We start from the raw sequence: 144,179 nt of genomic DNA, 5'->3' as shown, positions 1-144,179 counted from the left end.
CCACATGTAATAGAACAAAATAACTACTCTTGGCTTTGGAAGGGTCTGATCCCCAATCTTCAAAAGATAATACTTTCCTTATTTGTAATTTTGAATATGCTACTATTTTTTAATTCTTTTGATTATAATGTACCAAGGAAATAGACTCTGTTTCTAGCAGAATCATTTCGTACCATTCTCTTGTTTTTGTACCTATAGATGGACAAAGATTATTGCATAAGTAATACTTAACAACACTATTTGGGTTGTCATTCACATGTCTGGATTCTATGATTGCATCAGCAACAAAATAGGTTTCAAGATATGGAGTTTTGCTGGATAAAGTTGGTTTTTTGGTGTAGAGGTTTGGAAAACTGGAGTTGGAGGAGAAGCTGAAGGTTGGCTTGAATAAGTTGGATAATTGATATTTGGGGAATAGGAAATAGGATTATTATTGGGTGATAAAGCAGGTTCTATTCTTATTGGTGACTGGGTAATATTTACTGGAATGATATCCAGTGAGGTTTCCATAGGGGCTTTTCTCCTTTGCTCAGGAGTAGAAGTATTATTATTTTTATTCATATTTGTTCGAATATGAGTTCACCCCGCTTCTCCTTGCTTTGATTCTAATAATAATAATAATAATAATAATACGTAAAGTTCGAATATGAGTTCACCCCGCTTCTCCTTGCTTTGATTCCCACCGGTCATTTGGAAAAAGATAAAACAGCTAAACCATCTCGTAAAATAATCAAGGTGCTAATTTAATAATTTTCTTAAATTGAGGTTTGCATAAAGCCTAGGGTGTCAAAAATTAAAGAATAAAATTGAGACGCAGCACTAAATCTAATGGAAGATGTAACTTTGCAGAAAAGTCCATCAATAGATTAAAAATCTATTGTTATAAAAATTTAAAGCCATTGAAATCGAGCAAATCTATAAACATTTAAAAGTTTTTAGAAATAGACATTTTAGATAAAGAAAACATTTATATAAGATGCACCTAAAACATCCATCGCAAAAGGTTGTTTTAATATTAGAAAAACCTCTAATTGATCATCTCGACATCGGGACGTACTAATTTTTTAAAAAAAATATATTTTGAGTCCTTGAAATATTGTATCTTGTAAGATATGATCTAGACCGTCCATTTTCAAGATTTTCATTTGTTTATAGATCTACTTGATTTTAATCATTTTTTTAGTTTAAAATTTTATATTTAGATATGAAAATAGATTTTGGGATAATCCTAACAATGTTTTTCACCAAAATTATATTTTATGAGACAATTTGGAGGTGTGCCTTCAAGGGATTGTTTAGAATTGCAACTTTATAGAAACCGCAGATAAAGTGTTACAAGATGAACTGTTAGTAGAATTTTTGAAATTTTTACTTTTTGTTTTTTGTCTATCTATTTTGAGGTCAATATGTTCACTCAGGATCTTTCATTGTCGAAAAACCCTTTTTGAGTGAATTTTTGGGGTGCACTTCACGTCTTCTATAGTACAAAGTTGATGCCTTATATAAACATTTTTATTTTATTAATAGATAGTTCCGTGATAAGATTATTCAATTATTTTTCATCATTTTAGAAAATGTACCCAAACTGTTGTGTGTTCAAGCTCTTAAACAAGTAGAAGTATTTTAGTATTAGATCCATGACATGAGCAAGGCAAATTATTATAACGACTCGTGCGGAAAAAATTTATATAGAGCACACCTCAAAAATTTCACTAGAAGAGGTGTTTTTTATGCCCAAATATTTTCAAAGTAATCGGTTTGACATCAAGATGCTTGAACATGAGAAGAAAATGGATTTCATGTTTTCGAAATAGTGCATCTTGTAACGCATTTTTGGATCGTCAATTTTCAAGATTTTCATAGGTATGCTCGATTTACAATATTTTAAAATTTAAATTTACACTATTTGAAAGCGCGATTTACTTTGATTGTATACAAACCACACCTTGTTTTAAATTCTAAACTAGTGAGAGTCATTACCTAGTTTAGGATACATGTCGAGGCAAATGATGAAATTGTAAACAACGATGCTCATTCTAGGTTTCAAACATAAGATGATATTTTAAATAGAAATTATTATATTTTGAGTTTATAATACTGAACAAACATGGACATTTACATTATTTGGTCTAGTCTGGGACCAAACTACTAAACTTATATCCTAAACACAAGCATTCTAAACATTTAATAATAATTTTATCTTGGAGGCAACCTTTTAAAGTAGGAAAAATCTAATGTTTTTTCTTTCAAAATTCACCTTAAAGAAAAAGTTTGGAGCTAACATTTTCCAGTTAGTAATCTTTATCACTAATGGGTCTTAAAGAAAAAAAAATCAATAAATAAAACCAAAAAAATTAAATATAGATCATCTTCAAAGAACTAAAACAAGTCAAAATAATCCTATTAAAATCACCAATTTTTATTATTCAATATTTATTTGTTTATCAAATACATGATTGTGGTTGTCAAGATTCTAAACATATTGAATTTTAAATAAATACAAATCATTCTCTAAGATGGGTATTGCAAGGGAAGTAATGGATATTAAAAGGAGACGACACTGAATGTAGATCTACCAATACCATAAAATAATCATTTTAGTAACAAACTAATTGATTTGAACACCTCAATATTTTTTACGTGATATAATCAAATTAAGAATATCTTCCAAAATCTTTATAGAGCATAGTGTTTAGTCCATGGACAAAACTACAATGAGACCTATTTATCTTTGGTACAAGGTGATCACAATTAATCTTGACCATTGGATGTGACATTTGATGGTTACATTTATTCAAATGACCAAGCTCAAACTTCAAAATAATTTTTTTCAAACTTTGTGACACATCCAAGCCATTAGATTTACATTAGATGGTAACTGGTCTCATTTACCATTTACTTGTATCAAAGGTAAATGGTCTCATTATATACAATCCCAAAAGAAAAACGTCACAAAAACAAAGCATATTTGTTTTTATTATGTTTCAAATGCTTTTAAATAATATCTCAAGAACCCACAACAAAATCGAACCGAAACGGTTAACCGGACATGGGCTAACCGATAAACCGGCCGATTCAACCGCTCTAACCGGGCAATTCCCGGGTGGTAAAAAAAGTGTTAAAAAAATTTAAAAAAATACAATTTTTTTTTACTAAAATATGAAAAGCATATAAACAATGACTAAAACAAAACACATTCAAATGAAGTTCAAAATTAATGAAAAAAAATGGATTTTAACCGTTTTATATTTTTTAAAATCTATTTTTAAAATTTTCTAAAAAAGATGCGAAAATATAAAAGTGAGTATTAATGATCAAAATAAATTTTAATCTTTACCATAATGTAAAGAATATTTAAAAATGCATTACAAATCAAATTCCTTATTTTTTTAAGAATTATAGACATTTTTTGAAAATTTGCTTTAACATACCAGTTGATCACCCTAACCGCCCAAAACCAAAACTGGCCATTGCCCCGTGCCGATCCAACTAGGCGATTAACAGTTAGATCGAATGATTTTGCAAACAATGTCTACCGATCTAACCGAGCGATTAGCAGTTAGATCGAGTAATTTTGCAAACAATGTCCAAGATGAACCGGTATAGACAAGTTGGTTGCTCTTACAAAATTGGCTCACTACTTATGTGTCGTTATTGAACATTTTTCCCAGAACTTATGGTTACGCACCGATCTGTGCCAATCTCTAGGATGAGAATTTGGAAGGAGCTCAAACTTACATTCTCTCATAATACAATATTCGATGATACCTTTTGCCTTGCGCTCACAAATTACGAATACTAAAATCTTGTCCGTCTTAAGTGTTCATACGTAATTTGAACAAAATTTCTCCTCATTGTTATTCAGGGTTTATTCTCTTTCTTTTTTATCTTTCTTCCGTCTCTCTGTGTTTCTTTTTGCTCATGGGGTAGTCCTTCCCATGTGCTGAAATCTTTAGTGAGGCCCTACCGTATAAAACCGCATAGTACCCAAATAATATAGTTTATATACGGTTGACACCTTAAAATGAAGAAATAAAGTGCACCTCTAAAATTAATCGAACAAAATTGTTTTGACATTGGAAAAATATCTAATTGATCATAGAAATCGGGTTTGGATTGAGATGGTAGAACCTTTGTTTTCATAGCCCAACATCTCAAGTTCCATTCCTATATAACCTTGTCAACAAGAAAAAATAATAATCTAATTGATCATCTCCACATCAAGATGTATAAATGTGGAGAAAGAGAGATTTCGAATCCTAAAAATTGTACATCCTCTTTTTTTTTTTTTTTTTGGAGTACTTCAATAGGGATGACGAGCCCCTGCCTTTTTTTCGAATCGTTAGTGGTTTTTTAATGTATTAAGTGAGAATGGAAGCTTAAACTTTAACTGAAGCACTAATGGTGCTACCACCACGACCCCGACTCATTCTCAAAAAAATTAAAATAAAATAAAAATTGTACATCCTACAACACATATCTAGCCATCCATTTTCAAGATTTTCATGCATTTATAGATTTGCTCGATTTGAATCACTATTGAAATTTCAAATTTTAGAGATAACAATAGATTCTTACACAATCCTACGATTTTCAACACAAAAGTTCCATCTGAATAATAATACCAACAACAACAACAATAATAGTCAACAAGGAGCCCACCATTCATATCATTTATTCCCATTACTCTCTAAAAACTGCTCACTATGACTTACATGTATCACTTCCCAAGGAACACTTCTCGATTAAAGGAAAGGAAAAGAGCACAGCACGCCACAGTGGCAACTCTGTTTGCAAAAGAATACATTAAAGCACTCCACATTACATAGCAAAACAATTGCACTCGTACAAAGAGGCAAGGGCCATTATGCAATAAGGACTTTAGCGCCTATCCGATGCCACCGACTCGGCAGAGAACAAGTACCTCACTCTGGACAGAACCGAATCATGTGTTGGATCATATGGATGGTCCTTCGAGGGAATCTCCAAGATGGCTGGAATTGGCTTGTTGTAACTATCGACCAAGAACCTAATCATATTTGCCACCTGGACCCCAATTTTTCAAGAAAAAAAATGGCGACTGATTACAAACAAATCACATGTCGAAGTTTGAAGTACAGACTTACAATCTGTTTTAGCTAGCAAGGTCTTGCAACATTTGCAGGATTGTTTACATGATTAACTGATAGAAATGATATGGTAACCAGAAATGTCAAATATTAGAAACAGGTAACTCAAGATATTTGCGAGCACCAGGAGGGGGGAGGGAGCAGCCGAAATTATTACCGCCTCCTTGGTATCTCAGAGCAACAATATTTTGATATGTGCTCATACCCATGTGAAGCAAAGTACACAAAATGAATACCAAAAGAGCATGAATACATAGAGTTTCATGCATGCTCAAGTGATGGGAGCACATACTGATGTGAAGCAAAGTACACAAAATTTTATTTAGATCTAGATGTCAGTTTTCTCCCAATAAGCAGCATCTTTGTACTGCAGCTCAATTCAGAACAAATTTACTTTCAGAGTCTCAAAAAACAAGCAAATTCACCCAGCTTGTCTTTTTAGAGCCTTGCATACATGATGTAAATTCTTCAAATCCACTTATTGGAATGTGTATCTCAAACAGTGTGAACAAATTATTGCTCAAACGTTCCTCAATTTGTTGATCAGAACTTGATAATATAAACAAGCTTGACACTGTCTATGCAGGAAAAAAAGTTCTCTTGTTCAAAAAAAAAGGAATACTTGTATAGCAATGAAAAAACTGCTTAAGTTGAAAGCTCCACAATTACTCTAAGATAATATCAGTCACAAAATCTAGTCCTCTGGGATATTGTCATCTCACACAGTTTATCACCTTGGTTTCTGACTTTTTAACTTTAACATGATATGAAAACAGAGATTCTAAGCCATGATTCCATAATAAATCACCATCTGCAAATCGTGTAAGATGCACAAGGAAACACCTTAAGAAGAGAAATTTTGTTTAAGTTCTGCAATTGGCAATTGTAATTTGCTAAAAGATTGGCACAACATGTAATAGACTAAAGCAGTGTCAACAGATCTGTTTGCCTCAGCCAAAGATTGGCACAACATGTAATAGACTAAAGCAGTGTCAACAGATCTGTTTGGCTCAGCCAAACTCTTTGGCTTTGGCCCCAGGACCAAAGCATAGCGAATCCCTGAAATTTGAAAAATATCGGGAAAGATTTTGGAGATATGCCAAACATTTCAAAAAATATGGTAAATGCACAACAAACATTCAAAAATTTTAAAATATGCCTGATATATTCAAATTTTTGGATATATCAAGAATTCTCTTAGAAAGTGTCTACCTAATCAATATGTATTTCAGATTTTTTATTTTTTTTTGAAATACATCCGAAGACGTGTCCTGAATCAGCCAAAGAGCCAAAGTGCTTCCCTTTACCGGCCAAAATGAAGAGCTCTCTAAGTGAATCTGATAGCAGTGGTTTGAACTTTGCAGTACAATGACTCTCTCGCCAACTGGTTTTTCATGCTTGCATCAAGTACATTGAGATTGATTAACACTTTTCTAGAGACAATTTATGTTTGGGTTTTCACTCAGTAGGCTGATATATTTTGAGACGCACTTTGCAAGGATAGTTTTCAGTGGCCTAAAGCAAGCTGACAACGCAATGATCAGCGAACCACAATTTTGGAGATATATCTCACTCAGTATGCTAGGGGCCGTCACTTGGTATGACAGTAAAAGACTCGGTTTGCCAGCGCATGAGCGTGGGTTCAAGACCTGAGAGCGGGCACTTTGTATATAAAAAAGCCAAAGGTTAGGACCATTTCCAGCTTACCCCTCCCGGGACCCTGAGTAGGCGAGACCACCACCAGGTTACGGCCCTTATCTCAATCGACATGCTGATATATTTCGTTTTTGAATTTTTGCAGGGATGGAGAGAGACATGTCCAAGATCTCTGAGAGCAGCCATGTCCGTGCACCTGCATGACCCTCTCATGTAGCCAATGGTGGGGCAGCCATGGTGACAATCCGGAACCCTCATTTTCTTACCTTTTTTCAAGTTTTCTTCCACATGCGACGAAATCTAAGGATCCTTCTATGCATGAGAATGACACAGCATCCCAGGCTCCTGTTGACGAAGATGTGCAAGTTTTGGACTTTCTGCCATTACCTACAAAGCAGCCACATGGGTCGTTTTTCGTCCCTTCTATTCCTACTGTTTTGGATCTAGCAAACCAAGCATATGGTCCCACATCTTCTTCCAAGGCTGATGTTCTTAATGAAGTCCTTTCTTTTTTGAGGATGTTCACTATATATGTATCACTCGAATAAAATTGTACAAAAGTCAGGCACCCCACATTGGGTGCCCAACACAATACCCCGGAGGATTCAAAAAGACTTTACAGTTAGATAGAAGAGACAGAGAATGGATGAGAAAGAACAGAAAGAAGGGGCACCAAAGTTAAGACCCGATGTGGTATTTGATTAGGCCCACTCCTTAGCCAGTAAATCCGCCGCTGTACTGGCTTCTCTATAGATATGCATCCAGGATACCCTGATGCCACTTAAGAGGTGTAAACTAGAAAACGGTTGCGCGGTGCTAGCGGCACTAACGCGCCCTTGCTTCTTTCTACAAAAATGTGATCTAAACGCCATGGCCAGGGTGAGAGATTGAAGGCCAAGGTACTAATATTCTTGGAGTCTCCTTCCACCAGTAGCACGGTATTCCAGGAGTGATCAAACCTGCGAAGGCCCTCCAACAAGGCCAGAGCCTCAGCAAGAGTGGAATCAGTTGTCCCAATGGGTTCTGAAAAAGACAACAGGGTACTTCCATCACTCACCTGTAAAGGCCACCAATGCTTGAGGGACCTGGGTTGCCAAGGGAGCAACCGTCAAAGTTAAACTTAAGGGTGCCGTCTTTTGGTGGTCTCCATAAAGAAGCCCGGGGAGATCGAAGGTGTTGATACATGCAAGAGATTTTGCCAATTAAGTAGAAAATCTATGGCAGAGAAGCCCTTGAAAAGTTTATGATCTATGGCCCATAAGGCTACAAGATACCAAATTTTGTCGAGCAGAGATGCGACTGTGGATCTCTCTCCCCTGAAAATTCTCTCGTTTCTTTCGAGCCAAATGACCCATAAAGTGGCTGTGATTGAGGCTTTCCAAAGTACTCTCCCTGCCTTGGGCCAAAGGGTGAAGAGAAAGGCCTGAAAGAGTTGGGGAATGGATCTGGGGGTGACCCAAGTGCACTCAAAAAGTTGGAGTAGAGCAGTCCACAGGGCACTGGCAAACTCACAGTGTAAGAACAAGTGTGCGTTGGACTCTTTGGCCTCCATGCACATGACGCATCTGTTAGGGCAAGGAACACCTCTTCTCTAGATTTGATCAATGGTAAACACCCTTCTTGGATCGCATTCCAACAAAAGACCTGAATTCTCGGTGATAGGAGAGGGAGCCACATGCTTTGGATCCAAGGGTGAGGGTAGGAGAGGCGGGGTTAAGATTTGAGATGAGTATAAGAAAGAAAGAGGTCACCGAGAAGGTGCTCAAGGCAGCCGGTGCCCAGAAGATCGTATCTTCTCCACAAAGAGGGAGGAAGACAGAGTGAAGCAATCCGGTCAGCGCACTGAAGTCATCGAGCTCATGATCGGCAACAGGCCTTCTGAAGTTGGGCGATCAAGATCTTGTCGCCCCAGTGGTAGTGAAAATTTCTGCCACTGAGGAATGAGCATCACATGCCAGAAGATAGAGATTAGGAAACTATTCCCTGAGTGGGCGGTGGCCTATCCATTTGTCAAGTGAGAACCTCACCGTATTCCCCTCCCTCGGGCAAGAGCGAATGTGTTGCAGGAAGGAATCATGGCATCAAAGAACAGATCTCCAAAAGCCAGAGATAGGCCTAGTAGTTCTGTACTCAGGGATCCATTGGTCATTTCCGTGGTAATAATTAAATTTGATGACCTCCCTCAACAGGTGATTGGGTTGGGTCATGGGTGGCAAAACTCCATCACCACTTGCCCAAGAGGGCTGTCTTGTGAGATTATGAATCCGCACGCCCCCTTGAGGACTTGCCTGAGATTTGGAAAGGCATAATTTAGGCCATGACACCAGGTGATATTTGTGCCCGTGTTCCCCAGCCCAAAAGAATTCCCGCATCAATCGTTCCAACCTTGCAGCCACTGCAGCAGGGATGTGGAATAAGGATATCTGAAAAACTGAAGTATTGGCGAGGGTGGCCTTGATAAGCATGAGCCTATCCACCTTGGATAGAAATCTGCCCTTCCAACCACGAATCTCCAATCGAACTTGTCAATAATGTGACTCCATTGCGAGATTTGAGGCATACAGAAGCAAGGGGGGAGGCCCAGGTAATTCGAGGCCAATTCATTCACAGAACAGCCCATCTATTGCCTAGAGACTGCCTTCGTAGAGGGTCGGTGCAGACCCCCATCATCTTAGACTTGGCGAGATTCACCTTGAACCTGTTGCCATCTCAAAACATTTGAGAAAACACAAAAAGTTGTCAGACTTGGTATTCTGAGGGGTCAAAGAAGACAAAGGTGTCATCTGCATACTGGAGGTCGGAGATTGTTGGGCCATGATTGCTAGATTGGAATCCCCTCAAAAATCCCGCCTGGTAGAACCTTGATATGGACATGATGAAGAACTCAAGCCCATATGGCAAACAAAAAGGGCGCTAAAGGCTCACCCTGGCAAAGACCTCTAGTGGCTGGGAAGTAGCCTTTTGGGTCCCATTTAAAAGCATCAACAAAACAGGGCTAGAGATGCAACCCTTGATCCACCTTCTCTACTTTGGTCCAAACACCAACCAGTCAACATGGTCCTAGACTTTCTCCCAATCCAGTTTAATGATAAGTCCAGGGATCTTGGATATGGAGCTAGAGTGGATATACTCGTGGGATGTGAGAGCTCCATCTAGAATTTGGCGGCCCTTTATGAAGGTCCCCTAGGTGGGGGAAATGACCTAGTTGAGCAGAGTCCTGAGTCTATATGCAAGGACTTTGGAGAGCACTTTATAGGAGCCATTGACTAAGCTGATGGGCCTAAAGTCCTTGAGCTCCTCAGTCCCTTTGATTTTTGGGATAAGGACCAGGAAGGAAGCATTCATGGCTTCGTTAATTACATCTTTAGAGTGGAATTGAGAGTAGAATTCTAAGACAGCATTCCGAATAGTATTCCAAAATGTTTTGAAGAAGGCTATAGGATACCTATCAGGGCCTGGGGCTCGATCAAGGCTAAGATCATTCAAGAGAGTCAAGACCACAAGGATTTCGTCCTTTAAGAAAGCACGTTCCAGCCAAGAAGCTATCTCGGGAGGAAGAGAGCAAAAAGTAAGGTCATGCATGAAAGGTCCCAGCTAGTGAGTACAGTAAAGAGCTTGGAGAAGAAGGTGATAGAGGCCTGTTCTATAAGGTGGGGTTGATCAAGAGTGGAATTGTCAACTTTCATGTGAGAGATGGCATTTTCCTCCTTTTGCAGTTTGTTACCTTATGGAAGTAGCCAATGTTCAAGTCTCCCAACTTCAACCATTTAACTTTGGCTCTCTCGGACCCCAGACATGGCTTGGGTATCTAGGAGGATTTGGGCGGTGGTCCGAAGTGGTTTTAGACAAAACCGTGGAGTGAGAGCCCGAGAAATTTTCATCCCAGTCCAGGGAAATTAGAAAGTGATCAAGCTTGGATAAGGAGGGATTGAGGGAGTGATTTGACCAGGTAAATTGAGCACCTTCAAGAGGTATGTCGACCGGTTGGTTCTAGAAGACAAAGTCCGAGAAGTGGACCATTGCCGATGTGATTGAATGGCTGGAGTTACGGTCATGGGACCATCGGGTGAAACGAGTCTCTTAGCCATAGTTCACCTCTGGGACTGACGCACTCGACTATAAAAGCCGAGAGAGGGGGTTGGACAACTTTGCTCTTCCATCCCTCATGAACATAGTTGTTGGAAACGCCTGGGAATCCGAATTGCTTTAGGAACCAGAATCGTGGAATCGCGGCCGGCTAGACGATTCTTATCTTAGGAATCGTTGTCCGTACAATAGGGATCGCTAGGAACGAGATTCCTAGTTTTTGAGAATCGTGTTTCGACCGAAATAGATCCAAGTTTTATCCGAATATAGAATCAAGATTCCCACTCCCTTGGAATCAACACTCCATGAGTCAAGATTCATTAATATGCGGAATCGAGTTTTCGAAATCTATGGAATCGAGTTTCTGACATATGTGGAACAAAGATATGTTGTTGTTTCGAACCATGATTCTATCATATTTGGAATCAAGTTTTCGAAGTATATGGATGAGAGATCCATGCCAGTTTGAGATCGAGATTTACAATAATATGGACAATGGAATGCATTTGACGACCCCTACCAGGAATCAAGATTTCATTTTCATGAAGAAAAAAGCCACAAGCACATCTTGATCCTTATCAACTTTAGAACCTATATTGGATGTCTCTTATTAGAAGGTTTCCCAAATTTTAAAGTAATTGTGTTGACTATTGAATTTACGTTCATTATATTTGTCTTTGTAAATTGTAATTTTGATTTCATTATTATAAAGACAAAATAGGATTATGTCTATGCCATGGTTTTACTTTTAAATGTATGTGTCGTATTCAAGGTTTCAAAAAACGGTCCGCTCGACACCTAGGCGCGCCCGCCTTTGCGGCCTGAAAAAAAAAACCGCCCGCCTCAACTCAGGCGGCCCTACACGGGCGGTTGTACTTTGGTGGGCGCCTAGGCGGGCTAGGAGAGCACCCAGTGCCCAGTTCTGGGCGGGTGCTCAAGGCCGAAGGCGTTTTTCAATTTTTAAATTCCCCCAAAAGGGCAAAAGGGGTCATTTTGACCCCCAAGTTTGTATAAAAATGTTATGGGGTTTATTTTTGAACCCCCAAAGTGAAAAAAAAGAAAGAAACCCTCAATCTCTAAGCTTATTGCACCAAGGGCGCCCGCCTAGGCTTTGGGCGCCAGGCAGGCCGCCTAGGGGCCGCCCAACATTTTTTGAAACCTTGGTTGTATTTACGAGTTATATGTTAAATTTAAAGCAAAGGCTATCCAGGTTGGCACAAGTAAGAAGTGAGTTTCCTTGGTTATGAAAAACGGCTTCCATTGAGATTCCTTAACGGAAATGCGGAATCAGGTTTCAGAACCGGAAACGCAAGGTCTGTAGAGAGATTCCGGTAACTATTCTCATGAAATTGAAGTCCCCACCAACACACCAGATGGGAAGAATTGAGGAGGCTGCAGATTGTAGCTCTGCCTAGAAAGAAGGCCTAAGATTGTCGAGGTTGGGACCATAAATCGCCGTACATTTCCATTTTCTAAACCATCTGAAAGTTTAGAGAGAGCCATTGTGACAATGTGGGGTGAAGTGTGGGGTCCCAAAGGACCCATATGCTTCCCGATGCCCCTAAGTTTTCTTAAGTTTATGGCCATGTACACCGAAATAATTGACGTTGTTTATAGCTGAATTTTTCTCATTGTTTTGATCATCAAAAGTTTCTCTCATTTTAAAGTTAATCAAGTGATTTATAAATATGCAAAAGCTTCCTACGTCATAAGTAATATCAGCCCTTGCATTCTAGAGCCCCTCCGTACCTTCATCATAGGACAAAATTAAGTCCCTAAAAGGTCTGCTTGTGTGACCCGGGCACCAAGGGTCAACCACTGTCACTTTGCACTTATTTGTTGTAACTTTGAGTCTACTAATATTTCATGTCATCAACAGTTGATTATGTAAAGTTTAGAGTTGGCTTATGTTTATGACAATTGTATTTGCAATCCATATATAAGTGTACGTGCTAAGTGGTGTAGTTTGCTTCTATATGAGCAATGTGATTGTTTTTATGAATTGGGGACTCCATAGAGTTGTAATTCTTTCATTTTCAGTGATAATTGTGTCTTTATATGTTCAAAAAATTGTGGTTGTAACAGTACGAGTTGTTGAAACTTGCATGTGAAAGTATTTGTAAAACTTTTAAGTTAAGTAACAAGTACAAGTGTTGTATAAAGAGCATCCTAGACTCTATATCACCTTCAGTCCCCAAATATGGTTGAAGGTAAACATATTTGAGAGAATGGTTGAAGATAAACATTGTGCAATTATAGATGATCATCTTTATTAAACTTGTGCTGCAAGATGGAAGCATGTGTTATTGGGATATTTTCTTGAAGGGCGACTGAGGTTCATGTACATGAAAATGACGCTCATGAAAATCTGGCAAATTCAATCAGATCTAGAGATCATCTCTCTTAGCAATGGTTTTCGGATTTTTCGATTAAAAATGGAAAAGGAAAGTGGATATTGCAATGTCGGGAGGACCATGGTTTGTTAATAAGAAGTGTCTTGTCCTTCAAAAATGGATTCCAAACGAATTGCTGTCAAGAAAAGAGATTAACACGTTTCTGGTTTGGAATATGTTTCCTGATCTCAAGAAGTATCAGGAGGACCATGGTTTGTTAACAAGAAGTGTCTTGTCCTTCAGAAATGGATTCCAAACGAATTACAGTCAAGAAAAGAGATTAACGCATTTCTGGTTTGGAATATGTACATGTTGTAAGGCGAAATCATATAACCCCATTTTGTATACGGGTCACAAGATGTACGGGGAAAGTTTATAACCCCATTTTGTATACGCTCCCTTAAACCATTCTTTTTTACCAGGAGTCTCTCCTGGAATAACCTTGTACCCCCCTTCTTCACAGCAATACAAAGTTAACAGTTATCAAAAAAAAATTATGTTTCCTGATCTCCCACTTCTATGCTAGGAACCAGAAATTCTCTTTAAAATGGCCACATTGATTGGGTAGCCATTCTCTACGGACAAGCCAACCCCTTTGAAATCTAGACCTAAAGAAAGAGTTTGTGTTGCATTGGATGCCAATGTTGACTGCCCGGAAGAGATTTTGTTGAATTTGAACAAGAGATTTCTTGAGCAAGAATTATATGAGTTCATCCTGATCGTGTTCTACAAGTGCAGGCTATGGTGTCCTAAAGGCAAACTCTGCAGAAAGTCTACTTTTACTAACAGAGGTAATAAGCCATAGGTCAAGGTACAAGAGACGTTGCAGCCGAAGTCCTCAAACGACGAAGAAGTTTGGAGGGTGTGGAAGGGAGGACAAGACTCGTTCTTCAGAAAGAAAAATACTGATGTTAAAGGAGGGAGATTTGACGTCTTAGCTGACTTAGGTGATGGTGGTGAGGTGCAAGATGCTTCGAACAAGGAGGGCACGAATGATCGGGACAAACTCGAACCCCTTCACCAGGAATCTGACGTGGCAGGAGACTCTTTGTCTGAGCCACCAAATGCAATAGTGAACGTGGATCATGTTTCGAAACTTGACAATTCTGATGAGTATGGCATCTCATCTACAACTTTGATGGATTGCATGAAGGATGATAAGGCACCCTTATTCTCTCCGCTGGATGGTCGTGTGTACAATGATGGGCCTTGAATCCTATCTCACTGTTGAATGACGGAAAGGTTCTACAAACAGAAGCTGGATTGTCAACTTCCCAGTTGTGATGGATGATAGCACGTTGATTTCGTCAAGGTTCCATAATCTGATGGATTTTCATGACAAATTGACCGTGGTTTCTATTCAGGATGTTACAACTGTGCAAAAGCACTCAAATTTTTAATCTTCTCCTAATCGGCTGATCCTAAGCTTTCTATTGTCTCCTTGGATTGTATGGAAATAGCTGCTATTTCACGAAGCTGTGCTTCGAGTGGACTAGCAGATCCTGGGCAGGAAGGTAGGGAAGATCCTGGTGAAGAATCAGCAGATTATGGCAGTATTGGCTGTGATTATAAGCACTTTTGAGTAATGAATCAGCTAATATCTCAAGAGATAAAAGCAGAGAGTCTACGGCTGGAAAGGCTTTCGTGGAAATGAATATTTTGCATGGAACTGTGTCAGTTTTAGCAGCGAAAGAGAGAATGAAATTTTGTTGGTTTATGGAAGTGATCTTTTGCTAACTTTCGGCCAGCAAGAATACTGTGGAATGAAGGATAAAAATTCATTAGGGTGTAGCAGTGATATGGCGGACGAAACTTCATTGATTTCAGGTGCTCAAAACAAAATGGCAATGTTAACCGGGGTTCGAAATCCCCTGTGTACAAGAATGAGGGGAGTACAAAGCTCACATGTGCTGCTGCTAAGAATGCAGTGCATGGACCTGCTACTGACCAGGCTTGGTCCTCATCCATGGCGGTAGAAAATAAAATGCAGAAGAGGCAGCCGCATTTCTGTTGAAAGAACACTGCCTTCCAAAAAATATATCTCATGTTGTGCAACAGGCCGTTGAAGGTACAGTGCCTTCCAAAAATATATCTTATGCTGTGCAATAGGAGGGGTGCTCTTCACTCAGGTAAGTCTACTTTCTATTAATCCTTTTTCTGTCTATCACATCATGGATTACTAGAGGAATAAATACAGCTGGATAGTTATCAGATATAAAAAATCTTATCTTAGATCATGATGCTGGATTATGTTTTTTTTTTTGCGTGAAACAAATGAGGGTACAATCAGCAAGTAATTGGTCTCAAAAGATTGGATTCTATAATTCTTATGTGGTAAACGAAATGGATGGTAAAACTAGAATCATGCTGGCATGGAATCCAAATATTTATACTCTTAATATTATTAATGTTCAAGAACAAGTTATAACCACAGAGGTCCTTCGACCTAGTATTGGGGATTCTTTTATTATTATAGGTGTTTATGGTAAAAACTCCATATCAGAGAGGGAACTTTTATGGGACTAGGAGATGCATGGTTCTGAGAAGGTGGGCGGCAGAAGTGAGATCAGCACCGATGCAGAAAGTTTTGCAAAAATGCTAGTTAATTGTGCTCTGGTTGATATGGGCTCCTCTTCAGGGTAGTTTTCATGGTCTAATAGCAGTGTGGGGCCACGGTGTAGCCACGAGCGCCTTGACAGGGCATTGGCTAATGTTGAATAGCTAATGGCAATGCTGAAGATGAAAGTGGAACTCATGCCTAAAAGGGACTTCTGATCATTCTCCTATTCTGATATCTACTTCTTTTCTTCCTCCTTCAGGCCCTAAAGCCCTCAAGTATTTTGTCATGTGGCATGAGATCCCGGACTTCTTGGATCTTATCAAGCCATCTTGGAACGAGCGAGTTGGAGGTAAGTGAAGCAGTATAAAATTTACCGGCAAACAACACCATCAAAATTAACTGCGTTTAAGAGAGAGAAATAAAAATCGTGAAGGAAATCACAATAAGAAAGAACAAAACACACGGATACGAGAATTCCTACATGGGCTCATAAACACAAGAGAAAAACACCCACAAAGGGATCTCTCTCTCTCCGAAGAAAACTTTATTTCATAAAATTCAATCTCCCCATTACAATGTACGTGTAACACTTTTATAGAAGGGTTCTATTCCAAAAACCTTCTAAAAGATAAACTCTCTTCCTTATCTAAAACCACTCTAATAAAGCTAATTACTACCTCCTCTACAATGCACGCCCTCTTTTCATTTACTTCTAAAACAACTCACTTCTAAAATATCTCATTTCTTTTAATAGATGTACTATATCTTTGGTCTACGTTTTTCTCCCTTTACAATAAGATAACACCTTCTATGCAAGTTAATCCTAAACTTCTTTTCTTCTTCACCAAGAGATAATGACTTCCTTGGTAAACCATCAAGAGATATGGAAAATATATCAATCTGATACTTACTAAAAAAGGACAGACCTACTAAAAATATTACAGACCTATTAAAAATATGGTTTAACTTTCTTAAAGAAATTGGACCTTATTTTCTAAAAACCTTCTAAAAAAATGGATTTAATCAAACTAAACCTAAAGATTCTATTTCTAACAATTAACCTTAATAAATGATAAAAAAAACTACCCACATCTCCAAAAATAAAATTAATAAAAATAAAAATAAAATTTATAGCAACCAGATTTTGATCTGCATCAATATGCCTATGTAGTTTGCTTCAAAACTTAAAAGGCTTCGCGGGGACATCATCAAGTGGAATAAAAACTAAATCAGTCAATGCTGATGTTATGGTCAAACAAAATCAGGAAAGGCTATCAGTTTTGCGTGACTTGATTAGTAATAGCCCAAGTGCTTCACCAGAAGAAGCATAGCTTTCTACCAAATTACAATAGCTACTGGCCCAGGAGGCGAGTTTGTGGAGACAGAAATCAAGGGAAACTTGGCTAAAGGAGGGGGATATAAACACAAGATTCTTTCATGTGTCCACCATAATCAAGAGGAGGAGTGACAGGATTCTTAATCTAAGGGATTCAAATGGGAATCATATTTCTAAACCATTGAAACCCACATGAGTTCTTATTTTCAGCTCTGTCGGCCACTGATGCTCAAGATTGTACTTTATTGGGGTCATCAGCTGGTGATTTCTTTCTAGGGGTACGCGTTTCACAAGAACATTACATTGAACACAAGAAAATTTCTCTGGAAGAAATTAGTGAATGCATGCTGGACATGAAATGTGTATGTGTGCTGGGCCCTGATGAGCTTGGCGTAGAGCTTTATAAATATAGTTGGCATGTCATCAACTATGATCTTTTGAATTCTCTTAAGGGTTACTTTAGGAGAGGTAAGTTTCTGAAGGAGGTTATTCCACCTTTATCTGTCTGATCCCTAAAGTGACTTGCCCCACCACTGTGAAAGATTTCATACCTATTGGACTATGCAATTATTTTTATAAAATCATCAGTAAGATAGTTTGCCAACAGGTTGAGGAAGTTACTTGATGACCTCATTCATCCTTGGTCAAGCAACATTCATTAAAGGGAGATTGACCACTGATAACATTCACATGGACATAAAACATCAGTCAAACCAAAAATGCACCTACAATTGGACATCAGCAGTGCATATGATCAGTTTTCTTGAAGCTTTATATTGGACAAACTTCATGCACTGAGATTTTTGGCAATGTTTACAACTTGGGTTCAACACTGTATCTCCACCACATCCTTCTCCATTCTTCATAACGGCGTGCCTGTGGGATATTTCAAAGGGGATTACATCAGGGTGATTCACTATCCTCATATTTATTCATTTATTTATTGTAATGGATTATCTTAGCAAGAAGTTGAATGCAGCAATTGCAACAAACGCTCTTCCTACTGTCTTCCCATCTGAATGCAACTATGGGGTTTTTTTTTTTTTTGATAATGTTAACATGATGCAACTATGGGGTTAACCAACTTCTTTATGCAGATGATGCCTTTATTTTATGTGAGTCCTCAATACAAGCAATTTCATTTATCAGACATATTATTGAGGACTTTTGTACAGCAACTGGCCAGAAGCTTGACCATAGTAAAAGCAAGGCAATTTTCTTTGGGGTTAATGCAGGTATGAAAGCTAAGGTGCAGGATATTCTTCAGTTTGGGATTCGTGATCTTCTTGTCAAGATTCTGGATCTTCCTTTATTTCATGGACCTTTATCATTCACATTGTCATAGCCTAATAGGGAAAATAATGATTAATAGATTGCAAAACAATGTGATATGGTTAGTTGGTGATGGGAAATTAATAGATTATTGGGCCAACCTGTGGTTATCAGGGAGATCTTTATGGGAAAAATATGGTTCTGATATACATAAGGTGCTGGGCAATCTCGTTAAGTTTAAGGTGTTTGATTAACTGGAGAGCTCACCTCAAAGGTGGTCTCTCCCATCCCCAACTTCTGACCCACTTATTCGCACTTGAGAGAAGGTACACCCTCATGTGCTACCCATTCACCCGCTTAGGGATCAGTTGGTTTGGATCCACTCCTCTACTGGTTCCTTCTCTGTGACAGATGCCTAGGAATTAGGCAGTTTGCTCCAGTGCACCAGCTTTTAAGGCCCTTTGGTACACCTTCCCATCCAAGAGCTAAGTGGTTCACCTGGCTCGCTCTGTACTCCTGTCTGCCTACGACTACCCTGCTCCCATCAAGGGGTCTGCCTTTGGCCTTCACATGCCATTTGCCTCCAGGAGGAGGAGACTAATCACATCATTTATGCAGTTCTCTTTTTCGCAGGTACTTTGGAGGTCTATCCTTTGGAGATTCGGCAAAACCATACCTCTTGAGGAATCCACAACGGCGATGCCGGCCAAGTGGATTAAATTTCGATTTAAATCCACTGGTATGAATAATGTTTGGTTATCCTTTTCCTCTATTACTATCTGGTGTCTGTGGACAGAACGTAACTTATGTTGGCATGAGGGGAAAAGGACTTCCAGGCAGCAACTTCTGCAGCGGATTATTCACTTCATCAGCTCGCTAGCAAAAGCACAGGATTAGGCTCTCCATCACTAAGAGATTAGCATCACCATGAACGCTCCCCTACCTTAATCCAAGAGGTATGGTCACCTCCTTCTACAGGTCATTTCAAGCTCAACATAGACAGATCTTCCATCCAAAATCCTGGTGTGGGGGTATTATCAGAAACAACGTAGGAGGATTTATTGCAACTTCTGCAGCCCCCATAGGCTAGAGCTTGAATAATATTGCCAAATTCCATGCCCTGAGCCTAGGCATCTCTCTGGCGAAGGAGCTCAACTGTAGAACCCTTATCATTGAAAGTAACTCCCAACTACTTGTTGAGTCCTCAAGTCAGCGATGTAAGCTACCTTTGAAGATTTGCATAGTATCAGCTAACTGCAAGGCTAAACTTATCTCATTCGCAGATGACCAATGGCGGATTTCACACATTTTCAGAAGCCAACATGGTTGCTGACTGCCTGGGCGAAAACCATGGAAGAAGCAACGGTGTGGCGTGCTCAGACCCCAAATTGTTTAGCTACTTTACTCTTACACATTGTTGCTAATGTTCTCCTCGAAAGGGCCATAAATGATTATACTTGTAATAGCTTTCCCTTTATTAATAAAGCGGGTAGGGGCTCATCATCCCCACTGATTCACCCAAAAAAAGAAAAGCTATCTACTTTTCAGGGATGCTTAAGAGAAAATTTATTTGCTGTGTACTGATTTTGTAGTTGCAAAGGAATCAAAATGTACACATGCACTACAAGAATACACAAGTTGACGGGTCTGCTGCAACAGAGGATGTTGACAGTGCACCTACCTTTCCCTCGTGTGATAGCTATGGTATGTTCTATTCATTTATTTGTTTATAAATACCACAGTATAGTTTTCATAATGGAGACTTGAAGCAGGGATATTGAGACGATGCAAAACTTCTTGAAACTTTTTTGCCTTCTTGATATGACAGAGTTTAGAGAATGTAACCATCTGGAAATGGGAGGCTCAAGGCCCACTGTGGACTTGTGCACACACAAACAAAGAACAGACCAAAAAGCACCCTGAAGATTATACCACCACAAAAGAATGGAGCACAATCAGCATTATTCCCTGTGAACCAATTCACATTAAATTACCAAAGAAACTAATAACTCAGACTGAATGCATGTTATGCGAAAGATACTTACATATTGGCTTATCAATACAATAGCAATGTCTTCGCTTGTGGTGAACTCTTTAAATGCATCCTCAATTGCTTTCACGGTAGTTTCTGAAATACATGCAAAATTTTATAAGGGAAGCAATAACAAAAGGGGGAAAGATTCACTGCAAAGAATGATAACTAAAATCCAATCAGATCTAATCATGGGGCTGGCCAATTGAAATGAGTACAATTTTCCAAACACTCAATATTGTCGATCATAATCATTTTTGTGTTTGGCATTGAATTAAGCCAACTGTGATACCAGACACCACAAGGCTAAGTTACTTCTGCAACCATAAGGCTCCTTGCATAATCAAGGGAGTTCGCGAATTTTCGTAAGACTCATCAAGTTATGCAAGTTAAATTTACAGCTAGGGAATCCAAATTACTAGCCAGTTTCCAAGTGTTATAGGGGTACTTGGGTTTTTTAAATAAAAGAATGCAAGAAATGGTGACTATTCTTTTGGAGTCCAATGTTATTTTTTGTACCATCCTTTTTAAGGAATCCTCTTTATCTTGCCACTTTGTAGCTTATTTCTTTGGACCACTACCAGAAGAAAGATATTAAAATGGAAAAACATCCTTATCTGTTAAACAATGTTTCTTGAAAGTTGTTTGCAAAACTCCATAAAACAGGACCTAGGAATTCTTGATTGTTTCTTTTACAATTCTCTCCAGGTTTTTTACCAGATTAACAAACTCATGAGTTTTTAATCATCCAAGCAATTGCCAACAAAAACAATACGTGACTGTGGGGTCTTGTTTTATAGTTTTGCCTCTGTAATATCTTTGCTTCCTACAAATTATTACAGATAAAGGAAAGAGAAACTCAGCACTATGAATTTGAATGAAGCCTAACCGACAGAGCTAATAAGCAGTATAAATTCCAAGTAATAGTAGAATGATGCAACAGCACTCGGTAAAACTTCATGAACCATTTCTACAAGCTGGGAATACATATGGCTCTTAGAGTAGATGTTAGTAATCTTTGCTCATAATCTTCTTCCTTCATTGATCTACCCCCTTTTCCTAGTGTTACAAATTGTTACAAACTTTCACAGTGAGACAGCAATAAACCTTTCTTTAGTGAGAGGGCAACAAACCTGGATGCACTATGACTACAGCCTCTGCACATTGCACACATCAATGTGGACATGTGTCCTAGAGCTCTTAGAAGAGGTTACAAAAATGTGGACGTGCCCTAGAGCTCTTAGAAGAGGTTTACAAAAGCAAGAAATATCCTATGGGAGGAGAGAACAAGACACAAAGAGGACTTAGGGTGCTACTTACTGTTTGAGTGGGTTGTGAAACCTGCAATCCAGCTCATGTAGGTAAAGCAAGATAAGGTATCCAAACAGCACGGATTTATTTGGATAAAAAGGCATTGTGTTTTGAGTGAGCCAAGATACATTTACCATTCAATGATGTTTGACAACGGTTTGGTTCATAGGGCATGAGTTTTAATTGACATACGATCCTTGATAGCATGCAACCCTGACTTTTATTACTACGAGCTTCACCAGATCATGCCAGTCAGCAGCAAATCCCATATTGTTGGACAACAAATCAGCCATAATAAATCCATTGTGCCACTTTGACAACCTAATCAGATCTGTTACCAGCGAGAACACCTTTACAGCCACCAGCATGAAACTTCATGTATAAGATACCATATATATGAAGCCTCAAGTGCCTTGAAAATTTATTGGATATTGACAAATTGGAAATTATTAATGTATGAGATTTCCAATTATCATATGGTGTTCACTACAATATTTTAGCTGCCTCAAGAAACTTTGAAGCTTAAACAACATTAAGAGCAACTAATTCATGAAGATCATTTGGTTTAGGCAATAAAACTCTACCCCCCTCAAACCTCTTTTGGTAACTGACTAGTCAACTTGACTCAAGTAGTTTCCTCCTCAAACACTGGATTCTGAACTACGCATGTTTCCAATACTCAATCCATGTCTATATAAAGAAAAGAGAAATCAGAAAGTAAATACTTCAACCCGCTTTGAATTGGATGTTCAATCCAAATTTTCTTTCCTCACCTAAGTGGGGAAAATGACTAAATTGTCCATACCCAAGGTTAGTTTCTTGCATCATTACTAAAATGTGGATAGTTTCTCTCCTCAAACACTACAACTCAGGTGCTTGGGCCCTAAGCTGCCAAATGTTTGCCTACACTGTCAAGCTATGTAACTTGGACATGCGTCTCCAAGGTTCTGGGCATGCATCAAGACACAAAGTACACGTTACACTCTGACACTTTAGAAACTTTGAAACTTCTGTTTCAACTCTTTTGTTGAAATTTTACCGTGAATGCCTTAATGTCAATTAAAAGTCTCATTTTCAATCCCCTCTAAACGATGCATGGACTATAGATGCGTTATGCCTGAATGCTGAATTTTGGATTGATGTTTTTTACGCACGTATCTGTCGCAGATGCCGATACTCGCATTTGCATCGTTGTAAAATTGCCACCTAGAGAGGCACTTGGAGTTAGGTTGGCCAAGCAGTCCACCTGGGCATACATGGGGCATAATCTCACTACCCAGCCTCTTGGCGGCCCTACTAAATCGCATTACCTACACCCTACATTTAAGCCCACTGGGCTGGATCATTGTTCAAAAAAGTGAACTGCCCAGCGCCTAGGCAGTCCAAAAGGCCTGGGCGGATCGCCCAGGCCTAGGCAGCCAAACTGGGCGGTGGTCCCTGGGCGGCCACCTAGGCGGTACGGAATCCACCTAGGCGGCCGCCCAGAGGCGGAAATTTTGTTTTTTTTTTTTTTTGTTTCATTTTTTTCAAAGATATAAAAGTTAAGAATGATGGCTTTTAGGTTCATTTGAACCCTAAACCCACCAGAACCACTTTTAGAGTAACAGAAACCTCAAAAAAACTGCATTTCATTGGATTGAATCATCGAAGTGTTTCTCAAAGTTTGGAGTTCAAGCTACCAAAGTAAGTGCATTTTTTAGATTGCTTGTTTTATTTTGAGATGTCTTCTTCAAGAGTTAGTCGGAGTGGAGATCCGGGTTGGAAATACGGATACAATCCGAATCCAAATGACAAAAATTGCATTAGATGCAATTTTTGTGAAAAAGATACAAAAGGAGGCATAAACCGGTTTAAGAAACACCTTGCCGATATTAAGAGGGATGTTGCCCTTGTAAAAATATTCCTGAAGCTATCAAGGAGGAGATTAAGCAATTTTTAAGTTATGGAAAACAAAAACAAGAACAAAATCCTTGTCATAGATCTATTTTTGCTACTCCTAAAAAAGTGATCCGGGTTGGAAGTATGGGTACAACCCACAACCAAATGATAAAAATTGTATAAGGTGTAATTTTTGTGAAAAAGATACCAATGGGGGTATTAGCCGATTCAAAAAACACCTTGCTGGTGTTAGAGATAATGTTGCTTCTTGTACAAAGGTTCCTGAAGCAGTTCGAGATGAGATTAGACATCTTCTGAATTTTGAAGAATAAAAAAAGGATGAAAATAAGCCTTGTTCTATGGAAGTATCTTCTCCAGTTTCTAGTCGGAGTGGTGATCCGGGTTGGAAGTATGGTTATAACCCGAATCCAAGTGATAAAAATCAAATTAAATGTAATTAATGTGGAAATGATACTAATGAGGGCATTTACCGGTTTAAAAAACACCTTGTCGATATTACGGGGGATATTGCCCCGTGTAAAAATATTCCTGAGGCTACCAAAGAGGAAATTATATAATATTTGAGTTCCAAGAAGCACAAATAAAAGGGTAGAGCAGCCAAGACTCCTAGGGCCTCATCTGCACAGACTGCACATACTAGTAAGAGGAAGGTAGAAGAAGAGGAGTAGGAAGAGGAAGATTTAGAAGAAACAAAGGAGGACGAGCATTATATTGAAGAGGGAGATGACTCTGATGATGACAGTCTTGACTCTGATGCATATGATGAGGCTTATTGATATTCCTTCTGATGATGATGATGATGATGATGATGATGATGATGATGATGATGACGACGACTGAAGACTCTTGCATCTTGGTGCTGAGTGTTGAGTCATGAGCGTTGATTTATGTTAGACTGTATATTTTCTAAATTTCTGTTGCGTTGAGTGTTGACTTTATATCCTACACTTGTATGGTTTTACTGTTTACTGTTTTAACAATATGGATTATCAAAATTCTCTTCTCGACTTCTATCTTTTTGTTCTTGTATTTTTCAACTTGGAATATGGTATATTGGGATTTTTACTTTTTTTTCAACTGGGTAGCCGCCAGGTTTTGGGCAGCCTCCTAGGCACTAGGCGGCCTGGACCCCCCAGGCCACCTAGGAACCGCCTAGCGCTTTTTGATACACTCGGCTGGATATCCAGGCACCTAGCATTCCATCACATGGATTTGTATCTTCTGTAGACACTCAGAGAACAAGACATTTTATTAAAACCAGCACAAAGGTGAAATTAGCCATCTTTAAACAAACTGAAATCATATGGCTTCAAAGTATGCATTTTATTTCCCAAGAAGCATTAAAGCCATAAATAAGCCCCTATCCTCATGTAAAACCATAAAAGCCAAAAACGAATACCAAACAAACTGGAAATGCAGCAAATAAGATGAATAAGATTTCTAGAAAGATGTATTCTATGTTATAAACTTTCCAAGAGCGTTTAATTATACAAAGGAGCAAGGAAACTAAGACAAAGAAGTTATTGCAAATTGTAACATTCTAACAAGAGCATAAAAAAACTTATATCCCATAGGAGCACGGGCGTACTTGAGTCCACAATAAGGTAATTTGTCTTTCGACGTAGATCAACATTCCCCACTCCGGCCAGCAAAAAGCCAGTTATCGTATCCTACATTTCATACAACAGTAGTATTTAAAAGATAGGAACTTAACCATTAGGATCTTCACAAAAAACTAATTCCACTTACACAGTCAACCATGTTTCCAAATAAAATTCAGATAGTCCAACAACGATAACATGCATCAAGCATTAGGTTCATTAGATTCAAACTAAAACATAAATATCATGAAAAGAAAGGCTCCCCAACAACAATTATATAAGCCAGCATAGCTTCTAATGTGAGAAATCTGGACATACAGGAGGAACACTTTTACTACATGTAAAACATTGGTGGGCAGTTTTGCAGTCATATCAGATCCATGCTTTCATTCAAGACATAACTATTAACCAGAGATTTATAACCGTATTCGTAGTGGATTAGATAAGAAATGGACGTCAATAAAAGGGATTACAACAAAAATTTATTGTTACAGGAAATACAATGTTAATAATGCCTCAAAATCATGTTAAAGCAATTTAGTTTGGCTAGGAAGGAGAAATGCTTAGGGCTTCAACTACTTGGGGTAAAGACTTCATGTTGATTGATATAAAACAATGCAAAATATGGATAACACAAAGAAAGTTATGGAAAGATTACTAATAAATTTCCTAAAATAGAGACTATTAAAGGAACTGAACCCAACTCTACAATAAGGTATGTATAAGAACATCCTGCAAATAGATACCGATATAGAGACTAAAGGAAAATCTTACATTATTATGATACCGATAATCCTTATGTTCAGTATTGAGATCCTAGATACAGATCATGCCACATCACACTTATACACACACAAACAAATCATAATAGATTTTACTATAACATCAAGAAGTCGCAATTATCCTTTCCAAGGGCTGCGATAGCAGGAAAGTTTAACATCAACTCTAAGTTTTTATTATACGCTACCAGAGAGGTCTTGGACAGTAGTTCTGAAATATATAGCATGTCAATCTCAGATGCTTAGAATTGATGACAAGATAGTTTATCATGAAAACAAAAGCATATGAAGGACATTAAAATTACAACACTTAAATTAGAAAAGTGGTTGTTGGTCAGGACCAAAATGTGACTCTCGTGTCCTCCGACGTCTCATATCTTGTTTAGAAAACCCAGGTTCCAAGACGAGAGAGCCAATCTATTGGGAAGGTCACAACTACCAAGTATGTAAAGAATTCAAAAAGTTAAAAGGTTAAATGTTCCTTTGTTCAGGTGGAGAAGTCCAACTTGGAAACATTGAGCAAAATGATAATAAACAAGATGTGGCCGCCAAAACAACTCATTCCTTGTGAGTTTCTTTTCTTAACTATCTCGTTAAGTAATATATTGTCACCCGTTTTTTTCCCGGGAAGGAGGGGGGGGGAGGGGGGCGAAAAAAAAAAAAATCAAGAACCCTAATCGGCAAAGACATGGTGACTATAAAGAACCTAGGTCTAACAAAGAAAGGCCCAATCTTTGGTTACAAGAACATGTCAATTAAAAAATTTCATGCTACAAACCATTGACAGTCATGTAAATGCCATAACAACTCATTCCTTGTGAGTTTTTTTTCTTAACTATCTCGTTAAGTAATATAACCCTTTTTTTTCCAAGGGGGGGGGGGGGAGGGGGGGGGTGACGAACAAAAAAAAAAATCAAGAACCCTAATCGGCAAAGACATGGTGACAATGAAGAACCTAGGTCTAACAAAGAAAGGTCGAATCTTTGGTTACAAGAACATGTCAATTAAAATATTTCATGCTACAAACCACAGACAGTCATGTAAACAGCATACGTGTTCAAGGGATCAAGCAAGTCAGGAAACTAATAGTCACCAAAAGCAATAGAAGTTTCCATCCCAAGACAGAATTACATGATATGGCATGTCTAGATAACTATTGCCAAGTGGTCAAAATCCATTCACTATAAACATGAATTGAGACCTTGAAGTAGTCTTACCATGACATTGAGAGTAAAATGGGGACAATCTGTAGATGATTTCTTTATTGGACGGTTCACGTCTTCTATAATTCATTTGTCATGTTGAAAACGAATTTCATTACATGGATGTAGCACCTTAAAATAGGAATATGGACATGTATGAGTACTTCATTTTGATAGGGAAAGGGTAAAACAATGAACTCACAAAGTGGAGTGTCCAGAGAAAGAGTGCGGCTAAGACATGGAATGCATAGATGACATGAAATTCTCATTCCATTGCGTATCGAGTTTGGCAGAGTGAATGATACATAGGAACCCCAAAAAGAACAAAGGAGAACATGCTAGACAACAACACAGGCACGTAATATGCATATTGAACGTCTCAGTTAAAAGAGAAAAAAAAAGAAATGAAATTTGAATGGATAGAAGGTAAACTGATTGCTCGTTCAGATGATCACAACAACTATGTATTTTATATATAAAATTTGACCGGTATGTGAAGATCACTACAGATTAAGCAAATTGCCAAAACGACCAAAACTGTGTACCTCATCAGCAATCATGGCAATAAGTGCTGAGCTTTTAGTAGGAATCGGAATTTTGTTCGCCATTTTTTATGTCGTCTACTATTTGCCCAGGAAAATGCAGGATCAATCCCTAAGTAATAAGACATTTTCTGTTAAACATTTATAAAGAGTACTTAGACATGGTCATCAAAATTCAAAACAAATATAAAAGAATATCCAATGCAACTTCATAAGGACCAACATACAGTGTCTCACACTATATGCAAAAATACCTAGACTTTATAAGCCAAGAACATTCAACAAAACCCAGATTCTTTTTTTTTCCAGGAAAATATAGAAATTTCCATATTAGATCGAGTACAAAATACACCAATCATATCCTCATTAATGGGCAATGTCTTTAAACCCCATCCAGGAAGAATTATTCCAATTTTCAGATTTATGGAAAAATTTTACCTATCAAGCTTCAAAACCCATCTCAGAATGATAAGAGCAGAACCACAAAAGCCCAAATTTTGGAGAGAAAAAAAAAAGAAGTTACAATTTACAAATGTAATATTTAATGCAGAGTTGCGGACTATGCCAATTTGATTAGTATGATCAGTGAAAAATATGATCTAAATATGAGAGAGAAAAGCTATGAAGATGGCAAATAAGCGAACAATTCATAAAGGATAATTATTCTATAGAAAATATGATATACAAAATACACCAAATTTCAGTGAAAACACTTGCAAACACGATTTGAAATATGTGACTTCCAAAAGAACATAACAAAAATGATCTGTTTAAGAATAGACAATAAGGTGACCTAATAAAATTAAAAATAAGATATTGAAAGGCTATCAATGCCCTACCTAGATATTGCGCGATGATCAAATCAAAAAGTGATCTACCAGACTTTAAGAGGAAGAAAGGAAAAGGAAAAGAGGGATTTCAAACCAATTAGGTACTGAAGAGAACTCTAAGAATTCAATAAGGCAATAATAAATTTAGGAGAAGCACAAACAGGTGGGCAGAGAGAGAGAGAGAGTATTACCTCTTACAACCGTGGGAATCGTAGACGTAGACACTGAAACGCGACGAGAGAGAGACTTCCTATGAGACGGTTAAAAGAAGAACACATATAAAATGATCCCGCGGGAGCATGCGGTACTTGAGGCAAAAGTTAAAGGAAGAACGCGCATAAAATGATCTGCGAGAGCATGCGGTACTCGAGGCGAAAACATTCAAATCGAGCGTCTCCACCTTGCCTGTTATGGGTGCGAAAAAAACAAAAAAATTAAAGTCGTAGAAAGTGAATTTTGTATTACATGGGAAAAGTTTATATAGAGCCGAGGCTCTAAAAATTAAATTAGATCCTACTTCCAAACTTTCAATGGAAGAGGTTGTTTTGATGCCCAAATATCATCAAATTGATCATCTTGACATCAAGATGCTTGGAAATAAAGAAAAAGTGGATTTCAAATTTTAGAAATAGTGTATCTTGTAACATATTTTTGGACTATCAATTTTCAAGTTTTTCTAGATCAGCTCGATGTACATTTTTTTTAAAGCTTTAAATTTTATAACTAAGGGTGAAAATATAATTTAATGCTATTGCAAAATTTTCCTATACTAAAATCATATTTGTTGATACTATTTGAAGTTGGGCTCTAATTTGATTGTTTAGAGCCTCGGCTCTTTACAAACTGCTCCATCTATCTTATATTTATATTAAGTATTTACGTATCTATAAGAATTGTACTATTTGATAAGATTTACACTATTTTTTAAGTTTTAAAATTTATAGTTGGCTTTGGAAATTGATTTTAGAAGCCATTATAAAGATTTCCAATTCCCAATATGCTTTATTTTATGGGAGAGGATTTAAAGTGATGCTTTATTTTGTTTTCAAAAAGTATAGGCCTTTATAGGAATTTCATCGCTCTTTTTTTTTTATATTTCCCTACATTTTGATGTCATGATATCAATTAGAAGGTGTTTCTAACTTTGGAACATCTTTTCTATTTGATTTTATGGGGTGCTTTACTTGTAGTAGCGAGATGTACGTGCTCTGCATGTGTTTCATAGAAGCACAAGGCATATAAAAAAGTGTAATAAAAAAAAATCTGAAACCATCGAAAAAATCAAATATTATGCTTCCCAAAATGAGATGTTATGATGTTGATATTAAGAAATAAAGGGCAATTAGCATATAAAATTCAAATGTCATGCCCCTAAAATGAGATATCTAGATATTCCATAAACATTTATATTACTACAGGAAAATTACAAAAACCTCCCAAAAATACACTATTTACTCAACTTACCCCACCTAAATTTTTCTCACACTTTTTTCCCCTCAACAAGCTTTCCTCGCAAGAAACCCCCCCAAAGCAAAAAGTTGTAGTTCTTGGGACAGAAATGCCCTTACCGTACAATAAAAATTCAATTGGCGGTCCCAAGTTACCTATTGCTGGAGCGAAGAACAACAATGCCGGACCGCCTTGAAATGACTGTCGGATCGCAATAGCCACTGCCTGAGCAAGATCAAACAATGCCGGAGCATGCTGCCACACTGATGGAGCGATGTGTGAGCGACGTACTAAACCGCCTGATTGAAGTGGCTTACTGCCGGAGGGGCTGATCTAACTGCCGAAGCGCTCTAGCTCCAAAAGCTTGTGTGGCTGAGCGTGTTTCTATACTGCCGGAGTACGTGGGAAAAGCTTCAAGTGCGTAGAGAAGGGGTATGAAGACAAAAGGGGTATTTTGGATTTTTACTCTTTTTTTTGGGTTGGGGGGTTTTTGCGAAGATAATTTCTTGAAGAGAAAAAGATGAAAGAGAAAAATCAGAAGGGGGCAGATTGAGTGAATAGTATATTCTGGGACGGTTTTGTAATTTTCCCTAGTACTTATACCAAAATTTATCCACAACAATCTAGAAACTTAGACATTTAGATATAAACAGAGAGAGTTCAATATGACAAAAATAAATATTGATTAGTTCAATTGTAAGCCGCTCTGGTGTTGTTGTGTTTTGCTTGCTTTCTATGATGGCATGCAAATTTTGAGTTTCAATCTGTCAAGAAAGGTTTGATTGTATGATCTCTCTTTCCTATAGTATCATAAAAGGCACAAAAAACATTGTGATGACAATTATAGATTTTGAAAATCCTAAATTTGCTTGAAAATCATATTTTTGAATTTTAAAAATAAAAAATTGCAAAAAACAAGTGTGCCAACAATTATTTTTACCAAAAAAACAAATCTCCCAACAATTTCATATTTTGAAATGTAAAATTTATTTGAAAATTGATTTTTTGAATTTTTAAAATCCAAAAATTGCATTTAGCATCCTAACAATTTCATATTTTGAAAAAAAGTGTCCCAGCAATTTTTTATTTTGAAAAAAATACATTTATTTCAAAATTAAAATTTTGGATTTTAAAAATCCAAAAAAAAATTTAAAAAAATTAATGCCCTAACAACTATATTTACCCAAAGAAAGCATCCCATAACTTTTGGATTTTGAAAATCTAAAATTTATTTAAAATTTTTTTAAATGTTTAAATTCCAAAATTGCATTTTAGCATCCCAATAATTTTGGCATTTGAACATCTAAAATTTATTTTGGAAATTGAATTTTTGAATTTTCAAAATCAAAAATTGAATTTTAGCATCCTGATCATATTTTAAAATCCAAATTTTACTTTGCTATTAAAATTCGGATTTTTAGAATTTGAAAATTGCATTCTCCCACTGGATCATGTACTTCTTTTAAAAGGATTTTTTAGGAAAGAGGCTGAGTTTGTGGTGGTAACATCCCACACCCAGTTTACCACATCGTGGTATCCATTCCTGCTGCAGACACCCCCAATTAGCACATTCGAAATATAACTCCCTAATTAGTTTCAACCACCTTATTTATAAAAAGAGAATGACCTTGTGAGACCCCAATTAGCACATTCAAAATATAACTCCCTAATTAGTTTCAACCACCTTATTTATAAAAAGAGAAATGACATTGTGAGACCCTCTCACATCCATGTGTGTAGGATCCCAAAGGATCGCCATTAAATTTGGCACCGATCTCTAGAAAAGTCATATCTCACACCCATGTAATAACTTTTCTAGATGTCTATGTCAAATTTAATGGTGATCCTTTGGGGTCCTACACATAGGTGTGGGAGGGTCTCATAGCTTCATTACTCTTATAAATATTATTATCTATTTTAATTAGTTTGTTGGACTGTTTGGATGATGTGAACATATTAAATGAGTTTCGCGGCGGGACAGGGTGCTGAAGCAAGGGTGGGCGGGAGGCATATTTGCACTCCTCTCACAATAACATATGCTCTCTCCTCATACTCAAGGCTTGAGGTATATTAGTAGCTGGGTAATGAAAGCCAAGATAGGGCTCAAGATCAGACCGCCTGATCTCTGCAACAAACTCATCATGCTCATCCTCATGAAATTTATACACCATGACTCTATCATAACTAGTAAATTCTCTAACATGCTCAACCACCGTATCACACAATAAGTCAATATCATCAGCAGGAAGAGATTGGAGCCTCGAAATTGCCCTAATTGCTAGCTTCTGAGACTGAATAGGCCCTGCTATAGAGAGAGTAGGGTCCTCTGATCGAGCAGGCTCTAAGTCTATAACAATACCCACATCAATCCTATGGAGAATTGCATAACAGTGTTTTCCAAAATTCTTACAGAGAATCCAAACATGGTTCAGAAGAGTGATTTCTTGAGCCCTAGCTGCCTTTCCCAACGAAAAAGCACTCAAAGGGGTGAAAAGGGTTCTAACATCAGTGACCCCCTTGAGAATTTCAGTCTAGTCCATGCTTGGAACTCATTGAGGCATTAAATCAAGCATCTCAATGGCGTTTTCACTGTAGGCTATGACCCTGAAACTCAATTCTTCAATGGCAATCATGCACCGAAAAGGTTGGATATGACCACCTCTTTGAATTGGAGAGATAAGTAGTGATTTGTTTTTCAGGAACTGATTCAGTGGTGGACTTGATTGATTATTCTAATCGAAAGACTTACCTGATTGACCGGATTGCCCAAACACAACATGAAACCTCGCCGATGTGAGAGAGAAAGTTCTGGCGTTTAGAGAGATGGGGTTTGGGTTTTTGGGCATTTCTATTATTCATGAACGGGTGAGAGAAAGCTCATCAGAAAAAGTTCAAGTCGGACTTGAAATTTTTTTTATTGTAACTTTTGCCTTGAAACTGCAGGATTTTTTATTTCAATCTAAAAATATTGCAATTTTGGGTGGTTGTCCAAACGGGTCAAATGAATTTCACAAGATTTTTGGATTGCAATCCAAAAATATTACAATTTTAAGTACACCCAAACTGGCCCTAAACTATTGAAAAAAACGGGTGGTGGCCTGTCTTCCCCCGCCCCCCCCTCCCCCCGAATTACCCAAAAGAATGTGGAGGGAACAAATTATTACTATAATTTTCACTAAATTTAACAATTAATTTGGGCCATCTCACTCGGTTGAGAGAAACATCTTATATGTTAGTGATCTACCTAAACGGAAAGTGTGTAGAGAGAGATCTTACAGAGTAGTGTGCAATAGATGGTTGTGTGAAGAGAGATCCTACACATTAGTTTCCCTTTGCTTGAGGATTAGCTATGTACATGGACATGGCGATGACAGCCCCTTCTAAACGAATCACCCCCTCTTTTGATGGCGTTTCATGCGGGCTGGATTGCATTTCTACAATATGTTGTCTAGAGGTATAAAGCATTCATTTTAAAGATGAATGTAAATAGGTGGTCAATCTAAAAACAATTGTAATTAACAGTTCAAATGTTTTCTTAATATAACTATTATTTCTAGTTTTTCATTTAATTTTATTTTGTTATATCCATGATCTCCATGTTAAAGATTATATATTCGCTAAAAATTAGGATCAAATTATATTTAAAAAATATATTTATTGCCAAGCCCGCATTTTTACAATACGTGAGCTGGCCACATGGTAACCGCATCCACTCAAAAATTCATAAGAGAAAGGTGTTTTGATGCCGATAAACGATCAAACAAAGGCGCAACTCAAAAGTTCATAAAAAAAAAGTGTTTTGATGCCCAAAAACCCTCAAACTTTATCATCTCAACTCTAAGATACATGGACAAAAAAAAAAAAACTTCAACGTTTGAAAATAGTGCATCTTGTATTGTAGTACCTAGATCATTTTTCAAGTTTTTAATGTTTATAATTAGATATGGAAATAAATTATCAGGTCATCATAAAGATTTTCGGTACTGAAACAACATCTTTCGACACTATTTCATGGTGCGCTTTACTTATATTGTTTAGGGCCTCAGCCTTGTACAAACCACACCGATAATAAAAATAACCGGTATTCCATTATATCCAATGTGGACAATGTTATGAGATGCCACATATGCATAAAAAAAGTCACGTTTTATATAGTAAAGAAAGAATAAGTTGCAGTGTTATATGATTTTTTCTGGTTTCTCTGGGCCGATTTGGCAGTCATGACTTCATTTCGTGTTTGAATTTTAATATGTTTTCTACAAATCCAAATAACTTGAAATTTTAGGCGTACATTCTTCCCATCAAGGCGCAGCTCATAAAAATATTTAAAATATAATTCTAAAAAACTAAATTGACCAAAATACCCTCGAAACATTTAAGGAGCATTTTGATCAATTTATTTTTTGATATTTTTATTAGATTATCCTATTTTTGAAGAAGACACACCAAAAATTTCAAGTTATTTGGATTCATAGAAAAAAAAAATTAAAATTAAAATACGAAATGAGGTCGTGACCGTCAGATCAGCCCAAATTTAATCTGGACCGTTGGGCTTATAAGAGCTATTGGGCTAATCTCAGCATTTTCCATATATATATATATATATATATATATATATATATATATATATATCTACCCATACGCGAATGGCCCAGATTGAATCTAGGCCATTCTGTGGCTGATCGAACACTCATAGATGTCCGATAGTGTTTGAATTTTAATTTTTTTCTACAAATCTAAATCACTTGAAATTTTAGATGTGTGTTTTTCTCATCAAGGGGCACCTAATAAAAATATATAAAAGGATAATTCACAAAAATAAATTGATAAAAATACCCTCCGAAACATTTCAGGGGAATTTTGGTCAATTTATTTCATGTAAAATTGTTTTTTGATAGTTTTCGTAGATTCGCCTATTCTTGAAGAATACACGCCTAAAATTTCAAGTGATTTATATTTGTAGAAAAAAAATTAAAATTCAAACACTATTGAACATCCGTGATCGTCTGATCGGCCTAGATTCAATCTGGGCCGTGGGCGTTTACTGCAGTAGTACACACCTGGGTGCACACCATCTTTTCCCATCTATATATATATGAGTAATGATCCTATGAGACCCTCCCACACCTATGTGTGTAGGACCCCAAAGGATCAACATTAAATTTGATACAGATATCTAAAAACGTTATTACATGGGTGTGGGACTTGACTTTTTTTAGAGATCTGTGCCAAATTTAATGGTGATCCTTTGGGGTCCTACACATATGGGTGTGGGAGGGTCTCAGAGGATCATTACTATATATATATATATATATATATATATATATATGGAAAAAGCTTGCATGCGACCATTCACGTATAGGTTTGGGGTGCGACTAACTGCTGGCAAAAAAGCCATCTAAATCAACGGTGATCCCCTTATTTGAGTGTTGAAATGGGTTTTAGCTTCCAATGTTCGCAGAAGCCCTCTCTCTCATCTTTGTCAAGCTTGCCGAGGAAGCCGGAAGCCCTCTTTTCTGCTTGTTGCTCTCCATTTCAGCTTGTAGAGGAAGCCCTCTCTCCTGCTTCTTGCTCGCCATTTCAGCTCGCTAAGGAAGCCCTCTCTCCTGCTTCTTGCTCGTCATTTCAGTGTGCCACCAAAGCTCGCAGAAGCCCCAAAACTTGCAGAATAGATATCTTCTCTTACTCAAGCTCGAGCTCACTGAGAAAGATGCCATGAAACTCACGATTTCACCCTCTCTCTCTCTAGAAATCCCTACCCTCTCTATCTCTCTCCTTGAATTGAAATCCCTACCCTCTCTGTCTCTCTCCCTGAACGAAATCTGTACCCTTGATTAAACCCTCTCTCTCTCTAGCTCGCTGAAACTCTCTCTCAATCTGAAATTCATACCCTAATTGAGATTTCTCATTGACAGGTAAAGGAAACCATCTACAATTGAAGAAAAAGGTAATTTCTCTCTTCTCGAGCAAAATCCCCATTTACAAAGTTCGATTTTTTTTTTATGAGTTCTCTGTGTGCAGCGAATTTCGGCTTTATATTGTTCTCTATGAGCACTGCTCTCAAATGTAGTTTTGTTAAATTTGGTTGCACACTGTTTTAGCCCATTTAATCAATGTGGTTAAATATTATAACCATTTTCTTTATAAGTTCTCTTTGTGCAGTGAATTTCGGCTTCATATTGTTCTCTGTGTGCACATATTTTGTTAAATTTAGTGGCACACTGTTTTAGCTCATTTAATCAATGTGCTCAACTATTATAAACCACATAAATAGTGATAGATGTTCTCAAAATGGTTTAAAAATTAGCTGATAGGTGTTCTCAAAATGTATATCTAAATTACTCTACTATATGATGTGTGAGGCACATCCATTATACAGATAAATTTATTTTTGTTGTTTATGGGGCAAGTGTTGTTTTTAATGAATTCACTCGATTGAATTGTCTCATAATCATATCTCATAATATATTCTTAGCTATGTTCAAACTTTAGTTATCATTACAATGCTACCCACTCAAGTACCATTATGTATTAAATTGTCAAATTTATTTTTTTTCCACTAAGCATTTTGTATAAAACACAAGAATTCAACATGTTTCACAATGATAGTTATGCAGTCTTTCACACTGTGTTTATGATGCCATTATTGTAGGCCCCAACAATGTCATCTCATTCTACAAGTAATCAAGGATATACAACTCGACAATGCCCTAAGTGCATTATAGATTGTGCTACGAAACTATCGTCAAGTACAGACAACTCGAACAAGATGTACTACAAGTGCCAAATATGTGGGTTCTTCCAATAGTGTGATGAATATGTTTCCACCATGCAAAATGTCAATTTAAGGCATCACATTGCACAACAAAGGAATCCAATGAATGAATCTGAAGAAAGAAGTATTGACAATGACACGATACCCGGTGCCTTTGGGGGTTTACAACAATTGTTGTATTTTTTATGTATAATAAATGTGTGTATGTTTGTACTCATCTTTTTTGTTTTTGTAGTACTTATTCGAAACATGTGACAATATTTTGGGTTTCCTTTTTATTAATATAATTATTCCCGTTGTGGAATTGAACTCGGTTACATATTATAGTTCAACTTGTAGTTGTGGAATTCTACTATCTCCCTCTATATCTCTCTACTTTCTTTCATCTAAAATTTATATATTTTTTTGAGATTTTAAGCATAAGAAGCATTAAAGCACAATCGCTATTGTGCAATAGCATCTGTGATTCCGGCTAGTTATGCATTGAATAGCGCAATGGTTGTTGCTAATTTTTTTATCTTGGAAAGGCCAGAAGTTGAAGACATCCATCTATATGGATGGTGAACATGGTTCTGTACTTGAGCTTCTTATTCTCATCCTTCCATCTGAAACTGAAGGACCACAAGAGAATAGCGCAATGGTTGTTTCTATTATTTTCATTTTTAAGATTGCTATATATTTAATCTTACATAATTTCATTTCCTATCGTGCACTATTGATGTATATGTTCGGGTCTTGTTAGGAAGACTGAAACTTCAACCTTGTAGGACATCAGTGAATCTATCACTATCCAGAGAACCAGGCGTACAAATATGAGATGCTGTTGTGATAAATGCATCATTAGTAAATCATTACATCATCCTGCAATTTCACTCTCCAGAGAACCAGGCACACAATTTCACTTGCGAATATATAAAATTCTTTACAATTTTAAAAAACAACCATGCCAAATTTTCAAGAAATCAATTTTGGCAAAATTATACACCAAATTTTGGAGATCTTGGTGACCCATATTCTGAATATCGATTCTTTTTTTTCAATGGCTAACCATAACATAGTCCAATTTCCCAACAATTTAGGTTCTCCTATTTTCACAATATCAATGCCGAAGCCAAATTCTAATGCTTGATATTGAACTAAGGGGATGTTTACCTAAAAATCAAAAGAACCCTAAACAACAATAGCATTAAGATAACAAGAAGTGAACCTGTTACAAAAATAGCATTAAGATAAACATTAATAAGCTTTGTTATATCCAAAAATCTTAAAGTCCCGACCTATTTAAAGATACATATCATCTACTGAGCAATAATTATCAAACAAATACTAGTTAAAGGGTACAATTTTTCAGCACTCTGAAAACTACAATTACATTATGTTCACTGTTTATTCTTTTTCCTTTGACCTTGAACTAGCCCATGTACCCTTCAGTTCTGAAATGGCTTTTCATTCTTCACTTCTACTTGCACATGAGTGCACAACGCCATCCATTCTACAATGCTTATCACAATGCCGTCCATTCTACAATGCTTATCACATGGGGACATTGTCCAAACCAGTTAAAGGAGAATATAAGCATACCTCATTCACCAATCAAAGGAAACAACAAATTCTAAAAAAAACATCAATTAATCAAAGAATTGCATAAAATTGCATAAGAAGGATAGAACATAAGCAAAAGAATATAAAATTCAGATACAGGAAACTCTAATGTGTTGTAATAAAGGACCATACTAGTAAGCTCTAAGTAAAATAAAGAATTCAAGAGATGTTTGAAAGTGCTTATGCACAAGAGCATTTTAAGTTGCTATTCATTGTGCTATGAGATTTGAAACTAGAAGTAGATTAAGGCCTTTATTAACAATAACCTAATAGGTGGGATACAATTGACCTCAATTATGACTTGTTAGATACTGATACACATAAGCATGAAAATTTCAAACAATATCTCAAACACATAAAGCATGAGCATGAAAATTTGAATGAAATAAACACAATATAAAAAACACATAAACAATATGTAATTGCAACAATATCTCAAACACATAAGCATGAAAATTTGAATGCAATAAAATTTCGTACAATGCAAATTCAATGCAACAAATACTTGTTTACTAATTACAATGTAAAGGATTAAAATACCTTACCATTACTCATCATGTTCCACATTCTCACTTGACCCATCCGTGCATCTTATATTGATATTTAACCTACATGAAAAAAAACTCATTTCAAAAATGTAGAATTAATAAATTCATATTACCATCACAAAAAGTACGAAAGATAGAGCAATAGTTCATTCATACTTTAAATGTGCTACAGCTGGATAATTCCTTCTGTCATGTCCACTCCCTTTGCAAACTGCGTACTTTCGGGTAACTTCCTTCTCTTTAGCTTTTGCTTTCGCTTTCTCTGCCTCTCTCTCAGCCAGAGGTACATATATAACATTCATAGGTCTCCCCTTTATTCGTGCTCGAGGGGGCTCAAGGACGATATGGTCTGCATGTCCCTCAACCTCAGCGTGGTTGTTACTGCTGTCATTCATAATCTCAGGTGATATAGTCAAACCTCCAAACTTGGCCTCAACCTTTGTAACTGTACTTGCTCTCTCAAACATTATAAATGCATGAACCTCTGCACTTTCTAAAGCACGCTCTGCTAGTACTCTAGTGGCTTGACAAACCTTATTAAAATGAATGGAACGGGGTAGATCAAAAGTATATTGAATTTGTTTCCCATTCGCATCTAGTAGAACACCTTGCATCACATTTTTCGTCCACCTGTTCAATATGTAATGCAATGGGATTTCAAAAATATTTTTCACCATGAACACCCTAATCTCATGCCTACAAATAATGCCTAGTCAAGTACAAGAAAAAGTTTGGTCGTGATTATTAAACACAACAGTGCAAGACCTTATTTCAAATCTACGTTTTGATACCTTGAAGGTTGTAACTGTGCCTTTCTCTTCAATAATTTCACTCATGTAATTGACGTCTTCTGCAACTTCTTCCCCAAACAACTTCATAACTTTGTGGGTATATATCTTCGAACTGTGAGCCTCGATGTCACAAGTGGTCCTCAGAAAAGGCTTATATATGATGTTCTTCAAGTCATTTTCTCTCATCTTAAGAACATTTTTATCATGCACTTTTAGAGTAGTTTCCAACAATGTGCATAAGCTTGTATTGGAAGTCACATAATTTTTGAAGTGCTTATTCATTTATTCACTTCTTTGAGTCGATGACATACCAACTGTGAATGCATCTGCAACATATGTATCAATCCACTGCTCTCGACATTTGTACAATTTATTGAGCCATTCATTCTGTTGAATATCATATTTCTCAGTTAAAGATTTTCATTATGACTCAAATTCTTCCTTAGTTTCGCTAGTTATACAGTTCCTAAAGTGATCTGGAAAAGATGCACTCCTTTGCAAGACATGACACATTTTTTCTTTGATCTTTGAAAGTATGTACCACTTACAATAATGATGTCTGCTTTTATTCAAACCTTGTCTCACTACAGCGGTCATTGTAGGATCCTGATCGGTGATAATGACTCCCGGTTGACGTCCACCCATTGCCTCAAGCTATTTTTCAAATACCCTTACAAAGGCTTCCACATTCTCATCAAATACAAGGGCAAACCCAAAAAAAGTTGTGCTAAGGTGGTGATTCACTCCAAGCATGGGAGCAAAGGGCATACACCAAAAGCGTTTGTCTTATACGTGGTATCAAAAGTGACCACATCCGAGAAGTGGTTGTAGAACACCTTGACATGACATCTACTCATAATAGGCTGACAATATGACTTTCTTCATCTAATTACACCTTATAGTAAAAAGATGGATTCAATCTTTTCATATCGATTAACCATTCTATCGCACGGTTCCCATCTTTCCCTTTCAATTTTTGTCTCCTAATTGGTTTTCAATATCTTTTTGTGAACAAGGGATACTATCAATCCCTCCAGCCTGCTCTAAAGAGATATCGTAGATATTTCAAGACTTTACCAAAGCAGAGCTCATGGAGTCTATCATTGTCTTGTCGCATCAAATATTGTTCGGTGCGATTGGATGAATCGGGCTTTCCTTGGAGATACAAGGTCGTGATTGTGATCCTTAACAAACCTTGTGACAACCCACTCATTGTTGGAATTTATGCCTACACATATCTTCGGTGCACATCCACACCTTGAATGAGGGATGTTGTTTGTAGGTAACACTTCTTTCACCCTATAGAATCCTTCATTGGAACATATAAATTCTCTAGCAGTTCTCTTTCCATCATTATTATTGTGAGTAGTTCACTTTCTGACACCAAACCCATGTACCAGTGCATAGGCTTTGTAAAACTCAAATGCATCATTTTCATAATTGAATTTCATTCCTATGCAAGGTTCCTCTATTTCTGTCTCTTTGGATTATGACGTATGTTCCATGTTTTCGGGATTTGTGAACTTATTGGGGGGCGGGAACCAACGGATCTTGCTCCATGGGTTGTACAGTGTCCCCCATGTTGTCATCATTTAACCATGTGGGGGATGCCACACTTTCTGAAATGGTGAGGTCCATCTCATGTACTAGAATTGCCCTACAAAAAACACATTTCATTTGTCAATTAATGACTTCAACACTTCACATACTTTTTAATAAGTGACACCAATCACATTTCATTTCAGTTCTATTTTGAAGGGATTTTATCATAGTTTAGTCAATGTATATTATTTGTAGGGACATGTTTCATTCTATTAATATAACTCGGTTTTTGTTCAAAACATTATCAGAAATGGCAGAGGATTCTATCTACTATATGACTGAGAAGAATCTTCATTGTGATGTTCTTCTATGTGGCGTTTTAAATTGTTGAATATGTAATTACAGTCATCCACAGGACACTCCAACAATTTGGCTCCATCCTTAAGAAGATGCTGGGTCAAGTGATCTTTCCTCGTATAACTGCTATGGCTACCATCTACGGGCAAGTAACAGTCTCTACAAAAATTGAAGTTGGGAATATATTTGAACTACCATAAACGTAGAATAAGCCTATTATGAACATATTGGAAGCAACCAAGATGTAGTTAATTTAAAAGAAAATGACTCCTAAATTGCCATGGCGAAGGCAGCGAATTGCAATGCTATTTTTCATTAAAAACAACACTTGCCTCATATAGTAGAGTAATTAAGAAATACGTTTTGAGAACACTTATCAGTTCATTTTTTTAAACCATTCCATACAGGTCAACAACTAATCACCCATCTGAACGAGATAATCAACTCACATAGGATGAAGTTCAGATGAGTACAAGCATACACACATTTATTATACACAAAAAATACAACAATTGTTGTAAACACCCGAATGCACCAAGTTCGACATGTTGCAAACGCCCTATGGCACCGAGTATCGTGTCATTGCCAATACTTCTTTCTTCAAATTCATCCATTGGATTCCATTGTTGTGTAATGTGATCCTTAAATTGATATTTTGCATGGTGGAAACATATTCATCACACCATTGGAAGAACCCACATATTTGGCACTTGTAGTACATCATGTTCGGGTTGTTTACGCTTGACGATACTTTCGTAGCGCAATCTATAGTGCACTTAGGGCATTGTCGAGTTGTATATCCTCAATTACTTGTAGAATGACATGACAATGTTAGGGCCTATAATAATAGCATCATAAACACAGTGTAAAGGACTACATAACTATTATTGTGAAACATGTTGAATTCTTACGTTTTATACAAAATGCATATTGGAAAAAAATAAATTTGACAATTTTATACAAAATGGTACTTGAGTGGGTAGCATTGTAATGATAACTACAGTTTGAACATAGCTAATAATACATTATGATACATGATTATGAGACAATTCAATCGAGAAAATTCATGAAAAACAACACTTGCCTCATAAACAACAAAAATAAATTTGTCAGCATAATGGATGTGCCTCATACATCATATAGTAGAGTAATTTAGATATACATTTTGAGAACACCTATCAGCTCATTTTTTTAAACCATTTTGAAAACACCTATCACCATTTCTGTGGTTTATAATAGTTAACCACTTTGATTAAATGGGCTAAAACAATGTGCCACCAAATTTAACAAAATATGTGCACACAAAAAACAATATGAAGCCGAAATTTGCTACACATAGAGAACTCATAAAGAAAATGGTTTATAATATTTAACCACATTGATTAAATGGGTTAAAACAGTGTGCAACCAAATTTAACAAAACTACATTCGAGAGCAACATGTGCACACAGAGAACAATATGAAGCGGAAATTCGCTGCACACAGAGAACTCATAAAAAAAATTGAACTGTGCAAATAGGATTTTGCTCGAGAAGAGAGAAAATATCTTTTTTTTTTATTGTAAATGGCTTCTTTTACTCGTCAATGAGAAAGCCCTCTCAATTAGGGTATGAATTTAAGATAGAGAGAGAGAGGGTTTAATCGAGGGTACAAATTTCGATTCAAGGAGAGACAGAGAGGGTAGGGATTTCTAGAGAGAGAGGGTGAAATCGTGAGTTTCAGGGCATCTTCCTCAGCGAGCTCGAGCTTGAGTAAGAGGATAGATCCATTCTGCGAGTTTTAGGGCTTTCGCGAGCTTTGGTGGCACGTTGAAATGGCGAGTAAGAAGTAGGAGAGAGGGCTTCCTCAGCGAGCTAAAATGGCGAGCAAAAAGGAGAGAGGGCTTCCTCAGCGAGCTAAAATGGCGAGCAAAAAGGAGAGAGGGCTTCCTCAACGAGCTGAAATGGCGACCAAGAAGCAGAAGAGAGGGCTTCCTCAGCGAGCTTGAGAAAGAGGAGAGAGAAGGCTTCTGCGAACATTGGAAGCTAAAACCCATTTCAACGCTCACATTAGAGGATCACCATTGATTTAGATGGCTTTTTTGCCAGCTGTTGGTTGCACCCCAAACCTCTACACGAAGGGTTGCATGCAAGCTTTTTCCTATATATATATATGAAAAAACCTAAAAAATGCCTATAGGGGAGGTGCTACAGTGTTTTGCCACTGCCACAGACTTGTATATTCATGGTGGTTTATTAAACAGATCCGCAATAGACGTCGTTGTTCCGTGTGAGTTTTTGACCGCCACGGACATGCTAGGTCCGTGACAGTAAAAAAATGCACGCCGCACGATTTTCCGGACGGCGAAAGCACTTTTCATTTTCGTCTATTGGTGTTGCCTAGATGCTTCCATATATATATGAGCAATGATTTCATGCAACAGTTGTATGGTAATATGATGCAACAACCTTCAACCATGATGTGGCTACTTGTTTGATCCAAATTTTGAAATATACACTCTTGTCATTCTAATGAACAATCACAAAATAAAAGAAAATTTGAAAATACAACCTAAAAAGTATTTTTTTAACCCAATTAACATAGGCCGTTTATTTTGGTGAGATGCTTAAATCTAAGCTTTAGAAGGATTTTTTTCATTTCCAATTTTTATGGATGGCTTTATTATCATTAGATGAACAGTGTTTAAAAAGAAAAAATGATTTTTAGTTTGTAAAGGCTAAGATCTTGAAATTCACCAAATGAATGGTCTAGATTTGTTTTTGGAGGAAACGCATTTTGACCATATCTAAAGTTCAAATTAAACTTTTTTTTTTATTATTGATTATTGTGATGAAGAGAGTATATGTGCAAAATTTTGGATCATACAAATACCACAAACATGGTTTTGTAGAAGTGACGTTGCATTATACTATGATACAATTGTTGCATGAAATCACTGCCGTGTGTGTGTGCGTGTGTATATATATATATATATATATATATATATATATATATATATATATATATGACAGTGATTTCATGCAACGGTTGTATAGCAATATAATGCAACACTTTTCAAAACCATATTAGGGTCATTTGTTTGATCCAAATTTGAAAATATACACTCTTTTCATTCTAATGAACAATCACAAAACAAAAAAATGAAAACACAACGTTGAATGCATTTTTTTAACCTAATTAACATAGACCATCCATTTTGATAAGATGCTTAGATCTAAGCCTTAGAAGGATTTCTTTTTTTCCAATTTTTTTAGATGACTTTATTATCATTAGATGAATAATATTAAAAAGAAATAAATGATTTTAAGTTTGCAAAGGTTAAAATCTTGAAATTCACCGAATGAATGATCTAGATTCATTCTTTGAGGGACCTCATTTTGACCATATCTAGAGTTCAAATTAAACTTTTACTTTTTTTGGATTGATTATTGCAATGAAGAGAGCATGTACAAAATTTTAGGTCATACATATACCACAAACATGGTTTTCTAAAAATGTGATTGCATTATATTATGATACAACCATTGCATTAGATCATTTCCCTATATATAAATATGGTTTTGAAGGTCTTTTTACTTTAAAAGTACAATTTTAAGTGAGATTTAAGATGCAGCTTTACTTTTTTTCTGTAATGGCTAGGCCTTACGGAAAAAATACCACAAATACTACAAACATGGTTTTCTAGAAGTGCGATTGAGATACAACCATTGCATTAGATCATTTCTCTATATATAAATATGGTTTTGAAGGCTTTTTTAATCTAAAAGTACAATTGTAAGTGAGATTTAAGATGCGGCTTTACTTTTTTTCTATAAGGGCTAGGCCTTATTTTAACATTTTTCAAGTCAACAGCCTCTCATTACTTGAACTAAATGAACTCACCCATTTCATGCATGGAACCAACGAAACCACTAGCTAATGCCTAACAGTCAAAAAAACAAAGCTGCTAGGTAATGCCAAAATAGAGGTTCACACGTTACTTTCTGAAGAATACTGGAAAACCTAAGCCTGCACAAATACTCAAGGAATATGATGAAAAGGGAGTGATTTCTGATTAACCTATAGGAGAAATAATGATGAATTGAAAATTATACCCTACTCATACAAGAAAAAGGAGATGCATAACTAATAATAATGGTCACTGATATATAACAGACATGAAAAACTTCTTTTATATTTTCCATCATTTTGAGATACTTGGCATAACAGCGAAACACCTTTCACAAAAATTGTTATAATTTGATGGCAAAGTCATTCAAGTCCCAGGACGTTTCTCAACTGATACAAGGTTCGGATCTTTCTGAATGATACATTTAGGTTAAATGTCTAGCATATATGTTGCTATTTAGTCATTTACAAAGGTATAAGCTGCGTCCAAAATCAGTACCTCCCAAAAAAACATCTACCAATGGAAAGAAAAGAGTAGCTTTATAATCATAAAATTGCCTGATGAGTAGACTAGTTACCAACAGAATAATTTCTTGAGGAACCGTATTATAAATTTCATCTGAGAACTTGCATTGACAATTATTATACAAAATGGTTTGAGTGGTTCTGCGTTGAAGCAAAGGGAACACAAGAAATTACGTGCAGCACAGCTATGCCTACTAACCTAATTTGATCAACAATGTAATGAGCACAAGAACGGGTGGCATCATAACTGCATTATGCGTATGGTTTCGAGTATAAAAATATGCTCTATGTGGCCACCACTGGCAGGAAACAAATTGCTCGATGGATGTACCTCTAACCTGAAGGTCCTAAACTGTCAGACAGCATCTGATCAATTTCACCCTTCTCATTGTATTTGTTAACGATCTTCTTTGCATAAGAGGGTGTATGTCTGTTTGCTCTGGAACCACACAAAACTCGTATGTGAGAGAGAGAGAGAGAGAGAGAGAGAGAGAGAGAGAAGGCCTCTTTAATGGCGAGTTCATTAGGCACTGCACCTTTCCTTTCCCCATGTACGGTACACATGTAAATAGTTCCGAATAGTGTGGTAATCCAATGAGTAGCGTGCAAACTCTAAACCCTTAGGACCAATCTGAAATGACAAATTCCAAAAAATTAGCAAAGATTATTCACAAATAACATGACTGGTTGTGAGAAGCATTACTCACCATATTTAAAAAAAATGCTATCAGATTACCAATAAACTTTGGTGCGGGAGGAGAAGCATTCTTTCCTGAAAAGGTACAAATGCATTTCATGAGGAAGAAAGTAATAACTTTCTCACACAGATGGGCATATTTACAGCTAGTTTCACAGCACCACGAGTTTTAGTCAAATACATTCAGCTCCCAACAAGATGCGGAATTTTTGCAATTGGATGGAAATTGGCATTTTCAGTTTTCATTTCACATACCAAGGGGCTACATTTTTTTAGTACGCCCATACCTAAATGGGGTATAAAGTGTCATCCAAAGAAGCCACCGAACACAGTCTGGCCATCACCTAAAAGGTCATTCCAATAGCACCAAAACGTACTTTGGGGTGGCATGCAGCCAAGTCCTTAAATCAAGACCTGGATACTATATGATGCTCAAGTGGTCTATAATAATTAGATACTCCGAAAATCCAATCTAACAGACCCATGATTCTCTTTTGTATATGCAAGTATATGTTTAATACAACGAATTGTAAAAGCCTGCATTCCTTGTTTCATCATCAAGAAGTAATGCATCGACCAAAAAACAGCTGTCGTAGATTAATTGGGAACAACAGTGCAAAATAAACTGGTAAAAGTATCTTCCCTTAGTGGTAGAGGAGAAAAATAACTAGTCAAGAGGCCTCAGCATACCTATTTTTGCTCTGTCATCAGTTTTAACAGTCTCCATAACATAAGGATGACGATTACCCTGAAATGATCATGATAAATCAAAATCTCAAACAGCCATATAAGCCGTTCATTGATAAAATGCTGAGAAAATAAACACTCTTTCACTATCTGGCCCTCAAAAGGCAGAAAGAGAAAGGAAGACCTAAGATTTGACTACAAGGAATTAAGTCTGAGTAAGATGTAAACATACAGTACTAATTGTAGGAGAAACCTCCAAAAGATGCATTATCAAATTAAGCATTTCTCTTCCACGTTCATTTCTGCCAATTGGAAATTCAAATGACAATATGACCAAGTTTATTCAAACAAGCATATGATTGAGCAAAAAATAAAAAAAGAATGAACTCACCTCACTGTGATGTATTGCGGATGCTGTGTCATGGTTACTCCGGCGTACTTAGGCACCCCCATGTATCCTACGACCAAGTCCTGCAAGTTTTGGAACAAACCAATACCTCAGGCTTTAACAAATAATTTACACAAAAATCTAATCCAATGAGAATATAACACAGTGTGAAAATAATAAATCTTCAATCTTATGAAAATTTGTCATTTCAATACTCTGTATCTTGGATTTATTCACCTTTTGCATAAAAATGCATGATACTCTAATACCACATTGAGTAGTCAGTCAATTCCTTTAGCTTAAAACCCGAGTAAATGGTCAAACATACAAATCATTTTCGTTTAATGACCAAAACAGACATCTACTGGGATGTTTACACAGTCAAATAAATAACCATACTACAAAACAAGCATTACAAGGATGCCCTTAAAATATAAAAACAATATAGCACCCAGCCAACCTCACAGAACAATATACACAAAAGTACTGGAAACATGAAAAATAGCCCTAATAACATGCAAAATACCTTTTCTTCTCCCATCGCTAAGCAATGATCAAGTGAAGAAAAACTGATAAATTCTCTAAACATAATCTATTAAGATTTCACCAAAAATACAAACATTAATAAGGGATGGAACTCACTGCCAATGCGTTTGTGTAGTCGAAGCAGCTGCAAGTCACATTAACCACAACAATCATAGATTACTAAAGGTCTTAAGCATAGGAAAAATAATTATAAGATAAGCATCTAATATTGATAACTCGAGAAGATGAACTGCAAAAACCCGTAATGGCAAATATAGATCATAAGCAAACTAACTGGAGAACTACAAAGGACTATCTCTTTATGTAAATCACAAGAAACGAACCACAGCTTTGCAAAAACACTTTCCTTATTGATAAATACCTTTCGAAATATTTGGCCATACCAAACACATACATACATTTCCACGCAAATCAAATCTTTTATGCTAACTATTAAGCATTTCTTGCTCAAATTAACACAAGCATTGAATTAACCAATGAAAATAAATGCCTCAATTTACTTATTCCTGTTTTGCCAATAAGCTACATACAAATCAATTTTCTCATCACCAAAAGACATAGCATTGAAGAAAAATGGCAGCTCATAGCATAAAATTCCTACGACGATATGTATAATCTGTGGTGAGATAATGGTAGAACTTAAAAAACCTACACAAGCACCGTATGAAAGTGAAAGGAGCATTAATGATAATACAAAGTCAGGCCTTACCAACTCGAAACTCTAGCTGAATCGGTTTCTCAAAGAGGGAGAATGTTATGCATGATAGAGAAAACCAGTCAACATACAGTTTATTCCTGTGAAAGATTGAAAATATTTGAGAGAAAAGCACCCATTATGCGTATTTATTTCATTCATAGAACAGCAAATCAACATTAGGGCTTTAAATACAATGTTAGTGTTAGAGATGTCACCTAGCATTAAAGGCACGTTTCGATGGGCAAGAGAGCTCAGACAACTCCCAATTATCATCGTTGTAGCTATCTAAAACCTGTATATGTTGTTTGGCATTGGACACTATAAAGATCTTCAAGAGAGGTTTTTATGGGATTCCTAACATATGCTCAAATTTGCGGGATGTGTTCTATCTATAGTTGTTGGAAACTCCTGTGTTTCTAAATTGTTTCAGGAATCAGAATCATGGAATTGGGGGTGGCCAGATAATACCTATTGTTCGAGTCTCCATCCATACAATACATATCACATGAAATGGGATTCCCAGTCTCCATCCATACAACACTTATCACATGAAATGGGATTCCCTTGGGAATCACACTCCAATCCAATAGGAATCGAGATTCCTACATAGTTGGAATCACGGCCCAATCAACTTGGAATCAAGATTCCTAACTTATACGAATCGTGCACCAAACCCACTTGGAAATAGGCCATAAATAATCAAGGAATGAGTTCCAAAATGCAAAAGATTTAAGGTTTTACATTATCTATAAGCAAGAATTCTACAGTATTGGACTTATTTGATTGAGTATGCTTACCCAGGACTCCCTATTATTGGAATCGATACCTTTGACAACCCTCCCCTACCATTAGAGTCAATGCAGTGAATGCCCTTTATTATAATTCACAAGTATTGGAAACAAGGTAGTGTACCCCTAACTCAGTACTTTCCTAGAGTTTTTAGATTGAATAAAGAAAATACGTTAGTTATTAATAATGCATTCTTAAAAATAAGATATTTAGTACAATTTTTTAAATTTAGGAATAATGTAAACTAGAGTTAGTCGACACCCATAGAGCATTTAGATACCCATCATATATTAACCATTTTACAACTTTCTTTCTTGTAGGACAGTGTGCGGGAAAGGGATAGGTAACTCACATACTAACTAAAGAGAGAAGAGCTGGTTTGTTTGGTTAAGGCATGGATGAGGATATAAGTCTTACTAGTAATGAGAGTCACACCGGTTCTCCTAGTTTGAACATCCTTGGGGAGGTGGAGAACCATTGTCAAGTCAAGCTTTGCAGAACAAAGTGGAGCGCCGGTGATAAGAGAAGCTTATTACATTCGTAGGGGTGAAACGGGTTAACTTTTCTTACTTTTCTAGTTAGCTAGTTAATACGTAAGCAAGCCAGTCAGCAAGCAAAAGTAGTGAAGTTCAATCACTCAGGCTATTAGTATATCCTTCATTCCCTCACTCTATTCGTTAGATAGAACAATTAGAGTAGGCGAGGAGAACAGCTTCTGAATGTAGCCATTCGGTAGGGGCCTTCCTAGGGGACTTTAAAATAATAAAATTTTCAAATAATGTTTAAAAATTCCAAGCATGCCATAAAATTTTGGCAATCATTTTGATATAGTGCATCTAGACTTCAAATATCTTTGACTGCTACTCCAAAAAATAGGAAGCGAGGTCTCAATATTCATTGAATCACAATCTTGTGCACTTCATAATCATCATGATCATCCGAGCCTTAACCCAACTTTGGGGTCGGCCACACGAATCTTGTTTTGCCATTCCGCTCTATCAAGGGCTATACCTCAGTCAGACAACCTGTACAATGCGCTGCATACAGGGAACACCCTAGCATAAGCATATAATGTTGGATCAGGATTCATGACAGGGATGTTGAAAAAGTTTTCCACTGGCGGCCGACCTAATACAACCGTCCTCCTTTCCTTTCTTATCTAGGCTTGGGACAGGGAATGGCGGAGTTGCACACTTACAAATTGAAATTTGGTGAGGTGAAATCTAGATTCCAAAGATATCAAAATGAGATTCATAAAATGATGAACTGTGGTTGCTAACTTCCAGGAGATGGGATTTGTGGTAATTCTTTCACAAAAATGAGGAATCGCTAGCAGAACAGATGATTCTGGTAACTATAGTTCTATCTTTATAACACTAAAACAGGGTCTCTTGGGTGAAGACACCCTCTTACATCATCAAAATTGGGCTCCTCTTTGCAACTCCAAACCGACCCCCCCTCCCCCCTTCCAAAAAAAAAAAAGAAAAAAAAAAAAAGCAAAAAAATAAAAAAAGAAAAAGGAAAAGAAAAAAAGGCACCCTCCCTCTCTAATTGTCCCCATAAACGGCTCTGTTCTTGAAATCCACCATTCTCCACCATAAACACCTCTAATTCCTATTGCCCCTTTTTTGATCTCTCCTCTTAGCTGGCTCCCTTCCAACTTGGCCCCATATCACCTACAAGTTTTTCTCACTATCAGAACCTTAGACCTTTCTGCCCTGGTCACTTTACCATTTCCCCCTTCTTTCCACCCTATAAGCTAATCCGTAGCCACTTTCTTCATTTCTACGGGAAAATCATTATGGTGATTGGTAATTTAACAGAGCTTCACTGACTCTCTAAGGAGCTGCTAGTTTGTTGCAGAGATTCCACCATAATCCTGGCACTAATATCTTAAGATCTAAGCAATAACTCTGGTCCCAAAGTTTTGAACTGATATAAGCAGACTTGAGTAGTCCCTCCACTCTCTCTCTCTCTCTCTCTCTCTCTCTCTCTCTCTCTCTCTCACAGTAATAACCAACTTTACAAAGATATTTTGGGGATCATATGAGAACTTCAGCAACTAGAGACCCTTCAACTCAATGAAAATCCTAAATTCCCCACTCAAGCAATGAGGTCTAGGAATCTCTCATTTCTAGAGAGAGATCAAAGAAGGAAATGAGGTCTAGGTTTAAGGTTTGGAGAGATTTAAGGTGGTTAGGCATTTTTCCTCTTTCACAATGTCTAATTACCATCACTTGTGGGCAATGATGTAAACATGCCGAGGTCACTCAAGACTCACCTGAGTTGGTTCAGCTATGGGCCCTAGTGAGTATCAGGCCAAAAAATGGGAGATCGAGCAAGTCACACCTTATTTTGGTTTTCTTTGTTATTTTCTTTATAGACTCAACCTAGTCTTGATCAGAGTGAACCAAGTCGAACCCAATGACTCAGGCTTGGGACCCTAGCAACTCCCAAACAAAGTCTGGGTTTTAAAACACTACTTGTGGGATCCATCATAGAGGAAGAGATCCTTGTGGGTTAATGGCTTCAACAAACAAAAGAGGTCAATAATCTTATCTGTATAAATATTCCAGCCAAACATCTAACAAAGTTGTGCTATTGATGACATACTAATTAAGATAAGTAATAATCCTAACACATACTTTGTTTTCATTTCAAACAAGGTCTTAGTGTGTAGTGCAATTATTAAGTTACTTTGAGGCTAGTTTGGTGCCCATGTATTGTTAACCCTCATGTTATAACAAAACCTTTCGTCTCCAATCTGCTCTTGCTTTGGCTCAGGAGTGTCCTTATGCATGATTTTTAAATGGTAAGGCTTCCAACTCATCGCCAAAACCAAGGTATTTTATCTGATTTCGTTCCTCTCATGACAAGCATAGTATTATTAGCAGCAAGGGTTTGTACCCTAGTTCTAAACTAGGCACAAAACTGATCTCAACTAAACTAGGACTGCTTCGTGTTTCTAATTCTTTTCTCAATGCCTAATTTTACCAAAATTTTGTTATCCATTTCGTAGCTCACTCACTGTTTCTATATTCATGCTTGCTACTATTATTGTGAAGGATGCGAGGACAATCAAAGCGATAGAAAAAGGTAAAAAATTTCGGGGAATAAATGCACCGCAGTCTAGTCCGCAAACAGAATTGTTGCAAATGACACCTTTTGCTAATTAATAGTAAGATCTATGAGCTCTCACTTCTACATTTGGATAAAAACTGTCACAATGTTCACTAGTAAACTTCAATAAATTCAAACACCTAAACTGACTAGATCAATCAGATTATCGATGCATATTTTCAAAAGCCCCAAGGCATGTGAATAACCGGGAATGTCTTACAACCACCCCATTTTATACTGGTCCTTAAATTTTACAGCTTTCATAAATAAATCCCGAGTTCCACATTGCTATATTAAAAAGAAAGAAAGAACAACCATAATTTCTTTGAGAGACCCAGGGAATCTCTCAAATGCAAATTATTTTAATATCAGTGAAAAGAAAGGTCAATTATTTATAGTGGAGAGGCACGAAAGAGACCTGTAACAAGAGGGAGCAATAACATCAACTAGGTCATTTGCTGGCAGGCAGAAATAAGGAACCTGTTTCAAGAAAACTTTTAGAGTGAGAAAAAGGACTATTGGTAAGACATGCAAAAAAGGAAAAAGAAACAAAAGGAAATTGAAGCGATACAGTACCTCCTCAATATGTCCATCCAAATGCTTCAAATGGACCTATTCCAAGGCGCACTTTCTCAAAGAATATCCAAATAAAAGATTTCTTAGGAATAATCAGATCATTAAATCTCATTTTGAGCGAATCCTATATAAAGAGTATCAAAGTAACTTAAAAACAGGATAGAAACATAAAGGAGTTTGTACTGTTTGTGTGAAAATTATAAAGAAATTGTACAAGAAGTGTTTGATGTACATTGCTCTTTGCAAGTAATGAGAACGTATTTTGGATTGTAATTGTACAAGAAGTGTTTGATGTAAGCTGTATGATAATTGTATGTTGCCGACTTTTAAGCATGGATTGTGTTGTATGTAAGCAAATCTCATTTATGTCCAAATGAATAGAAATCATGTTGGGGATGTTTTGAGTTGTTTTTTATCCTCTTTTATTGCAGTAATTCAGTGAGAGGAGTGATTGTATCAGTGTGATATTATTGCAGTAATTCAGTGTGTACTTTTATGAGAAAGTGTACGCAATCAAGGTTTATATAAGTCTCTTGTAAATTTTTTAAAATGTTGTATCCTAAAAGATTGGTATCTACACCTAGCATTTGGGAGGTTATCTAGCCCGAAATGCGAGAGACCAAAACAGCCCTCGGCTATATCTCCAACCACAACGGGGGTAAAAAATTGTGACAGAATAAGTTTGCTCAATATAGCTGCCAATGAGGCAGGCCAAGCAATGAGGCCATGGGCTGCTCCACCTCAATATAGCCTCATAATGCGGTATATGGTCACCCTAGTTTGGACGGTTACAATGTCCATCCCCATGCTAAGGGTTCCTCTGGAACCCAAATTTTAGGGATGTTCCCTATGCACCCTAGCATCCAATCCAATGAAAAAACAGAACGAATTAGTACTCTAAAAGTGCCTAAAAAACCTCACCCATAGGGTGCCAATAAACCATCCATTTCTTTGAATGGTCAATCTAGATCATAAAGAACTCAACGTCAATTTTTCTTTTTCGCATTTCTCTTTTTTGTTTGTTTGGTGAAGGCAAGGCCATATACAAAATTTAAGTCAAAACAAATCTCCCTAAGGCCTATATTTAACCATCCTTAAAAATGGATGGATTGTATTAACTATAATTTCTGTCTCACCAAAACAAACATTTTGTTAGTTTTTTTTTTTTTCTTCCTTTTCATGAGCTTCTTCGCCAATTCAATAATGAGTGTACATTGGGGGCCAAACAAATACCACTATCACCCTAATAATGAGGAGGGTGAACACTATTGTTAGGGTATGCATCCTTCAAAGGAATTGAGAGCTTGTAAGAATTGATATTTTAGTGATATTATAATCCAATGAGAGTGAGTCATGATTCATAGTGCCCAAATGACTCATCTACATGCAGTTATAAAATCCTTCATCCTTGAGCATGAGAGGTATGTGGCCTAATATATTGAGAAGGATTTCAAGGTTAACCCTTGTTGAGGTCGGAGAGATGCACATTGGTGATCAGCCAAGAGAAGAAATACTCCTGTGTGTGGATTGGAGGCTTGTAAAGGCAAGGGCCAAATCCTCAACATAACCACCCCATGGCATCTCTACATGTGAAGCCACATATATATGGGAAGTGACACAACAAGGTCAATGTGTACATGTGTGAAAGAGAGGACCCCCGGCACCATAGTGGTATGTGTACAAGTCCATTGGGACATGACTTGTCTTTAAGGGGAAACCTCTAAACCACGGACTGGTTTGATAGTTTCTGTATTTATTGCTTGGCTTTGATAGACCAAGCATGAGTCATGGCTGAAAGAAGCAACTGTAGAATTTAAGGCAATAGAATAAAAAAAATCTCTTTTTTTTAAGCAATCAATTTGTTCCACTTACAAGTGCCACAATACACTGCAGTAAATAAGGAAACAAACCCTAAATACAACCTAAGACCTTTGCTTTTACTACTAATTAAATAGACACAATCCAGGAATGAAATACGAGCTTCCACTAACAATTTAAGTACAAATAATGTTCCTGAAAATTCAAAATAAATAAGAAAATATAACTGAAAAATAAAATAAACAGATGGGAAGACTTACACTAGAATGCCCCCCATAGGACTTAGCACACCCCACACTCGATTTCTGACCGATAGCGTACTCTAATCCTTTTGCCCTTGCTGAATTTTAAGAGCCGAGAAGCTTCCTTAGGAAATACCTTGCAAAACTAGGGTTTACATAGCTTAAACACAATTAGGGTTAATTAGAATTTGGAACAATTAGGGCATATGCCTTAGGACACCTCCTTTTTCTAGGGCTGGGTGTACTCTTAAATCCTAACTAGGGTTGGTGCAGGCCACCCATTGTAGCTTATGGGGTGGCATGCCACCTAAAAAGAGAAAACTAGAGTGAAGAGAGAAGAATGGGGCATGAAAGAGTGAGAAAGTAGAGAGAGAGAGAGGCTACAAAAAATTGTTGTAGAGAATGAGGGATCCCCTCCTCATATAGGCCTCAAGGGCCTTAAGTATACCTATTCAATTATGACTCATCATAACCAATAGGATTTTCGAAAACCTATGAGGTGAGAGAGAATTAAATCTCATACATCCCATGAATCAATCATCATGATTTAGGGAAGAATATTAAGAACCTTATCCCCTGAATCTTTGACACATATCCACTTCCAGTTAAACTAGGATAAGACTTACTTAAACCTAATCTTCTAGATTGTAGGAATTCAAAAAGATAAAAATATGGTCAAAGATATTATCAAAAACTCACTCCCATAAAAGTACAAAATATTTTTCAAAAGATTTCCTTAACTTAAAAGACATCTTTTAATTTTATTAAAACAAAACTAAAATAATAGAGTGAGATGTGCCACCTCCATGAGTTATAGGCTCCACGTCCCACCCATGTGGTGTGGCACACATGTGGGGCTGTATCCAAGGGCCCCACACGTACCCCCTCTATGCAACTATAATTTCGGATATACCCTTTTCAAGGAATTGAAAGTTGAAATTATTTTTTAAAACTTGAAAAAAAATTAAAATTCATAAAAACATTTCTTTCACTGAAAATAAAATATCTAGAAGTTGATTTGTACCAATGGGTCAAGATAAATACCTGTCAGGGCACCCTACCCGACCTAGTAACCGTATTATCTTCTCAAACCGACCCAACAAGACCTATAACCCACAGTCTCATGCAAGGGCTCATGATTGGAACGTCAAAGTTGGCTAATAAATAGTGCAACCAGAGTCCTATACTGTAGATTACATGTTCCCCATCCTTAATTGCAAGTCACATGCACATATCCCTAGAGTGCAAGGGGGGCTATGTCTATGCACATGTACAGTATCCCTATACAGGGTTGCTTCTCAGTAATGAAGCTTTCATGTATACATACCATGCGAAAGTTTGTTAAGGATTTAGCCTCGCTCTTATAGGCCTAAATCTACACACAGTTCTCATGGCCTACAAAACATCCCTGGGCATCTCTCCAACCTCAACATGGGGTGACCCTCAGTAAACCCTTTGGGGTAGTGCCATATGCCCAGGGGGTAATGGTTTGGGCCATATAACCAGGGCAGCTAGGTTAGTTAACCAACACATACACTCCCACCGAAGTGTATAAATAATATTTAAATGTTCTCACAATCTTTAAAGGCCACAAGCCCTAACACTTGCAAGACAAAGTCGTGGGTCATGGGTTCTATTGAGTTGTATGGAAGCTAGTAAATGGAGTGCCTAAGTAATTTTTATTCCAAATCCTATGGATCTAATTATCGTTTAATGATTTTTATTAAATAACTTGTTTTTAAATTATTGGAGAAGCATATGCAAGTGGTGTATGCACCCTACTTGGGCCCAATAGCCAAGGGCCCACATGTGGGAGGGCCCTCCTCCTTGGAGCATGGTGGGACCCAAAGGATCCACTCTTTTCTCCTTTTCTTTCCCACATGTGATTCTCTTCTCTCCTTCTAGATGGTCCTTTTGATAGGAACAAAATTTTAGTCAAAAGGAAGAGATGGTTTTCTAGATGATTGATAGGATGTTTAAGAGGTGAAAAGATTTTGGAAAGTTCAGAAAGCGAATATTTACTTTTCCATAAAATTTAGAAAGGCTTCTAAAAATTATTATCTGCTGCCTTTTCTCAAATTAAAAGAGAATGGGTTGTGGAAACTAAGAGATAAAGGTTACAAATCCTTACCTTCATCATTATGGCTGATTTAAGAAATGGAAGGCCCATATTAATAGCCTCTCTTCACACTCATGGATCACTGCAGATGGACAATCCACATGGCTCCTACGTAAAGATGGCAAAACAATAGCCCTGCAAACACCATAAATGGGGGTCTTCTATCCACCCTAAGCTGTGAGAAGTCTCTCTCTCTCTCTCTCTCTCTCTCTCTCTCTCTCTCTCTCTCTCTCTCTCTCTCTCTCTCTCTCTCCCATCCCCTTCTTTCTCCCCAAAGTCTGCACGCCATAGCCCCAGACATCTCCCTTGACGAATCATGTGGTCTACTAGTATGGTGCTCCACAATATATTGTTTTCTATGCTATATGCCACAGTAAAGATTTTTTTCCATCTTATGCTTTTTTTTTTTTTGGAGGAGGAAGATGTTAAAGCAAGGATTTAGATCAGTGCGCATTGATCCAAGTGATCCGGAGTGGGGTGCATCAACTCCTTTTGGAGGTGATCCAATGCACACTTTGCAGCAACAGCTTCCCATAGTTCTTGACATTGTTTATGCTTTATATTGTTGCTGTATTTTTTTTTCGAATAAAATAAAGGTGATTATATCCATGCAGCAAGTGTGAATCCTTGTTTTGGTTTTGTTTCGACTAGTTTTTCATTGAATATATTGTAAGTGGCCCATATACTAGACACCTTAGATATGCACTAGATATAAAACCTCTATCAGTTTCCATGTATACCAACTATAGAGCAGGAGCAACAACAACAGCAATGCATATCCTTCAAGATCTCACAGTTGTCAGTGACTCTGATTTCCAAAAACCAAAGAAGCCAAATCGCAGACTAGTAGTTTTTTAATGCAAACTGAATTGTATGTTTTTCAAAGAAAGAAATGGCAAACAGATCTAAGTGTATTCCAATGAAAGAAACTAAAAATATTGAAAATAATGGGAATTTTTTAAATAAGAGTGTTCTATAGTGAAAGTTTTACATAAAAGAACTCATCCAAATAAGAAATTAATCACAATCAAGATTTGAGTATGATATTGTTCTCAACCTTTATCCCATGTTATAGTGAATGAAGTCTAGTTATGAACATTGTAAGAGAAAGAAATTATTTTTCACTCTTTAGATTTTTAAGTAATATGTCAACAATCAAATATATCCCAGAACATCAAGCTTGAAGGATTATGTACCTTGTAATCCTGCATGAATTCATAATGCAAAACTGTCTCTGGCTCAGTGCTTGCAGCTCTTAGAAACTTCTCTAGCCCATCACGTGTCCCATTGTCCACTACAATCAGGAAATTCTTAACTGGTGTAACTTGTATGGCAGATTAATGGTTTGATCAGATACTACTTCCTTTGCATTTTAGAACATAAGAGGTTCAAAACTAATCGACACTATTAAAGCACAAAATGCACGATCCATAAATTACCACAGTTGGTCCCAAGCACATAAAGCTTTTCTAGATTCAAATGCTTCTCAACAGATCTTAATGCTGCAGTTCAATAAACCACTCTGCATTACAACAGGAGTCGTCATAACAATGCATGATTCATGCATTGAAGGGAAAAAGCAAATAACAGTACCTTGAACTTGGCAACCCACACCACAAAAAAGAAGTCGTTTGACCCTCGCTTCCTGGAAATTTGAGAAAGCAAACAAGAAATATCAACACATTTACATAATGACAGGAAAACAATCATGAAGAAGAACTAGCCTAGCCATAAGTAGTTTATTGGATGACTTACTCATCTCAAGCGTGAAAGCAATTATCTAGAAATATTTATATGAACACATTACACAGAGACAAAAAAGCAGATAGTAACAATCATGCACGTGAATCTAGTTGCTTCAAGCATATTTTACTTGAACAATGCAATCAATTAAGAGTCAATTACACAAGAGCTTAAGAGATTAGGTGGTCCACAAGTTGGCTAATTCTCTGTTAGAGTTACCTTCGAAGGCCTTGAATCTAGTATTTTATAGCTCTTGTTCTGAGTGGGAGTGAGTGAGAGCGATGTGATTCTAGGATCTTGACGAACTGAGACCAAAAGTCACAAACCTCATGTCATGAGGCTTGAGTATGAGAGGCACCGAGAGGGTTGAGGGTTAGTCAAGGTCATAACAGTGAGATGGCCAAGGCGGCTAGAACCATTATTATAAGAGCTAAATTAATTTCTGAATGATGGCCCCATATGAGAAGGTTAGGTTTTGAAAGTACATAAGCCCCAATTCCTGACCTCGAACCTTTCATGGCACGTGCATACACAATCGCAAATGGGAAGCCACTCTTTCATAGTAGATTCACTTGAAAGAGAAATGCACATGTGCCAAAAGATGACCCCCGCATCCACAAGAATGCATGTCCTCGGAGTTGCATTTGTAATCTACTATAACTTGAGAGCTTTTGAGCTACATATCGAATAGACTTTGATAAGCCAAGCATGACCCCTGCCACGGACTGTGAGTCATGGGTTTGTTGGGTCATTATGAGAAAGTGACTTTGTATTCGGGACCTAGCAAAGTTGAGTGCTCTGTTACCCAAGTCATCTCCATGGGATCCTAATTTCCCTTATTAATGTTTTTATATGGCGGCAAACTGAATAAAAATGACGGAGAATGCTTGGGAGAATTTTTTGGGGTACGTATTTTGAAATTGTTTTGGAAAATGATGAGAAAGGACAAACCCACTATAGCCCACACGTGGCATCCAAATAGCCAATGGGTACCACGTGGAGGTTGATGTGGGTCCACGCCATTGTCACATGGGGATGATGTGGGGGTGACATCAAAGCCCATGGGGACTGCTTTGTCATTTGACAATTTGTTGAAATGAGTATTTCATCGAGAATTTTGAGAAAGATTGAAATTGAATTAGAGCACATGTTTCTTATGCGCAATTGGTTGGTTGTATGCAGATGGCATGATCCTCTAGGAGTATAAGGTTTGATATTATTATTGAAACCTTAAGTCCTTCTGGAAATTGGCTCATAAACCCCAATCCCATACTGCATCATATGGTTGGTTGCACAAGCACACCTTGATAACATGAATTTGGAGGGATCTTGGAATTCATAATTCAATGAACGGGAAGCCCATACCTAGGCTTTCTCATTCTATTTAATCAAGCTAGCATGGGTAATTATGGAAGCAAATTGAATTTGATGAGATTTGGAGTTTAAGTTTAATAGTGGGAAATTTGGAGTCAATTTAGGATTTATTAGAAAGATAATGGTGTTAAATCTCATCCATTCATTAAGATGGTATGACGAGTGATGAGTGGCTAGGATCAAGCCCCCTCTCATGCCATGAATGACTTGTGTCAATAGCCAAGATTAGCTCATCTAGAAGCATCTACTACACAAGCTTATATATACCCCCTTGTCCACCCATTTGGCATCTTAGTTCTCTCATTTTGTGGCACACCCGCCTTAGACCTCTCTCTCTCTCTCTCTCTCTCTCTCTCTCTCTCTCTCTCTCTCTCTCTCTCTCAATTCATTCAAGTAAGATCTTAGAATGAGAAAGGAGTAAAGTGCAGAGTAAAAAGTGGGAATTAGGTAAGAGAAAGTGAGCTCGTAGCTCCATTAAAGCTTCATCTCAAGCTTAGAGGTGAAATCCTAGCTCCATGATGATTCAATTTCGGGCAGTTCATTATCAAGCCATGCATCTGTGGAGCTTTTGGTGACTGCAACATTTAATTTACAGCAAGGTATCATAGACTCTTAACTTCTTATTTCATGAGAATTTGAGTTCAAAATTGATCCTAGAGTATGAGCCCTTGCTTCCTAGTAATTTGATCACACTTTGGAGAGAATTTGATTGAGTATTCTTGAGAATTTATTGACTGATTGCTTTGCAATTTTTTGATGCAAATCAGTCAATTAATTCACCTCCTTAATGACTCAATTTGGTAAAATTTTAAGGGGAAACTATTGTTGGGCTTATGTGGCCATTTAAAGGCCTTATGAAAACTTGTAAAATTATGATTATAGTGATGTGATAGCTCCAGTGGAGTAGTCAGGATGGACTGTGTGGAATGGTCCAAGGTGGACTATAAGGAATCGCTGATGTTGTGACTCACTTGAGTTTTGACAGGTTATGGCTCATGTTGATATCTAAAAACCTGTATCCCTGGGCACTTATGCACAACCAATAAGAGTTTCGATGTGAGGACATCTTTTGATGAGGTCGGAGTTGTGCCCAGGGTGGTTGGCCTAAGGACTGGGTGTGACTCCTGTGTGAGGTGGTTGGTCGGAGAGAACAAAGGCCAAATCCTCATCGATACCATCGCACGACATGTGCACTAGATAGTCATCCTGGAAGCAGTCCTCTAGGTGAGGGTATGTTGTGTACATATGCCGAAGCAATGTCTCGCCACAACACTGGATTGCGTTGAAAGGACCCATGAGGTATTGTGCTAGAATGGGACCATGACTTGTCCTTAGGGAGGGATCTGTAATCCATGGACTAGGATCGTGTCTCATTCATTTATTGGTTGACTTTAACAGTCCAAGCATTAACCCCTGCGATGGGCTGTGGGTCATGAGAATTGTTGGGTCAATTTGAAAAGATGACAGTGAGATACCGTTTCTAGAAGGGATGGAGTCCTCAATATATTTATGATATTCCTAACTCTTTGGATCCAATTCTCATCAAAATTATTTTCAATAAATTATATTTTATATTATTAAAATTAATTTTTAGATCTCTCTGGATATTATATTTCAATGAAAAAGGATTCTTAAATAAGCTAAAATCATTGTTTTGGATTATTTATTTCAGAGAGAAAAAAATATTTATTGATTTCTAAAAATCAATTTTATTAATCTAAAATTTATTTGAGGGTGTGGGGGCCCATTAGAGCCTTGGGCCCACCACATAGGAGCCCACTTAGTAGGGGCGCAAGGCCCACATAGGACACACAAGGTGGGACGCCCCACCTATTCCTTTCCTTAATGAGTGGCTTGTGAAGCAAGCCTTCCAAATGGTTTTGAAATATTAGGAAAGTGTTTCAAATCAAGGATGATTGTTTTAAAAGTGGAAAGTGTAGAGATTGATGAAAATTAAATAAATGTTTAGTATTTTCCCTATCCAAATATTTGATGGGAATAAATTTTTGGAATCTGAGGGATAATGGTTCTAGCTCATTCCTTTAATCATGATGGTTGATCTAAGATATGAAGTGCTAAAATCTCTCCACCCCACAAGTTTCCAAGATCTACAGTCAAGCTTAAGTCTCATACTGATGAAAAAACCCTAAAGCCCAAAAACCCTAGCATCTACTCTATAAATACACTCTATGGGGTTCCATTTTCTACACATTTGAACAAAGGTTGGTCGCACTCTCTCTCTCTTCCCCTAGCAGGTATGCCTCACTCTCTCTCTTATTTCTCTCTTATCGTTAGGGTTTTGATTAGTATAGACTGTAAGAAACCCTAAAGGGCCGGCCCTAGCCACTAAGGGTGGCACGCCCTAGCCATTGAGGTGTTGTTTAAGCTTGTTCTTTGGGATTGTGTTTCTCCCATCCCATGTCATGTTCTAAAGAGGTTTTGCCTAGGCTTCCCGAATTATGAGACTGGTGTGGGATGTACGAAATCCTTGGGGGTAACCAGAGGCAAGGTATTCGGAGATTTCAATGGCTCCATTTTTCTTGATTCTTCATGCATTATAGTTTTGTTTGATTGTAAAGAATTACAATGGTATGCAAGAGAAGATCCTAGATTGTATTAAGATTTATTTTATGAATAAAGTTATAATTTTGTACACTTGTAAGTATTCTAGCTGGTATGAATAAAAGAAATAAAATTTTTAACTGCATATACTTGGCTAGATCACATGTCCTACTTTCAACAATGCCAAAAATTTCCCTACAGCTATTACATAATTCTTCACCAAATTGGGAGTAATTCCATGGTATGCAACTAAGTCCTTGGCCGTAAAAGTTTTTTAGCCTCTCTTATGTTGGGAAGTACCACAAAGTAGTTTATATAATGTTTCCCATGACTTTCATGAAAAGTTTTTGGGCCTCTCTTATGTTGAAAAGTGCCACAAGTGTAGTTTATATGATGCTTCATTGCTTCCCATAAGATGATGTGAAGTTGGCTGAGATCTTGGTGCCATCTAAGTAGTCATTCCATGGTATGCAACTAAGTCCTTGGCCGTAAACCGGGGGCACAAAGAGCTCTACCTTTGACTTCCCATGATCAAGATCATTTAAGACATTAGAGAATCATTGTGTTTGTATGTGAAGATTGGGTTTTGTGGAGTTCATGTAATTAGGAATTGATGTATAATATAATCCTGAATTTTATAGCACTTGAGTTTTAAGTATGCTCAATCTCCTTGCATAGTTTTGGTCGGACTTTGGTAAGCGACCTAAGTAGGAGTTGTAATCCTTGGATTTTAAAGTGTATGGATGTCCATAATGTGACTGTAACTGGAGGCCAATGTGGGTGTATGTCATGTGATTGAGTTGTATTTTGGTGATGTAGTCCATTGTAAGAGAATTTTTGAAGTTTTGTAACTTGGACTTGGTTTCATAGACTACGATTCTCATGATTATTGGCAGTTTTGTACCCTAGGAATACTTGTGAAAGGCAAAAACATAAGGATGCTTGGATAAATTATTAGCAAACCTCAAATTCCATTAAAAAACAAAACTTGAGGGTTAAATACTCAATTCCATTAACTAAAGAATGTGGTGAGTCACAATCTACAATGGATGAATGCCTGTCTATGTTATTATACTGTTGTCATATTGTGTCGAGACTGATACTGATACCAAATACTCTCAGGATACTTGGAATAACCAAAAACAAAATATGAAAAAAAAAAAATTTGTACAAGATGATATGGTATATATATGAATCAATATGTTGTAATAACCAAAAAACAAATATGAAAGAAAACTATTGTACAAGATGATATGGTATATATATGAATCAATATGCTGGAAGCATATGCCTTATACATGCTGTAACACAAATAATCGATGCGTCAGATGGAAAATTCATATCTATATCCACATCCTAGATTTGAAGAAATGCTGAGTCATCTGGTAGGTCCCAATGCAATAGTTTATCAGGAAATTAGTATCAAGTCATCGTGAAACCCTTAGTAACAGAAAATTTTGGGTTTGGCATGACCAAAAAAGGGGTGTTATTACTTCTAACAGCAAATAATGCCCTTCTCCATACTAATAATGACAGCTTTGTTGTTTTCTGATTTAAATTCTATAACAAAAGCTCATCAATTCCCAATTCTTTCTCATAATATGTGAAGCCATTGCAAAGAGCATTAGTTAGTTCCCCAGGGTCGATATTCCATCATGGAGCTGCCTGATGTTTCACTGTCAACCAAGATCCTGCATGCAAATAAGTAGAATTGCAAAGCAAGATATTGCGTGCACATTCATATGCTTAGCAAAAGACACAGTTTCCTTAGAACCCTAGTGTTCCTTTTGCAAAAACAAGATGTCCCTTTCCTTTTCCTGTGGAGAGGATGAACACATGAAAGATCATCATGTCAGATTTTGGGCATTGGCGGATTTCAATAGCACAACTTAAAGAACAACTCAAAGGCAGGAAACTACTGTAGTTACTTTTTGCAGCTTGCCTTACTACTTTTCATAGATAACTGTACCACACTTAATCTGCAGACTTGTCGTAGAAAAGGTCAGTGAGATATGCTAGGCTGCAGAAAAATAGCTCATGCAGTAGTCTGTTAGGTTTGAGAAGTTTTCAAATAGAATATTAAGGTCTCATACCAATCACAACTTTACTCAAGGATGTTTATTCGTTTTTAAATTTTATTTTAGGTTTCAAGATGTACAATTTTTAGTTCTATTTCTCTCAATGTTTGATAGCATGCAATGATGATCATGGCCACGTTAATGGGTGAAAACTGAGATTCCTTAAGAGTACCAATCAAAATCCTATTGCTTTCTACTACAAGATTCCGATCATCCTCAGGATATAGGAATAACCTGAGGCATCATGAATGAAGTCTTTGTTAATCATGTAATTGGGTGTTTCCTATGGTGAATGTAAAATAAAATTTCGGACTAAATTATATTCCTAGAAGTTCACTTATCAAAAAAACGAAGAAATAGAAAACATTAGGCAAACAACAAGAGTCAAGGAGAGGTCACAAGAATATCTCAGAGAATGGACTGCCCTAATTCTCTCTTTACTACAATCGCAATACCACATACAGTGATATCTTCATTAGCCAAAACATCAGCATCCTCATTCACTACCCTAAGGATCTGAGGTGAATGAAATGTCCATAAAGTTTCAAATTGCCAATCTCTAACATCTGTCCAAAAAATACAGCCAAGTGATACAGAATGGAGCTTCAAATTTCCAGAGTTCACTGCAGTCAGGAGGCAAGACATGGAAAACAAGAAATTTCTTCCCTAGATTGCTTCCAAACCACAAGATTTTGTGTCCTGAAGCTTTGCTATGATGATTCCCCGCCTTAAGAGTTTCAAATACTACCAAACCTCTGCTGAAAATTCAACAATCTAATTCCTTTACATCTTAGCCAAGGTCAGTTCCACACGCAGCAGAGACCCAAGGATTTCGATGAATAATCGTGTTTCTAGCTTATCCAACACTTGAGACACATAGGATTTCTCAGATAAATCCAGCAGTTCTGGGTCAAAAGGGATAAGCACTAACTCCCTTTGATTCTCACCAGGACCCAGTTGAATTCGTGGACATTGTCGTCTCAGACCTCATAAAAAATGTTTAATCAACCTTAAAAAAAATGCTTAATCATCATCGAAAAGTTCTTTCAATCCCGAAGTGATTTGGACCCAAAGTAGCCAGATTCAAATCTTAGCCACTGTCAAGCAGCTCATTCAACTATTGGTTGGAGCCAATCTTTGAAAATGACGCAAATCACGTCCAAATCATATGAACTTTGGAACGCAATCTCTCAAAGCTCTGCTGATCCAACCTAAAAATGTCTCGCGCGATTCTGAAGTCATCAGAACCACTTTTGGGAATTCGCTGCGGTCAGGCAGTTCTGCCCATTCTTGGCTGGTAGTGAGCTTTGCCTGACCAAGCTGTTGGTCACCAATCATCATGAAATTTCATCAGTGAGTTCCTAAGGCATATGCCAATCGACTCACCAAGTTTCTGCTCCAATGGATCGAAGAAAGTGCCCATTTGATTCTTCTCACGGTCAGGAGTACAGACCCAGAATTTGACCACGGCAAACCTTTATTTTCATTCACACGATGTCCAAATACCATAAAATTTGGACAGTGGTTTCTAAGGCCCAGATCAACCATACTACCAAGTTTTAACTCAATTGGACTTGGTTAAGTTTCCAGGGTTGGCTGTGGTTTGGACTTTTAAAGCCATATTGGACCACAGCAATAAGTTTTGAAATATAAGCATATATAGCTTTCCTTAGTCATCCTCCAAGTTTCAGATTGATCAGATGTAGGCAGCATCATTTTCTAAGTTGACCTCCAGTCAGGCATATATGTTTTGAACATGAAGTATTTTTCTAAGCACCTTATGAGGTGTCTCTTTTGAGTCAAACACATAAGTTATGCTCAAGAATGGTTATCAAACTGTTTTCTAGGCTTTGTGCTCCATAACCATTCAAATATTTATGGAACTCAATTCCCAAAATACCCATACATGCTCTAACTCCAGTTGGCTCCTGTTTAAGTTCTTGGATTATCTTTAAATAAGTTATACTTGGATTTTGTGCGATACCCAAAAAAAGGTCTTGTTCTTTTACTTTCAGAAAAACTGATCAGGTCAACTTGGTTAAACTCATATTAAGTATCAACTCTCAGGCTTGTCAATGATTGCTCCACACAGAGTCCGAAAACAGTAGCTGTAAGGTTGTACCAACCAGTGGTTTAAAAAACGGATCGGTGTCCCGGATCAGGCACCCCAAAAACCCATCCGGATCTGTGAATCGGCGTTTCGGATTTGGAATCGGCCGAATCGGTCGGATTCGACATTAAAAAAAAATAAAAAATAAAATAAAATAAAATAAAATAAAAAACTAAAATAACTAAATAAATAAAAAATATATATATATTAAAAATCATTATAAATGTTGTTTTTTAGGAATCCTATAAGAAATGAGGGTACTACATTAATAAATCTTATTTTTTTGCATCAATATGCAAATATTAAGATGCTCTTTCCCTGTACGAATATTCTCATCAAACATTTATTAAAATCTAACTAAATACAATATTATACAAGGAAATTATAATTATTGGTTTTTATTTTATTATTTTATCATCATTTTACTATACAAATAAGAATAAATTTGAAATTTTTCTTATAATATCATCTAATTTAAAAATCTAATTTACAACTATAACAAAAAGTAATACATTCCATAATTTATAATGTAAATAAATTAATAAATAAAATATAAGATTTGATTATCATTGTAATTAGTATAATTATTAATTACAATATTATAATAAGCGTAATTCAAAAAACAAGGGTATGACCCTCACAAATAAATAAATCTAAGGTATAATAATTAGTGCTGATAGAAATACAGAATTTAGTAACATAAATTTGCAATCATATTTTAATAAAATTAGGAAAATAAATAAAGAAATTCATATTTGCGATGTGGGATAATTGATAAAGCAACTTGAAATAAATTCTAAAGTGGTATCAGCTAGTGCTATTTTTCTCTCTTAAAATTTCCCATAAACTTTTTTTTTTTTTTAATGTTCAATAAACCAGTATCAATATTATTTTTTGCTTTTTTTAATATCCTATGAGCTAGTACAACAATTTCATATAACTATGTCAATTTTTGTAAATTATTATATGGAATTTTATTTTTGTAATTATATGTAATTAAAGATTAATTATATGGACTTTATGTTTGTATATTATAAAAATGAAATAAATATAATTAATCTTAAAATGATTAAATTTTTAAAATAAATAAATATAATTAATCTTAAAGAGAATTATAGACCATTTTATTTTATAGATGTCCTTGTATAAGAGATAAAGATCTATTTATAGAGCATTTAATTTATAATGTACTATTCACTATAGCAAATCGAACAGTTTACTGCAGCAAATCGGTAGCTCTGGAATTTCTTTTCAAAATTGAGGGCTCATGTTGCCCACATTTTGAAAAAATGTGGGCAACTAGTATTTTTTTTTTACTGTTCAATAAACTAGTATTAGTAATATTTTTTGCTTTTTTAATATCCTATGAGCTAGTACTATTTTTTTTTAATCCCTATTAACTAATATCCTAATATTAATCATAGAATGAAATAATGTCTAATATCCTAATAATATTAGTAAATGCAACCATTGTATTACAAGTTCTAAACACCAATATTTACAGCCCATTGTCTTCCCACATTTCTAAAATCTCTATTGTCTCGACATACAGCCCATTTATTAAAAGATTATCATCAAACATTTTTTTAATCATCCCTCTCTCTATAGTCTCATCAAACATTTAGTAACCACCAATAGAAAATGGTGTGGTAGATCATCCATAATAGTTGTCCCACATCGCAGAGATGTGGGAAGAAAACGGGCTATAATAGAAATGGCCTGGATGTCTACTCATGCCAAATAAAGGGGTGCAAGGCCTTCTGCATGCCTCATTTGTTATGCCATGCGCGTGCCTCATCTGTTGCCACTTGCGTGTGGATGACGTCAAGGTAAGGAGAATTGTGGGCCTCGTGCATGGCCTCATTTGTTACGCCATCCGTGTGCCTCATCTATTGCCACTTGCATATGGATGACGTCAAGGTAAGGAGAATTTTAAAAAATTCATACGGGCAAGTAGAGACCTGTCGATCCATGATGTCAGTGGCGAGAATCGGCCGGATCCCGTTTTCTATACAGAGACTCGGGCGGTTCACTGTAGAGAATCGCTGGTTCTTCTCTAAAACCGGGCGACTCAACGTGTTTCAGTGGAATCGACATAGGGTGACCGATTTCAGTGTCGACTCGGGCAAGTCTGTTGCGACTCGCCGATTTTTAAAATACTGGTACCAACATGAACTCTAGGTGAAATGGTATGGACAGCCAATTTGCCATAAAGAAACATCATACTTCCAATCTCTCCCTACACATAAATTGACAGGGTAATTCCATGACTAGAGACTGATGTATAAGGAATGTTCCCCAGTCCTTATTTGAGTATGAACAACTTTGGGATGCCACATGGGCTTCATATGTACCATGATACTTTCACCACTATTTTTCACATTTGTGTTTGAAATATTGAAGTAGGTAATCGATTTTCCCGCCTCACTGATCTAACCCCATTAGAGTTGGATTAGATTTTTAAGTTTCAGCTTAGGGGTATTTTGGTTTTTAGCTCTATAGGGATTTTAGGGGAAGTTAGGAAGTATTTAGTGCTTAACTAAAATAATCAATAAATAAGTTAGGGGCATATTCAGTAAAGGATAATAGCGTTTGTTATAAAGAAATATTTCTTGATGAGTCTCAATGTGATTTAAAGATAGGAATTTTACAATTAGTCAATGTTTTGAGGGTTTCTAGGTATCCTTCGGTCTTCCATTGTATAAGAGCTTGTGAGGGGTCTCTAGAAGCATCTAAGCTTAAGGGTGGAGTCTCTAAGAAGTCTTATATATTGGCTGAAAGTTTAGTGACTGTTTGTTAATCAAATTCACAAGATAGCCATTACATTATTGCTCTGTTTTCTTCTCTCTTCCTGGTTTACATCATCTAGTATCAGAACAGTTTCAATCATAAAGGGATTGCCGAGAAAACATGCTGGAAGGAAAGGAAGGTTGTGCTCGAGGGAGGGGCTCATGGAGGAATCCCGCAGACGAAGCAAGCGGTTAAACAAGTTTAAAGCCATTGACATTATACATAAAGTGCCAACTAGATTCCAATCATGAAGATGGATAAGCACCAGTGGATTACTGGGGAACCAATGAGATGCTCCACAAGCAGAGTCGGAGGTAAAGAGACTCAGAGATGGAATGATTTGAGTCCTAGAATGTGCCAGGACCAGTTTACTTATGCTCACAAGATCTTGCACCTGGAACACAAACAAGAAGAAGACGAGAGAGAAGACAAAGAGGCATGTTGGGCTTTGACGTGAACAAAACTTGGCTGTTGTGGCACACCAGGATAATGAATCCTTATATTACATGAGTGGTGTTACATATTTCCAAATACAAGCAAATTTAAAGAATATACATAAAACATAACTTCTAACACAACCCCTCAAGTTGTACATCTTGTTTGAATATGTACAACTTGCTCCTTAGGTAATCATGCCCAGCCCTTGATAAACCTTTTGTAAATACATCCACGATTCTTCACCAACGAATTTTGCTTCAACCTCTTCAGCCTCTATATTTTTTTGGATAAAATGATAATCAATCTCAATATTTTTTGTTCTATCAATAAATATTGGGTTTTCAGCAATTGCTAAAGCACTTCCATTTTTAGCACTTTTATTGTTGCAGCATTTGCTAAAGCACATTTATTTGGATTCCATAGAATTAAGTAATGCTGCAACTGTATTCTCAGTGTTTGCCAAGGCAGTAATTTGATTTCCTCCTTGCTTAATTTCGTTTTCATTCTTGTATCTGTCGAAATGGTTGTGGGCTAGAAGCCGCCCTCTTCCACATAATTCACAGATGACTCTATTTCCATTTCCATTAGGAGTAGGTAAGAGACCTCGACCAGCAACATAGAAGTTTCTGCCACAATGCCCATTTCTGCCACCTCGACCCCCACGACCTTTGTTATTTCCACAAAAATTATTGGAATTGTGTGCAGTATTCTTCATGTTAGTAACAAAGACATCGTGGGTCTCATTACTGGGAGACGAGTTTTGTGCCTCTTTCCGAAAGAACAATGACTCATGTTATAACAACATGGGTCGAAGGTTGGCAGTAGAAGGGAAATAGTCCCTTGACATCAAGGACGTGACAGAAGGTCTATAGTCTTCACCCAGTCGTTGTGCATGTTGCACCTTGTCTCTATCTTCAACTAGCTGCTAAATAATTGCGAGTTGATTGCATATTCCCTTTATCTTGTTATAAAATTCAGATACTAACATCTTCCCCGTCTTACAATCTTGAAGTTCAGATTTTAATTGCATAACACGATTCCTGAGAGTAGGATTCACTGACAGCCGTCTAGATTCACTACTTGAGCCAAAATTGCTTCAGACAAGGTTGAATTAATCTAGCCAATAAGATATTGATCTTTAATCTTCATAGGTTAGATTGACAACTGTATTGGTCTCCTTTCATCTGTGTGTTTTCTTGAACAATGTATTTTGGTGGTGGCCTAGTGGATCCATCCAAATGGCCATAGAGTCATTGACCTTTGATGAAGGGAACAACAGTTCCTCTCCAGACAATAAAATTATCAAATTTAAGTTTGACGGAGACATATTGAGGATTTGGGAATGAAGAGGAATTAGAACTCGATGATTGTGCCATCAAGAGGAAAATGGGCTCGAAGTATAATCGCACCAAATCTGGAAAGGGACAAAGAGGAGTTCTATAGAGAATAAGAGAATCTAGAGATAAAAGTATAGAAGGGGGTCAGCAGGAGAACAAGAAATAGAACAGGAGAGAGAAAAGCAGTTAGACTTTTGGACTAGATTTCAAGAACTGAAAAGGAGAATAGCAAGAGCAGTATTATAGATTTCAAGCAAGATATAGGGTTTTATATTGAATATAGGGAGAATCAAGAGTTTTGTGGGTGATATACGAGGCTTTGAAGGAAAGAACAACAGTGTGAACAGTAGCATGAAGAATGTCACGAATAGTAATGAATAGTGACATGAACAATAGCTTGATACAGTAGGTGACCCTAACATGGAGGAAATATGAGATAGAAAGATTAGGGTTTAGGAGGAAAGGATGAGAATGATGAAAGAGGGTAAAGATGAAGAAAGGGATTTCGGTTTAGAAGAGAAAGAGACAATGAATCTTCAAGAAGTAGGTTACCTCGATTAGAGTTGATCATGCTTAGAGTGTATTACTATATTCAAATATGGTCTGATACCATGTTAACTTTACTTATGCTGACAAGATCTTGCACCTGTAACACAAACAAGAGGAACACATGAGAAAGAAGACAGAGGCACATTGGGCTTTGGCATGAACAAAACTGGGCTGTTGTGGCACACCCAAGATAATGAATCCTTATATTAAATGAGTGATGTTATATTAGGGCTATCGCTTTACCTAAATGCCCTTTGACAAATACAAGCAAATTTAAAGAACTACATAAAAGACGACTTCTAACAGGACCGTGGCAATGAGGTTCCGTTACAGTTTTCATCCTAAATCCATGCCAAAAACTTTTCTCAAGAGATCAAACACCTGTCTTCAATGAGTAAGGCTGTAAGACAATCAAGGAAGCACTTGACGGAAACCTTTTTCCGATAAACAAATGAGTTTATGTTACGAAGAATTCAAACCTTAACGTGTTTGCAAATATACTTTACTAAAGGAAGAATATCCTTTTCCAAAAGGATTTTTCAATCAACTAAAACTCTTATTTTTGTGGGAGGCACTTCAATGATATAAGATAATGAACCGATTATTTAAGTTTCCAAATCTAATAGAAAGTCATGGTAAGCGGTGGTATTATGCTACCAACTACCAAAACTAAAGTCCAAAAGCTCAAATGAAGCAGAATGGAAGCATCATGAAGATATTTTTGGATTTAAGGACGAGTTATTTTCAACTAAGGGAGACTGATGTAGATCAGGTTAAGAGTAATTTGGTTTTTGGTTTCAAAGGGATTTTAAGGGTAGCACAGGGAATATTTAAAAATTAATAAAGAAACTAGGAAGAGGATAATAGTGTTTTTTATCAAGAATAAATATTTGATAAGTTCCAGTGAATTCTATAAACAAGTTAGTCAAGGTTTTGAGGGTTTTTAGGTGACTTTTGGTCTTCCAATGTATGAGGACCTAGTGAGGGGACTCTACATCCCATCTATTTAGGGTCAGCTACACGAACCTTATTATGTCGTTTTGTTCTATCAAAGTATACCCTCATTCAGACCATAAGTTACCATATATTTTCTCTCAACTTCCATCCATGTCCATTCAGGCCTTCCCCTTGCCCTATTAGAGCCTTCAACTTGCAACAAATCGTTCCTCCTAACTGGTGGTGTTCTAGGTCAACACGAAAACCACTTAAGTCTACTTTCCCCCATCTTATCGCTTATTGGAGCCATCTTAAGTTCCCTCGGATGCATTCATTCCAAATTCTATCTTTTCTTGTCTTGTCACTCATTCATCTCAACATCTACATCTCAGCTGCGCTTATTCTATGGATATGTTATTCTTGACCACACAACATTATGTCCTATAAAGTATGGGTGGTCTTCCAGTTGCCATATAGAATTCCCCTTCAGTTTCATTAGTAATGCGACGATCATATAATACTCCAGAAGCACATCTCAACTTCATCTACCCTGCCTAATTCCATGAGCGTCATCTTCTTCAATATCTCCATTCTCATGGATTATCAACCTAAGATATCGAAAATAATACCATTTAGATACTTTTTGGCCATAATCTTAACTAACTCCTCATTTCTACTCCTATTATTACTAAACTTGCATTCCATATATCTTGTCTTAGTCCGGGTAATTTTGAAACCTTTAAATTCTAGAGCATCCCTTCAAAGCTCTAACTTTGCGTTAACGTGGTTTCAAATTTTATCAATTAAAGTTATGTCATCTGCAAACAACACACACCACGCTAGCTCATCCTGTAGATGCCTAGCTAACTCCTCTATAACTAAAACAAAGAGATATGGGCTCAACGTTGACCCCTGATGCGGGCCTATTGTCATTGAAAACTCACTTGTCTCTCCACTAATTGTCCTCACACTAGTTAGCGCTCCCTCGTACATATCTCTCACCCATGGAATTATCCTTTATAAATTCTTTTTTTTTCCCCCAACACCCACCAAATTAGTTCTCTCTAAACTCAAAATTGGAGTTCATATGAGGTTTTCTATATTAGCTGAAAGTAAAACACCTAATTTTGAATCTAATTAACAAGATAGCCAATTAGGTTGGTTCTTATTGGTTGCCTTCTCTCTTACTGGTTTACATTAGGTTGGTTCTTATTGCTTGTCTTCTCTCTTATTGGTTTACATAAGTTATGTCGGTGAAAATTAGAGTTTCTCGAGAAACCCAAGGAGCCATTTCATTCTCATGATCATCAACATCAGAAGAGGTTTTCCCAACTATTTGGGGTTGGCTGCATGAATCCAGGTCTGTCATTCTGCCCTATCAAGGACCATATCCTAAGTGAGGCCATAAGTCCTCATATCTTTTCTCACTACTTCCAACCATGTCCTTTTGGGCCTATCCCTTGTCATTTTTTAGCCTTCTACTTGAACCAACTCGCACCTCCTAACAGGTGTTGTACTAGATCTGCGCTACACCTAGCCAACCCACCTAAGTCTACTTTCTCTCATCTTGTCACATATTGGTGCCTCATCTAAGTTCTCCCTAATGTACCTATCCCTTCTTGTCTTGCCACTCATCCATCTCAACATCATCATCCCAACTACACTCATCCTATGGGCATGTTGTTTCTTGACCGCCCAACATTCTGCCCCACAAAGGAGAGTCATTTCATTCTACTTCTTGTATAAAGGTGAGGTGTGCAAGATATCTAGTATTTGATGAGAGAAGTAAGTTGGAACTTCTATTTTCAGAAAAAGTCAATTGGAAGAACCGAAGCTCACTCTCATATCCTACCAAATATGCTCAAGGGATATACATAAAGCTACATAATCTCTCAATATCTTTGCCAATTGCATTTTGAATGCTCGAGGGGAATCCATTCCTCAATCATTGTTCAAGAAATGGTTTTGGATTTCAATATAAAGATCATTGGAGGGGAAGAAAAGTACCTCAACCAGTGCAAGGGTGTTTAAATTAGGAGATAATGTTGGTTTCACTCCTTTTGCAGCAAGAACCTCCTCAGGTGTCCTAAATAGGAAAGCATTTACTAATCATCAGTCTGTTCGCAGTTCATGTAATTATTTGAGAAAATTATATGTAAAGATGCAAGGCTCAACTATACTGTATTGGGTTGGTAAAAGTTCCACTATCGTTATGAGAGAACATATGCTAAAATTTTGTCTAAAATAAACAATAAATATATCAAAGAATGACGGATGCTTGACAGCAAGTATCTCCATTCAAACATTTACTGCCATTACCTTGCTAAAACTGGCCTCGGTGTAAATCTATCGCTTGGATCGCTACAAAAGATTCAAAGATATGGTATAGTCAAAAGTTCTTCAATCAGCGTGCAAAGCCAAACCAACTGGGAGAATAAGTTTCAAACCATCTAGTAACCATTTCTAATTTAGAACCGAAAAAACTCTTCAAAGCATCTAGTAACTATTTCTAATTTAGAACCAAAAAGTTTTTCCTGCTACCTCTGTACACATATGACAGCTTCCACCATGTTTGACTTAAGCATTTCAATTGCAATGGTTGTCACAATTCCTGTCCACTGAGCGCCTAATTTGATACACAGGAAGAAAACTTATATGCTGAACAGGAAAGTATTAATTACAAGTTAATGGAAATAGGAATATTTAAAAAGGAAAATTTTGGAAACAAAAGTTGCATATTGATCTCCCTGTTTAATCGATGCTTGAAGACTTGCCTGCATATTCAGAAGATGGAATGATTGATAATATATCAAGTTATAATAACTAACCAAGACTTTTTCTAAATCAAATAACATCTAGTATAATTACTTTTTCCTGACTACTTGAGTAAAATCAGATTGCTTGTTTTGAATAAACTAGGAATTAAAATACATGGATCTTCAGTTTTAAGTATTGTGTTTGCCTAGGGCAATAGTCAACTTTAGTACCAAGAGTACTGAGACATGCCTACACATGCACCAAAGCTATTCATGACATCATATAGGTCATTACCGGATACTACCTTGAGATCTTAGTTAACAGGTATACTCATAATAAGGACTTTAACCCTTGTTTTCAATAATGAGATTCTGCCACTCAAATTTAGCTTCTGCCTCATTTATAGGTTTCATTTGAACCACTTCCTGTCAATAAACTATCGAACATCAAAGTTGAAACCATCGGGTCTCCATGATGAATGAATAGCATTTCTCAAATTTAATAAGTACCAAGAGTTGAGGAAAAATAATGTCCAGCATGAAGAACAAAGCAAACTTTCATTCACAATTGCAACAAAATACTTGTAGGTGATTATTCCATAATCCATCTTAAAGGGAGTTATGTGCTATGCATTTAATTTCTGGACTACCAATGATATTTTGTACATGTCAAACTGTATCAGAGAGTCATAAATTGCAATGACATGTCAGATTGGAATTTAAGAGATTGTTACGAGCATTCAATAATCTTTTTCTACTATGGCCAGATATTTGTGCATGTGTCACAAAAATGAAAGATGTGTTTTAGAATTTATTTAATAATTTGTTGCAGCCTGTCTTATCCTGACACTCCACATGGGCCTTGGTATCACATGTCGAAATGGTTAGACATTGCTTGCATGTGTTGGCTGATCTCACTAATTTTGAGTACCGTATTGGCACTTGTTACGAAAGTGTCTTCCATTTTCTGGGTGTGGTTTCCATAAGGTTGCAACCTTAAACAATCCAACTAAAGTGCACCTTCAAATTTTATCATAATATATAATTTTTATGTAAAATGTTTTTAGGATTACCTCAAATCTATTTTTATATCTAATTATAACATTTTAAATTCCAAAAATGGTTAAAATCAAGTAGATCTATAAACATATGAAAATTTTGAAAATGGACGGTGTAGATAATATGTTGTAAGATGCACTATTTCTGAACTCAAAATCTTTTTATTTTTCATAGTCATACATCTCGATGTCGAGATGATCAATCATAGGGTTTTTCAACATTAAAACAACCTTTTTTGATGGATTTTTGAGGTGCATCCGTAGTTCTCCATTTTAAGGTTGCAACCTTATATAAACCTTTTCCTTTATCATCATCAACATCAAAGTGCCCAAGTGGTAGTGTGGAGTCACACAGTAGAGAGGTACTGAGTTTGAGCTACACCTAGTCCAAAACTTAGGTACACATTTAGCACCACAACCATTTTAAGGTTGAAGAGGGGTTCAATCCCATGACCTTTTGTTAAGGTAACGTTGCCACTACCATCAAGTATGCAAATATATTTTGTGTAAATGTTTGTGTAAATATACTTCTTTTACAAGGGAAGAAGTTAGACATAGAAATAATGCGCGACCATGGATTTGAATTCTGGATGTCTCTCTCTCTCCATCTACTAAAAAGACACGGGCTATTATCTATGTCACTTATGGCATTGTATTAATTTTTTGGAATTATTACATATAAAATACTTAAATTTTAATATAATGCATGAAAGTGTCAAGAAGTACTGACTTTTTTACGCTCATACTAGACAATCTAGACATGTACAGACACTGATATGCGTGTCAGTATCTATGTAACAGTAGCTGCAGATGATAGCACAGACAGGAAGCCATACAAAACTTACCACTGTCATTCTTAAGAAAAAAAGCATATAGCTTGAAACCAAAGCTACGTTGTCATGAAACTATAAAAGCTCTTAGCATGATCCTAGCAAATACCGATTCATATCCTGAGAGAGAAGCACTAAGTTAAAGCCATTATCAAATTTTCTTTCTAAGCTACAGAACTTAAGAAGGTTATATGTGCAAAAAAGCAAGAGATCCACTGTTCAAGTATAATATGACAGTGAAGAAAACATATGGGAAGAAGAGGAGAAAAATAATAATATAAAAATTTGAGAGACTGGAAAATTATGAACTTACGTATTGCCACTTCCAGAGCACGACCTAAGAAAGAAACACTACGTAATATTTTTTCTGATCAAGCAAAGCAACAATAATTAATAGATCTAACCACAGCGAAAGAAATTGGAAAGCAGAAGCTTACAAATCAACCATACACATTTTGCCTCTTTTCACCACAAAGATACTACTATTTTTCCCTTCTTCACATCAATGTAAAGAGCTTTAAAGAAAAATACTCCTCAGCAACATGGTTCACCACCAACAGTAGCCAATTCAAACAAATAACCAGTAGACTGGACAATTATATAACTCAAACATCTTAAACAAGGGGTACTCAGACAATAATACATATGATACTGTAATGAAATCATATGTCCTAGAAAGAATTTGGACATCATGCTAGTGAAGTAAGGAATACCTTCTATAGGCGTAGTCTTTCGTGCATACAAAAGCTCTTCATGAACTCCAAAATACATCTCCTCCGATGAACCCTCTTTTCTTCCCCTTCCATGGACATTAGGTTCCAATGCCTAAAAGAAGTAAGATAGGGAAAAAAGTAGAAAGAGCAAAGAAAGATACATGCTGTATCAAAAAGCGGTTTATAATGAAAGCAAACAATAGTCTACACCTAGTTCAACTGTGGTTTCATTCTACTTGAACTAGTTCCACTTCCATAAATAGTAACAAGTTGGGTCCCAAATTATACACCACAAACATATGGCTAGAATACCATGTACAAAGTAAACCAAGATTTTCAAACAATTCACATAGAAAGCCCCCAGAACTTCAACTATGTACATGCAGGATCCATTGGGAAAACAGTGTGCCAATTCAAACAAGATGCCACAATCAAATTGCCAATTGATTCATTTCCTCAAATGAAATATCCCAATCTTGATTTATTATCTATCTAACCTGCAAACCATCTGGAAATGACAATATGTATAATTTTGAGAATCCCTTTACAATTTAAATATGCTTTTATTAATGTTTGAAAGAAAGTATGCTTCAATCCTCATCATGAATGTGGATAGTTTTGCAGGGTTTCAGGACTCAGCCGAGTCAAAGTGGAATCAGCCGAGCAACCCGGTCCCAGCCTATGGCTAAGGCGAGCTCCAGGGGCCAACTCGGACCTTGTTTAAAATGGCCAAAAATATATTTTTTGTTAAAAAATATTAATTAAATGATTTAGGAAGACATTTTTAGATCATTTATTGGTTTTTATGATGATTTGGGAAGTTTTCTCTCAACACACTCCAATTTTTATTTTTCATTTTTACAATTTTTCTGAATATTTCAAGGTATAAAACAAAAATTTCAATAATCCACCTTTTATGCGTTTATTTTTACTTTTATGGACTTCCAATGAACTAAATTACTTATTCTATTTTTCCCTAATTTTTAATATTTTAACAGATTGTTACATTTTTTCACGTATTTTTTTGTTGTATACTACTCGGCAGAGTCCACTTGGACTCAGCCGAGTTACTTGGCTCCAGCAAGGGCCAAGTCCGTGGCCCAAGCCAAGTTTACATTGGTTTTGCAGAACAATGACCACACCATAAATTTGGAATTTGGATAAACCACGAAGGAGCGTAATTATGAAAAAAAGAAAAACATAACACAAGCATGAAGTAGACAGGGATACATGATTTTAACACAGACCTAATGCATTGAGACTCTGTCTACAAGAGATTTGGACCCAGCAAGGAATTTTCAGGAATAGGATAACAATGTAATTAATAGTTTATATATATATATGACAACAATGTAAGCAATAGTTTCAATTATAGAGAAAAGAAAAATATGTCTTCTAAAAGAGAAGAATTTTTTTAATCCATATTCATAAAGAGCAGGACAATGAAGAAAAAGGCTTACATAGATAAACCAATTTCCACAGAGAGAGAGAAAGAGAGAGAGAACCTCAATTCGTGACATGCCATCCCCCAGGAAGGCACACGCATCCTTCACATGAGCAATATAATACGTATCGCACAAGCCACAGCGACTGCAAAGGCATTCACAAAGTTTAACTACAGTAGAACTCCATTGAAGAACAGTCAAGACCAGAGGGACTCGGAAAACCTGCAGTGGTCTTTGGCTGGATAAACACCACCAGGAGGAATCGGCTTCGATCTTTCCCTCCAATCCTCCCTCATTTTCTTACCACTTTCTTTGCCTCCCTCTGTAAAAACAGAGCCACAAGCTTCAATCATCTCAGACATTCAAAAGATGGTGTAAGAAACGGAAGCGTCCATCAGAGTATAATTCAAATGATAGAGAGAGAGTAACAGCGAGTAAATACGTTGAGAAGATGCAGATATGGATGAGAGAGAAAGCCTGCTGGGTATTGTATGGAAGGCTGCCGCCAAAGCCATGCTGAGGAGAGAGAGAGAGGCCGCCACCACAAATGACAAATGCGAGAAGATCAGTTGGGAGTAACTTCGAACTTTAAAAGTTGGGAACTCCGATTTATTTATTTTTTTAGTTTATTTTATTTATTTATTTATTTTTATTTTATTTTTATTTTTATTTTTTTTAGGCCAAGTTTACCCGATTTTTTAATCCTCATACCGCTTGGTAATATAAGCGGATGTTACTCGGAAGGATGGGAAACCCTTCTTCTTCTTCTATTATGATTTTTATTTTTTATTTTTTTTTATTTTTTTGTTTTTATTTTTTTTTTGCCATGTTTGCTATTGGTCCAATTTTTGAATCCTCAGATCATTTGGTAAATATCATTACTTATTTCAAAGGGATCAGATGTTTGTAAAATTTTTGGACCGTTAGAATTTTTGTTTTTGCCATTTTTGAAGTGATAGGGCTTAAATAGCGCTTAGTCTGAAATTTTTAACCCCTCGGTCTCTCCTAGCTCTCTCTCTCTTTATATCTTTTTCTCTCTCTACTCTCACTCTAATATCTCTCTCGTTCTTTGGCATCTCCTCTCAGTTCACTCTCTCTTAGCCTGCTATCTATTTGAACCTTGATTTTTCATTTTGCCTAAATTTCTAGAGTTTTGTGCTAGATTTTGTATTTCGAAATAGCAAAAAGACGTTGAAGTTGGGCGGGCTAAACAGATTTTTTTTTGGTCCATAAAATGATTTTAAATTCCATGTGTCAATTTCTATAAATATTGGAAAACTAGAGCTCTAAGGTTTCTTATTTGTGTTTCCTTAATCTTTATATTGAATATGAGATTTGTATATTTATTACTAGTAGACTATATTAAGTATAAGTAACTACAATTTCATATCCTTCATGCTGATGCTAAAATTTACTGTACTTAATTTTGCTTATGATATTTGGATTATGTTTTATGAAGTAATTGAATCAATGTCATGTTTCTTCAGTTTATTGACATTGGGATGGTCTATGTATGGATTTGTGTGCAAATTGTAATAACAATAAATGGGAAAGGTTTCTATGCTTCCCCTGCAAAATAGAAGTTCTATCCTCACCCTACCATCCAGCCGTTCAATTTTGATTAAGAGAGCCGCTCATTGTTTGATCTTAGATTCGACGTCTCAAAGTATTTTATTTTTCGTTTGTTTTATACAAATTGTATGAATATGAAATTTGGTACGTGGCATCTTCTCATTGGGATACACTTATAAAAAATATTTAAAATAATTGTTCGATAAAATATAATGACCAAAATACCCCTTAAATCTTTTAGGGGTATTTTGGTCATTTTATTTATTGAAAATATTTTTTTAATATTTTTTGCTAGTGCAAGTCTAATAGAGGAATGGATGTCCAAAATTTGGTGTCAAAATAGTTTATTAAAAAAATTAAAAATAAAATAATATAGAGACGGGACACTGTGATTGGGACAATCTTAGCCCTCCATTCAGAATGGACGGTTGGATAAGGGGGAGGATAGAACTTCTATACAGTAGGAGAAGCATAAAAAGCTGGTCCATAATAAATGGCATATTGGATTTATCTATAATATCACTTTTACACCTTGTCATTTATTCGTATCTTGTGAAATAGTAAACATTCCTTTCAACAATTTATCTTAATGAATAATTGTAAATGTAGTTAATATAGGTTTATACTTAGAATTTTGGCTTTAGGGTGTCTTTTACTAGGGCTATCTTACAGTAACTCTAGAAAGCTGTCACTGGGATCATCACAATGGTTATAGGTAGAGTGAGCTTGTTATATCGTTATGGTGGTTCCTTTGAGAGAAGTTTAAATGATGGAGAAATATACTACAAGGGCGGGAATGTGAAAGCTACATTGTATAAGGGAAGTCACTTATTGGAGCAATTAAAGACACATATGTGGTCTATTGCACGTTGTGACCCTAACAATTTGACAATTATATATCTAGAAAATAATATTTTAATAGAACTAAACAAAGATGCAGATATGATATCCATGTTGTTTGTGGCTTCCAATATTTAGGTATGTGTTATGAACCAACAATCCGAAGCAACACATAGGGATCATCAACCAAATGTAGCAAACGTAGTTCCATTATGTGGTCTATCAACAAAGACCAGGTAATACTTATGACATGTATGTTCATCATATACTTATTATTTGTAGTTAATACTTATTGGATCTTTTGGACATCCCTTTTCAACCACCCCATTCAACCAGTGCCCGTCCCAATCGTTCAATGTAGTACATGCATGTGATGAGCACTCCAAGAGTGCGATAAACATCTGACCTGATTCCAGCATATGTTCTTGTGCTTTCATCCTTATCTCACATGAGATTCCAGCATATCTTCTTGTGTTTTCATGAGAATGAGGACAAAGATACTTGGGTATAGTTTCTTAATTGCTTGTAAGAATTGCTCAATACACGGCAAGACTGGTCTTGTTCAACGGTTATTTCAGATTGACAAAAAGGGCAATTACAAGCACTACAATACATCTTCCTAAATTGTTATCAATGGTTTTGCATGCATCATTTGATAAAAAAACTTGCAGAGGTGATTTACGAGCACTACTGATGATCTTATAGAAGGCAACTCGTGCACTAAGGGTAGAAGACCAAAGTTGAGTATAACCTCCTTGTAACAAAGATAAATGACCTTTGTATGATTTTCTTCTACTTTAAGTGACTTTAATCGTGCAACAGTACTAATTGTGTTCAAGTAACTTTAAGTGTACAATATTAGTGCATGTTTGTGTGATGATATTATTATTGCACTTCTTGCTTATGCTGTAGGGCAAGGTAATTATATCTTTATGGGTCCCTTGCAAACTTGGGAAATGTACTCAACTTTAACATCACAGAGGAATGGAATGAGAGAATAGAATCATTGCTGACACGTAAATGAACACAATTTATGAAGTTTTTCAAAGAAAGACCTATGTAACCTTATGCAGGGGAACTAAATTTTTTTTTTTTTTTTTTAAGAATAATCAGCCTTTATAATTTTGGCGACAAGATCACTCACATGTGGTCTTATTACAAACAATAGAAATTCCAAAAATAAATAACACATCAATAAAATAAATCTCAACTACTTGATGCCATTCATACAACCTAATACTGTGCTTGAGAATATAAAATAAAAGAACAAACAATTAAAAAAAAAAAGATGTCGGAGATTACCTCAACCGGGCTTTTTACACCCCACACCGAGTCACCATATCTAATGGCGCGAGATCAACGGTCTAGCTTCAATCTCGAACTAGGAAAGCTAATTTCGGCCAAACTAGGCACCCTTAAATATCTACAAAACCCTAACTCCAAAATAATTAGGCTCAAACCCTAATTTTATCAACCCTTAGATTAGATCATGAGAGAGAGAGAGAGTCTCTATGTTGAGCGTGCCCCCTAAGGTCCTTTTTAGGAGAGAGAGAGGAAACAAGAGAGTATGTAGAGAGCGGGGTGTGGCCCCTAGGGAAAATAGAGAGAGAGTTTGAGGAGAGAGAGGTGTATTGAGATGGGGGAGAGCACCCCTATGTATAGTGAAATTTAGGTCTAGGGTTTCTATAGTTTGCCTCTTTTTTGAAATTGAATATGGACCGTTGATCAAGGTAACTTGTGGGGTGAGAGATCTGAGTCATCCATTCTATAGATGGGTCATCAACATTATGGAGGTGCATGAACCATTATCCCCCTTTCTTTAAACTATTTTCCCATCAATATATTTAAATAAATTAAATTTATTAAAGATATAGTGCATATCATAAATTGCATATTCCATCTCATATTTTCCATAAGAATATTTCAATAATATCAAGTCAAGATATTCCTTCAATAATCAAGATAAGATATGGTCAATATTTCCTTATCAACATTTGACCGCATGCTACACGATGTAGTTACCATTTTTAACAAACTTGAAGACAAAACAAGATAAGGTATTCAAAGGTGGGGCGTGCCACCTATGTACGGTATGTGGGCCCCCATCTAATACCCACATGGTGAGCTCATGTGTACTATGTATTTTTTTTTAATAAATATTTTAAAAATAAATTTTAAAACATTATAACTTTGTAAATTAATAACTTCATTTTTATAAGTCCAAAAATAAGAAATAAAATATCAAATGACTTACAAAAATTCAAATAATAAATCTAAAATAATTTAATAATAAAATCAACACAATTAAATGAATATGATGGGAAGTGGATCCATATGGTTCAGGAATTCAATCAACAATCACGAGGTACTCCACCTTCAACTGTAGACTACTGACCATATTTGCTTTATCGAACCAACCCAATGTTTCCCATGATCCACAGTCCAAGCAGAGGCTCATTAGCTGGTCACCAAAGTCTGATCGATGAGCTAAGGAGTCGCAATCCAGTCTGTGGATTACTGGTCTTCTCCTAAAGACAAGTCAAGTTCACCACGACCTGATGTGACCACAGCTCTTAGGCGCATAGGGGTATCTCTCGCACATGTATGTGCTTCACCCAAAAGTGGATATCAAGATTTCCAGAACGATCTATCTATATGCATGCCATGTGATGGAACATGGATGAGGTTTTGGCCCCCATCTCTGTAGGCCTACCATCACACATCAGGGTCACACGGTCCCTCGGCTCACTCATCTAGGCATAAGCTCCGACCTCATCAAGGGCTAACCCAAAAACCCTTTTTGGTTTATTTTTTATGCCCAGGTACCTTGGGTTTTCCAACTGACTGGCCTAGATCGTCAAGCACAGTTCGTTATCCGCAAATATCATTTGCTTAGTATGGTCTTCGCGGGACTACACTCCCACTGATTTTATATTCCACTATAGTAAATATTTTTCATTATACACTCATAAGGCTTTTGAAGGCCACATAAACCCAACATCTCCCACTTGGCCTTTGAAGGCCTTACATTCTCTCTTCATCACTTTCTCTTATCCCGATCTCTCTCACCTGTCGTACAAAAACATTAGGGACAACTCCCCTTAGTTACAGGGTCTGCAATCATCAAATCTGTAGATATGTAGATATTATCGATCTCTTTCAATCTCATATCATTTCTCAGGTAATAGAAGTATGGCTTGATATGCTTGGAATTTTTGTGAAACCAAAGTTCTTTAGAGACACAAATAGCCGTCGTGTTGTTGCAGAAAATTCGCACTGCCTCACAACGTATAGGATGGAAATTAAGTTGATTAATAAACTTCTTAATCTACACAGCCTTCTTGACTGTTAGACAGCATGCCACATACTCGGATTCCATGGTGGATGAAGCCACAATATCTTGTTTCTTTGACTTCTAAGAAATCGCACCCCCTTCAAGCATAAACACATACCCAGATGTCGACTTCACATCATCTGGATCTGCGAGATAGCTTGCATCTGAATATCCCTCTATTGTTATTTCAGTTCCTCCCTTATATGTGAGCGCATAGTTCATGGTCCCCTTTAAATATATGAGAATTCTTTTACTGCTTTCTAATTCTCCTCTTTTAGGTTGTTTTGGAAACAGCTCACCAGACTTATGACGAATGACAAGTCAGGCCTTGTTCCCGTTATGGCATACATAAGGGACCCAACTGTGCTCTTGTATGACACTCTCTCCATGGCTCTTATATCCATGTCTTCGGTATGATACATTTTATTATTAAGCTTCGTCTTTTTGTCAATTGGGGTTGATATGAGTTTACACATACTCATATTAAACTTTTCCAATATTCTCTTACAGTAGGTTGCTTGGGAAAGTTGGATAGTCTTCTCTCTCATGTTTCTTATTATTTTGATGCTCAACACATATGAAGCTTCTCCAAGATCCTTTATATCGAAGTATTGTGCAAGGAAATTTTTCGACTCTGCTACTAGGGAAATTAAGCTACTAACAATTAGCATATCATCCACATATAACGATATAAATACCACATCACTCCCACTGACCTTTTGATATATGCAATAATCCTCATTATTTGTAGAGAATCCTGCAAGAGCAAGAGTCTCTTGAAATTTTATGTACCACTATCGCGATGCTCGTTTCAGGCCATAAAGGGATTTATTAAGTTTGCATACAAGGTTTTCTTTCTCTTTCTCCTCAAATCCCTCAGATTTGGTCATGTAAATTTTTTCTTCTAAATTCCCATTTAGAAAGGCTATTTTGACATCCATTTGATGAACCTCGAAGTCAAAATGGGCTGTTATAGCTACAAGGATTCGGATGGATGGAAATTTGGCAACAGGGGAAAAAGTTTTTCATAATCTATCCCTTCTTTCTAGGTGAAACCCTTTGCAACCAACCTAACTTTGTATTTTTCTATTTTCCCTTCAGAGTTTAACTTTTTCTTGAAAATCCACCTACAACCACTGACCTTACGTTTTTCAGGTAAAGGTACTAATTCCCATACATGGTTTTGGTTAATGAAAGCATATTCATCTTTTATGATTTCTACCCAGTATTCTCTTTTAGGATAGGTTAAGGCTTCACGGTGAGTTCTAGGTTCTGAACCTGGATCTTCCCCAACCTTATCAAAATGTTCTCCAAGGTAGACAAAATGTTCTAGGTAAAGAGGTGGTCTACTAACTCGGTTACTTCGTCTTGGTTCAGGTAAATGTTCACTTTCTTTAGGGAGTTCAGAAACAAGTTGGATTGGTTTAGAAGTTTCAGGTTCATGGTCTCGAACTACATCCTTGTTTTTGGCCTCCTCATAAAGTTGGCTTATTTTCTACTCGCCCTTGCTTCAAGGAACTCTTTCTAAAAGAAATGAGCATCGCGGCTTTCAATAACCGTACCCGTTTCAAAATTATAGAATCGATACCCCTTACCATGATCTGGGTAACCAATGAAAATGGATTTGACAGTTTTGGGTTGCAATTTGGTTCTAATTTGATGTGGGATACGGACATGGGCTGAGCAACCCCAAACTTTAAGGTATTCAAGGGAGGGAGTACGACTTGTGAAGAGTAAGTGGAGCAGCTTTTGTGGAAGTCCAATTAAGGATGTAACATGCCGTTAATACGGCTTCTCCCCAAAACTCCAATGAGAGATTTGCATGCCCCATCATACTCCTTATCATTTCCACTAATGTCATATTCATTCTCTCAGCTACACCATTTTGTTCAGGAGTATAAGGCATTGCGTACTGATGGATTATCTCATTTTCAATGCACAATTCTTTGAAAAGGTCAGATGAATATTCCCCCCTTTATCGGTTCTAAGGACTTTAATTTTCAGGTTGGTTTGATTCTCCACTTGGCTTTATATTCTTTGAATTTTTCTAGTGTTTTTGATTTGCATGAATAAGGTACACATGGCCATATCGCGAGTGATCATCTATAAAAGAGATAAATATCTTTTTTCGCTTTTGGTGGTCACATTCATAGATCCACATATGGCATTATGAATGATTTCCAATACGCTAGTAGCTCTTTTTGCCCTGGTGGTATTTTTCCTTATTAGTTTTTCTTACACACAAGACTCGCACACTTTCGATAAATCTCTCTTATAATTATGAAGAATCCCGTCCCTTTTTAATCTTTCCATTTGTTTGATATTAATGTGTCCTAACCTCATATGTCATAGGGTAGCATCTAATTCATAAGGGGACGAGACATAGGCAACGTTCTCTTTTATTTCAATGGTAAATAGCCCATCTACAAGTTGTCCAGTCATGATCACATCATTCCCCTCCTTGACCACCACTTTCTCCCCATTGAGAGTGGTTATGAATCCAGCCATAGACATTTTAGGAACCGAAACCAAACACTTCCTCATATCAGGAGCATAAAGTGCTTGTTTTAGGATCAAGGTGCTCCCATTCTTTAGTTTTAGCTCAAAATCTCCGACTCCAAGTACATCAGTCTTCTTATTTCCTCTAATATAAATATGATGTTGTTTTGGCCCCATGGGAATGAAAGAACGGTAACCTTCTTTGGTGTTTGTGACATGAGCCGTAGCCCCCGAGTCAAGACACCAAGAAGCTTCCTTGGGGTCAGCTAGCATGGTCTCGAAAACCACAAATGCCAATTCCTTGTTAGTTCCATCAGATTTGTTTGACTGACAATTATTGATTATGTGGGCCACCTTCTTGCAAATAAAACAAGTTCGAGTCTCTCTCTTTGCTCCCTTATTTCCAAAATCTCTTCTTTTGAAATAATTTTTCTTCTCAAAACTATTTCTTCCCTTTCCTTTCTTAAATTTAAAAGATGGTTGAGATTTTACCATATACAAAGCATCCCTTGGGGTTTGCCTTGAACTCTTCCTTTCTTCTTCAATTTGATGGTCGTGATGAGTTCCTTCAATTTTGGTGCCTTTCTTCTAGCAGAGATGGAAGATATGAAAGTCTCCCATAAATTAGGAAAATAATTCATTAAATGAGTCACTTGCATAGATTCATTGGGCTTCATGCCTGTATCTTCCAAATCTCTGACTAGCGCACGAAACACGTGCACATGATCTGTAAACTTGGTACCTTCTACTATTTTTAAATCATTGTACCTTCTCATAGCTATAGTTTGCTTCAGGAGAGAGGGTTCAATATACTATCTTTCAAGTTTATCAAAAATCTCACTTGCAGTATAGATTGACTCGTACTTAGAAGCATACGAGTCAGTCATGACACATAAAAGAATGTGCTTGCATCTCAAGCTCTTCCTCTTTCAGTTGGCGTACTCATCTTTGATTATTTGAGATGAGTCGTAAGTTGGACGATGAGGTCGGTCATTAAAGAGTACCTCATTCAAGTTTTCTTCATAGAGCACAAATTTTATTTTTCTTCTCCATGAAGCAAAATTGGTCCCATCAAACCTTTTCGTTTCTCAGGATTTCAGAGATGAAGGTACGAGCAGCCATTATTTTATATTCTCAAGCAAAAATAAGAAAATACTCCTAATGTCAATCAAGTAAAACTAGCTCTGATACCAATGAAAGAAATACCTATGTAATCTTTTGCCAGGGAAATACAATTTTTTTAAAAAAAATAATAATCACCCCTTATAATTTTGGCAACAAGATCACTCACAGATGGTCCTTTTACAAACAATGGAAATTCAAAATATTAAATAACACATCACTAAAATTAATCTCAACTAGTTGATGTCATTCATACAACCTAATACTGTGTTTGAGAATATAAAATAAAAGAACAAACAATTAAAAGAAAAGATGTCGGAGATTACCTCAACCGGGCTTTTTATACCCCACACGAAATCACCACATCCAATGGCTCGGAATCAACGATTTATGTTCAATCTCTACAAAGCTAATTTCGGCCAAACTAGGTAACCACCCTTAAATCTCTACAAAACCCTAACTCCAAAATAATTAGGCTCAAATCCTAATTTTTCCAACCCTTAGATTAGATCATGAGAGAGAGAAAAAATAAAAGAGTAGAGAGAGAGAGGCATGGCCCCTAGGGAAGAGAGAGAGGGGCGTGGCCCCAGGGATAAGAGAGAGAGAGAGGTGTGTAAAGATGGGAGGAGAGCACCCCTATTTATAATGAAATTTAGGTCTAGGGTTTCTTTAGGGTTTGCCTCTTTTTTGAGATTGAATATGGACCGTTGATCAAGGTGACTAGTAGGGTGAAAGATCTGAGTCATCCATTCCATAGATGGGCTATCAACGTTATGGAAAGTGCATGAACCATTATCCCCATTTCCTTAAACCATTTTCCCATCAATATATTTAAATAAATTAAATCCATTAAAGAAATAGTGCGTATCATAAATTGCATATTCCATCTCATATTTTCCATAAGAATATTTCAATAATATCAAGTCAAGATCTTCCTTCAATAATCAAGATAAGATGTGGTCAATATTTCCTTATCATCATTTGACCGTATGCTACAAGATGTAGTTACCATTTTTAAAAAACTTGAAGACAAAATAAGATAAGGTATCCAAGGGTAGAGCATGCCACCTATGTATGGTATGTGGGGCCCCATCTAATACCCACATGGTAGACCCATGTGTACTATGGGCCCCCACGTATTTTTCTTTTTAATAAATATTTTAAAAATAAATTTTAAAACATTATAACTTTGTAAATTAATAACTTCATTTTTATAAGTCCAAAAATAAGAAATATCAAATGACTTACAAAAATTCAAATAATAAATCTAAAATAATTTAATAATAAAATCAACACATTTAAATGAATATGATGGGAAGTGGATCCATATGGTTAAGGAATTCAATCAACGACTGCAGACTACAAACCACACTTGCTTTATCGAACCGACCCAGTGTTTCCCATAACCCACAGTCCAAGCAGGGGCTCATTAGCGGGTCACAAAAGTCTAGTTGATGAGCCAAGGAGTCGCAATCCCAGTCTGTGGATTAAATGTCCTCCCCTAAAGACAAGTCAAGGTCACCACGACCTGATGTGACTACAGCTCTATGGCGCATAGGGGTATCTCTCACACATGTATATACTTCATTACACGACATGCATATAAATAGATCGCTCGAGATTAGGGTGACCCTTAGTATGGTCTTCGAGGGACCACATTCCCACTGAGTTTATGTTCCACAATAGTAAATGTTTTTCATTACGCACTCATAAGGCCTTTAAAGGCCACATAACCCAACAGTTTTGATATTCATTTGATAATTTTGCTATTTTTGAGACCTAATTTGCCATTTTATAAGTTGCTCACTGAACAATACACCAATGATCTAAAATTTTTCCATTGTTTGTCATCTTTTTTTGTTTTTAAATATTGATTTTTTAAAATAATTTTTTATTGGTTTTCTAAGGTAGGGATCATTTTAAAAATAATTATATTTATTTTATTATTATTTTTTGTTAGGACTTGCGAAGAAAATTTTGAGAAAATTTGATTTTTCTTAAAAATATTATATCATTTTTTTTGGTTCTTGGTTGTCTTAGGTAGGATTTAGATTATTTTTAACTAATATTCATATTTATATTATTTTATTAAATTTCAATAAAATTATAAAAAAATTATAAAATTGCCAAATTAGAAAATTAGAATTTTTGTTTTTGTTCTAGGTTGTATCACTGGGTTTTCAATAGTTTTTGAAACAAATATTTCTATCAATTTAATTTATTTTTCTCTATTTTTGGTTTCCTGAAAACAATTGAGAATTTTTAATTATTATATTTATTATGTTAAATAGTTTTTATTTTTCTTTATTTTTTTGTGTTCTCTTATATGTAGGATTTAGTTAACTTTTGAATAGTATTTGTATTTAATTTATTAGTTTATTTGATTTGGTCTAAAAAATGATTTTAAGGAAATCCAATTTTTTTTGTAAATATCGTGTTAAATTTTTCTAATAGGCAGGGTTTAGATTTTATTATTTTTGTATTTTTGTTATGTAGGATTTAGATTTTATTGTTGCTTCTTTTTTTTAATTTTATGCGTTTTAGACTATGAAATAACTATGTGCCGTTCAGACCGGAACCGGAGTCTTGGTATTCGTACCTTCTTCCATTTTTTAATCAAAATATGTAACAAATTGATCAACTTTTTTTTCTAGAAACTAACTTTTAAGTTTTAGAATTTTCTAATTGTTTTATCAGATTATTTTCTAGCTCTTTAGAGCCAAACCAATCATCAGTCCGAGTTGCACTAGTTCAGCAACGCAATTTGATTTTCAAAACCTGGTTTTAAGAAACTATTTGAAAAATCTTTTATTTTAGAGAAATTATTGCTAATATACTTGAATTTTAATAAAATCATAAAAACCCCTAACTTCCCAAAACCTCGCCCACATTTTTTCCCCAATTTTCGGTTTTTTTTTTATGAAAATACCCTTTACGGCAGTCATTCTACCGTAATACATTTTAATCTTTACTGTAATTTAAATATTGTTACAAATTGAGATAGTATTACGTTATGTAAAATACTGTAATAGTATGAAGTTATATTACGGAACTTCGAGTACTGTAATAACTAATCTTCTTTTTACGGTATTCTTAAGACTGTAATGTTATATATGTTATATTTATATTGTTAAATATATAATATTTATATTAACACAAATTTTTTAGATAATATTCCTACCTTTGAGATAAAAATATAAATAGTATAATTACTAATAATATATATGATATATATTTATTATATTATATATCATATATACATATCTTATATTATATTATAATAAATATTATATTATATGTTATATATAATACAAATATTTGTTAATAAAATATATAAAATACGTTTTATTATATATTTTATAATGTTATATATATATATATATATATATATATTATATTTATATTTATATTGTTAATATCAATATATAATGTTTATTATATTATATATATTACATATAATAATATTATATTATTATATATGATTTATATTTATTATATTATGAGTAAATTACTAACACAATTTTTTTAGATAATATTCCTACTTTTGCAATAAATAAAAGAAATACTTTTACTTTACAAGTAGTCTTATTACAATAACTCTTGCTTCAAAGAAAATAAAACTGGCAAACCTAAGATCTTAAAAACCTTGATGCTACTAAACGAACTTTTTTCAATCAAAGAAAATAACCACAATTCTTATGCTTGAGAATATAAAGACTATGTAATTAAATATGGTAAGAAACAAAAAGATACTGTTGAAGATTACTTCAACCGGGTCTCTTATACCCCACACCAAGTCACCACCATCCAATAGCACAGGATCAATGATCAACATTCATTCTTAAATTGAGAAAGCAAGTTTAGGCCAAACCCTCTAATGGAACTATGAACTCCATTATCACAAACCTCAACCCCTTAGGTGAATCCCTTTAGTAACCTAGTTTGAAAAAGAGATATGTCTCTTTTCTTCCACAACCCCATAGTCTAAAACCCTAATGAGAGATGACAAATCATGACAGAGTTGAGAGAACCATCATTAGATAGATATCGAAGATGAGAGGGTGGGGTGTCCCTTTGGGTCTCTTGAGGGAGAGAGAGAGAGAGAAATTTTCTTAAGAGAGAGATATATTTTAAGTGGGGCGTGCCCCCTTTTTGGGAGGTGAGAGAGAGAGATAGAATTTAGGTGTAAGAGATATCATCAATTCCACTTTGATTTTTTTCATCATTGGTTCTCTATAATCTTTTTTGTTGATTCAAGAAAAAGTTGTGTATTGATCCTAGGGATGTTAATCATACATAGAAAGACATTTCTGTGTATTCTTTCAATGAAACATTTCATAAAATAGCGCCATTTACAGATTAATCGAATACTTCTTCTTTTGGATACTTGCCAAATAGGTTTATGTGATTCCAATCTTTTATCACTATATCTTTTCTCAATAGGACTGATATTCATATCTATAGTTAGGAAATTTGTTTTCTTGTCTCTTGTGATCCCGATCCTTTCTATTTGATTTCTTATTGTGGTTGTCTTATCGGACAAATCCTTCCTTTTTTTTTTGTCAGTATAGAGATTTGGGTAGGGATCAATCAATTTTTATAATTCTTGAACAAGATTAGAGTTTCTTAGGGTTTTCCTTGGATTGTCTCTTTTTGTGAGATTGAATATGAACCATTGATCTTAGGTGACTTGTAAGATGAGAGATTTGAGCCCTCCATTCCATAGATGGGACATCAAATATTATGAAAGGTGCTAGAACCTTTTATACCCCATTCCTAAACTATTTTCCCATCAATAGAAATTAAATAAAATAAGCCAATTTATAATATTGTGCTTACCAAAATTATGCACAAGCCTTCTCATGCTTTCTAAAAATTCATTCAAAGCTTCTTCAAGGCAAAGACTTTCCAAAACATGACAAACCCTTTTTTTCAAGTGAAATATTGATCTAACAAAATTGGAAAGCTCCTTAGAGTGGGGCGTGCCACCCTAGGTGGCACTCATGGGCCCCACCCACATTGCAATGGTGGGCCCATGTATATAAATTAATTAAAAATTATATGATTTTTATAAATTCATAAAATCCAACATGAATGATTAAATCAATTCAAAATCAATATTTTTGTTTTTATAAATCTAAATTTGATAAATAAAATATCCAGAGATTTAAAAAAATTCAATTAATAATTCTAAAAACTACATATCATTTTGCGTTTCATTTCGTGATAAACCCAATGTTTCAAAAGATATCTTTTAACCCCCTGGCCACTGTAAATCTATTTTTTGACCTAAAAAAATGTGAGAAAGACATGTTATTTCTAAACCCAATCATTTCTCTTTCTTCATTATATACTCCAAACTTCTCTCTCTCTCTCTTCATGTGTCTCCCACTCTCTCTTCCTGTGTCTCTCAGTCTCTCTCCCCTCCTTTGTTTCTCCAAACACCTCTCTCTCTTGATAACCTCTCAACTCCATGAAGCCCTTCTCTCTCCCTCTAAAAGTTTAGAGGATGGCTTTTAGGAAAGGCATGTCTTTTTAGATTTGTTTGACCTAAAAAAAAGGTTTAAATTAGCTCAAGGGGTTAGAAGAAATAAAATCTACAATTTTTATATCCCAAGATATCTTTTAAAACCCTTGGTCTATTGTGAAATAAAACTTACAAATATGGGGTATGGAGATATTTTCCCTTAAAAGAAAGATAATTATATTCATTAGATGGGAAAAGGATCCATATGGTATACGAATTAAATAAATAAACGCTGAGGTACTCCACCTTCAACTGTGAACTATAGTCCACGCTTGCCTTATCAAACCAACCAAGCATTTCCCATGACCCACAGTCCATGCAGGGGCTCATTAGTGGGTCACCAAAGTCTGACCGATGAACCAAGGGGTCGTAATCCCAGTTTGTATATTTCAGGTTTTCCCCTAGAGACGTACCAATGTCACCTAGACTTGAAGCAACCACAGCTCCTATGACATATAGGGGTTTTCGCACATGCATAAGCTTCACCCTGAAAGGTGGTTCACTTTCTTGAAACGACTATCATATATATATGTCGTGTGATGACTCACAGATCAGGCTTTGGCCCTTGTCTCAGAAGGCCACTATCACACACAGGGTCACACAGTCCCTCGGCTCACTCACCTAGGCATATTTCGGCATCATCAAAGAATGACATATTATAACCATTATCGGATAGTTTTTTGTACCCAGGTAACATAGTTTGTTTCCAACCGATTGACCTAGCGCATCAAATTCAATCCGATATCAGCAATCATCGTTTGCTTAGTATGATCCACACAGGACCACACTCTTAATGAGTTCATGTTCTATTATATCAAAATATTCATTACAAGCATTTATAAGGCTTTTAATGGTCAAACTCACCCAACATCTCTCACTTGGCCTTTGAAGGCCTTACATTCTTTCTTCTTCACTTTCTCTTATCCCCATCTCTCTTATATATCTTACAAAAATATTAGGGGCAACCCTCTTTGTCAGAAGATCTGCAATTATCATATTTATGGATATATATAGCTAATTTTATCTCTTTCAATCTCACCTCCTACATTAGGTGATAGAAACATGGTTTTATATACTTGGATTTCTTATGGAATCTTGGCACTTTCGACACACACATCTTTGCCATGTTGATGTAGAAAATCATTACTGTCTTACAACGCATGGGGTAAACGTCAAGTTGATTAATAAATTTTTTAATCCATACGGCCTCTTTGGCAGTCAAACAACATGCAACGTACTCTGCCTCTATGGTGGACAATGCCACCACATCTTGTTTTTTTTTGTTTTCAAGAAACTGTACCCCTCTAAGCATGAACACATATCTCGATATAGACTTTGCATCATCTGGATTCATGAGATAACTTGCATTTGTATATCTGAATATCCAAGCAGCTAAAAAAAGTGGGACTATAGCAGCTCCCATTCAATTATTACACATACAACATATACATTCTTAGCATTCTTATGCAATAAGTAAGTCAATGCCCGTTGGTTTCACAAAATGCAAAACTTTCCTGAACCGAAAAGGTTCAACTATACTAGTCATCTTGGTAGTAAATCTATAAAAATCAAGTTATCTAATTAACACAACATGTGTCAAAGAAGATGCCTACAATATTCCCTATGGTTCAAGGTCTTAGGTAATCAAGGATTCTAAATAACTAGAAACATGAGTCAAGGCATATGGGTATTTAAAAACCAGTGCATGAAAATTTTTCTCCCAATTTTATAAATAGCTTCAAGACACAATGTTTTTCTCTTTAATCAATAAGAGGTAGTTAGATAATCGTGTAGAGGTAAAAGACTTAGTGAACCTTGCAAAACTATGGGGTTTCTTAAAACCATATTCATAGACTTAGGTTTTTATCAAATAATCCAATTTAATTTTAAAATACATGCTTAGCCTTCATAAAACATTTTATTGTATTCACCTTTAATTTCCTACCAAGTCAAGTTCATGGCCACAAAAAACAAATCCTAAATACCATTTTATATTTTTATCTAAAATAAAACATGACTAAATAATGGTTATTATAATCTTGACAAAATACTTTAGTTTGGCAATATGGAGACTTTATCAAGAGATCATCATCACATGCAATACATCATATTATTGGACATTATTGGGAGGATGGTTACTAAAATCGAGTTCCATCAGAACACTACCTTCGTGCTTACATATTTGAATGAGCCACATACATCTTTCATGTTTCATACTTAGCGCTCAAAGCCCTTGATCAAATCACATCTATGTGTATCACTGCCTTAAGCAGTTTATACTCTAACACGATGAGGTACTAAAATACAGGGTATTCATAAACCAGCTCTTTCAAATTTGTTAGCATATATCACTTAGTGTCCATACACTTTATACATATTTATAAAACAATTAGCTAAAATATTAAATATAAAATACAAAGTTACTGAATCATCTTTCCCTATATGACGTTACCATATAATGTAGGATAGATTTCATACGACAAAACCATGTAGTGCGATACTTGAGCTTTCTTGATTCATTGCTTTTACTTGTTTTGACAAGCTTTTGTGATATTAAAAGAGCACACAATTGATGAATGATATATTGATCATCGATTTCACATGTCACAAAGTATCCATCTTTTCGACACTTGGATTCTCCTTTTCTCACACCGTGAAGAAATACTACTCTTCATCCCATCATTTCAAATATCACAAATTTGATTCTCCCACTGATCTTTAGCATTTTTTTTCTACCACCAAATCTCTCTATGTATCCATTCATTTCGAAGAAAACAATATGTTTCGATAGGTATTGTGTTTCTTCTTCTTTCTGCTATTCCCAAATCGAACACTCTTCATATAAACTGTCATATTGATCTCTATAAAGTTTTATTATAATAAACCATACTCATGGCACATTATAAAAACCTCTTAAATGAACCCTAAAAAGGTTTCTATAATTAGGAATCTAAATATGTGCCTTAACATGCAACATCTTTTAATTTATTGTAGAATAAAACATGGGCATCCCATGATAAAAATATGATATCTCTCAACTCATAAATAGTGTACATTCGAATCCTTTTAAGAATAGATTAAAAAATATAAAATAGTGCTCAGTTCCATCCCTAAATCACATCATTTAATGAGTCTACATTTTAGTGACATTTACACCACAATGCAATTTTCTCAGCAGAAAATCAAGTTAAACACCTCTTAATAAAAAAATTTGTTTATCTCAATCATCAAATAATTTCTTCATGTATTATATATATATATATATATATATATATATATATATATATATATATATATATATATATATATATATATATATGGGAAAAGATGAGATTAGCCTACTAGCTCATATGAACATATGAGCCCAACGGCTCAGATTCAATCTGGGCCGATCTGACGATCACAGATGTTTAGTAGTATTTGAATTTTTTTTTTTTCTACAGATCCAAATTACTTGAAACTTTAGGTGTGTATTCTTCTCATCAAGGTACACCTAATAAAAATATAAAAAAATTATTCGTGGAAATAAAATAATCAAAATACCCCCCGAAACTTTTTGGGGATATTTTGGTCAATTTATTTCATTGTAAATTTTTTTTATATATATTGTTCAAAGATTCACCTATTTTTGATAAGTATATGCTTAAAATTTCAAGTGATTTGGATTTGTAAAAAAAAAACTAAAATTCAAACACTATCGGACATCCGTGATCGTCAGATTGTCCCAGATTCAATCTGGGACGTTGGGCTCTTATGTTCATATGAGCTAGTGGGCTAATCCCATCTTTTCCCTATATATATATATATATATATATATATATAGGAAAATATCTCCATACCCCCTATTTTTAAGTTTCATATCTCACTAGACCTAAGAATTCAAAAGATATCTTGTAGCATAGAAATCTTAACTTTTATATATTCTAACCCCCTAGACTAATTTTGTCAACTTTATTCTTTTTCTTTTAACCAAAACAATTTGTTTAAAGACAACTCTTTGTAAACCACATCCTGTCTCTCTCGTCATATGATATTCTCTTAATTTCTCTCTCTTTCTCTTTCTACCGTGATTCTCCCCAACCCCTTCTCTCTCTCAAGTCCTAATCTCTCTCTTTCTCTCTCTCCAGAGTGATTCTCCCTAATTCCTCTCTCACATCCTAATCTTTCTCTCTATAGTGACGCTTCTTAATTCCTCTCTCTTTTTTTCTCTCACTCTTTCTAATTTTTCTCTCTCCATGAATATCCCCAATTCCACTCTTTCTCTCTCATCATGTTCCCCACTTTCTCTGTCCCCCTCCATATCCTACTTCTCTCATGTCTTAATTTCTCTCTCCCTAAACCCTTTCTCTCTCTCTCTCTGTATTATCCCAACTCTCTCTCTCTCTCTCTCTCCAAACCCCTATTTTGCAACTGTGAAGTAGTTATCCCAATACTCATATAAATCTTTCTTAACCATATGAAGGGCTTTACATCCATACTTACATGGCAGGCATGTAATATGGATGGAGTGAGAGAGACGGACGAAGAGAGAGAGAGTTGGGTAATACAGAGAGAGAGAGAGAAGGGGTTTGGGGAGAGTTACAATGGAGAAAAGGAAAGAGAAATTAAAATGTGAGAGATAATGACGACATGGAGGGGGACAGAGATAGTGGGGAACATGTGAGAGAGAAAGAGTGGAATTGGGGAGATTCATGGAGAGAGAGAAAGAGTGGAATTGGGGAGATTCATGGAGAGAGAGAAAAATTAGGGAGAGTCATGGTGGAGATGAATTATGGAGAGTCAATATAGAGAGAGTGATTAGGACGTGAGAAAGAAAGAGAGAGGAATTAATGTGGTTTACAAAGAGCTGTCTTTAAACAAATTGTTTGGGTTCAAAGAAAAAGAATAAAGTCAGTAAAATTAGTATAGGGGGTTAGAAGATATAAAAGTTAAGATTTCTATGCTACAAGATATCTTTTGAATTCATGAGTCTATTGAGATATGAAACTTAAAAATAGGGAGTATGAAGATATTTTTCATATATATATATATATATATATATATATATATATATATATATATATATATATATATATATATATATATATATATATATATATATATATATAATATTATTATATATGATTTATATTTATTACATTATGAGCAAATTATTAGCACAATCAAATTTTTGAGATAAAAATATAAATATCATATATACATATCTTATATTATATTATAGTAAATATTATATTATATGTTATATATAATACAAATATATGTTAGTAAAATATATCAAATATGTTTTATTATAAATTATATAATGTTTTATATATTATATATTTATATTTATATTGTTAATATATATATATATATATATAATATAATAAATATTATTTATTATATATAATAATGTTATATTATTATATATGATTTATATTTAATACAAATATATGTTAATAAAATATATATAATACATTTTATTATATATTATATAATTATATATATATATATAATATTCATATTTATATTGTTATTATATATAATAATATTTATTATATTATGAGCAAATTACTACCGCAATTTTTTTAGATAATATTCGTACCTTTGAGATAAATGAAAGAAATACTAATGTGATATTGCTGGGGGTATATATATATTCATTTATTTATTTATTCATTTATTTCTTTTCTTTTCTTTTTTTCACCATTTTTTCTTTTCTTTTAGCAAAGATCACTTAAAAGTAGTCTTATTACAATAACTCTTGCTTCAAAGAAAATAAAACTAGCAAACCTAAGATCTTAAAAACCATGATGTCACTAAACCAATTTCATTCAATCAAAGAAAATAACCACAATTCTTATGTTTGAGAATATGAAGGCTATATAATTAAATATGATAAGAAACAAAAAGATAATGCCGAAGATTAACTCAACCAGGTTTCTTACATCCCACACCGAGTTACAACCATCCAATGGCGTGGGATCAATGATCAACCTTCAATCTCAAATCGGGGAAAGCAAGTTTAGGCCAAACCCTATCTTTAGCAACCTAGTTTAAAATAGAGATGCTTCTCTTTTCTTCCACAACCCTATAGTCTAAAACCCCAATGAGAGATCATGAGAGAGTTGAGAGAACCACCATGAGAGAGATATCAAAGATGAGAGGGTGGGGTGTGCCCCTTTGGATCTCTTGAGGGAGAGAGAGAAACTTTCTTGAGAGAGATATATATATATTCTAAGTGGGGCGTGCCCCTTTTGTAGAATGTGAGAGAGAGAGATGAAAATTAGGTGTAAGAGATAAGGTGTAGAGATTTGAGTAGAGATCAGTCCATTTTTATAATGCTTGAACAAGATTAGGGTTTTCCTTGACTGCCTCTTTTTGTGAGATTGAATATGAACCATGGATATTGGGTGACTTGTGGGGTCAGAGATTTGAGCTCCCCATTTCATAAATGAGTCATCAACATTATGGAAGGTGCTAGAATATTTATCCCCTATTTTTAAACCATTTTCTCATCAATAGAAATTAAATAAAATAAGTCCATTCATAATATTCTGCTTACCAAAATTCAGCACAAGCCTTTTCATGCTTTTTAAAAATCCATTCAAAGTTTTATCAAGGCAAAAGCTTTCCAAAACATTGCAAACCTTTTTCTTCAAGCCAAAGCTTGATCTAAAAAAATTGGAAAGCTCCTTAGAGTGGGGCGCGCCACCCTAGGTGGCACTCATAGGCCCCACCCACATTGCAATCGTGGGCCCATATACTTATTGGGCCTCCCATGAAAGAATAAATTAATTACAAATTATATGATATTTAGAAATTCATAAAATCTAATTCGAATAATTAAATCAATCCAAAATCAATATCTCCGTTTTTATAAATCCAAATTTGATAAATCAAATATCTAGAGATTTAGAAAAATTCAAATAATAATTTTAAAATCATATATCATTAAAAAAAGAGAAAAGTTTATATAGAGCCAAAGCTTTAAACAATCAAATTTGAGCCTACCTCAAAAAATTTACTAGAAGAGGTTGTTTTGATGTCCAAATATCATCAAATTGATCCTCTCAACATTAAGATGCATGGTCATGAGAAAAAAATAGATTTCAAGTTTTGAAAATAGTGTATTTTATAATGCATTTTTTGACCGTTTATTTTCAAGATTTTCAAGTTTTCATAGATATGTCATTCTACACTATTTTTGAAGCTTTAAACTTTACAAATAAATATGAAAATGTATTTTAAAGCTATCACAAAGATTTCTAGTATTGAAACCACATTTCTCGATACTATTTGAAGGTAGGATCTAATTTGATTGTTTAGAGCCTAGGCACTATACAAACTGTACCCCTAAAAGAAATATAATTAAATTCATTAGATGGGAAAATAATCCATATGGTCTAGAAATTAAATAAATAAATGTTGGCACTTTACCGTCAACTGTAGACTACGGTCTACACTTGCTTTATCAAACCGACCCAATGTCTCTCATGACCCACAATGCATGCAGGGGCTCATTAGTGGGTCACCAAAGTCTGGCCGATGGGCCAAGGGGTCATAATCCTAATTTGTGGATTTTAGGTTCTCCCCTAAAGACGTACTAAGGTCACCTAGACTTGATGCAACTACAACTCTTATGATGTATAGGGGTATCTCTCGCACATGCATAAGCTTCACCCTGAAAGGTAGTTCGTTTTCCTGAAACTAATATCATATATGTATGGCATGTAATGGCTCGTGGATGAGGCTTTGGCCCCTGTCCCTGAAGGCCATCATCACATACAGGGTCACACAGTCCCTTGGCTCACTCATCCAGGCATACTCTGATATCATCAATAGATTATCTATTAGAACCCTTATCGAATGATTTTCTATGCCCAGGTAACATAGGTTTTTTTCAACTAACTGACCTAGCTCATCAAACTCAGTTCAGTATCAGCAAACATCGTTTGTTTATTACAGTCTACACATGACCACACTCCTACCGGGTTCATGTTCCATTATATCAAAATGTTTATTACAAGCACTTATAAGGGCTTTAATGGCCACACTCATCCAACAATAAAAAATATAAATATTATAATTACTAATATTTTTTTTTTACCAAACATAATTCATTACACAATGATTAGAATCTCTGGTTCCATTACTAACCAGAGGGAATAATGAACTAAAACTAATGCTTTAGAAGTAATGATAGGAAAAGAGGAGATATAGAATTCAAGATATTGAGAGAGATATGATAGAAGTAAGGGTGAGAGATTTAGGAAGATTTGTCTCCATCTCCTCACAATTATAGAGAGACGCAATATCTTTAGGCATGTGGAGAGAGAGAATTATTGAAGATAGAGAGACATGGAGAATTGAAGTACTTCAAATATTGAATCATTGAGGAAGAAAAAAAAAATAAAAATAAGAATGACATACCGATTAGTGTTTAGTAGCTGTGGATTGGGTATCTCTCAAGTTGCTTTTAACTGATTTAAGAGATGTAGACCAAGGCTTTGAATGTTTAACTCTTGGCCTTGCTTGCTTATGGAAATCTGTTGTTCATGAGCATAAAAAACATAAACAATAAGAAAATAAAATCACATAAAAATCTAAACATTACTATAGAGGCATGTTGATGCACCTACCTTTTTTGTGCACAAAAACCATAAATAACAAGAAAATAAAATCACTTACTATAGAAGCATGTTGATGCAACATTTCTATTTGTAATGATATAATTGATTTAAGAGATTTAGACCAAGGCTTTGGATGTCTAACTCATGGTCTTGCTTGCTTATGGGAATCTGTTGAGTGACTGTTAAACGTCATGCAGGAGGAAAGAAAAGTTAAATTGCGAGCAGTGAAAAAGAGTGGTGAGTTTTCAATGATATATCCAATCACCATAAGAAGTATGATGATGGATCAATTCACAGAGTTTATCCATCTGAGTTGCTTGATGTGCTGCATAATGGATCTTGTTTTGATGGATGGCAAACAATAAATGTTGTATCGAGTAGAACTTACTACTTTCATGTTTATCTAGAAAGTGAGGAGGAAACCCCACAATGATTCCACAAAGGATGAGACCTATCTTAGGGCTCCACAAAGTTACAAACCCATATAAACATGCACATCATTCAAAATAGTATCTACCTTAATTCTTGTCCAAATAAATCCTACCAAGCAACGTTAAAATTCTAGCACCTAGGCCCAAAACTAAACATATCTTCTTCTTTTTTAATGAAGATCTTACTTGAAATATTGGTGTACAGTCATGACTATTTCCATAAAAGCCAATTTAACCAAACTGAACAAGAAAGCGAGTATGAGAAAATAAAATCACATAAAAATCTAAGCGTTACTATAGAGGCATAATAATCACGTATAAACAGAGAGAGAGAAAGAGAGGGAGAGAGAGAGAGAGAAACGAAGCACACCTTATTGAGGTTGAGAGGGGCACAAAGATGGTGAGAGGGATATGTGAATGTAATAAAACATAGCTTGAGAGAACTATTTATAAGACTTTTAAACCTAATTAGGATAAAAGTCTTAGTATGAGAGAGATATTTTAGGTGAGGATATAATAAGTATATATTTTCCCTAAAATATGCATGCATTGAGAGAGGTTATCATGCTTGGATGAGGAGTCCTCTCTTGTGCACGTACTATCTTTCTCCTCAAAATCTCTCCTAAAATCCTCTCTCGCTTGTGTATATTCTCTCAAATAAGTCCTATTAAAATCTTAATTTCCTGAAATCTTATATTAGAATATTCTCACTTTCTCTAGTCTCATCTCTCCTATAATTTATGTGTACTTTCTCTTTCTCTTCCCTTTCTTCTTCTTCCTCTCTCCCTTACAGTATGGAAACAATATTCGATATGTATGTATATCTTTCTCTCTCATGAATTTGAGTTGGGGGTATCAATTTTAGGAAGTTTGAGCCCAAAAAATAGGACTCTCTCTTACACATACTCTCTCTCTCTATGAGATTCTCTCTTTCTCTACTCTCATCTCATAATTTATGTGTACTCTCTCTCTCTCTCTCTTCCCTTTCTTCCTCTTGCCCTCTCTCTACTCTCAGAGTATAGAAAGATTATTAGATATGTATGCATATCTTTCTTCTTCTTCTTTTTTGATGAAATTCAGAAAATTTTATTAAGAAGCTAAAAAGAAATTACATCGTCAGAAACTAAAATCTGTTAAAGAAAATTTTATTAAGAAGCTAAAAAGAAATTACATCGTCAGAAACTAAAATCTGTTAAAGAAAAGTACCGTTCTTAGCTAGACTATCAGCCAAATCATTAGCCTCCCGGAAAACATGGACAATTGAGAGAGAAAATGACCGGGACATATCCAAAATCTGAAGCAATATAGATCGCAATTCCCATGGCACTTTCTTCTCCCCCTTATACTAATTGATAACATTGAGGGAGTCACCTTCGATAATGCGAGTCGATCTTAAATACTTGGCACCAAGTAATTTCAGACCATAAAGAAGAGTAAAAAACTCGGCGTGGTTTGCAATTTCCCTCCCAAAAGACCTGCAAAAAAAAACAGAATATGTCCTTCCCAATCCCTCAGAACTCCTCCAAAACCCGTTGGACCTGGATTACCATGCGAGCTCCCATCAAAATTAAGTTTCAAACCACCTCTTGATGGAGCAGTCTATCTCCCTTTCGACTTACATTTCCTATAACCCAACTGGAAAAGATTTTATAAATTCCTCCTTGCATCAACTTCCATAATATCTCTCCCCACCTTTGTGATGTACAAAAACATCCAAATAGAATGGAGAATACTCTCCAAAGTTCTATCTATCAATAGGCTTTCCTTCAAAAACTCTTTTATTTCTCTTATTCCACACTTCCCATAAAATCACACCTCTTTCTATACCAGTTTGTGGTAAAGAAGAGATTGATAAGGACTCCAATAATTCCTATAACATTTGGAGGTAAAATCAACGTCTCTTTAACTTGAGCAAAAAACCACCGCCATATACTATTAATAAAGGCAATGGAGAAAAAGATCGGCACCTGATTCACCATCCTTTTTACATAATAAACATATATTAAGCAGAATTTTACCTCTTTTAATGAGATTATCTGTTGTTAATACCTTATTCTGCACCGCCAACCACAAAAACGCTAGGATCTTAAATGGAAGCATCCATTTCCAAATAATAGCAACTTCAGGCAACGACCATATCCACCGATCATGAAACAAAAGGTGATACATAGATTTGATCGAATAAATACCATCTTTGGCAATATCCTAAACCACCTTGTCTTCCGCATTAAGGGGAATAAACACATCATTTAGTGCTGCCAGCAAACTACTAAACTCCGAGAAAAGCTCATCGGGAATTCTATTATATAGTAAGATAATTTTCCACTCAATTTGTTCCCCCCTCCTCTAAAAAAGATCCGAAATCAACACATTGGGATTATCCACCCTATTAATATCATAGGGAACATATATTTTAAAGGGGAGTTATCTAACCAGTTATGGTGCCAAAAAGAGTTATTACTTCCATCACCAACAGTCCATCTGATATCTTTATGGATTAAAGCCTTACACGAATTGATAGATTTCCAACAAGATGACATCCTTCTACTATCAAGCCTACCTCCAACCCATATATTGAATCTATCCTCACCATACTTCAAGCTAATTACTTTGTACCAAAGCTAATCTTTGAAATTTAAACTTCTCTGCAATCATTTACAGAGTAAAGCTTGATTAACCAACTTGATTTTTCTAATTCCCAAACCACCTTCCTCTTTTGGTGTACACACACTATCCCATCTAAGAAGATGGAATTTTTTAGAGTCCCCCAAACAGCCTTAAAGGAAGTTCCTCATAAGCATTTCAATCTTCCTAGCCACCAAAGAGGGAATATGAAGAATAGACATTTGATAAATAGGGAGATTAGATAGACAAGCTTTAATCAAAGTGATCCTACCCCCTAAAGAGAGATATTGTATTTCCTTTATCAAGCTTAAGTTAAAACCGCTGAATCACTTTATCCCACATTGCCACAAGAAGGCGACCATTTGAAATAGGCATACCAAGATACATTATTGGAAAATGGTCCACTTTAGAACCCAAAGCCTCTACCAAAACAGTCACCACCGAATCATCACAATTGATACCCATCACATATGTTTTTCCAAAGTTCACCTTAAGACCTAAAGAAACTTCACAACATTTTAAAAAGGTTGCTATATTGGTGACCTGATCCACCTCAGCATCACAAAAGAACAACGTATCATCAACATATTGAAGGTGAGAGATACAAGGTCTCCCATTTGGCAATTGAAAGCCAGCAAAATGCCATTTAGACTCAATATTACGAACAAACAAATTAAAGCACTCTGCGTAAATTGTGAAAAAGAAAGGGAAGAGAGGATCACCTTGACGGAGACCCCTCGAAGCCCTAAAATAACCAATAGGGCTGCCTTTGAACAAAATGGAGAAATGAGCTTTAGAGAGGCACCCTAAAATCCATTTTCTCTATTTTTCTCCAAACCCCATATTCTTCATGATCTCTAAAAGGACATTCCATTCCACCATATCATAAGTTTTTCCATATCCAACTTGATCACAGTTCCAAGAGAACCATTGAGAACTCAAGAATGAATGCATTCCTGGGCAACCAAAACACTGTCTGTGATTAGCCTATCTTTAATGAATGTTGCCTAAGGACCCAAAATGATAGACGGTAGAACCACCTTAAGCCTTTCTGCAAGCACTTTGGCCACAATTTTATAGAGGCTAGTCAAGAGGCTAATAGGTATGATATCACCTAAGGAAGCGATGACATACTTTTTAGGAATAACGACAATAAGAGTAGAGTTGACACCATTGAAAAGTTCCCATCTTTTCAGAAACCCCCTAAACATCTCCAGAAGTTCATAGCCAACCAAAGTCCAAAAAGTATGGAAAAAGATGAGAAGGTATCCGTCCGGACCAGGAGCTTTATCACCTGGCAAGGAGAATACCGCTCGTTTTAATTCAACAAAAGAGACATCTTTTTCCAAAAAAGAAATCAAATCAGATGGAAGAGATCTAAAGCCCACGTTATGCAACCCAGGGGTAGCTAATCTCAGAGGAAAAAGCCTTTGGGAAATGTCTAATGGCAACATCAGACATACCAATATCGTCTTCTGGATCAATACCCTGAATCATAAGACCATACACATCATTCTGTTGAGTGCGAGCATTAGCAGTAGCATGGAAAACTTAGTATTCAAATCCCCTTCCTTTAACCATTTAGCACGAGATCTTTGCTTCCAATAAACCTCCTCAATCCTCCTAAGCTCTTGTAACTCCTGAGTATAAGAGCATCTTTCAGCAATTATCTCATCTGATAAAACAATATAACTTTGCACAACAGAATCCACCATCTCAATTTTACTCAAGACTTCTTCAATTTTTCTTATGATATTAGACACCTCTTTTTTCCAAGCAAGCAGCTCGTGTTTAATATTCAGAAGCTTCTTGTGAAGTTGAAAGTCCAGAGATCCAAAGGAGATAGTATTCTCCCAAGTAGTCTTGACAATATCAACCACGTCTGTCTCCTGAAGCCAACCTATTTCTAATCTAAAAGGTTTTGGACCCTTAGAGAGAACTTTTGAGCACAACAGAATAGGGGTATGATTGAAGGAAAGTTGAGGTAAGGCTTTAATCGAAGCCAAAGGGAAGCACTCAGACCAGTCACCAGAAACCAGGAATCTATCGAGATTAGACATTGATAGATTTACAGAACTTCCATTGGTTCAAGTATAGACAGTGCCCGAAATTGGCAGCTCAATCAAGGCAAAGGCCTCAATAAACCTATTAAATAAATTCATAGTAGCAGTAATCGACCCACCATGATTGCATTCATCCGGCCATCTAGTAAAATTAAAATCCCCTCCTAAACAAATCGGAAAATCAATCGAATTAAGAGCATCTGACATCTCATTGACAAAAACTTCTTTAAGAGCATGAGTTTGAGGACCATAAGCATTCATTAAGCCCTATTTAAAGTCAGGAAAATGACCCATAAAACCAACCAACAAAAAGTTTGTTTTTTCCAACACAGAAAAAGAATGAAGAACATAAGGATCCCAAATAATCCAAAGACCTCCAGAAGCTCCAACATAAGCCACCCCCACAAAATTCACAGAACCAAGACCCCAAACTTCCCTAACCCCAGACAAGGTGGGGCAGGGAAGTTTAGTTTTCTGTAATAACAGAACTGTTGGTCTAAATTTAGAAACAAAAAATTGTGTGTCCTTTTTACTTTTGAGGTCACCCAGACCTTTAACATTTCAAGAAATAACAATCATTTAAAAAGGATTAGCAGAGGAAAAACATGGGCCCTCCCGCTAGCATTGAAATAAACTTCTTCCAGAATCCTTGCTTCAACAAGACTATCTCCGAGCATCCCATCACCGGTCGATGAATCTAAGCTAACATCGATCACATGGTCATCCGAGATGACGACTCCACGCGCAGCAGCATTAGTGGCATTACACCTCGAGAATTCAGTCTTGCTGAGGACCTTGTACCTTTAATGAACACTTTAGCTATGTTCTTCATCTTGCCCTTTGAGGCCGATGGAGTTTACTCCAAAGCTCCACCTGGCCCCTTGCACTCAGCAGCCTTAGCTTTCTTCTCAGCCTTTTTCTTTGCAACGATATCTTGAAAAACAACTCCAATAGGCACATTGAAGTCCATACCGCAGTCAAAAGCAATAGCACTAACCTTATTCAATTCAGGGTCAACCATAGCCTCTTCCTTCGAGATATCCTTACCAGTGTTAACTGGGTTATCAGCCACAAAATGAAGCAACAAAGAACAAGACTTCTGAGGGATAACATTGAGGGGATGGCGATCATCCGCAGTCACCAAGACAAGATGAGCCAATATTAGGAACGAATTCACCTTCTTCCAGCAACTGGGGCTCTGAACTCTCCTCGACTAACACAATCGCTAATGGATCCACCGTCAAAGGATGAAACGAAGGTCTCAGTGTGGATCGAAGTCGCCTAGCCGCACTGCGATGGCTAAGAGGGAACATGCTTCCAAGCAAAGACAGAAGCACAAGGGAGCCAACGAAGAAAGGCGGCGTTGACCCACAACCATAAGCACCAAGAGGAGGAAAAAGTTGCTGGCCTTGCAAAACTTTGGAGCAAAAGCTGTCTTTGAACCAGCATCCAAGAAGAAAGAGGGGGCACCGCCTTTGCCTACAACTCGCTATCCATCGCCAGCAAAAAATTTGAAAAGACTCCATGCAGGGAGACGCTGCCCTCAATCTGATTTTTCCCCAAAATTTGTTCTTCTGAAACTGTTGAGCCCGCTTGACCATTTTGGTTGTTAACGCCCACTACACTGTTACCAACTTTTGATGGAATAGGTGTCGGGATTTCCTCAAAATGCCCCACCAAAATCCATTTTTTGCGAATTTTCAAATTTTGAAATTTCGTAACTCCTTTCCTGAAATTCCAATGGCCACACATCTGCTGAAAATTCTGCTGAGCTGCCGGAAAAGAATTTTTTGGAGCACTCCAATCAACCTTAACCCTAGCACGATGGTGATGAACCACCTTCCATCCATCCTCAGTCACAGGTTGAGGGGCAACCGCAAGCATAAATGGCTTTTTCTCACCACCGGAGTGACTCCAATGGCAAAAGAATCTTGACCCACAACTAGTCTAACAACTTTGAGGATGGACGCCCCTCTGAGTTTCCATATACGAACTCTGACAGCTCTAACGGCAATCCCCACAAAGGAGTCTCTCTGTCAACATCACAAAATTCCCTATAGCAATTGGTAATCTTACAGACTGTATCCAATGACCAAACATGGAAGGGAATACCAGAAAGACTAATCCAAAGACTTTCTTTTTGCAAATAGGACAAATGAGAAGAAGGTTTCCATAAGCCCAAAGATAGCCTCGAATCCTAACAAACCTATTGCCTAGAGCAACCATGGCATCCTCCTTGGATCGCAGCAATAAACCTATCTTATTGTCTCCCACCATATTAACTATAGGAGCATAAGATAACCCCATCCCCTCCTAGCTCAGTCGCTCAAACTAAAAATATCGTTAGAAGGTGGGGAGAAAGAACCCACAACAGGAAACCCAGCCCCTGCAAGTAGGCCGGATGATAGATCGTACCTCACGTGAACAACTGAAGCTCCCAAACAATCAACCTCACTATCTACCTCGTCATCTTCTCCCCCAAACTCCTTCTCTGAATTGTGGTAATAATTTCTAATACTAATAATAAGCATTTTAAGAAATTGGCCGGGACCATACCGTCGAGAATGATTTCCGACTGATTTTTATTTTGATCAGTGATTCAAATAGAACTTTGCCAAACAGTAATACAAACCAAGGCCTTTAACCTAAGGAGACATATTTCCAAGGCATGTGAAAGAGAATGGAGCATAGAGATGTATGCATATCTTTCTCTCTCTTGAATTTGAGCATAACTTATAATTTCTGCATACTCTCTGTTTCTCTTCCATTTCTTCCTCTGCCCCTCTTTCTACCTTTAGAGTTAGGAACGTGTCCTACAACCTCTTTACAATTAGGGACCCTTTTTATTTTCGCGACATGTGTCCACCCCTTAACTCTTGTTTAATAATGTGGTATACAACCTCTTTACAATTAGAGACCCTTTTTATTTCACGACACTTGTCCATCCCTTAACTTTTACTTAATAATGTGGTATAAATACCATGTCCATCCCTTAACTTTACTTAATAATGTCGTATAGATACCACCTTGCCTTACTGGAATACGTAATATTGACATATTTCAAATTTAAAAATCCAACCAACCGCCCTCTCTTAAAACTCCACTTCATTTTTTAAGAAAATGTATGTAAATATATTTTTTATTTTTTAAGATCTACATATATTTTAATATTTTATATTTTAGGTTCAAGTGTCATTTTTCAAAGCATAGCTAGTATTTATTTTTATGATTTTTTTTATATATCAGATTTAAGCAATCATCATTGAAATAACCAATTTGACCCAAAACCCATTGGGGTGCGATCTAGTTGTAGAGAAGTCCGAAATTGGTTGATACCAAAAAATATTCAAGTTGTTATTCCTGTTGTAATTATTTTTTATAACTGTACACCATTTATAATCGGAAATCACCCTCAACTCGGACCCCATAATCGCCGGAATCAATTCCATGTGAATCTATGCTTCCATTTTAGCTCTTTTAAGTTTAATCACTTCTTCGACCAATTGGTCAAAAATTCATGTTTAATCGTACGAAGTAATTCCTATGAGGGACGTATGACATATAACACTTTGACAAGGCACTTTCTCATATATGGAAAACCGGCCAAGTCGACCTGGACCTAGCTAGGTTACCCAGAACCGGCTACTAACCATGGCCGGGTAGGGTGGTTAATATATATATAGATATATCTAACCCAAAAAAATAAAAAATTTGTTTGTAATAGATTTTTTAATGTTTTATTGTTTTGAAAAAGATTGGTAAGTATTTTCACTACAAATACTTATTTTTATCTTTTTTCTACTTTTAAAAATTATTTTTAAAATACCTCTAAACACAAATTGATTTTTCAAAATTTATTTATTTTTACAACATTTTTTAATCTCGTTGGATGTATTTTATTTAGTTATGCTTTTAAATATAATTTTCATATGTTTTGGGTTTTCTATTTTATTTTTTTAACCTTTTTTGTGCCTGGCCAGGACCTTTTGGTTAGGCCAAGTCACCCAGACCGGTAATGGCCAATGGCCAGTTTCCGTTCCCAAGTCATGCATATCATATAAAAATCCAACTAAAAAATATTAAATTATCCCAGCAAAAAGAAAAGAGACAGCTTCCAAGTCATAGAGAACCAAATAAAAGATTCACATCTCTTTCCTTTTAAAATGCATGGTCAATATTCAAAATGGGTAGTTAAAGATTCACAATGGCGAATCAGATCCTCCATATACGTCAAAATAAAGATAATTATCCCCTACTCAACTGCCCAAGCAAATAACAATTATTAAAATTAGAGAGAAAAGAAAAAAAATTAACTTTCATGAATAATAACAATATTGTGAGATAATTAATTGATTTTCGCTGTGCTCATATCCCATGCACTAAGCTTCGAAATGGTGATGGGGGCAGGCGCGTAATTAAAGGCATAGAGATGGGCATTCTCTCCCAAGGCTTTCACTGGATAAATCCTAGAAGATATGCACGTCTTCCCGCCTTCTCCGAAGCTCTCTACCACCGAGTGATCGATCTGCCACCGTCAGATTAAAGATTATTTCAAAGCAATTATCAACATATCACTTTCACACATTATGGAAATGTAATGTAATACAATGAGACAGGAAGGGGATTGGGGTCGTGGTAACCTACTCTAATTAACACTTTCAAGATGTAAGCCCTTAATTTATTGAAAAAAAAAAAAACCGGTAGGAGTGAGAATTTTTCAGATTGAGTTTTGATCCGCCCAGACCTCAATCCGAATCCAAATAATATATATTAGATTCAGATCCGACCTGATCCTGAATATATAGATCCCGATCTGGTTCCAAATCAGGATCAAGATTTTCAAATGCCCCAAAACAAGCCCAAGGTCTAACTAGATAAATGAGATTAAAATGGAGCAAACATCAAAAAATCTACAGAGAGAATAATTGCGAAAAGTAAAGAGCTAGAGAGAATCGATCACATATTCAAAAAACCTGGTTTGCTTGGATTAGAACAATGGAGAAATCCCACGTGCATAGCGACCAATATCTCTAAACCAGAGAACGCCTTCTCTCCTTTCCTCTGCACCATTCCCACTATTGGGCCCCAAATCATTCAGAGAGAAACTTCGTCAAAGCACCAAACATCCATCGTCTCACCCCAAAAATCTCATGCCTGAACCAACCCATCGCTCTATTGGGCCTCACTCTTAAAGAGAGAAACTTCATAAAAACTCCAAAAAGGCCTCATTTAGTGCACATACCCTGAAAACCCACGAATCATTAACCCTTTCTTGCACTAAATCCAAGACCACCAGAGCTTTATTCCTTATTCCTTGGAGAATTAAAAAACCCACAAATTGGAACATGGAAACCTAGAATTTCACAGCACCCAAAAGCGACAGTTCAAAAATCGAAAGTTCAAGAGATAAAGGAAGAGAGATCCGACAGCTAGAACACCCCAAATGCTCAATTTCGAGGATCCATCAACAAAATGGGGTGTTAGAGGTAGAGAAAGAAAGACGAGCTATTCTCAGGCATGGATTTTACTGATAAATGGTGAATGGTAAATGCGGAAGATGGATAAATAGGAGGAGGGGCTCGAGCAGCTATGGCGTTTGAAGTGCAGCTATTGGGGCAGCAGCCAAGCAAGTATCGAGATAAGAGAAAGATGAGAGACAGATGGCTTTACAGTTGCACATTGAGAGTCACAGGGAGCTGAGAGAAACCGCAACTTTACATTTCAAAAGAGAGATAAAATCTAATCTCAACCATCCATCTTTCATAAACGGAGGAGATTCTAAACTTTAAAAATATTATCTGGATCGGACCCAGATAATTATTGGTATCTACATTTTGGATCCTGATCCAGGTATGGATCTAAAATATGGATCTGAAATTCGGATTTATATTTTGGATATTTGGATTTGAATAAAATCTAAATTTCGGGTTTTGGATTCGAATCGGGTAAATTCAACCCTAGATGGGACATATCTTCTCCACTGAAGTACCCAAAAAAAAAAAATACAAGAAGACTTTTTTTTGTGACAAAAAGAAGTCACAATCATTATTGAAAATCGGCAGTTGAAGATGCGCTATTGATTAAAACAATGGCCAAAATAAAATTTTCAAAATATTGTGATACTTCAATCTATTGGATTTCACATCTAATGGCTAAAAATAATTGTAACCTGCCTGTATCAAAAGTAAATAATCGTGTAATATGTAATCTATTACAAGATGAAAAAGTGTTTTGTGAGTCAGCGGACTCTCCAACACGCTGACTCACAAACATCCATCTCTAAGATGAATCTCCAACACTAAAGATTCCTATCCAATGGGTAGGAAATAATTTTCTAAAATTTTATTTTATTTTATTTTATAAAAGGAAGTATGGGTTACTTTCAAAGCAACACAACACTTTTAATACATTTTATTACCATGTTCTAGTTTGAATACATATTTTATTACCAAATCCTTCAAAATAGTAACAAATTTTGAAAAATCAAACTTCATATCATGATTTATTATCTTATTTCACTCTGAGATGCCCAAAATCCAACAATAAAGTATTATTTATTACCTTATTCCCCCAAATTGCCCAAAATAAAAAAATATTAGTAAGGAAAAGGACCGGATTTAGAAAAGAATCAAGCACAAGATCATTATTACCCTTGATCCAATCGAAGACATACACCATTAATAAAAAAAATTTCAGTTTAACATCGTTTTATTTTTATATCTTACTCCCCAAAGACTTATTAAAATCAAAGTAAAACCTCAAAAGATCATAGTAAAAATCAAAGAGGCAATTTACCAGTGTCCGGAGAGATAACGTGGGCTTGGGCCCATGGGCTAAGTCCACATCCACAAAGCCACCATATGCAGTCTTGTCCACATCCTCTTTCAAAGATGACCTGTATTTCTATTTTTCATTAGTTAATTATTGATAATAAAATTGAGGGAAAATATCTCTTTATCTTTTATTTTTAACTTCCATATCCCATGAGATTCAAGAATTGAAAATATTACTTGTAAGTAAAATGTCTCCATTGTTTATATCTTACAATCCCCAACAAAAGGTCTTCATTTTTTGTATCTTACAAACCCCTGAATATCTTTAATTATATATTTTTTACCCAAACAAACACTAAAATGATACCATATTCAAACTTCATCTCTCTCTAGAACTCCATCTCTCTCTCTTTGCTTCTCGGTGAGGTTACTAGCCAAGGGGTTTAACTTGAGCTCGAACACGAGCACACCTTTTTATGTGTGTGAGAGAGATGGTGTTTTAGAGAGAGAGATGGAGTTTTAGATAGAGATGGAGTTTGAGTTTTAGGAAGAGAGGTGGAGTTTTGAGAGAGAGAAACAATGATGCGAGAGAGAGATAGAGTTTTGAGAGATAGAGACGATGATGTGAGAGAGATGGATTTAGAGAGAGAGATAGAGTCATTCACATGTTGTTAAAATCCCTCTTGTTATAGTTTTTTGGGTCCTTGAAATAAACAAAAAAAAAAAGCATGACTCAAAGAAAGAAGATTTATAAATAAGAAACCATCATTCTTCCGATCAAATTTCAAATAATCCCTCAAATAACACATTAAAATGGGTCCTGAATTTTATCAAATTACTCCCAAAGCAGAAAGTTAAATTGTCCAATTTTCAGAAATGTTTTCATAAATTTCCCATTTTTATTTATCGGTGAATGCTTAGTAGGAAGTAAGTACAAATTACTATTTTATTTGGGTTGCGATGGGAAGTCATACATACCGGCTGTGATCGCTGCACATGAGCACCACATGTTGGTTTCCTGCCTTTTTAAAGATTCGGAAAAAAACCGCAGTTCGCTCTTCTTGATCTTTAGAGGCCAACACAAACAACCCAAAGGGTCCAAACCCACCCCCTTGCTTGGTGTTAGAGCAGCCCAGCTTGCTACAAACGAGCTGAGGCTGGGTCAAGCTCATTGAGTCAAGAATGTCGGCTTGGTCAAGGCTATGAAGCTCAAAGGTCACCTCTACATCAGCCTACAAGATATTGAAGCAATTATTGATTTTAAAAAAAAAAAAAGCACGTATACTATAATCCTGCGAGAGCATATGTTGCACATTTACTCCCACAATTAAAAGACCTACTTGGGATTTCAGTCTAAAATTTGGGAACCACCCAAGAATCATGATTATTTTCAACAGATAAATCATGAATTTTGGGTTTTTTAGGCACTTAGATTTTGCCATTTTGGAAATTGGATAGTATATGTTAAAATCTTGATACATTATTTCTCCCTAGTACATAGAGAGTTAAATTTGAATTTCCTTTTTTTTCTTATTTCTACTGAGGTAATTTTATGGGTTGAAGAGGTTATAAATCCCCCCAATTTGGGATCCTAAAACTACTCATATATTGGGTTTTACCCAATGGAGTAAATGGACAGTCGGGAGTATAAAATCTTTGGGCATTAAGAAAAAACCAATGGAAAACCAGCGTGCATCATTTTTTTTAATTGAAATAGCAAGAACTATTACCAACAAGAGGCAATAACAAAAGAGAAGAATTATCCATCACATGCATAACACAGTCTCCGATAAAATGGTGAAAATAAGGAGAAGACAAAAAAATCCTGTATAAAATGGTTGGAAAATTAGCAGCATAAAGGGCTTGTTTGTTTGCCAGAGGAATCTAACTAGACTACTATTTTTCTATATTGTTTATAAGAATGAAGCTCCCAGCCTTTCCTAATGCTTTGCTTTATATATTTTTGTGAGGAACCAGTTAGCTTTTCCCAGTGATCAATGTATGTCTATGAGAAAGCGGTACCTATTTAAGTGAAAAACACTTAACCATACATCTTAATATTAATACACAATATTATTTAACTAATCCAATATTATTTAACTAATCCAATATTAAATACTTAGTGAAAAGCAAAAGAAGCTACCCATAAAAAACAAACAAGAGAAGAAAAAATAACTAAAAAAGAACATGAAATGCTTTAAGAAACACAAGCAACCTGTGCAGTCGTGACACCAAGAACCTCCACCACTGAGCCACTGCCCAACACTTTGTCAATGATATCAACTTTCTTACCACGCAAGCTCTCAATCTCTACAATTGGCCATTGCACCAATTGCTTACCACTTTTATCTAGCCAAAGGGTCCTTGGAATTGCCTATTTCAAAAAAAAAAAAACATGAAAAAAGAAAGCAATATAAATGAAACAAGAAAAGAGCGAAAAAAACTACAAGAGTTAAATATGTTTATCAAAACTGTCATTAAATGTACCTGAACACCAGACCAGCCTTTGGCAACATCATTGTTGACACTATCAGATTCATTCATCCAACCCCATAAAATCCTCCTATGTTTTGCCCCATCAAAGAAGGTCTTTGATGCATAAAACTTTCCATAATCATAACGCAGACTGGTCCCATCATCAACTGATGAGTTATCTGGTACGTACCGGTCTTTATAAGGTAAATAGGTACCCACTGTATAATAGTCATGCTTCAGATCATCCAAGCTCACCTTTAAAAAGAGAATAAGTCATAAAAATGTATTTTTTCCGACGATAGCCCAACTTATTAAATAAACAATTGAAAACTAATAAGCTAAGATTTGTATCTTTGTTCTATTATACTATTTTGCGTTACTTAATGTAAGTGAAAGGGGAAAGTCTCAACTCATAACAATTATAACTGTTAATATGATGGATTCTTCTTTCCTATGAAGCCTGTTTTGACTTAATAAGAACCTTATTCACTCAAAAGGGAAAAAAAAAGGGGAAAATATCTTTAAAATTGTCAAATCACTTCAAAACCATCAATGAAGTAGTTAAATAAATTATTTTACTAAAAAAGTGGTTAATTTTAAATTTGTATTTTTCATTTAGATACCACTTCAAGAATTTTGTTAGAAAATACACAAATCTCCCTTATTACTCATATAAATGATAATATAATGATATCTGATATACTTAAGTCACTCAATCCTAATGGCTTAACTACTTAAATATCCTGAATGAATGTGCTTTTTCACTAAAAAAAAAACCATTTTCTAGGTTTAGAATTTTGGTAGTTTGACTCGCAAAAGTTGCTTACCAGCTCCATATTCCAAACTCAAAACATGTTTTCTGATTAAAAGGTCTTGTTTGCGATTTGGAACGGAGAACAAGCGGTTGCATTTTTGTTAAAATTAAATCAACTAAGCCAAAAAACATAAATGTCCTTGCTTATACCAAGATTCAAAAAAAAATGATAGTGAAATAAGGGTACTTAGGTAAACTTTAGTAACCACAACATCCAAATGCCCCCAAAAATATAATAAGAGCAAGTCGGGCACTTCCTAAGAGTATAATTGAAGACATACTTAAGTGTAATAAGTTTTCAAAAGTAATCATTACATTGGAAAATTAGCTAAATAGTCTATGTTATTGATTTTAAAGGTAGTTGATAATTTCATAATATTTTTCCTAAAGTTAAAATCAAGTTGATGCAACATGGAGAACTGGCATACATGTACAATACAATTCCTCACAATTCATCCCTTTAGATAAAGGGTAAATTGTACCAAACATGGCATTGATCGAAACTTGAGCGTGAAAGCTGTATGTTTTGTATCTTTCCATCTAGTGTTTTAAAAACCAAAATGTACAGAGCCATCAAGATCATAATTTAACATCAGGAGTTCTAATCTCATCAGATCCCTTTCATCTCTATCTATATCCAAGGAAAGAAAAAGAGAGCTCACCTTTAACACATGCTTGACGTGCAGGCCGTTAACTGAAGTATCAAGGCCCAATTGCCCTTTCTTTAAGACAGGGAAGAAATCGGGGCACTCCCACATGCCTGTGTCTTTTGAGGAGTGAAGAGGGTGCTTAGCCTTTACCCACCACACAAAGTCCCTGTTATTGTTTAGTAAATTATAATTCAAGATTAGTAATTTTTTATCTCTATCAATATGAAAGTATCCACCCTCCCTTGTATTGGTGGCTCTTGGGGAATTTATTTTTGCCCAAGTCAGGCAATACATTCTCTTAGCTTAGTGGAAAAGATTGTCAGACAATATTAAAAAGATTTTAGAACGCAACTTCTTTTTAGGACAAAGAAAAAGAAGAAAAAAGAAAAGTATTTAGCAGAGTCTTTTTTCCAGTGTACTTTTTCATGGCTTCTTCGCAAGGCCAAGAAGATGCATATGCTAGGTAATGCTCAATAGAATGAATCTAACATTCAAACTTCATGTTACATATAACTATTTTTATAAGACGAGTTATATGCCCTCATCGTACGTGTAACTACTTTTATAAGACGATAGTTACATGTTCAATCAGAGGGACTTTGCATGTGGACAATCATGTTTCTGGAAAACCTCCTATAAATTTAATATCCCACCGCCTTTTGGGTGCAATCACCAAAAAGAAGGGAGCAAACAGCAGTCCAAAATTAAAGATCTAAGAAACCATACCTGCTTCTGTACAGCAAGGCCATGCCCCTTTTACCCCTCTTGTTACCAACAAGCACCCTCCAATGCCCATCTTTTCCAAGCCAAGCCGAAGTTGGATCCCTAAAAGAGCTAGCATTGAGCCCATTTGGGACAATGATCGGGTTATATTGAGCCGGCTTGACCCACTGTCTCAAAAGTGGGTCTGATAGGTTCTTCGGCAAGGCCAAGTTTTGGACTTGACGACCTTGTGTGTCTATGCCTGTATAGAGGATGACTGGCGTATGGTTAGGGAGAATAGTGGCTGAACCAGACCAACAACCCTTTATGTCGAAGGGAGCGGTTGGGTAAATAGCTGGCTCGAGAGGCTGCCAATTGACAAGGTCAGTAGACACTGAATGAGCCCAAACTATGTTTCCCCACACTGCACCGTAGGGATTGTATTGGTAGAACAGGTGGTACACTCCATTGTAGTACATGGGGCCTGAAATTCTCGATCAATGATCCATTAGATAGAAAAAAAGAAATAACAAGATGAGAATAAAAGAAATTATATTAATAGGATGGGGAGGAGAGTTATTTGATGAAAAACCACTTGAAGCAATGAATAAGAATAGAAGTGGATGGATACAATAAAAGCAATGGAAGAATTCTCCTTTTCTGTTTTTCTAATTCCAAGGGAATTCATTACTCTTATTGCAAGAAGACAAAAAAGAAGAACAAAGTGAAGGAGGATATTGCAATTCATTATAAACACAAAAGAAAAAGAAGAAGATTTTGATTGCATTCATTCAAAAAAATAAGATAGAAGAAAAATGTATCTTTACTTAAAACCAAAAAAAAAAGATGAAGGAGAAGAATGAAAATTTGATTCCTCCTTTAGTTTTAAATGAATCTTCTTTTAACAAACAAAAGAAGAAAATAATAATGGAAAAAAATGCAGATCCTCACTATAAAAAGAAGAAAGATGAAGACCCAAAAAAGGAAACTCCATAGATTTCTCTCATCCATAAAAAATCTCACCTTAATAAGAATGAAGATCAAAAACAAAATTATAGAAACAAAGCCTACACAACAAAAATACCAGGGAAAAAAATTGAAAGCTTAACCAACACAAATACAAAGAAAAAGAACTGCAAAAAATGGAGAAACTCACCATTGGGATCTGCAAATCAATGCGCAAGCACCCGAAATTATAGTTGAGGTTGCCACATATATCAAACAAATCAAAGTCAGAAAACTCAAGGAGCTCAAGTCCATATAGTCAAATAAAGTAGATAATATGATAGATTACAAAAAATATATATACCATTCATCCAGTTCTTGGGAGGCTGAAAGTGATAAGTTGTTCTGTGTTGTTGGTTCACATACGTGGGTTCCATTGTGTTGAGCTCTTCGAGGATATGGGAAGCCCCAGCAAAGCCATGAAGAAATACAAGGAGGTAACACAACAAGAGTAGAAATCTAGATGCAGCCATGCCTACCAAGCTATTTGACAGGATACAAGAACAAAACAATGGGTTCTTATAAGATTTAAAAAGAGAGAATGAGAAGATAAAAAGGTGAGGCTCTTTTTTTTTTATCTCTTTTCAAAACCACAAGAATTAATAGTGATCTGAATCACATAAGCAATGAATCCCAAAGATATTATACATACTTGGAATCCTAAGAGAAGTCAGAGCACTTTTTGATGGTTATTTTTTCTTTTGTTGTGTTGTATTCTTTGTCCATTTGATTTAGGTGGGATAACTGCACATTGATCAGGGATTTATTTTCTTGACCTATTTTTTTTTTTCATAGAAATTGCAAATCTTAGAATTACTTTTCAGCAGGAAAAAAGGGACTTATTTAATCGTACACATCCTTCCGAATTTAGTGTCTTATTGTAGTTATACAATTCTATCACGTAATTCTCAGTTCATACAATGTTATTTATGGATATGGAAGAATAATTTCCTCTCCGTGATTTGAGAAATTATGTAAAAAAAAAAAGAAATTATGTCAAAAAAATAATAATAATTTAATCAAAATACGGTTTATGATTGTTGGTCATAAAAGGCCGGATTACATCTCTTGAAAATAAAAGTTTGGTTCTTTAGGTATTTTGCATAAGGAAAGGTATTAGGTGGATATGGTGAAAGTATATATCACTAAAGCATTTACTTATGATATAAGGAAGTTAAAGGTTTTTTTTTACCATTAGATGTGGAATTAGGTGGCTAAGATTGCCTTTTGACTATTAGCTGTGAAATTAGGTGGCTTAGATTATGGGTGTATCTCTTTATCAGAATATCCAAGCGTTCTCCGTAGGTAAGCATGAGATCAACAATTCCCCTTTAGATATCTTAGAACTCTTTTAACGGATTTTTAGTGCTCCATGCCTGGATTACTTTGAAACCTGCTAATCATAATCACAACAAAAGATAAATTTCATCTGGTCCCCAACATAAGTGACCCAATGACACTTCTATATTGAATTCTCTACATGGCTTCTTTTCCATCTATATCTCTAAGACAAATGGCTAGTCTTTACTTGGTATTCTTCTCAATATCGGCCTACAATCCTTCATCTAAAATTTTTTCAGGATTTTCTTACAATAAGTTTCTCTATGTTATATTTCTTCTAATTTTTCATTCTCAGGACATATGGTGCCTCTCTAGGATCCATTGTATCAAATTATGCAATAGGAAGGCTTTTGTATCCAAGAGACGGTCATTGAACTATTGGCAACCAGCATGTCATTCACATGTAAGGAGATGAATACAACATCAATCCCACTGACCTTGACATATATGCCATAATCCTCCTAGTTTGGGAAAAAATTAGCTTTAACCAAGTCATTGGAATTTCATAAACTATTGTCGTGATGCTTGCTTTAGGCTATAAAAGGAATTTTAAGTTTTCATACTCAACTTTCCTTTCGCTTCTATATGGTGCCCTCAAGTTGCCTTATGCAAATTTCTTCTTCTAGTTCCCCATTCAGAACAGTCATTTTTCACGTCCATCTGATGGCGTTCGTAGTCAAAATGGCACTTTAGCTATCAAGATTCTAATGGATAGGAACTTTAGCCATGAGTGAGAAGGTCTCATCATCTAAACTACTAGAAACTTTCACTACAGAACTCAGGGCTAAATCCCAATTCAAATTGAATACAATTACAACTCTAAAGTCAACAACAAATTCATTTGTGAAATTGTGCAACAGTAAATTCATTCTAATTCAATTTTAAGTAAGGCATAATTGAGATATAACAAAGACCATGCATAATTGCAAAAAATTCAATCTCAGTGGAGCTTTGAGGAAAAAAATCGAGAAGCCTTGAAAGTACTTTATAGTTACCTCGTAAAGTCTATTGTACACACTAATGAAGCCCTCAAGTCCAGTTGCCAACTTTGTCAATGGTCACAACATCTATCAGAAGCCATTTTGAGCAAGATTCTATTTCATCAAGCACTTAGGGGCGCTAAGGGGAGCAAATGGGCTGATACTTTAATTTGAGGCTACTTTATCTGATATCAAATCTAGCAGTGAATCAAAGAATGGATTCAAGACTATATCAATTTCTTGTAGCATATATGTTCCATATGAAGCACAGATCCATATGCTAATGTAACATACTAAAAAGCAGCAGCAATAAATCTTTAATCTCATAATCAATGAGATCGTGATATGATCAGCAAAAACAAATCTCTAAAGATTTTGCAAACAGATTTATCAAAGAGTGATTGAACATGGATCCAAATATGTGCTCAACGTTGATTCAAAAAACAGCTGCATTTACATGATCATTTCCATATGAAAACCTCAATTAACTTATGTGATTTTATTAATCAAATAAATTTTACATCTATTTAACATGATCAAGATAAAATTGATCAAAATTTTGATCACAAAGAATCAGCAATATTTATCTAAAATTAATGACATTTGTTTCTCATGGGTGCTGCAGTTACTGCTTCAAAACCAGCAGCAAGACGATCAACATAACTAATGATCTTGATCTAAAATACTTTCTAAAAGAATTAAGAATTCTTAGACATATGATTATTGGAGCAATTTTGGATCAAGCCATGTGAAATTTCTAATCAACATTAATGAAAAAAGCTGCTGTTTCTCAGATACAAAAACAGCAGCAAATTGAATTTGTTTTTGCATGGTTTCTTAACATGATTCTGTTTCAAATCAATCAAAAGACCTTCCCAAACATGGACTTTCATCCTATAAATAATTTTCAGCAATATGATCATATAAAACATGATCAGATCATTAGTTTGGACTGGATTTTCTGCTGCAAAACAGAGCAACAGAAATTGGATTGCACCTGAACAGAAATTGCAGAGATCAATCCATTTTAGCATGAATTTTATTCACTCCAAAATTCGTGTTAACTCTTTTTAGAATTAGGATGCAGCAAACAATGATCATTTTCAGCTCAATCTCTCAAGAAATCACAATAGAATCAAGAAGGATAATCAGATTCTTCTGCCGCTGAGAAATCAGTAGTAAAGATGAAAGAGGTTTTGATTATCCTTTTCAATTTTATTCAAGACTGCATCAATTCCATCTTAAACTCAAGATGATTAATCTGATAAGTTCGTAAAAAATATACGGCTTATACATACCAGTCACAAATTCTTGATCATCATGTCAAACATTGATTCTAACCAGTGTGCAGGGACTTCGCCAAGTCCACCCTGACGTGGCCTGAGTATCTCGGCGAGCCCCTTGCCAATTAGGTGTGCAGCTGCCAGGCCAAAATAGATGCTAAAACATATACAAAAATGCAAAAAAACGAAAACACTATCATGATGGTGAGAAATACTTCTTTAGAAGACTTTGTTAATTTTTAAGATCATTCGGAAGCTTTCAAAACTTTCTATTTTTTTCAAAATTTCTGATATATTCAAGGTATAAATGTACTTTTTCCAGAATCCATCTTTTAAAGCTCATTTTGATCTGATATGGTCTCTTTATGATTCAAATCCTTTTGACTTTTTGTGATTTGTAATGATTCTTTTGTCCTCTGGGTTAGATATTTTTTACCCTTTTTAACCTTTGTTTTACTGAATTACTGACTCGGCTGAGTTACGGACTCGGCCCAGTCCATTTTCTGTAGATTCATTCTAATTTTCAACTTTTTGATCGTCAGTAAGCTACCTTAGATCAAAATTTCAGATTTATGTTAAAAAAAAAATTCAAAATTTCCGAGAGGAAGATCATAAATACCTTGCTGTAAATTTTGATCCTTTTTTCAGTTACAGTCTTTTGATCCTGGATCTTCTCCCGACCTAAATGTATTTCTGAACTTTCAACGATCTCACTCGTCATCATACGACAGTTTTTGAAAAAAAAAAAAGCAGCAGATTTCGAACTTTTTGTGGAGGGAAAGACGGGTAAGATTCACGTGCTGGCGTTTGGAGGGTCTTTAAACAAAAAAGCGTGTTTGACCCTTTTACAGGGAGATTCATGTGCGGGCTCTAGAGAATATTGGAGAAAGAACTCAAGTAAAAGATAAAAACTAGATAATTCAAAATTCAAATTCCCCTAGGATTATTAGGATTTCAGACAAAAGTCTTTCTTTTTTAAGAAATCCAAATCCCAAAAAGTAAACATTGTCCTTTCAGTTTCAAAGTAAGAAATCCAAAATAAGTGGGGTACCTCATCCCTTCAAATCCTCTCTCCCTATAAATGACCGGATCTAGTGAGGACAGAGGTGGAAAGGGCAGGTGGGCCGTAGGACTCACATGGGACCAACTTCCCATACAAGTAGGAGCCCCACCCATGTGTCCTCAATTTCTTCCATGCCCTAGAAACTTTTATAAATTATTAAAAAGTCCAAAAAATAATTTTAGAACATAAAAGGAATTTTTGATTGCCAAAAATTAATTTAATTGAACTAAAATTCATGGGACAATTAAAATTTGAAAATTTTATTTCTAGTGTTTCATAAATTTTCTAATAGCAGAAAAACACTTTTAAAAGAGGATAGGTACCAAGTGCCATGGATCAAAAATATGTTATAGGCACTCCACTGTGCTAAAAATCTATATCCCACAAACTAATCGAACAGGATATTTGGGCTTATAATTGACCCATTAAAGCTAGACAGTGAATAGCTTGACATATTAAAGTTGAACGATAAATAGTAGGGACATAAATGGTGTGGATTTGAAGTTTAGCTAAGGATAAATCATATCTTCAAAGAAGGTTGAGGTGTGGTTTGTATGGAGCCTAGGCTCTAAACAATCAAATTAGAGCCTACCTTCAAATAGTATTGAGAAATGTGGTTTCAATACTGAAAATCTTTGTGGTAGCCTTAAAATATATTTTGATCTTTATTTATAAAATTTAAAGCTTCAAAAATAGTGTAGACCGACAGATCTATGAAAATCTTGAAAATTGACTGTCCAAAAATGCGTTACAAAATACACTATTTTCAAAACTTGAAATTCATTTTTTTTTCATGTCCATGCATCTTGATATCGAGATGATCAATTTGAAGATATTTGGGCGTCAAAACAACCTCTCCTAGTGAATTTTTTTGAGGTAGGCTCGTATTTGAGTGTTTAGAGCCTCGGCTCCAAATAAACTTTTCTCAAAGAGAAATGCATACTATCACAATGATGGAAGGGGTACTCTCTTCAATACGTGTAAATGAGACTTGTGATTGACCCACTAAAGCTTGGACAATAAATAGCAGGGATACAAATCTAGCACGTTAGATTTCAAGTTTCCCTTTCGGATAGTCATATTTATAAAGCTGGACAATAAATAACAGGGACATGAATCTAGCACGTAGATTTCAAGTTTCCCCTAAGGACAGTCATATCTATAAAAATAAAGGTATAATATCACATTGATGCTAAGAGTACTCTCTTCATCACATCTAAACAACCCACCTCGGGCTATTTCCCAAAAAGTAGCTATCAATTGTAAATGCATGTGGTAGTTGTTAAGGATTTGGCTCTCTCTCGCAAGCTTTCAACCACCAGCCTCTTTACTCACAAACATCATCAATGAGGATCTCCACAACCTGCCCTATAATAGAACCCTCTCCATGGCATATGCGTAAGGGTAAGTGTTTCGGAATTGGTCCCAGATCTAGATCACTCAACTTAAGTCAATTAACCAACGAAATCATAAAATATTATATTAGTTTCCATGAGGACCACACACTCCAATTGGAGTACATATCTATTATGATCATTATTTTTACCAGCTTTGAAGGCCTTTAAACGCCCCAAACCCCGATAGAATATTGAAAACCCAAAACTAGTATAATACAACATTGGCCAATATTATAATGGTTTATAATGGAAAAGGAAATAGTATTTGACGACAAAATTTTTGCTAAAATAAGTATTTCAAAACAACTGTGTTTTGTCTTATGAATTATTTTTGTCCTATAGCTTTTTTGTGGCTATGAAGATCATTATTGTTATGTTATCAGGAGATCTTTCTAGGAAGGGCTAGTATGTTCATTCCGGTACTTGAGAACAACACCAGCGTTCTTTCTTCGGTTCTTTTTGGGTTTGTAAATTTGATGGTACTATGATATTTATTATGATGATGTCAGGTTATCATGTGATGATGAGTTACTATAATCGATATTTTCTAGAAGCCTCTAATTTTATGTTGCCTCGTTCTCTCTACTCACTCATTTCATCCAAAAACCATTACATTTATACATTATGTTCTAACTTCCTATTACCTAAGGTATTGTCCCATAAGATTGATTCGCCCAAAAGTGTGCTCGAGGAAAATTAAAATGGAAAAGATTCCAAAATGCGCAAACCATAGAACACCCAAATGAGGGAACCGAAATCACTTTTGATCATTAAAGATCATCATATTTTTCACTAAAACTTAGGTTCGAGGAGGAGTTCCAAGAAAAGTAGGGGTGGCAATGGGTCTCGTACAGGTTGGGTCCGGCTGGACTCGGACCCAAACCTAGGCCCAAATAGTACTCGGGTCTAGGTTTTGAACCTGGTCCCGACATGTCATGTCCAAAAGTTTGACCCATACCCGTACTTATTGGGTCTCGGGTCTATCTCGTTGGGTCCTGGCTCTGGTCGGGTCCATTGCCACCCTAACTATGAGTTTTTTTTTTTTTTTTTTCTATCTATTTGCCCTCTTTTTTTTACTATCATATACCCATATTATTGGCAACAAGGTCACAATCATTAGCCATTAGATTTCAAGCCGTATGATTTGTCGTTTAATAGATAAAGACGACATGAGTTCTTATTGTGTATGATCATTAATATGGCTTAAACTATTTTATCTCCAATAATTTGTGAGTACAGGTCGGGTCCAACCATACCCAGACCTAGATCCAAATAGTATTCGGGTCCAAGTTTTGGACCCAGATCCAACTCGCCGGATCCAATTGGTGGACCCATACTTGGACTTGTGTCGGGTATACTCGGCAGGTCCCTAGTCGGGTCCGAGTCCATTGCCACCCCTATTGAAAGGTGACTTGTTTCATTTACATTCAAGTTCATTTTGTACAACTAAGGAACACTCTTGTCAAGGGATCTAAAGTAGCAAGTGACTTTAACAAGGACCAAATGATTTGATCTGACTCAATGTTGGAGATTTGCACTTGTCAACTCCACATCTAAGTTTTTGTTATGGGAATCGTTTACAATGAAACCATTTATCTTTGGTATAAGGAGGTCAAAATTACTGACAACCATTTAACGTGAAATCTGAAAGCTTAGACGTATTACAAAGTTCTCGAAAATTTCTTTTGAACTTTAAGCTTGGTCAATAAAATAAATGCAACCACCTAATTTTAGGTCAAATGGTCAAATTTAATTATGACCACTTTGCACCAAATATAAAATGGCATCATTATATACTTTCGCTTTTATTATGAGATTGTATACGATGAGACCATTTACATTTGATACAAGTAGGTCACAATTACTTACAACCATCTAATATAAAATTTGATAGTTAGGCGTGTCACAAAGTTCAAAAAAATTCTTTTAAAATTTGAACTCGGTAAATGAAATAAAGACATCCATTTAATTTCACATTCATTAGTTAATATTAATTATGACCACCTTATGCTAAAGATAAATGGTCTCATTGCATACTTTTCTTTTTCTTATTGCCTAAGTTTGTCGCTTATCACAGTGGTTAGCTTGCTATTGTTCGCCAAGTTCCCTCTAGATGTGTTCTTTGCTAGAGCATCCAAAAGGTCCATCTATCTTTGATTAGAGTGATGTATAGACTCTACAAAGAAAATTGGTTGCAGAAGATAAGTTTCCAGCCTTTCACTAATGATCTCTAGCCCTTCCTTCTTCAATTCAACGGCTCATAATGCCTAGGGTGAATCTTGTTTATAACCAATTGTTCGAATTTTCAATCATTTAGAATTCAAATTTGAACTATAACCATTTTGATGGTGGTTCCAGTTGAGCGGTCAATTTATTCTACCAAGTACCAACTATAATTGAAAATCCAGTGTGCTGAGACATAGTTTGAGTTAATTACTCCAAATTACTCCAAACTTATTCGAGCTTATATTGTAGATCTCAATGATTTGAAGAGATTGACACAAATTTATGTGCAACTGTGGGGAAACCCATTTAAATCGACTGACATTTCTTTCTTGTGGCCCACCTGCAAGCAAATGGTAAGTGCCTTTGGACATCGCGTTATCATTAATGGGTCGATGTTTTGTACACCTAGGGTGTATTTGCATAAAAACTTGTTAGGCAACTTTTTTTTTTTTTTGACACATAATCATGTTTTCTGTAAGCAAGAAGAGGGCCAATCATTGGTATCCAAAATCAAGAAAAAAAATGGGTTATCTAAAACGTGACTTCGTGTAAGCATCAAAGTGGAAATACAATATGATGCAACTAATGATAATACTATTTTCACATAATAGTGCTGCCCACTTTATTTAATACAATTAATTATATAAAAAATCCCCATAAATTCGAGAGAAACTACATCGAATTTTAAATTTTAGAGAGGGAAAATATCTTATTATTTTAAAAAGATAAATTATATACAATTTTAGTGAGAAACTACTAAAAATTTGTAGAGATAAAAACTATCTCAAATTTTTAGAGAGAGAAACTTTATCAAATTTCAAGTTTTAGAGGGAGAAAGTATCTTAAAATTTTAGAGAGAGAAACTATATCAAATTTTAGATAGAGAAATTACTTGGAAATTTTTAGATAGAGAAACATTTTCAAAAATTTTAGAGAGACAAATTATATCAAACTTTAAGTTTTAGATAGATAAAATATCTTAAATTTTTAGAGAGAGAAACTATATCAAATTTTATTGAGAGAAACTACATAAAATTTTTTAGAGAAAGAAACTATCTCAAGAGTTTTAGAGAGATGAACTATATCAAATTTGAAATTTTAGAGAGAAAAAGTATCTTAAAACTTTAGAAAGAGAAACTATATCAAATTTTAGAGAGAAATTACTTAAAAATTTTAAGAGAGATAAAGTATCTCAAATTTTAAGTCTTAAATAGAGAGTATCTAAAGTTTTAGAGAGAGGAACTATATCAAATTTTAGAGAGATAAGCAACCAAAAATTTTGGAGAAAGAGAAACTATCTCAAAATTTTTAGAGAGAAATTATCTCAAATATCAAGTTTATTAGAGAAAACATATCGTAAAATTTTAACGAGAGAAATTATATCAAAATTTTAGAAAGAGAAATTTTCTGAAATTTTTTAGAGAGAAACTATAATTTTTTAGAGAGAAACTATCTCAAATTTCAAGTTTTAGAGAGAGTATCTAAATTTTAGAGAGAAAAACTAGCTTAAATTTCAAGTTTGAGAGAGAAAATATCTTAAAATTTTATAGAGAGAAACTATATCAAATTTTAGAGAGAGAAACTACCTAAAATTTTTAGAGAAATAAACTATCTCAAATATTTTAGAGAAAGAAGCTATCTCAAAACTTCAAGTTTTAGAGAGAGAGAGTATTTTAAATTTTAAAGAGATAAATTATATCAAATTTTAAAAGGAGAAACTATCTCAAAATTTTTTGAGAGAAACTTTCTCAAAAAATTTAGAGAGATCTTAAAAATTTTAGAGAGAGAAACTACTTAAAAAATTTTAGAGAGAGAAATTATCTAAAATTTTAAGCTTTAGATAGATAGAGTATCTTAAAATTTTAGAGAGAAACTTTATCAATTTTTAGATAGAGAAATTACTTAAAATTTTTTAGAGGGAAGCTGTCTCAATTTTTTTTTGAGGGAAATTATATCAAATTTTAAATTTTAGAGAGAGAAACTATATCAAAATTTAGAGAGAGAAACAATCTGAAACTTTTTAGAAAGAGAACTATATCAAAATGTTTAGAGAGAGAAAGTATATTAAAATTTTAGAGAGAGAAAGTATATTAAAATTTTAGAGAGTGAAACTATATCAAATTTTAGAGAGATAAATTATCTAAAATATTTTAGAGAGAGAAACTATCTCAAAATTTTTGGAGAGAAATTGTCAACTATCTAAAGTTTTAAATTTTAGAGAGAGAAATTATCTCCACATTATTAGAGAGAGAAACTATATCAACTTTTAATTTTTTAGAGTGAGAAACTATATCAAATTTCTAAGTTTAATATGTTCTCACTTGCAATAGCAAACCAGGCCATACAAAAAAGACGATCCAAACATAAGATTGGCATAACCTGGGTGCCATTTAGAACCATCCAAACAACTCCTGCTTGAGCAACAAAGTTTTAACTTAATCAAGGTTTGACATAACAAGATTTTGATTCAAAATCTGGGCTTGTTAACGCATGGAGCCAAATGAGCCCTAAAAAATTCACATTCAAGACTTTGGGCTTCTTATCATGCATCATACCTTAACTTTAGGCCATTTGAAGTTGTCTAAGGCAGGGATAAGTTTTGAGAGCCAGTTCTTATGAGTTTCACCCTACCTTGATCTTGCACTTCTCTATGGTTGCTTTTTGGGAATTTTGTGTGCTCCTTATGCAGTGCATCTTGATAGCCATCCTATTTCTTTATGGCTTACCCTGAATGCTCGCCATCCTCATTCAATTTTGTGATTAACCCACTGCTCCATCTTTTCAAGATCATGAAATTGTGAGATAATTGAGCAATGCTTTAATTTTTTCTCTAACAATTTTCCCACTAAATTCTTGAGCTTCTCAATTGTAAAAGCATGCCACATAACATAGTTAATTTGATGCGTGAAAGCTTTTCTATAAGATAATGTGCAATTGGCCTTAATCTTGCTTTCATATGAGTAATCCATCATGTTGGAGTTATGGTTTTTGAAGGGCTTGACTATAACATTATATGATAGGTATAGTTTGTCGACTTGAACCTTTGTCTTAACAAATATTGGTGCATCGGGATAAAAGAGATATGAAACCCCAATTCATGCGGGTTAGGTGCCTAAGGGAATTCTTAATCGAGAGGTCTAAGGATTTTGTCTAGTCAAACATGACATCATTATTTTATGAGTATTTCTATTTATTTCCGAGTATTTCTTACTATTTCTTTGAGCTTTGCATTAGACACGTAGGTTTTTAGAGGACACAAGGCAAAATCCCTACCTTCAAGCCTTCTAACAACGTATGTATATAATATTGCCAATGTAAAGCTGCTCTTTCAAGACAACATCCGTTTGAGATAATTATGAACATATGCTGAGAGATTCCCACCGCATTCATGGGAGTCTATGTCCTTTAGGGTACACCAAAGGTTTAAAAAACGGATCGGTGACTCGGATCGGACATCATAAAAACCGATTCAGATCGGCCAATCGGTAATTCGGATCGGGAATCGGGTGAATCGGTCAGAATAAAGTTTCAAAAAAATTCGAAAAAATTATTAAAATTCATTATAAATATTATTTTTTAGGAATTCAATAAGAAATGAGGGTACTCTATTAAGAATTTTCGTGTTTTTGCATGAATATGCGAATATTGATATGTTCTTTCCTTACATGAACTACTATTCAGCATTTAATTTACATCACACAAACGGATAAACATAGAATTATCATGGAATAAGTATATCAACATACATAGACTACAATAAAGCATACAATTAGTAACATACGATCTAAAAATAAAATGACAGACGACGTTGTTGTTCTTCTTGGTCACGCTGATGCCATTGATTGAATTCGTTTGACAATTCATTGATTTGATCTAAAAACGAATCATCGATATTAGCAGGTGTCTGACTATACCCAAATCCCTGAGTGTTAGTGTTTTGTTGTGTTCCCAATCCAAAACCCCAAAGCTTGTCCATCTTTCATGCTCACCTACACTGTCGTGCTCATCCTTACACTGTTGATGTTGGGACTCTATATGTGAATAATATGGCTTGGATAGGGTGGCCTCAGAATCATCGTCTCTCTCATTTTCTCTTAGACCCCCTTCCCACTCTCCCTCATTAGGTGCAATATCACCGACATCTCCGACGAATTGTGGATACGTTGGCTGGCTGCTTCTTCTTTCATGCTACTCATGACCTTCTTCAAGATCTTTCTCACCGATAGCCTCAAGGAACGCTCTCTTTTGCAACACTGGCTCCTCCTCTTCTACTACACATTGGTCTGCTGTGTTTGTGACAAATATTGTGTCTAAGTCTATCGGCCTATAGTCTTCAAGCTTCCTTCTTATTTGTCGCTCTCGGAGGTTTAAATTATAATGAATGTACACTAGTTTATGAAGCTTCTCAGAAGCAAGCCGATTCTTCCTAGTGGTGTGCAACCATTGAACGTACTCCAGTTGCGCTCACAGCCAGTAGTAGAATATGTCTGGGAGAGCACCTTGATTGCTATCCTCTTTAGGTGAGGTGCATCAGTACCATATATCTCCCATCATTCAGCTGGATTAAAATGTAAAAAGCATTGTAAGGGCAAGAACAATTCATAAGATTAAATATATGAATGAACAAAATATTAGCGAGGCGATAATCTGGATCCATCATAGTTTGAGAATTCCTGACAAGTCTAGTTCCGAAGGATCCTATAGCATCCCTATACAAAGCAAGCTAAAACAAATATATTACGTTTTAGTGCATTATTCCTCACAAATATAACAACTCAATGAAGTTCTTATCCAAACATTAAATAATACCTCTTGTATGGCTGCTACTTGGTTTCGATGGCTTCTCTCCAACCTTACAATAATGTATCTGACCCCTTCCATAATCTTGTGGGGATGCTCAGGTGTCAAATAGAAAAATATTGGGTTGAAGTAGTAACCTACAAAATATATAGATAGAAAATGTCATTTACAATTTCATAAAAAAGTAATTTAAAATGAAACATTGTAATGATATAAATATATATTTACCAACATAATGAATTGGACGTCCAAATTTGGTGTTCCATCTCCTTTCTATAATCTCGATCACTTTGCTAGCAAAACTACACTTCTCCCCAATAGCTGATTTCGCCCTCTCAATACCTTCATAAAGGATACCCATGGTAGCTTTCTTGTCAGCATCCACCATTCTTAACACCGTGACCAAAGGGGCAGTGGCCTCTACAACGCTGGAACATCGAGACCAAAACCGCCTATTTGAGACTATGTTGTCCACTTTCATACCGGTAATGGATTTCGAGAGGCGGTTATTTAACCACTATTCACAGGTAAACAATCTCTTTAATGCACCTTCAGATTCTCGAATGGAGTTCACAACTAAGTAATTGGTCGCAAAGCGGGTTATGGCAGGCCTGATTATCTCTTTTTTCTTAGAGTGTTATTTAAACAGAAATAAAATTTTAAAGTGGTTGTATATAAATATCGACACCAACCTCACTTCCTCTAGAGTCTCCTTCACAATTTTGATCTCACCGATCTCCTCTAATATAAGATCGATGATGTGTACAGCACACGGGGTCCATACTAGATGCTTCCTCTTATCTATCAACTTGCTGCCCGCAGAAACACATGCACGCGCATTGTCCGTAATAAACTGGACTACATGCTTATCTCCCACCTCCTCCACTATCTGATCATATAGTCGTACGTAGAAGTTTGCATCCTTTTTCGTCCCTGATACTTCTTTGCTAAACAAAAAAGCCATACCTTTTGGGGAATAGACCAAGAAGTTTAAAAACTCCTTTTTGCTAACTTTATTCAACCAACCATCATTCATGAGAGTAATGCCTGTCCTTGGCCAACTCTATTTACATTCTTCAATCCACTTTGTAACTTCCTCCACCTCTTCATCTAATATTGGGCCACTGAGCTCATATGCCGTCGAGGGTTTTACCCCGGGCTCGACTCTCTGGATTGCACTGACCATAGGTGGAAAATATGGACTATTGGCTGCATCAAAGGGAATCCCTTTATCGTAGAACCATTTACCAACATATCTCCCCAACATATTTCTTGTACCTTTAACCAGGTTTTTTTGGGTCATCTGTTGTGACTTAGACTTTAGGAGAAATGGGTCTTTACGACCATGACCTGCAATACTGGTACTCCTTGGTAACCTAGAAACAATTTCTTCAACATCTGATTCTCCTTGATACATATTGCCACCAATCCCTCCATACATATTTGAGCTGGCCCCGCCATACATGCTCGAGCTGGGCCTGCCATACATGTTTGAGCTAGGCCTACCATGCATGTCTGAGCTAGACCCACCGGGCATTCTAAACCTACGTTAATGTTCATGTAAACTCAATCTTGTGGCCATGTCCAAGTCATTATTATATTGCTCTTCTAGGTCATTATTATATTGTTCTTCTGTATCATTCATGCTTGATGGCGTATATAAACTAGCTGTCTCCTCATTCATCCTATGTTTGGCAATTTTTTTACCTTTGTTAGCATTAAGAATTGCCGCCATCTGTTTTTTTACATTACTAGGGACACTAGTACATGCAGAAACATCTCCCTTAACCCCTGCCAAGTGTTGCTTGAACCTATGTATCCCACTACTTATCACTTTTTGATAGTAAGTACAAATAATTTTCTTTTTTTTGTTGGGATCAAGTCTGACCCCATGTTGCCATGCAGGGTCTTCTGCAGATCTTGATATGATTCAACTGTTTTAAGATGTAAAAAGTTAAAAATTAACCTGACAGTTCAACAAGAAAAATAATCACTATGTGTAGTGATAATATGTTGGAGTAGTCCATGTAGTCATATTTGTTGTTATTTGTTATTGCAAAATACCTCTATTGACAATAATATTTTCATACATATCAATTACAAACATTCACGATAATATAATACAAAATACAAGCTCCAAACATGGCTACAACTCAATTATCAAGAACATACATTTTTTGCATTAAAAATTTAATAATAAAAACAATTCTTCACAGAGCCACCTAACATCGGTCATTCCAACTAAAAAATGCATTAACAACAGATTAAAAAAATACAGTTTTGCATTAAAAATATAATAACATGCATTTTTTTTGCATAAATAATCTATCAGCATACAATTTTTTCAATAAAAACTTTAACAATAAAAATTTTAAATATGGTTTAATACCTCATGATAATTAAAACCTTGTCACGATTTTCACATCTTTTCGGAAAATCATCATTTTTCAAACAATTCGATCATGGAAAAAAAAAAAAAAGAGAACAACAAATAAAAATTGGGTTTAATATATCATGATAATCAAAACCTTATCACGATTTTCACATCTTTTCAGAAAATCATCATTTTTCAAAAAATTCGATCATGGAAAAAAAAAAAAGGTAAAGCAAACTCAAACAATAAAAATTAAAAATTGGGTTCAATACAACATGATAATCAAAACCTTATTACGATTTTTACATCTTTTCTAAAAATCATCATTTTTCAAAAAATTCGATCATGGAAAAAAAAAAATACAGCAAATTGTTTAAAAATTCAATCATGGATTACAAAAAAAAATTAACAAATTTTCAAAAAATTCTATCATGGATTAAAAAAAAAATCACAAATTTTCAAAAAAATCGATCATGGATTAAAAAAAAAATCACAAATTTTCAAAAAATTCGATCATTGATTACAAAAAAAATTCGATCATGGATTAAAACAAAAAAATCACAAATTTTTAAAAAAATCGATCATGGATAAAAAAAAAAAAATCACAAATTTTCAAAAAGTTCGATCATTGATTACAAAAAAAAATTTGATCATGGATTAAAAAAAAAAAAAATCACAAATTTTCAAAAAAATCGATCATGGATTAAAAAAAAAAAAAATCATAAATTTTCAAAAACTTCGATCATGGATTAAAAAAAAAAATCACAAATTTTCAAAAAATTCGATAATGGATTGCAAAAAAAAATTCGATCATGGATTAAAAAAAGAAAATCACAAATTTTCAAAAAATTCAATCATGGATTACAAAAAATTCGATCATGGATTACAAAAAATTCGATCATGGATTATATAAAATTCGATCATGGATTACAAAAAAACAAAAAATTCGATCATGGATTACAAAAAAAGAAAAAAACAATTCGATCATGGATTACAAAAAATTCGATCATGGATTACAAAAAACTCTATCATGGGTTACAAAAAAAACAAAAAACAAAAAATTTGATCATGGATTACAAAAAAAAAAAAAAAACAAACATTTCGATCATGGATTACAAAAAATTCGATCATGGATTACAAAAAATTCTATCATGGGTTACAAAAAAAAAACAAAAAATTTGATCATGGATTACAAAAAAAAAAAAAATCGATCATGGATTACAAAAACTTCGATCATGTATTACAAAAAATTCGATCATGGATTACAAAAAAAAAAAAAAAAAAAAATTCTTTTCTTCATAGACCTATCTTACATAAGCCATTTTAACTAAAAAATCCACCTCTAAGAGAATAAATTACATCCAATTGAGTACATTTTCTGATAAACAACAAAATAAAGAATCAAAACCCTAAATTTTGAACTCATTATCATCAATAATTCAAATCAAATCGATTAAATTGAGCAAAAAAAGAAAACACAGTTCTTTTGTCACAGACAACAGTCATTGAATCTAAAAAATGAAGCTCAAATTGAATAAATCAGATCAAATTGAATACATCTAATTATAAACAACACTATAACGATTAAAAACGCTAGAAATCTAACACATTATTTGTAATATATTATGAACAAAAAATCGAAAGGCGGAAAAAAAAAAAAAGAAACAGCAGAAATTTTTCCACAGACATCACTGTGTTCTTCTAAAAATTCATGCTGTAATTGACCAAATTAAATAAAATTGAATATGTTAAATCATAATAGACACAATAAAGATTAAAAACCCTACAAATTGAACTCATTATCTTCAAAATATGCAGTGAAATTAATCATATGGCGGGAAAAAAAAAAAACCCAAACTTCTTACCTGGTTTTGTGAACCCGAGCCTTCAATCTCCAAATAACTCTGTTTTTCTCAACGATTATCACAAATTCGTAACAGAAGGTTTTGATGAACAACTTTACGATCAAAATGCCTACAAATTTTGACAGATTTATGCCCTATTTGGCATGAAACACAAGGAAAGGCGAAAACCCTAAAAATGTAACTTTCGTGATCCAAAAACACAAAATTTCTCAACCATTTAATCCTCGAAAAAGCTGAATAAAGCTGTTTAAAGCTTGCATATTAGATCACATGTCAAAAAAAACAAGAAAAATGATAAAAAAATGACAAATTTTGAAGAATCCCGTGAAAAATACTGTGCAGCCCGTGTTCTTCACGGGACTCGCCGATTCCATACAATGAATCAGCGAGTCACTGTACAGAACCGCCCGGTTCTCTCTAAAACCTGGTGATTCCCGGTTTTTTGAACGATTCGAGACGTCTACTGTCGATTCCCGAATCGAACCGGGTGAGTCCGGTTCGGCTCGATATTTTTCTAATCACTGGGGTGCACATATAATCCACTGTAAATCCTGTAGATATCCTATTCCAACCTGAGGGAATCTCAAGAAACCAAAGACCTTTACGCCATAAGGACCTTGACCTAATCGCCTTGTAGATACTTAAATCTTCTCAAATAGACTTACCCCCACCTTAAACCTATTTAATTAGGTTAGAGTCGCCCATGAACATATCATAACGCCTTTTAAAATAGCTTAAACCTAGATTAAGAGTCCCTAACCACCCTAAGCACCTTTGACCCAGTCATAAGCCCACTTTTGACTTACAAATCATAAAAATTAAAATTTAAATATTAAAACTCCCTTTGAAACTCTCATTTTAGTGGGTCCTAAAATCCCTCATCAAACCCATCTTTACAAAGCCATTTGGCTCGTACGAAACTCCCTTTCCGTTGATCCAACGTTTCTCTCTCTCGCCCCTTTCAACTCAAATAAATATATGGACCCGGTTTTTACATGGCCAAGCCCTCATATGTAGAAATGCTGGCCTAAATAAATCTATTTTTGAGAAGAATTTTTAGACTTAATTTTTGAAGACATATAATCTCTAACATGGAGGTCATAAATATGAAAAATTAAATGAATTTTAAAAATTAAAAATAATAATTATAGTAAAAAAATATTTAGACCATTAATTTTTATTATTTTTAAATAAAACACCTATATTCATCTTTAAAATGAATGTTTTACCCTTTTTAGACGGCATATATAATCATGCGGTTCAGCCCGCATAAAACAAATTTCCTCAATATATTGAACTTACGTGGGTCTGAACCGCATAAAACAAATTTCCTCAATATATTGAACTTACGTGGGTCATACTCACTCATTTCTTTTGCCCACTAGTTTATTCTCCATCCTTGAGATAGATGAGAGCTCAAGCCTACACAACCCTTTCCCCTCTGGATTTGGAGGGCTGATTCTTTTGAACCATGCCAAAACCCTAGCCCTATGCTCCTAAGCCTACCGATGGTCTATAGCGCCTAGAAGTTCCTCACCAACTCAGGCAAAGATCTCCGACATATCCAAACACTGCGAGCGTCTCTGGCTCAATCCTCAATCTCTGACCGACGACGAGAACAATCAGCTCGTTGACTACTCTAACTTGAATTGCCTGGTACTGGCTTGTGGGTCGTTGACTATTTTAACTTGAATTGCCTGGCTTCCTAGTACTGGCTCGTGGGTTCGGCTTCATTCCAATTAAGCCCACGTATTTTTTTTTTTATTTCTTTGCAATTTTATCATTTTTTTAGTCATTTTAATTTGTTCCTCTATTTCCCAATGCATTTTTCAAAATTCCCTCATTTCCTTAATTTTTTTTATGTTTTCTTTTGGTTTTTAGGCAAATTTTACCCGGCGTAACTTTGTAGGTAACCGCATTTATTTGATGGTACGGAATGTTTTGGTCGGAAAAAGAGTAGGCCCTTTTGGATATAGTGGAGAGAGCATCGGTAGGTCGGAGATCGTGAGCTTCATGCTCCTGAAATCTGCAGGCTCATCAGGGAAAACTATGGCCCTTGAGACTATAGAAACAGAGGGAGGGGTATCCATTGCTAGAAAGTTGGCCGGAATTTTGAACCAAGAGATTTTCGGAGTCAGATTTCGGCAAGGAGAGAAAAGGTTGATTGATGAAACAATGGAGGAGTCGGTTTTAGTGGAAAAAGTTATGGATTATGAACCAGAAGCCTGAAATTTCCATAAAATCAAGTTGGGTAGTCAAATTGTTTGAGAAGGGGAATAAGAGCTGTAGAGAGAGAAAGAAACCGGCAATGGGGGGCCCAATAATAGCAAAAAAGTGGTGGTTTATAGTGAAATATAGAGAAACTGGATAGATAGAGAGAACCTATATAGAGAGAGAGTGTAATGGGGCGAGCAAAAAAGAGCAACAATTTATGAATGGAGAGAAATACAGAGAGGACTTCTAATGGGGTGTGAGGAAAATAGCAAAAGCAATGGTTTGGATGAAAGACATACAAATATAGAGAATCTAGAGAGAGAAAAAAAAAACGCGTATTGGGGTCACTGGAAAATAGCAAAAGTAAAAGTAGAACCAATGGCTAAAACGAGGTACTAGTAGTGGTTGGAAAATTGAATAAAAGCAACGAGTTTGCTAAAATATAACCAAATGCGGGCCACACAAAAGCAATTTCAACCAAATTTCGGCAACAGGGTGGCCGGAAAACTACAAAAAGCTGGGCTTGGGTAAAATAACAAAACTAAATTTAACATATTCCTGCAAAGGACAACTTGTTCTTGTGATGAAGAGAGAACTTAAAGGTGTCATTTCACCATTTGTTTGGATCAATGTACACTATTAAAAGGATGGATTGGATTGGAGGATAAAAAAGATTGGGATCTTGTACCGGCAGAAATAGAAATAAAAATAAAAATAGAAATAGAAATAGAAATAGGGTGCCAAAAAAGTGGGACTACGGAGAAATAGAAATATTGGGGGCCAAAAAATGGGAGTACGGAGAAATCTTCGTTTCTTGATGGATTGGATTGGATTGGATTGGAGGATAAAAAAGATTGGGATGTTATAACGGCAGAAATAGAGATAGAAATAGGGTGCCAAAAAAGTGGGACTACGGAGAACTAGAAATATTGGGGGCCAGAAAATGGGAGTACAGAGAAATCTTCGTTTCTATTTATAGGTTTCATAACTAACTTTATATATTTGTTTTTTTGGTGATAATATCCAAGCTATCAGTTGCACATACAACGAAACAACAATAGATCTTTCATGGACTGCGGATAGGGAACCAACACGTGCGTAGACCCATATCCGCTCCACTAAAAGCATAAAACAAACAATACTTTTTTAAAGCATGTGAGATTAACCATTCCAGGAGCCTGCATTTATTCGTCGTAAACGCATTATCTATGGCCGAGAGATGAGTGCGAGAAAGGTATCGAGGGCGGCACCAGACGTCCCACCCTCCCCGACAGCCTGTTGGGCGGCGTCCCTCAGCTCCGCCGCCTTCCTCCCCATCTCCGCCCCCTCTTCCGACGCCATCAGCTTCCTCACCGCCCTCTCCACACTCTCTGCCCTAACAATGTCGTCCCTCTCGTGCCACTCCCCCACCGCCACCCCCACCCCGAGCACCCCCGTAACAAGCTGTGCATTCACCGGCTGGTCCGAGTGCATGGGCCATGCCACCATTGGAACTCCCATGGCGATGCTCTCCATGCACGAGTTCCACCCGCAGTGCGTCAAGAACCCGCCTGTCGAGGGGTGATGTAGTATCTCCAATTGGGGTGCCCAGTCCCTCACTATCAACCCCCTCCCTTGGACCCTCTCCTCGTACCCATCTGGTAGCCCCCGGGGACTGTCCGCCTCTCTTCCGGCGAATATATCCCCTTTGTCGGCGTATCTTAGCACCCAAAGGAAGGGCTGCCCACTGGCCTCCAACCCTTGTGCTAGCTCCCTCACCTCTGCTGCACTCATTGAGACCACGGTGCCAAACGAGACGTACAGAACGGACCGTGGTGCTTGCTTGTCCAACCATTGCATGCATTCATGGAGCTTGTGAGGAGGCTCTTGAGGCTTCTTCTGCAAAAGGACCGTCGGCCCTATTGCCCACACATGGCTACTTGCGATCCTGCTCAGGAATTGGCCCTCAATGGCATGGAAGGAATTGAAGAACACCCCCCTGTCAAGGTGCCGGAACTTCACAGCCCGTGGCAAGAAGTCGATGAAGCTGTCATTTACACATCCACGAAACGAAGGAGGAGGCAGGCCCGGCACGATGGGCTCCTGTTGGCCCTCTGCTTCTCTCTGGAAGCATATGGTTGCACACGTGCTGCCACAATTGTAGCTGTACGCCTCGGCATTCAGGCACTCAACTGCTGCACCAGCGGCCACGGACATGAGCGCATCATGGATTACTGCTACCCGACGATGAATGCTTGCGAGTTCGTGCACCAGGGTAGTAAGTGGAGAAAGGAGGTGCTCAGTGGCATCAAATAGGGGCTGGAGGTGGCCTGGGAACTTGTTAGAGGACTCTGGGTCTGGAAGTAAAGCAGGAAATGACGGGAAGGGGAGGATGTGAAACCGAAGGTTCGGGTTGGAGGCGCAATTGAAGCCACCGGAGCGGTGAGTGGTCTGTCTTGCGTGGGTCTCTGAGCAAGCGAACACCACCGGAAGGCCATGCTCCGCGAGCACGCGGGCAAAGTTGAGCAGCTGGTTGAGGTGGCTCGCCGCAGGGAAGGGGACCACTAGCACCACCACCCCACCACTTGGGGCATGTTGGGCTGAAAGTGAGTTGAGGTGAGTTGGAGAATTCATTTGGGAGGTGGAAAACGTTGCTTGATGAGCCTCAAGCGGTTCTTTCACAATTTCATTCATGGAGGCCCATTTATAGGGTTTTCTTGGCATCTAATTCAGCCCATTTCCCATCAAGATAAAGAGTTTGATTGGATTGTGAATAAGATGCTTCTGTAGGAGAATACTGTACACTTACTCCATCACTTCTCGAGCACATTAAAAAAATTTGATGGTCTCTATTTAAGACATGTACACTATGCTCCTATGAGTTTACTGCTACTCCTTGACGAGCTCTACTTGGGACAATTTTTTTTGAATGTGAATTTTGCGAACCCACTTAAGAATCACTAGATAATTATTCTCAAAAGTAAAAAAATTGAATTTGAGTTTTCTTATGCTTAGATCTCAACATCTAAAAATTGAATGATCTTGATTCAATCTCGAGACATTCGTTTTATCAAGTGCATAAAAGGTGCAATTAGAAAATCTTTTTTATT

At 35.9% G+C, this 144,179-nt stretch overlaps 4 protein-coding genes, 1 long non-coding RNA gene and 1 pseudogene across 31 annotated transcripts; all 6 read right to left on the bottom strand.

The window, feature by feature from the left end:
* Window positions 1–4,590: 4,590 nt before the first annotated feature.
* On the bottom strand, window positions 4,591–28,864 carry LOC18444057 (vacuolar ATPase subunit F family protein). Of its 4 annotated transcripts, none has more exons than XM_011628730.3 (5): window positions 28,638–28,864; window positions 27,802–27,910; window positions 25,263–25,344; window positions 20,478–20,560; window positions 4,591–5,046 (listed from the first exon to the last, which is right to left on the bottom strand). In XM_011628730.3, the coding sequence occupies exons 2-5, from the start codon at window positions 27,862–27,864 to the stop codon at window positions 4,882–4,884; spliced, it is 393 nt and encodes a 130-aa protein (XP_011627032.1). In that variant the 5' UTR covers window positions 27,865–27,910; window positions 28,638–28,864; the 3' UTR covers window positions 4,591–4,881. The 4 variants fall into 4 exon arrangements, with proteins under 4 accessions (XP_011627032.1, XP_088728265.1, XP_006854297.1 ...); XM_088872139.1 differs by having other exon boundaries at window positions 27,802–27,929; window positions 28,820–28,864; XM_006854235.4 differs by having other exon boundaries at window positions 28,820–28,864.
* A 3,237-nt stretch (window positions 28,865–32,101) lies between these two features.
* LOC105421415 (phytochrome B1 pseudogene) lies at window positions 32,102–35,656 on the bottom strand (annotated as a pseudogene).
* A 2,404-nt stretch (window positions 35,657–38,060) lies between these two features.
* HCAR (coenzyme F420 hydrogenase family / dehydrogenase, beta subunit family) lies at window positions 38,061–81,053 on the bottom strand. 21 transcript variants are annotated; one of them, XR_016059362.1, is made up of 21 exons: window positions 80,946–81,053; window positions 80,726–80,825; window positions 80,564–80,648; window positions 79,059–79,170; window positions 76,243–76,327; window positions 76,021–76,062; window positions 75,709–75,787; window positions 59,378–59,429; window positions 59,224–59,286; window positions 58,981–59,078; window positions 53,606–53,641; window positions 53,448–53,509; window positions 48,520–48,547; window positions 47,881–47,960; window positions 47,722–47,791; window positions 47,493–47,550; window positions 46,813–46,877; window positions 46,642–46,736; window positions 46,437–46,544; window positions 39,000–39,062; window positions 38,061–38,381 (listed from the first exon to the last, which is right to left on the bottom strand). XR_016059362.1 is itself a non-coding variant. In XM_088872135.1 (20 exons), exons 1-19 carry the CDS (start codon window positions 81,016–81,018, stop codon window positions 46,439–46,441), a joined length of 1,389 nt encoding a protein of 462 aa, XP_088728261.1. In that variant the 5' UTR covers window positions 81,019–81,053; the 3' UTR covers window positions 40,781–41,450; window positions 46,437–46,438. The 21 variants fall into 21 exon arrangements, 8 of the variants coding, with proteins under 8 accessions (XP_088728261.1, XP_088728259.1, XP_088728262.1 ...); XR_016059360.1 differs by having other exon boundaries at window positions 38,061–38,373; XR_016059361.1 differs by having other exon boundaries at window positions 46,444–46,544.
* LOC148781248 (uncharacterized) lies at window positions 53,671–57,886 on the bottom strand. The gene is made up of 2 exons (XR_016059373.1): window positions 57,797–57,886; window positions 53,671–53,729 (listed from the first exon to the last, which is right to left on the bottom strand). It is a non-coding gene; the product is annotated as an uncharacterized LOC148781248 (long non-coding RNA).
* A 32,199-nt stretch (window positions 81,054–113,252) lies between the features above and the next one.
* LOC18444063 (beta-fructofuranosidase, insoluble isoenzyme CWINV1) lies at window positions 113,253–123,918 on the bottom strand. Of its 4 annotated transcripts, none has more exons than XR_002282613.2 (11): window positions 123,884–123,918; window positions 121,852–122,030; window positions 121,699–121,707; window positions 120,567–121,026; window positions 119,853–120,006; window positions 118,389–118,631; window positions 118,117–118,275; window positions 116,880–117,133; window positions 115,924–116,023; window positions 114,102–114,371; window positions 113,253–113,653 (listed from the first exon to the last, which is right to left on the bottom strand). XR_002282613.2 is itself a non-coding variant. In XM_020673539.2 (11 exons), the coding sequence occupies exons 3-11, from the start codon at window positions 122,018–122,020 to the stop codon at window positions 113,474–113,476; spliced, it is 1,728 nt and encodes a 575-aa protein (XP_020529198.1). In that variant the 5' UTR covers window positions 122,021–122,030; window positions 122,200–122,291; window positions 123,884–123,918; the 3' UTR covers window positions 113,253–113,473. The 4 variants fall into 4 exon arrangements, 3 of the variants coding, with proteins under 3 accessions (XP_020529198.1, XP_020529194.1, XP_020529200.1); XM_020673539.2 differs by lacking the exon at window positions 114,102–114,371 and adding an exon at window positions 122,200–122,291; XM_020673535.2 differs by lacking the exon at window positions 114,102–114,371.
* Window positions 123,919–142,091: 18,173 nt separating this feature from the next.
* On the bottom strand, window positions 142,092–143,979 carry LOC18444066 (zeatin O-glucosyltransferase). The gene has a single exon (XM_006854244.4). The coding sequence runs from the start codon at window positions 143,791–143,793 to the stop codon at window positions 142,297–142,299; it is 1,497 nt and encodes a 498-aa protein (XP_006854306.3). The 5' UTR covers window positions 143,794–143,979; the 3' UTR covers window positions 142,092–142,296.
* Window positions 143,980–144,179: the final 200 nt, after the last annotated feature.

The sequence above is a fragment of the Amborella trichopoda genome, chromosome 7 (genome assembly GCF_054954075.1).
Source record: "Amborella trichopoda isolate Santa Cruz 75 chromosome 7, AtrichopodaSantaCruz75HAP2 v2.0, whole genome shotgun sequence".
Classification (NCBI taxonomy): Eukaryota; Viridiplantae; Streptophyta; class Magnoliopsida; order Amborellales; family Amborellaceae; genus Amborella; species Amborella trichopoda.
The sequence above is the reverse complement of the archived record's forward strand: the minus strand, read 5'-3'. Positions and strand labels throughout refer to the sequence as shown.

Excerpts from the sequence above, each read along its gene's own strand:
- LOC18444063 (XM_020673539.2), bottom strand. The coding sequence starts at position 122,020 with ATGGCTGCATCTAGATTTCTACTCTTGTTGTGTTACCTCCTTGTATTT. Across the intron at positions 117,134-118,116 it reads TTGGTGTCACGACTGCACAG|GCTGATGTAGAGGTGACCTT; the intron begins GTTGCTTGTGTT and ends AATATCTTGTAG. Across the intron at positions 116,024-116,879 it reads ATGTGCAGCGATCACAGCCG|GTCATCTTTGAAAGAGGATG; the intron begins GTATGTATGACT and ends ATAGAAATACAG.
- LOC18444066 (XM_006854244.4), bottom strand. The coding sequence starts at position 143,793 with ATGCCAAGAAAACCCTATAAATGGGCCTCCATGAATGAAATTGTGAAA.
- LOC18444057 (XM_011628730.3), bottom strand. The coding sequence starts at position 27,864 with ATGGCGAACAAAATTCCGATTCCTACTAAAAGCTCAGCACTTATTGCC. Across the intron at positions 20,561-25,262 it reads TTACCTTATTGTGGACTCAA|AAACTACCGTGAAAGCAATT; the intron begins GTACGCCCGTGC and ends CATGTATTTCAG. Across the intron at positions 5,047-20,477 it reads TTGTATTGATAAGCCAATAT|GTGGCAAATATGATTAGGTT; the intron begins GTAAGTATCTTT and ends ATTGGGGTCCAG.
- HCAR (XM_088872131.1), bottom strand. The coding sequence starts at position 81,018 with ATGGCTTTGGCGGCAGCCTTCCATACAATACCCAGCAGGCTTTCTCTC. Across the intron at positions 53,642-58,980 it reads AATTCATGCAGGATTACAAG|GTCCATTTGAAGCATTTGGA; the intron begins GTACATAATCCT and ends GCCTTGGAATAG. Across the intron at positions 53,510-53,605 it reads TGGATGGACATATTGAGGAG|GTTCCTTATTTCTGCCTGCC; the intron begins GTACTGTATCGC and ends TTCTTGAAACAG.